At 44.8% G+C, this 121896-nt stretch overlaps 4 protein-coding genes across 5 annotated transcripts in view; 1 reads left to right on the top strand and 3 right to left on the bottom strand.

Moving 5' to 3' along the window:
- Positions 1–218: 218 nt before the first annotated feature.
- Positions 219–42033, bottom strand: pik3cb (phosphatidylinositol-4,5-bisphosphate 3-kinase, catalytic subunit beta). The gene is made up of 24 exons (XM_079271310.1): positions 41798–42033; positions 33856–33935; positions 22141–22336; positions 19730–19958; positions 17914–18134; positions 14693–14878; positions 13520–13687; positions 10964–11053; positions 10585–10839; positions 10365–10461; positions 9838–9968; positions 9624–9674; positions 8607–8795; positions 7636–7757; positions 7227–7370; positions 7017–7116; positions 6282–6478; positions 6059–6168; positions 5840–5918; positions 4126–4293; positions 3869–3992; positions 3611–3756; positions 2226–2358; positions 219–1908 (listed from the first exon to the last, which is right to left on the bottom strand). Exons 3-24 carry the CDS (start codon positions 22297–22299, stop codon positions 1771–1773), a joined length of 3237 nt encoding a protein of 1078 aa, XP_079127436.1. The 5' UTR covers positions 22300–22336; positions 33856–33935; positions 41798–42033; the 3' UTR covers positions 219–1770.
- Positions 42034–51148: 9115 nt separating this feature from the next.
- foxl2a (forkhead box L2a) lies at positions 51149–52069 on the bottom strand (the record flags this gene model as incomplete). The annotated part of the gene is made up of 1 exon (XM_079271356.1): positions 51149–52069. The coding sequence occupies one exon, from the start codon at positions 52067–52069 to the stop codon at positions 51149–51151; it is 921 nt and encodes a 306-aa protein (XP_079127482.1).
- A 59944-nt stretch (positions 52070–112013) lies between these two features.
- Positions 112014–115417, top strand: mrps22 (mitochondrial ribosomal protein S22; the record flags this gene model as incomplete). Its single annotated transcript, XM_079272426.1, has 8 exons — positions 112014–112140; positions 112870–113027; positions 113127–113291; positions 113397–113540; positions 113846–113929; positions 114157–114302; positions 114468–114576; positions 115087–115417. The coding sequence occupies 8 exons, from the start codon at positions 112014–112016 to the stop codon at positions 115177–115179; spliced, it is 1026 nt and encodes a 341-aa protein (XP_079128552.1). The 3' UTR covers positions 115180–115417.
- Positions 115418–115457: 40 nt separating this feature from the next.
- Positions 115458–121896, bottom strand: part of LOC306780153 (coatomer subunit beta'-like) — a 10653-nt gene continuing 4214 nt past the window's right edge. Inside the window, exons 9-22 of one of the 2 annotated variants that reach the window (XM_079272402.1) lie at positions 121745–121896; positions 121345–121455; positions 120847–120935; positions 120639–120745; positions 120400–120543; positions 120070–120200; positions 119676–119883; positions 119332–119442; positions 118426–118640; positions 118248–118340; positions 117800–117980; positions 117548–117610; positions 116423–117358; positions 115458–116307 (exon numbers count right to left, since the gene is read on the bottom strand). The exon at positions 121745–121896 is cut by the window's right edge and continues 48 nt beyond it. In XM_079272402.1, the coding sequence (XP_079128528.1) occupies positions 116218–116307; positions 116423–117358; positions 117548–117610; positions 117800–117980; positions 118248–118340; positions 118426–118640; positions 119332–119442; positions 119676–119883; positions 120070–120200; positions 120400–120543; positions 120639–120745; positions 120847–120935; positions 121345–121455; positions 121745–121896 (2631 nt within the window). In that variant the 3' untranslated portion in view covers positions 115458–116217. The remainder of the gene's footprint in view (positions 116308–116422; positions 117359–117547; positions 117611–117799; positions 117981–118247; positions 118341–118425; positions 118641–119331; positions 119443–119675; positions 119884–120069; positions 120201–120399; positions 120544–120638; positions 120746–120846; positions 120936–121344; positions 121456–121744) is intronic. The other variant, XM_079272403.1, reaches the window with a different exon arrangement.

Genomic DNA, 121896 nt, shown 5'->3' with positions numbered 1-121896 from the left:
GACTCACTTCCATTTTTTGCAATCAAGCTACATTTTTTCTCAACTCCTCTTGCAAGCAGGCAAAACTATATCTGAATATATTTCTGTTCTGCAGTATTTATTGCAGCTCCCACCACAGATGTAAATAAATAAAACGGATGCGATGGCGCTGCCCTGAGTGGGCGCAAACTCACAACCCACGCCCAAAACAAAGAAACGGACTACAGGCGGAGATGCAGCACGGTGGAAAATAACTTTAATAAAACTCCTATGAAAACAAAAAACAGCAAAACAATAAAAGCCTGTACATTTGACAATATCCAGTGTCTGAGACTTTTTGAAGGCTAGTGGTGCGAATTACAGCTGCATCACACATAAACCAACAGAGAAACAAAAGCATTATAGTTTCACATAAGATATGGTTCATGTACTCGGATATTGCACGAAAATCAAACACAGATGCAGATGCTGAGGCGCACCGTATGTCGAGACGAGAAAGTAGCTTTGCATCGCAGTGTAATGTCCCTCCTGATAAACCCCGCCCACACCGACCCCAGACTCCGCCCACACCTGCTCGTATAAAAACAAAATACACTTTAAAAAGAGCGCGGCACATATTTTCACATTCAATTCAGACACAGATAATTAAAAACGGTTGCTTTTTTTTCTTTCGTTTTTGGTCCTAACATGTTAAGAAGCATCAGTTATTCCTCAGCGAGTTTGTCATGGTTGCTAGCATGTGTGGGATGGCGCTTTAAAAGCCCGACATCCTCTTAGATATTTAAGACAAGTTGGCGAGTAATAACTCACCGGTGAAAACACTTTGTCCAATAATGCTCTCCATTTGCACATTGTCATTTCAAAATAAAAGAAACGAAAAAATAAAGTGTTTAGTTCAATAAAAAGACAATTTAGAATTTTCTCTTTCCGAAAACATTCCAGTGTTCGAATTGACTGAGATTCAAACAGTGGACCAAAGGGCTCAGAGCATCCTTTCCTCCAGTCGGTCCTTCTCTTTCATCATTGTTTCCCGAACACGAGTTTCCTCTGTGGACTCGTAAAGTAGTCTGGCACATCGACGTCTCGTGATGAATTCTTAAAAAAAAAGAAAAACTGATGAAAAATACAATCTTCCCCGCAGTTCTGAGGCACACTGAGGCAGCGGGAGCGAGGGGTGTTGAGATGCACTTCTTGTGGGCGTTGTGCACATTGTTTTTAGGCATTTGGGGGGGGGGGGGGGGGGGGGTCAGACCTTTTAGTCCCCCCCCCCCCATTCTGTCCTGTCCACACCCACCTGTTCTCTCCGCTGTACTTAAAGCAGTTTCTGGGGGCGTGGTCAAACCACGCGCCCCCTCAAGAGTCCATACAAGCCCAGTTTTAAGTCCGCTCTGACAAAATTCACCCACTCCAAAAATTCAGTATTTTTTGTGGTCGGCCCGCTCCGTGCGAACAGCTCCTTATTAGTGTGTGCTAGTGAGTGGATGCTTCACTTCCCTTCCTTTGGCTGCGTGCTGCGATTCCACAGAAATGTCCCAAGACCGTGAATTTTGGATTTTCAGGAGGCACCATGCAAGAGCGATGCGAGGGCGAGGAGATAGTACGGGCGCAGGGTGAGTGTTTCCAGAGAGTATGGTTGAACCTGCTCGTGTTTGGTGTATTCTGCTAGATTCCCTTCTGTAGATGAGGGCGGCCGTCACCCCGTCTCCTTTGCACTCCTTTTCCTCCATACCGCACACTCCTTCACCGTGTCCTCTTGACCCCCGTGACCCCTCTGAGGGACCTCAAGCTGCTCTAGGAGCGGTTGTCTTTGGCCACGTTGTGGGCCATCCAGTTGACTTTGGTCGTCCAGCTCTCCCTCAGGGCCTCGTCGAACTTCTGGCGGAACTGCTTCAGGGCCTCCTCGTCTGTTTTACCCAGAGCCAGAGAGTCCTGAGGAGGAGGAGGAGGAGGAGGAGGAAGTGTTTAGGATGAAATGGACACAGAATCTATTCGATATTTGCAGCCAACTACTAATAAAATAAAAGAAAGAAACATAATTTGAGACTACTAATCCAACCAAAAGCATTTTTGTTTGTGAATCTGTATGAAGTCCTGCTGAGTAATCTTACTTTGAGGCATACAGCTTTGTACATTAGTCTACCTGGTTTGAGACGTCTGTCTCACTGCACTTCAATGCTATTAAGGCACTGATTATCACTTTTTTTTTACACTGCTGTGTGTGTGTGTGTGTGTGTGTGTGTGTGTACCTTTAAGTACTGGATGTCTTTGACTGAGGTGAGCTCAGGCAGTCCCGCGGTCAGCATGAGGGCAAACAGGGTGATGAAGAGGTTCCCGTTCTTCCTCAAGACCAGATAGGCTTCCTCACAGTACTGACGGAAACTGCAAAACCGACACAGACAAACATATTGAGAATAATGACGGTCGTGATGTTCCATCATATACGATTCCCTGTGATTGTTGTTCCTCAAACCCGATACATGTAATTGCTGTTATTTTCTTTATACGCAGTAATAACTCTGTGGATGAGGTAAAGCAGATCAGCGTCCCTGGCTAGTGGTGAACATGTTAACATTTCAGTTTGAATCCCATCTCACACTGTTGGTAAGAATAGGAGTAATCTAAGGAGCGCTGGACATCCTCACCGCTCCCACTGTGAACATACTGCAGGTCATCATATAGAGCGCACGTTTCCTCTTTCACGAGCTCTCCTTCTGATCTGGTACACGATGTGCTATTTACCACTTTTGCTGACGCAGCAATGCACCAGTGCCGTGCTTCTCTTTTCACATTTTTTGAGGATGCATCATTTTAGATCGAGCACCTTTAGGCTGCTCTTCCAACACACAGCTGTGAAGCTCAGCTGTTGGCTGACGAGGCAGTTTCAACGGGTTTCAGACAACTTCTTAAGCATTCAATTGAATTACTTTTGGTTCACAATGGAGCTGTACTTCTTTACCACACATGATTTAATTGTGGGTTCATGTGCACTATGTGTGGGGCGCAGTAACTCGAGTTCCATAAAGAGTTCCCGTTGGACGGGTCCCGTTTACTCTGCTGTGCTACAGTAATGAATGCAGCTCACGCTAACAGACTGTGAAGTCTGAATCAATCTGATCATACTATTCAATAACAATTTGAGTGACAAGCCAATTAGTAGCAACACAATCAACCGTGTCAACTTAATATAACGACAATAAAACATTTGAACTGTAGAAAAAAGGTCGCATTTCAAATTTGGCTTCGCTTTCAAATGAGTAGACTCCAGCAAATAAATGAAGAAATTGGACACAGACATGCTGAGCTGTATTTTCACAGGACGTGAATGTTTCACTTGGTAAAGACTCAGAGTACATCGACACAAAAAAGGTTTCATCAAGATATTATATTATCTTTAAAACATGAAAACACAAACAGTCTATGTGCTGTTTTAGAAAAGACAAGCTGTCATTTTTATGTTTCCAGTGTTCATTTGCAGGGAGAGCAGAAGAAGAGTGCAGAAGGGAGACGCATGTAAGGACGTCACATTTTAAACCCCACTGGTTGCATAGGTCTGTTACAGCAGTACCATCTCCCACCAGCAGTGGGCAGTAGAAGCTCAGTAATCATTGCTGAAGATAAAAGTGGAACAAACCTGCCAAATTTCTCCGTGTATCCCGTCTTGCCCTGCTGTATGACGTGGATGAAGTCGTGCGTGAGGATGAATGGCACTCGCTCCCTCTTGATGCCGAACTTGGACTTGAAGTTGCCCAGGATGTGACCGAAGTCGATGTGGAAGAGCTGACGGGACGACAAGGACCAAATCAGTGAGCGGCGAGGACAACCGGGGAAAAGAACTCAGGGAGTTACTGGGTAAGTTATACAGGTGAAACAAACGGTGCGCGTGTCCAACCTGTCCGGTGCTGCGGACCATGATGTTGTCGCTGTGGCGGTCTCCGATGCCCAGGACGTAGGTGGCTACACAGTAGCCTGCACAGGACAGAGTGAACTCCTCGATGGCCCGCTCGAGAGCATCACTGTCGATACAAAACACACACACAGAGGAGGCATTCAAGCACGTTTGTTTTCTGGATTCTCTTCTGAGAAAACCTCAAGTGTGTTTCCAAACGACAGGGAAAGTGTCTTTGGCCCTCAAGGCAGCTTTCTCACCCAGAGTTCCTCTCTTTGAGCCAGTTGAGCAAGGCATCCTTGTTGAAGGCGGCCGCTGCTGCCACGTTGCTGCTGGTCAGCTGGATGTTGGCAATCGTGTCGGCCGACGAGACCACCTCGATCAGCCCCGCGCGGTCACCTGTTGCTAGGCAACCGTACGGTACGATTCTGAACGATGGGCAGAGACGGAAAAAGGTTTAAACCGAGTCACTGTGAACAAATAGAAAACAATGTAATATCTAACGGGGGACACACGGCAACCCCTACTGATACACGTACAACACATAATAATAATAATAATAATAAATGGGGTGCCGAGGGGAGGGGTTTAAGTGCTTAAAGTATTTTTATTTTTATTATATTTATATACATATATATATATATATATACATATATATACATATACATATACATATATACATATACATATACATATACATATATATATATATATATAAAAAAATGTAATACTGTCTGTGAAACCTAATTTCTGTATCTATGTATAATGTCAATGTTTAAATAATACAAAATATAAAAAAATAAAGCCTCTTCACACTTATTGCCACAATTTTGTCTGTTTACATTTTCTAGAGAAAAATCAGTGAGCCATCTCAACGACTAGTTTATTACAAATACCACATTTCACATTTGGTTTACACTAGAAACACTCTGCATACCTACTGGAATAAACATCACATGTCGTGGCGACAGCTCCCGATTTCATTCACTTCAACATAAGAACGAAAAACATGATCCAAAAATCTGATTTGGGTCATTTGACCAGTCATTGTAAACGTAGCTTTGTGTGCGTTGCTGTAGATCTAATTCCAGCCGTATGTATTTATGAGATTAAGATATTAGGCTGTGGTTTATTTGTACATCATACTGTTACCACTGAGTTGAGACAGATGAGAGCATTAGGGTGGAGAACATACGGCGATTACGCGATGGCATGCAGATCACATTACTTTTCCTCATTCACGCGGATTTCTCTCCACAAGATGGCGGTATGTCTTCATTTAGCAGGACGCAGAATTATGTGAGCAGGACAAATCTTTTACCCTCCTCACTGATATAGTGGCCCCAAGTCTCAAATAACAGACAGCCATGAACCCAACGCTCAAAGCTGGCTCACTTTATAGATTTAATTCCTTTGACTAATGGAGACCAAATGCCACATCATACTAAACTTGAGAGGTGTTGACTTCGAATAAAGAAGAAAATGACGACAGACGGTAAGGATGTGTGCGATGAAATGCATCAGCAAGAAACCCCAGAACAAGCCCACGTCCACCACATCGTAGTGGCTTCATTACACGGGACGTCCCGTCACCGCGTTCGAACTCTGAACCCCGTGTCCCTGTAATCTGAAGCACCGTCCTCAAGCTCAACTGTCAAAACAGCCCCCCTCCAACGCTCGGCTCCAGATGTGTCGGCGCATGACGGAGCGAGAAAAGGGGGTTTGTGAAAGTGCGACAGTGTGGATTTGATTAGGATTTAATGCAGATATTGTGTGTGTGTGTGTGGATATCGAGGGTGTAGAAGGGTTAGAGGTCAAACTAGCATGGGGTAATTTAGTTTCTCCCCTCCTCTGCTGCACCCCACCAGAGCTTCCCCTTCCCTACAGAGAGCAGGAACAAACAAGCTGGACAATGTCTGTCTGTTTAACACACACACCCACACACACGCACACACACACGCACACAAAACTCACCTGAGGTCCAGATTAGCCTCCTTCCATAACAGATCCATTAACTTCAAAATCTGGAGGGTCAACATGTCTTGCCTTAGATCTAGGAAGAAGGAAATGCAAAAACTGATTTTAGTTGGAAGATGTAAAGTTATTTCAATCCGTCACCTTCGTGACAGTGCAGTATCTCTGCCCCTAACCCTCTTGTATTCCCGCCCTCTGGCCCCAGTCTTTGATTCCTACCATCGCCATTCTTGAAGATGATTCCCAGGGTGTCGCCCACCAGCAGCTTGTTGTTGTAAACAATCCAGAGTGGCTTCATCTTGGAGTCCATGTACCGACACCTCTCCACACTGACAGGAGAAGGGGAGGGAGGGAGAGAGAGAGAGAGAGGGAGAGGGGGATGACGCACTGCGAAACAGAGGATGAAAAAGTTCCACCGCATCCTGAAACCGAGTCGTCTTACTTGATGCCGGACAGCAGGATGTTGGGGTCCAGAGGGGAGTGAAGGTCCGACAGAGTCTCTGAGTAGCCGCTCTGCCTCAGACAAGTCATCATGGCCTCCTTGGTCAACATGGCCTCCTTGGTCTTACTCCGAGCGTTCTTGATGGTTCCCAGCTTGATGAGCTCGTTCACCGACTTTAGCTTACTCAGGGCGTCCACCTGGAACAGTCAGAACAACACTGAGATAATACTTTTGTATTTAATGGGGGCTTTTCATGGCACTCGATGTCACCTTACACACACATAGAATCACTCATAAAACACACAATACATCCAACAATAACACACATAACAGGCAACGGAGCAAAGCTCAACAATGAGTTGCGTTCCTTTGACTGAAAACAGTCGACAGAACCCCCGGAAATTCTTCATCCAAGTTTGAGACGACTGAGCTCATTCTCCTTTTACAGACCATGTCAGCATTGTGTGTGCTCCTCCAAACAGGAAGGAGGTCACATAAATGATGAGGAAGTAGGAGGAAGCGTCCACACGAGTGACTGTCAGAATGAACAGTGTAGGAGGTCAGGAGGGCGACGCCGTCGTCTCTGTGACGAGCTAAAAATAGAACGAATCTCGTCCTGACGGGGGTTGACAATGGACTATTCCGGTTCTCGTGTGAGGACTAGCAAAGTCTGAGGCAGTCTGAAGAGTCTGGAGGCAAAATGAAAAACAGAGTGAGAGTAAGCGCGTGTCCTACCTGTTTCTTTAGAACCTCAATATGAGGGATGCTGCCTCTACAGTAGGCCTCCAGGATGAGGGCAAACTGGACGGAAACAGCCGGCATGTGGATCTCCGACCTGTAGAGGGCGACAGAGCAGCCACAGTCAGAAGAGAAACCCTCTCGTGACTCAACTGGATACAAAGTCTTTCCCTTTCTCACTAATGCGCAACGTGCGTCTGTACATACCGCAGGTGCCAGAAGAGGAAGTGTCCTATCTTGCGGTTGCCCTGGGCACGTTCCAGCAGGAAGTGGGTGAGGGCGCAGTCGTAGTAGGGCTCGTAGCGCAACACCTGCACCAACTGTAGCAAGTACTGAGACAGCTCCTCCTCACTGGAGAGGGAAGGGACGGAGAGCGAGGGGAAGGCTTTTTATATCCCGTTTCATTTTCAAAACTTTTAGTCGGATTTGTGTCTCTCTTCAGGAAACGAAACAACACACAGCACTGATCAACTGATAGTAATTCACACACACACATAGTAATGGGGAATGTAACAAGGTGTACACAATTACAGGGGATGATATGCAAGCGCTTGAATATGAGACAAAGACGGTGTGTTATGTAAAAATTCATGTGCGGGCGGAAACTTCTCTTTACCTCATATCTCGCAGACATCCCACCGCATACTCTCTGACATACTGGTCAGGGTAGTTAAAGTCCAGAAGCTCCAGAGCGTCTCTGGGACTCAGTTTGGGCCAGATCTGAAGCAGTGCCTGGAGCTGAGAGACATGCACACACACGCTCAGAAACTGACACTCAGACATTTAATCAGAGTTACATGAAGTCCTGATGTCGCTCAGTGAATAAAACCTTTGTTATAAAAGTTGGATAAGGCTCAAGAGCACCCACACGGCTGCACAATTAGTCGCACAGTAATAACAACCCATCACAGTTTTCTTTTCTGCGCATAACAAATTAACATTTTATGTTTAACGTCCGTCTGTCACAGGTGTTTGTGCGTGCTGTGATTGACTGGTCTCTGCTTTTCAAACACAGAACCAGCTGCAGGCAACAAGTAACACGCAGGTGCAAAGTAACCACACGTTCTCTACATAGAGCAGTTGGTTTATTACGGAGCCTAGTTTAAGTTGTGTTTAGCAGTAAAAAGGCATGTTAGTTTCATGAGAAAAGAGACTATTTTGGTTCAAAACAATATTAGAATATTTCTGTATTCGGAGGCTGATAAAGTAAAATCTGAAAGTGAGAGATCTTTAACTGCATTTAAACTATTCTCGTATCAAATGTGGATGTAAAACCATCATGTCAACGTTGGACAAAATAACGGTATTATCATTTTTGCCAAAAGTGCAGAAAAAGTAATTCATAATATAATCTTGAGAGCTCAAACTGGCACATATAGATAGTCTATTGAATTTCATGTCCAGGCTATGCTTATAAGAAGACATTTTACACGTGAAAACATGTTTTAAAGTTAAAAATAATACTTTTCAGATCAGTGTCGAATATGAATTTATTTTCTCTTTTAAAATGGATTTATTTGAAAGCACTTCCCCTTCTTTAACGACACTTCTCTCACTTTTGTCTCCGATTGAAATGCACGGACTAACCTGGGCCATGTCCTCGTGTTTGCTCCACTTGACGGAGAGCAGCAGCTTGGGCAGCGACTCAGGGAAGTTCTCTCTGCAGTCGTAGCGTAGTGTCCAAATCAGATCCTTCTCGTTTTCACACAGCTGAGAGAGCGGGTCGCGCTCCATGATCTCCTTCAGCTCTATGTGGAACTTCTTCCCCCCGCGACCCTGAGGAGACGCAACGAGGACGAGGCCGGTTGAAGTCGGGGGGAGTTAGAGAAGAAGAGGATGAAGAAGATGTCGAGGAGAGACGGGGTGAGAGGAAGGATGAAAGAGAATTGGGAGGATGCGGATGGAAATGAGAGCACGACGATGAGCAGCGACCAGAAATAACCACAGGATGGCAGGAGTGAGTCAAAGCGTCCAGCAGCTTCTACGTCAACCGCCTTGAATGCAGCTCAACACAATCCACAAACCAAGGCCTCACATTGTCTCGCTTTAAAACAAGGTCCGATTCAAGCGGGACACTTTGATTTAAAAAAAAAAAGCCAACAACATCAACGCAAACTAGTGCGAAAAGAAAAACAGACGGCAGCTTCTTTACAAAGGAATCATGTTAGACGAGCTGCTACTGTGTGGATCTGTAATTTGAGGCACAAATTGAGATACAATAAAAAGTAAACACTGTGTTGTAGTCGGTCCTTACACACACACACCTTACATTTAAAGGGGTGTGTAACTTCAGGCATGCCCTCTACCTAACACGGGATTACGTAACCGGCTGCAACACGCCCAGGAGTGGGCTTTCAGTTGAGGGCCGGCGAGACGGGAAAACATACAAGCAATCTGATTAGAGTCTGCAGTCTTGAAGGGGACTGAAATAATTCTACAGCTACACCCTGCCAAAGTGATAACAATGGGTTTCCAGGGAAACCAGCAGAGCGAGATAATACCACACTGATGGTGTGCGAGTGAGAGGGGGAGACGGAGAGAAACACATATATCACTTTTCCTGAATGCGCAAACACAATTATCTCCCACTGTCCATGAACTCACCATAGTTCCGCATTCACTTGCTCCGGCGATCTCGGCAGCTTTTTCCAATATCTGCCAAAAACAAAGTAAGTGAGCGCCGCATGAGTGAACAGATCCAGAACAATCACGGCAGATCATTCGCTTGCGTGCATTGAAAATTCAACTTCATCTGCATGAATCCTAATGCTGGCAAAAAAACAGAAAGTATGTTCCCGTAAGTGGGACACTGTCTGACCTTGTCAAAGGGAGGGAAGACGATGGCGTGCGACGAGTACTCTGGGAAGTGGATGTGCAGTGCTGTAGCGTTCTCAGTGTACGGGTTGGTCTGAATGGTTCCTATGGGGTTCAGCATCTCTTCAAGTTCGTCTGGGTGAGACACATTAAGATACACATGAAGTCACGCGCAGTTACTGCACGGTGGCACCGGAGAAGCTCCAATTTCTGCTCTGTTAAGCACTCTGTGCCGCCAGGGCAGAGAAGATCAGCCAGAAACGGTGACTGGAGATATATTTGTGGTGAAGGCTTCCATGAGATGATGAGCCGAAAATACAAGCTAGCATCGCGGCGAACAGCAACCGAAGGAGTGGAGAAGATGTATGAGGGAAAGTGCGGCGTCATATGTCACAGTCACACGCCACTTAAATCACAACTGGAAACACACCGCAGCTTTATTTCCCCACGAGTTTTAGTAATTGAATGAGTACTCAAATATGGAAATGACTTAAAAGGCCCATCCCTAACCAGTAGATACAATAGATATACCAGGAAAGGACGACCAGCAGTGCAGGATGATGTCTCCGGTCTTCAGCTGGCCTTTGTAGTCAAACACCATCGTGTTGACCCAAGCTATAGGGTAGTGCTGCATCACACAGAGAGGGAAAACAAAGCAAAATCAATAATTCATCAATTGCATAATAAAGATCGTGGAGACTGAAGAGGCCTTGATTGCTTTTTAGGCCCTTAGGTCGAGGCCGTTTCTCACCACTTTCCCCGCTTTGCGGATGGTCTGGTACTTGTTTATGTGGGCATTCTTGGTGGACTTCTGCTTCTTGACCTTATCCATGATGGCGTAGATGGCGAAGCAGAGGCGGGTCATGCGCGGCAGGTCAGAGACGGAGAGGTCAAACTCCAGCGTGCTGTCCTTCCACGTGTGGTCCGAGCGGCCGCTGCTCTCGCTGCTCACCGCCGGCTTGCAGAGCAGCTCCGTGCCGTGGAAGAGCCCCGCCCTCACCTGGACCTGGGTGGATGGGAGGAGACCTTTACACCATCACAGTTCACATGCAGGTTGTGTGTGTGTGTGTATTGGCATTACAACAGGAATAGAAGAGACTGTTATGGCTGTGGACAGAGCAAGAGTCTACCTTGGCAGTCTCCTCCGCGTTCACCTTGCTGCCCTTCACCAGGACGATCTTAAACGGGCTGGACACGTCCCACACACACCTCTGCACTTGCTGCAGAGGGAAGGAGAGAAGAGAAAGACACACTTGCAATGAGTGAGCAGTATTTGCATAATGCAGTGAAAAAATATGTACTCCACAACACAGTCCTTCTTCACACCCACCAGTTCCCTGCACACGCACACACACACACACACACACACACACACACCATTCTGATGTCAAGCCAAGTGGATTTGCCAGGGTCAGCAGTCAGCACGAAAAACAGCATCACATGACCTAGAGTCTATGAACATGATGACTAACTAGCACACTTCCTGCTGTTTGCTGCCTCTGTCTGTGTGTGTGTGTGTGTGTGTGTGTGTGTGTGTGTGTGTGTGTGTGTGTGTGTGTGCGCATGATGCATGCGTGTAATTTGCCTCATGTCAGATAAGAGACTATTTGTGTCTGCCCTAACAATTACAGGCAGAAACAAGAACTCCGTGTACTGTATCCTCACAAAACACCCCGTCCTTCTGCTCTCGGCGGTACTTTTTTTTTGGGGACTAATTGTCAGTTAAGTTTCCGACAGCATTCAGCAACAGGTTCCTTTCCTGAAAGTAAGTCTCACTTGCCGGCACACTTGACGGCCACACTGCTACGTGAGCTTAAACAGAAACGGCTTCTGCTTCCGTCTCCTCCAGTCGGCCTCCATATCTGTGTCGCGGTTACAACAGTTAAAGCGCTAAACAAGAAAACAAGCAATCATGCTGCAGTTTACATCTGTGTCCGTTCAAGATGTCATCGCTTCAACATTTTATTTGTTTGTGTGAAATCGTCATAATTAGCATGTGAATTCTTGAGATATTGTGAAAAACATGTTCTGTGAGGTCCCATTGACCGTTGAACACCAAAGCTTCACTCATCAGTTCTTCATTGAGTTCATCATTGGACGTTTCTGCCAAATTTGAAGGAATTCCCCGCAGGCTTCTTGAATTGGTGAAACCGGATCTTGTTTCTAAATTCCAGTTAACATGTATATGTAGCTGTAAACAGAGATATTCACCGGTGAGGGCGAGGTGTTACAGCAGCCAGGAGGTGATGAAGGCTTCAATCAAATAAGAGAAACTTTATTATGCTCGGGCAATAGTGCTGCATACAGCTGCAATAAGTTTGAAACAACAAAAGCAAACAGACATCAGTTCTACACCAAAGACGAGATCGAAAAAACAACAAAATAGTACATTATAAAACAGGAGAGAATCGTAGAAGTCACAGAGACTGAAGACACAAAACAAGAGTACAACAGTTCCTCCTTCCTGTGAACTACGAACAAGGATCAACCTGTTGTGTCGTTGGGAGGAAAGAAAGCTTGAAGCGGTTGCTTTTACGTTTCCTGGCTCTGTAACATCTGCCTGAAGGTAATCGTTTGTATTCAGACGCGAGGGGACGGAGACTTTTCGCCTTTATTGACGAAATATTTCTGCGTTGAGGGAAACAAGATTGATCGGAAAGAGAACGTCGACCAAGTTCAGAGCTGAAACGATGAGTCAGTAAAAAACGAGCGGAGCAGATAAAGCTTATAAATTAGTTTCGGAGCTTCTTTTAAAACGGCGGTAAAGAGAGACACCATGCTGCCATTTTGTTGCTCTGCACAGATCTGAAGCTTGCAAACTGTTGACCCGTAATTATTAATATTATATGTGATACGAGGATTCACACCTGTGATATTTACAGACTTTCCAAACCACACCATCGCCGCGCATCGACTGTCAGCATGACACCGGGCAATTAAAACCCCCCGGGAGACTTAACGAAGGCCAATTAAATCCAACCTGACATTTAGAATGTGGACGCACGCACATGGAGGAGTGATGTCACTGTGCACCTGGCAGCAGGAGCAGCTGCAGCAGGAGCAGCGAGGAGCTGGAGATGTTTCCTGACAATGTGACCAATGCTGGCAGGGCATCGCTCCGAGAACACTGGCTCATAAAAGACAGGCGGCAGCTGCCAAGTACTTGTTTACTCGGTAAACCTCCACACCTGCCTCGCTCAGTGCAGGTGATTCAATCACCGGTGGAGCTTTTAGTATTTTGGTGGAACAAGAACACTGACAGGATATGAAGCGATGGTTATCGGTTCATATGTGCGTCACACACCCTCAGTTTTAATCCTAACGACGCCTCATGTTACATCCAGGGACCGACAGTGAAAACAACCACATCATTAACAACAGTACATGAGAACAATTCCAACAAGCGGAAATGACAACTTTAGTTTGACTTCACTTCAGCCGCTAAAGACTCCCCAATTTATCTGAAACCATCAGCAGATATGGAATAGACAAGACCACCACAACACAGAAGTGAAAAGTCATTCTCTCTCACTCTCAAACACACACACACACACACACACACACACACACACACACACACACACACACACACACACACACACACACACACACACACACACACACACACACACACACACACACACACACACACACACACACACACACACACACTCTGCTGGACTCACCGTGGGAACCCTTCTCTTGGGAGGTAGTGGTAAAGGTGGGTTGGAGGACTTGCGGGACACCACAGCTCCGATGGCAGAGATTTCCTTGTCAAACATGCCCTTGACGGTGCTGGTGTGGACCAGCGTGAGGTGCGGCGACTCCTTGGCCTGCATGCACGAGCGGATGTACTGCACACAAGACAGGGCAGGGAATCTTCTTAGCGATGCGCATGTTTAACCTCACACACACACGCGGAAAAACAAGCTAGATCCCCTTTTTTATGGTTGTGCTGCGTGTTAAAAGTTGAACTGTCATTTTGGTAAACCGGGATACTGCAATGTGAGGCAAAAGCATTGCAGAATGGATCAGCTAAGGAACGTATAGAACAGAATAATTAAAGCCACAACAGCTCGTCAGCAGACTTGATCAAATGAACATGCGCACAGACCCATCCCAAATACTTTGGAATCGTTTCGATTTAAATCAATGCCAGAAGGCTGCAATAAAAGCCTGCCTTCGGCTTTCGATCTAACGTTAAACTGTCTGTATACTTCTATTCATACACATCTCTCTGCTTACACCAGCACGCTAATGTATGCTTTACCTGCTCTGACCCGTGCTGTGCTTCCAGCGGAAAATTGCAACCGTGCTCGCTCGGTGCCGTCTTTGTGCGATGCCCTTGTGTAAATAGTTCATAACAGCTCTTTCCATGGCAACTGAAAACTGCCCACATAGCCGATACCTTTATCAAACACGGAGCTTTAATATGTGGAGCGCAAACAGCCCGAGGGGGACACCTGTTCACGCGTTCCTAAGTTGTGTGTTTTTTGTCATTTGATTGTGCCTGATGCACACCATAATAATGGTTATAAACACATAAAACATTCATATTGTAGAGACACGGTCCATCATCTGCATCGTGACAGAAATATTATATTTGAGCATTCATTTCAGTTCAAACCTAAACTTTTCCCAGTAAGACCTAACCATTAACAGGCTTTTAATGGTCACACTGATATTAAACTAGATGACTTTCTCAGACCTAGAACAGCTGTGCTCACCATGCTGTAGATACTTAGAATAAAACAATAAAAAAAGCTTTTTCATGGACGACTAGCTCTGCCGTTTCCTGTTCCTATTTCTAAGTTACTCACTGACAGACGCCTGACCGGCTCCACCGTCCAGCCACTGACCTTGTACTGAATCAGGGGCTGGTCTCCACAGAGGAACTCCAGACAGTGGCTGACCCTCAGCACGTACTGACCCCGCCACTCCTCCTCGTCCTCATCGGGCCCGTGGGTGGTGAGCCACTTCTTCAGGGCCAGCTCCTTCAGCTCCGAGGGGACGCAGGACGACGGCACCATCAGACTGGCCGAGTCCTGCGAGACAAGACGGGACAACGGAGAGACTGATTCAAGAGTTCACGAGCACTGGAAGCGCAAACTGTAACCCTCGTTCAACGACATCTGTTCCTCAAACCTATTATTTTTTCTTAACCTAGACTAAAACATGTCAAGAGGAGGCTGTTGGATGACAAAGCTGAAGGTTTATAAGATAGTAAAACACTTTTTCGGTACAGAAACATGTAAGAAATTTGAGCATAGAACTGTGTGTTTAGTAGCTGTAATAAAAGTTTTTTGCAAACGGGGTTTTATTGATTTAATATTTCATGGAAATAGTGTACTTCACTGTAAACACTGTACTTGCATCAGTGGGATTAAATTCCTTTTAATTGTAAAGCAGTCTTGGTAGATTTATTGTTGCAGCGTGTCCACTGTACAAAGCAGCGGGACACGTGCTCAGGCCTCCTCGCTGTGGAACAGACTCAAACGTCCACAAACACACAGCCGTTATTAAATAGAATTCTAGATTCATTGCAACAGGAAACGAGACAAGATGTTGGTTTCGGTTTTACGTTTGTAGTCTGAGTCGTATCAACCAATCGCGGCTAAGCAGGCGTTGGTTGAAAGCAGGTAAACGGTCCGTGTGGAGAGCAGTGGCCGAGATGCACTCTCCCAAAACACATCGGCTCTTGTCTGAACGAGGATTTCGCTTTTTGTGTTGAACAGTCGCTCGTGAACTGGCTACTCGTGAAACAATCCTGCTGCAGAAGTCACAATTCTGCATCTCGAGTTGCTAATCGAACTGTAAACAGCGAGCGGCTCAAGGAGAAGGAAGTCTTGGCCCAGATGCACGCCGGCTACACTGAAACCCCAGAAATATAGCTCCTCACTCCCAGAGGCTTAACCGCCGAAGGGTCCAGAGATTGAGATCAGATAAGAGAGAGAAAAAGAGAGAGCGCGAGAGATTGATGGACATGTGTGTTTGCGGCTGAATGAACACACTGTGCTCTAAAAATGTGTGCAGATGTGTGTGTGTGTGTGTGTGTGTGTGTCCTCCACATTGGCCACAGCCAGTCTAATATGCTTCCTCCTACTTGTAGCTCAGCACTGACCCGATACCTGAGAGGGAATTATTATTTCCTGGAGGTTGAATAAAAATGTCATTCACTAATAATTAACAACAAAGAAAGTTCACGGCTACGTCGCATTACGGCGGCGCTACGAAAGCAACAGCTCTGGGACATCATGAAAGCACTTTAGCATTTCACTTTCTGAATATTGTTGAGTTGCTGAGGATAAGATTAGGATGCAGAGAGAGAGAACAAGACCGGGGTTAACCGCTGAATTATAATGCATAATCCTAATACCACTTAACAACAAGCCTCCACCACACTTCCTGTTCATAATGTGGCTCATTGTGTCTCAACTCTTAAATAAGACTTCCTGCCAATGTCCACCTGAGCGCCGTGTGTGTGTGTGTGTGTGATGTTGATCAAAGCTGATACACACACACACATGTCTGGAGGGACATGACCATCTGTTTTATAATGAAATAACATTATTGATATAACAGAGGAGACGGAGAGACAAAGACAGATGGAAGGAGACAGTCAGGGAGTTCAGAGAAGGAGCGAAAAGAAGTTCACTTTAATCAGTGCTCGGGTCCCTTGAGCTGCCATGCTACTAATGTGTGTGTGTGTGTGTGTCTGGGAGGATGGCATCATTTCGCTGATGGTTTTGACCCACTTTAAGTGTTGTCACATGACTTGCTAGTTGGGCTCGGTCACATGACTACTGTGGAGCTGCCAACTGTGAGCAGAAAAAAACAAAAAACAAACACGAGGGAAATATTAAAGACGTGTTGAAACTGCGTTTTGAGTGCGTTTCCTTGAGAAAAACCAGTTTGGACACCTCATGTGGAAACCTGTCGCAGGTCACTCATGTACTGAGGAAACCAAATCGACTTAAAGATCACAAAACAACAAGAAATTGGCTTTCTACCAAGAAATACAAGTATCCCTCCCAGCATAATGTAGTCCATCCAAGTGCCAGTTCCCGTAACACTAAACGTAAAGTCATTGAACAATAAGGACCTACTTATGTTTCATTCATTTATCTTTAAGAGTTTATTGTGTTTGTGCAATTTACTGAAAGGCAAATAGATGTAACCTCAAATGACCATGAGTCGTAAGACAAGGTCTAAGTAAAGAGCATTTAGTTGTTATTACACAGTGGTTTATATTTCATATTAATCTATATTCTCTACCATCCATCCATCTTCCTCCTATCAGGGGCCGTGTCCCCAGCAGCGTTCTCTCAGCTCTTTCCTGGGGAACCGCGAGGCGTTTCCAGGCCGGACGAGATAAACAATCTCTCCTGCGTGTTCTGGCTCTACAGCGGGAGTCTCTCACCAGTTGGACGTGCCGGGAAAACCTTCTAACGGGAGGTTCTCCCAGGAGGCCCCCTGATCAGACGGTCAAAACCAGATCAACCGGCCCTTTCCATAAGAGGTGGAGCGGTATATTCGCTACCATTAAAGTTTAATGTCTCTCATTCAAAATGCATCTTCCCATCATCGTCACGATCGAATGAAATCAAGGATTGTAAAGGGAGAAATACTCCTCGTGTTTCGTCCTATAAGGTTCTTATATCCAGAACAATTGTCCTGATGTCTGGAACAGGAAGGAGACGTGCATCTTGTTAGATGACTACATTGTACCCGATCTGGGGCAAAACTAACAAATCACATTTTTTGTCGAACAACATTGGGTTGAATAGTTTTCACTGGTAACCATAACGACTTCATTGATTTAAACTTTGTTGCCTGTGAAGACTAAATTATTTATGACACAAACATTTGTGGACACGACACAAAGTACCGTAATGTTGCCGACCTCGTTTGTGGAGCAACATGTTCTGCAGAGTCGTTTTTATTGTTCGACGACCTCGATTCAACAGTCACCAACGAGTCTATTTGTTTTTAAAGATTATTCTCAATCTATATCCTAAATAAATCCCCAAACACACTGCTGAAAGTGTTCCACATTTCCAGCTCTGGGCTCCAGACTCACCTGAGACTGGTCGAAGTGGATGATGACTTTCAGGTCGGTCGGCCGGTCGTTGAGCCCGCCGGTGATGGCCGAGGGCTCCAGCTCTGGGGAGAAGCAGACCTGCAGCCACTCCTTGCACGTCATCATCTGGACCTGTTGCATCCTCTCTTCACTGAGGCGAAACATCTTGCCGCGGAAATCCTTCACCTCCTGGTCATTGATGGCATCGAGTTCATGGAGACCTAGCGGTGGAAGGGAAAGGACATCGTTGCAGCACTGGTTTGAACAAAGATACGTCATGATTTCAACTGTAACAATATCTAGAGGAGAAGTCTTCACTAAATAATAATCATGTCTGATCAAACAGGCACGGATCCTGATTAATCAGTTTTTTGTGAAGATGAAGCTGGAGAAGTGCTGTCAAGTAGGACGCTGCATATTCTAGTGTGCATGATTATGCATTTTTAAAGGCTACTAAAGCCTGTGAATTCAAACACCTGTGCAGCACTTGATGCCAGACACACGCACAAAGTAGCACTGCATGTGTAAAAGGGATTACGAGCAGCAGACTCACGGGATGAAAGCACAGCCTCAGAATATTCAAACGCCAGAGGTATGAACAGCTGTTAGTCTGATGGTACGTCATCTCTCTGCTCCCTGGAGAGCTTTTGTCTCCGTCTTTTTATTCAGTCCAAAAGGGTGCCTCACAATAGTCTCTTGGTAATGAAAACAACATTTAGCACTCATATGACCCTCAGCACTCAAAAGAAGGGCTCTGGACCACATTAGCTGCATTGTGTGAGTGTGCAAGCCGCTACGTGTGACTGTATTCCTGGAGAGGAGAAAACCTAAATCATGGTGTGAGTGTGTAATGGTTTGTGTGGGGGACTATCCAGACGGGCCTGTGGGGTTCCTTTGGAAATCACCACGTTACTATATATGACAAAAGCCTTTTTAAAGATCACGTCGGAGCAAAGAGGAGCCAGGAGGAGAGGATATCAATATCGTCCGAGTCTCCTTCAATTAAGACTCAGAGCCCCGATCTTTCCCTCTGAAGAGGTCTGCTGTGACCGAAGGACTTCCGTAATCCCATCACATCAAATGAAAAGACGTGTGCATGCAACTGGGGCTGCAACAAGATATTAGTCATTAATCAATGAATCTTTTTGTCTTTAAAATGCTCGTTTTGATCTTCACATTTGAGACGATGGAACCAGCCAATGTTTGCCTGCAACTACTTTTCAGAGTTTTCCTTGAACTATAAACTAATCGTCACAGCGATAACAGCGACTGCACTGCTGGGATATACGACACAGATATACCAGTCTAACTGAAGATCTTTTGTGTCCAATAAGTCTTTTTTTCAACCTTACGCATGAATGAATATTGAGAGTTCCAACAAATGTTGAACGACCTCAGAGGACTGGGCTTTGCCACAGTACTCATCGATCCCCTCTGCTCCTCGCCAGAGACAACACAAAGTGACAGGCGATGGACGGCATGTCGGGGAGAGACGTCCAGTCGATCCTCGCGCTTCCCTATCAGACCGGGGCCGCAGACGGGAGCCAGCTGCAGACGGCCTCGCGTCTCACGTCTGCGGTGGATGTGCCGAGTAGCGCAGATACTTAGCATACTGGAAGAGGTGCTTGAGGCGTGTCGTGTGTGTGCGGAGAGATTTACCGTCCCACTTACCAACTCTTAAGTGCCTTTTCTTTATTGGGAATGTCAAACGGGGACAGCACACGGATCAATCGGGGAGGGGGTAATGTGTGCGAGAGCTTGTATGATGGTACTTTAAATTGGAGGAAAAGGCCTTTAAACAGGGATCCCGTCTTACCCTTGCTGATGAGCACGCCGATTTTGGAGTCCAGCAGGCGCTCTGCTCGGCCGCAGTTGCGCGTCACCAGCTTGAGGACCGGCAGGAAAGGGCGAACGTCGCACAGCCGGCGCGTTTCGTCCTCCAGCTCTTCGTGCACGGCGGCCTGGTTGACGCACTCGAACATGTGGCTCTCCATGTCGCCCAGGGAGGGGAACAGTGGGAACGACTGAGCCTGCTTCCATAAGAGCTGGAGGGGAGGAGAAGAACCAGGGTGAAGTGCTTCTGCACTACAAAACCACAGGGAGTGTCTTCATTGTCTCCTTTAATATAAACCTACTTAGAATATGTGCAACTAGAATAAACAGCATTCTCATTATATATTAATAAATATATATATATATGTTGATGATAAAGTGCTGTATCAATTATCAAAATACCTGCAGAGTAATCTTAACCATCAATTAATCGTTGCATTGATATAAGATACTGCATTGCTGGAATAGACGATGCAGATCTTTCCTGTCAAGTAAGAAAGTATTTTTTAACCTCACGCAATAAATATTCAGAGTTTCATCAAATGTTTAATCACCTCAGAGGACTGCGCTGTTTTATCGTCTCCATTAATCTAAATCTACACCGAGTTACAATGTGTGCAAACGGAATAACCAACATCCTTATTTTATACATACATACATACATACATACATACATACAGTTTGTGGACTATCTCAATGCTTCTGGTGAAATGCTGGATTCCCATTTGGGACAAAACGAATCACAACATGGAACAATGACGTAAATATGTTAAGGAAAGTGCAGCCTTCTCAGGAACAACCATGACTCAAGGCAAACATGACACGGCTTCTGGGCGAGCCGATCAGGATGTGAATTATGTTTACCGCCGTGATTCATGTCCCCGTGCAGCCACAGGGTCCGTCAGGTTCAATGTGTTTGTCTGAGGTTACACAGCGATGCCCGCGACAGACCGGAACAACAGAACACTCTTGCCCTCCAAACAAATATCTTCCTGTCCGGGAAACACTTGTGATTTCACGGCACGTTGAGACGAACCACAGAACAAACCTGCTCCTGGCTTCCTCTCATCAGTCCCCCCCCCCCTTCCATGTATTAGTCTCCTCTCTACTTCTGGCTTCAGTGACATATCATTTGTCATAGCTTTCCGCTGCGTCTGTACACCCTTCCCTCGAGGAACGAAGACCTTTCACGTGTGTTTTGCAAACAGATGTCTTTTCATTCGCGAATACACTCAACATTTAGTCCTGTTGAACGTAAAGACCTGAACATGGGACGAGACCTGCCTCATTGTATCGTCCCAGGAAAAACATTATTGCTAAGAAGGAACGTCTAAAGCGAAATCCTTCTGTGTCTTTGGTCATGTTACAGGGCTGATTCTCACACACCCAGACTTGTTTCTTTGCTGTTCAGAACAACCTCCTCAGGCTTGTATTTCACAGAGCCTGCATGTCTGGGGAAAACATGTTTGAGGTTGTGTATCAATGCAGGGAAAGTTGTCTATACGTGGATCTAAATATAAACGAACGCAGCTGTGAGAAGGTTGCGCACCAAGTAGAAATGCAATCCATCGCATCACAACAGCCCTAAATACAGACGGGAATAAAACACCAACTCTGCAAAACGCATCTTTTTTTAATAGTTTAAAAAGATGATTCAACTCAAAAGCCTGTAATGAAACACATTATACTGTAATGCGTTTCTCTGATGTGGATATTTCAATGTAACAGCTTTCAATGCAGTTTAACAAAACACCAGCACATAGTCAAGCCTGAAGTTAGGCTGTATTTCTTGCAGGGCCGTGTCCTATTTCACCGCCTCGCATCGCACAGGTGTTTCCATTATTGTGGGCCACCGCCGTGTAGTTTAAATCAAGAGCTGAATCACATCACAGGGGCCACAATAACCCCCAAACAGTAAGACCATCATCTTAATTACCTACACTAAGTAAGCCATTCCCTTGACAACTTCTAAAAGACCCATCAAGTCTGTGACTTCTGACATCTGCTTCACAGAATTTGCTGCAGTCACACATGATGTCATGAGGTATTTGTGTTCTGAAGAGCAACAGCTACTCGCAAACAAAAAAACACACGAGCCACCACAGCCACCTCCGTCACATTAAAGGCATCAGATAATAACTGACCAGCTGGGTGACGTGTGCCCCTTTAAATATGTGTGTGTGTGTGTGTGTGTGTGTTGTAGACTGTGTTTTCTCCTTATTGGTCAATTAGACAACAGGCCATGTGAGGACAATAACGTGGACACACAACAAGTAAATACATGGATTGTATCTCCTTTGTGTTGAAAGTTGATTTTATTAATCATCCGTCGTGTCGTAACCACCTCGCCTTCAGCAGCAACATGTGGCTGCAAGTATCCCCGCTGCCGCTCACCAGTTTGATGTGCTGAATGGTGGCCTCGCGCGGCACGTCCATCTGGATGTAGATCCCGGTGGGCAGCAGGAAGTCCACAGTGATCTGGTCCAGTGCGTGGCCGGCCAGGGGAGAGTGGGCCGCCCATATGTCCAGGAGGTCTGTCATGGCAGGAGGCATGGCAAAGGGCACCACACGCCACCTCAACCATAAGGACCTGGAGGGACAGAGAACAGATATATTTGTTCTCAAATCGGTCACTCGGATGCTTGAAGGCTGTGTTTTTGAGTTGAAGTCACAGAGCTGAGATGTTAAAAACTGATCATATCAATTCACAGTAAAAACAAAAAACTTTGAAGAAGGGCTTTTCAAGAAGTAAAATGACAGCTATGCAAACACGTCTTCTAAATAACCAACTAGCTGACCGGCTCAAATGATTCAGTGTCACCGAGTCCCTTTGGAGGCAGCACTGCGCTGACTCCAGCAGGAGGCCGCTGGCTTTAACTTGGGTGAGGGCCAGTGCTCAGAGGAATGCCCACTAAGCAAACAGAACAAAAGGTCAGCCTCCCCTCCTCGCATCTGCACACCCAACACACACATGCACGCAGCCTGGGAGCGTTCCTCTCTTCATGTTCCAAAGCACTGGCTGAGAAGAGTCTATTCCTGTCTGCAACTGAGACATCACCATCCAGTATCCATGACATATAGACCAATAGACCAATAGACATGCCACTCACGGACAAGGAGCACACGTGGACACACATGCATGTTAAATGCACAGAGCTCCATGGAGCTGCAGGAAGTGGCTTTTCCCAGCTGCTGGTGTAAAAAGTGCCCACAGCCTGGTTTCCATTTGGGCGCGTGCCTCAACCACAGCTGTACCGTCACGCCACTTCCACCTGCCCCTTTTCTCATTACCCAGTCCTCAAGTGGGCCTACAGAGCATTACCTCTTCCACTCGGCCGCAGGTCCATCATCTCCATTTCGTCTCGATTCCGCCCATTAAAAGTGACAGCCCTGATTGCCTCTAATGGTCTCCCCCCCCCCCCCCCTAAGTTAAGTGCTCGAGCTACCGGCAGATCGGCCGCATTTAAAGCTGCAGTAAAGCTGCTGTGCATTTGGAGCCACGATCTCGGGACACTCACCATTATCGGCCACGCAAAACGGAAACGATCTCTCTCGGGTGTGTGTGCTTCTGTGAGCTGCTCAAACCGAAACATCTCTGAAAAAGGGACTTTGCACTTACTGCTCGCGATCAGGGGCGACGCAGGACATGGATCAGGTTCACACAACCACTGATATTAACACGCAGGAACGTTTATGTATGAACCTGCCTCCACATACATCGAGACGGTGTTTCTCTCACACACAGACACACACACACACACACACACACACGAGACAAGAAACCAGTCAAACGAACGGTTAAAAGGGGGGCAGACAATGGCGAACGTCACAAAGGTGCACAGTTACACACATGAAAAGTAACACGACACCCGGCGTGTCCGTCTGATGCGTTGGCAGCACTGGGAGCTCAGCGGATGGATGAACAAGTGCATGTGTATGTGCATACACGTCTACAAACACGTCTTCACACCAGACAGCTTGAATAGAGTCTCATCCTGCTGTGATGGAGACGCACTCTGTCTCTCACACACACACACACACATTATATTCACAGGTGAGCAGGGTTATTGAGGGTATGGTGGCAGACAGCCAGAGGGCTGCTGCAAGGTCAGGTTTCAGCAGGTGGATCAGTGGAGAAAAGAGAGTTTCATGTGACAACAAACAGACGGGCCTGAAGGGATCGGCCAACATTAGCAGAACGTTTCACTCCGGAGCCTCCGGGGTCACAGCTCCCGGGCACACATCAAAAGGACTATTTGTGTTGGAAGGTGCAGAAATATGACCCTGCTTACATGTGCTTTGCCTGGTCGTCTCTGCAGGCCGAGGCATATTTTGTGTTTTGTGCAAACAACTCTAATTCAATGCATTTGTCGCAACTTTGGGTGATGATTTTCTTCAGGTAGGAGATTCATTGTTGATCTGAAGGCGCCCCCCCCCCCCGCTGGTTTCTTTTCACAAACTTAAAAATACAGCAGCCTGAGAAGAAAGACAGAACCGTCACCCCGATCGCGGCTTTCAATCTTCATGTCTGATCAAATATCTGCACTGAAAAAGGGGGAGTGTTGTAAATCAAAGGAGAGCCTGTAGATCAGAGGGAAGCGTGCTGGTTTCATTCAAATGGCCTTCACTTCTGAAGAAGAGAACACGGAGCGACACGCAGGACGCCACGACCACGACAAGTCCAGCCTCTGTTAACACACACGAGGCAAATCACTGCCTGTGATGGAAGTACTGGTTCCTCTGAATCCAGAGTGACACTGACATGTTGTGAAGGCCCAGATGCATTTATGCTTATTTAAACACTGGTGTTACTCAGCACTCTCTTTCTAAAGCTCCCTCTGTCTGACAGTCGGAGGCCTGTGAGGCTCTTTACAATGGAGTGTGTGTCCACGCGTCTCTGTGAGACTGACTGACTGAAAAAGAAGGGCCAACATAAATAGTTTGTGTGCGTGTGTGTAAAAAACGGCTCATGGCTGGTGATTAAGGGTCCCGTGACACATTTTCTTCCACAACCTGCTAAAAATACAGTTCACGAAGAGGATCTGAGACCTCGTCACCTCCCAACTACAAACACTGTACTGCAGCAAAGTGTGGAGACGATCACACAGGCAATACTGAGACCGCCTGAGTCAGCGTTTCCACCGATGGGCAAGCAGAGTGTGAGTGTGTGTGTGTGTGTGTGTCAATTTGAAAAGACTCCCATGGCTCCACCCAGCACATCTTTCAAAGAAAGAAGATACAATTATGTTTACATCTCACAGAAACACTTTCATTTATTAGTGCTGAAATGATTTGGTTACCTGTTGAGTTGAAGTCATTGAACAAGAATTCTCTAGCTAGATGTTACACATACTATATATACACCTTTCTCTGTATTATCTCACAGTAAATTGAATATATTTGGGGTTTAGACTGTTGGATGGGACAAAATCCAACAAAAAGGAAAGTCCAGCCTCTGTTAACACCAAAAAAAATCCCAAAAGAAAAAAGTTATTTAAAAAAGGCCTTTAGGAAGTTCAGACAGGTTTTGTTCAGTTCTCAAATAATTTACAAACTAATGGATAACCCGATTAACTGAAGGCAGAACAATCAATAAATCAAAACACTCAATAATCGCAGCCCTGATTTTACCACGACATTGGTTTGTTAGTGCCACCACCGCATATCCTGTTTCACTCTCAGCCGCTAACCGCAGAGCGACGCACACGATCGTGACGCTGCAACACGACAAAGCCAGACGCCGCTGAGCTGCACCCACGCGCTCTGCAGACTAAATGCTGTTAAAGTCACAAGCGGCAAGGACAGAGGCCTGAAAGCATCCCAGCTACAGCACGCCGCCCATTCACTTAAAGGGACACGTTGCTCTCTTCATCGATGATTACTAAACACTCCGCTAAGAGACGACCTCTCAGAGCGGCAGAGAGGAATGAAAAGTCCGTGTAGCTTTTGGCTCAATATACTTAATGTGTTCATATCTGTGTGTGTGCAACAGAACGGCTGTATGTTTGTGTGGGTGGTGTGTGTGGATAAGCGGTCAGCTGGTGTGTGTGTGTGTCTGTGTACTGTGGCTGGAGTGCATGTGAGTCACCAGTGGAGCACTAACTGTATTTAGGAGTGGACTGTAGACAGTAAACACACATGCAGGTGGAACGGTCACTAACTCTCTCACACACACACACACACACACACGTAAGAATATTTGTTTGCACACAGTTACTGCAGTGTTTCTACAATAAGTACTTACAAGTTGCGTTCATTGAACCTCTCATATATCACTCGTGACATTGTTTGTCAGATCTTTGCTGCATTCTGTTCAGCGGTTGAGGAAGTATTCAGATCCTTTAAATACCACACTGTGAAAACACTTACGAGAAACCTTACCGGAAAAAAAGTATGCAAGTATCATCAGTAAAATGTACTTTAAAAAGGTCACAGCAGTCGTTGTGCAGTGAAACGTTTCCTGCGAGTGTTTCTGGATGAATACGACTGCTGTGTTTACTTGTATGTTACATGTTCCTGCTCCAGATGTTCACGGTTGTGCTGATCTTAACTCCTTTATATACTGCTGGGTAGTTTAAGCCACAGCAATGGATCACATTCTATAACATCATTACGTGTTTGTGACGATCATTTTTCCAGCTGATCCGAGAGAATGTTTAAGTACCTTATTCAGCTTATTAATAAGAAGGAGAGATTACTCAACACAAACAAAAGGTTTAGTTCATGGATTTATTTGGAAATCGAATGTAAAATCACAACATTTGGAGGACAAATTGGAACTGAAACTGCCAGACAACTGTAGTGGAGTAAAAGCAACAATATTTGCCTCCGAGTAGAAGTATAACGTTGCATAACATGGAAAAGTACAAGGACCTCAAATCAGTTTCCGCCGACGTTACAAATCAAACCAGAATGTCAGTGTTTGAATCGTGCTCAGAACTGGAGACGAGGAAGTGTCTTGAAACCAAATCCCCTGTAAAAATATTCTCACACCCACCAAAGAACAAATTGTCTCCATGCATATCGTATCTGAGAGGAAGCATGGATTAAGTGATCGAGTGGGAGCGAGCGTGTGTGTGTGTGTGTGTGAACCAACCACATCCGGACAGCGAACCGCGCTCCATCATAATAACCTCTTCCAGTGACACAGAGGCACATGCCCGCTTCTCAGACAGGAAGCAATGACACCAGACAGGAAATGAGTGACAAACAACGAGCAGAGCAAAAGTCCCCACCAGTCATTCATAAAAAGCTGATGAACGCTGAATCAGCGGCTCCGCTGCTATTCTTATTCCTGAGGAGCTATTTTTAATGTTCTTCACTGAATTCTAGTCAAAGTCAAGGTTTGTTTATGCACATATAGTCAAACAGAGTCCACAGCACACACGATCACGCGTGGTTTAAAAAAAGAAAGAAGGATACTTCAACCAGGCGGAAACCTCCAGTTCTATAAAGTAAAAAGAATGTGGGAGCGTCTTAAAACTTGCATTCTCTCGACTGACCAGCAGGTGCAAAAAGAAGTCTGGTTGTATAGAAGTCTATGAGAACATGACTCTACTTCTCTCTTGATTTATTCCCTCAGTAAACATTGTAAACATGAGTTCATGTCTCAATCTCTAGTTTCAAGTCTTCTTCAATACAGCATGATGTTCATTTAGTAAATCTAAAAAATAGACCACAGAGCCGGGTATGCTTTAGGGCGGGGCTACCTTGTGACCCTACCAGAGCTGTCTACGGCGTCTCTAAGTCACTCCTCCGCAGTGCAAATATGCTCACTTCCGCTCACTGGTCGCAAAAAAAAAAGCCAAGATGGCGACGGCCGTAATCCAAAATGGCAGATTTTGACGGTCGATCTGTACGCTGCTACACTTGACAAGGTGCAGCCAACATCTGTAGAGTGATGAATTGGGGATTCCAGGTGCAGGAAGCTCTCTCTACCCTCCGTGTCCCCTCATATCTACATTTGAACCCATCTTTACTTTCTCTTCAGGAATGTTCTTGGTTCTGCTGACTGGGCTCCGGCGTTGGTCTCCGCTCATCTCCCTGGTATGTCAGTTATCTCCATTCCACGCTGAAGGCTGGCTCAACAGACGGCCTTGCCCGACCACCTTATTGCTTTTAGGCAGACGGCGGAGCACGAACACCTTGAATAATAGCTCGCTGAACGCCACCGTGACGTTTTCACCCAGATATTTTGTGCTGAGCACAAACATCCTGCACTGCTTATTAAAATCGATGCAATAAATGTCGCACAATTAATCCACCGTGACACTGATCATCTCCAATCCGCTGCCGATTGTTACATCACAGGCAGACGACATCTCATATCACCGGCAATCTCTTGTGACAACTGCGCACCAACAAATCAAAAGGACAAATGAATGAACGTTTGAATGAATGAACGTTTGAATGAATGAACGTTTGCCCTCTTACGCTTAAATTATTACGCCATGTTGTTCAACACAACAATTCAGTTCGAATTAAACCTCCAAATCATCTTGCACATTGAAAAGATGGAAGTACACGTTTGTAACTTCTCTTCGATGTACACGTCCCGTCGTCCAAAGCTCGTCTCTTGCATCTTAAAAACCTCGACCCGTTCACAAAACACCTGCAGTGACGTCACCGACCGGTAGAGTGAACAGCTTCAACGGTGCATTGAAAAGGTTGGAGACATCATTCAACGCTCGAAGAAAAAAAAAAAAAAAAGAGAGAACAAGGCAACATTTATTTTGGAAAACCAGTTGCCTGGCAACGACTTAAACCTCTTTCTCACCAAGCATATTTACGCACTGCACTTTTAGCTTCGCATGTCGAAAAACATGAACTCACAAGTTCCACTTTAAAAAGACGGCATCGGTTTGAACCTGCCTGGAACAAACTGAACCGTGTTACGCACGAGGACGAGTGTGTGTGGCAATAACAGCAGAGTCGTGACACACCTCCAGTGGTTGACAAATCTCTGACGGGTCATGCGGTGTTTCGAGCTCCATGTGCTGATGGGAAGTAGAGGATGACGACGACAATGACGGCGTAATCCTTAAAAACAAGCGTAATATATTCTGCCGTTTTGATTCACCGCACCAAAAAGTCATCAGATTCACAGAATTCTAAATGCAAATCTTAAGTCGCACAACGTCAAGTAGGGTCGGACGATTGGACGAGCTCATCGCCGGTTGTTTCAGGTTTTTTTGTGCTAATTTAATGGTCTGCCCTCAAAAAAAATGTAGAGAGACAGAGAGACATAACCCCAGAGGACAAACTGGCAGTTCTCCGTGGTGAAGGACAGCAGATCCACAAGTTACAGTAGCTACTGTATTTAACAGTAGTGCACTGTATCAGTATAACTTGAATATGACGCCCGTGTATCTAATAAGTAATGTGTGTAATATTCTGTAAAGTGCTTTGGCAACACAGAGAGAGACAGAGAGACAGAGAGCGAACAGGGAAACAGCGTGTAGAGCCTATTTTCACATCCAAGTCTGTAAAACGAGGGTTTATTTTGACTGGTGATTGTCAGAAAGACTAACCAAGACCCTCAGAGGTTAAACGGACCCTACGGTTAGTCTTTGTTGATCTACATACTGCTCAGGTAAGGTAAGTTCATCCCTATAGCACAAGCCATACATTATGCATCAACCATGTGTCAACAGGTGATGAACTGGAGCAGTGAGATTATAACTCCATCAATCAATGTGTGTTACCTGAAGAATACAAAGTGAGGAGAGGGACACGAATAGATGAGCATACGAGACGACAACAATACTGTTGCATTGGTGGCCATGGCAACATGCCTCGCTTCTTAAAAAATAATATCGATAAGCAAATTTTTTTTTTAATATTACAGCACAGTGGAAAAACACTGGGGGGTGTCCCACAAGAGTCTTCAAGAAGAGAAGCAAAATGATGAGTTAAAACACACAAGTGACATACAGACATATATATATACATATATATATGTGAAGTAAAGGAAGTGTAAGAGTTGAAAATAACATGCAGGGAAGTGACAGAGAGGAAGAAAAACAGACAGAGGGGCGCCGAGCGAGCAAAGTGTGATACAATGTGTGAATGTAGTTCGCAGGACCGAACTGGGCGTCCACAATAAGCCTCTGTTTTTTTGGGGCGAGTGTGTACGTGCGTGCATGTGCACGTGCGTGCATGTGTACGTGCGTGCCAGTGAGGACGGCCCGGTGCCCTGCACAAACACTGCTCTTGTGTGTTGCCCTTACTACCCCCCCCCCCCCCCCCAACACACACACTAAACTCCAGTAAAAGCACTGAGGCTGGACATATATACATATATGCAAAGTGGACCTTGCCAATCAGATTCTGTGAAACAGGAAATGGAGAAGTTAAATCGAGTGGGATCGTGTACCAACAGCTACTCTGTGATTAGCCTTTCTACCATTTGACACTTTTCTTTTTTTTTCTTTGAAAGGACAGAGGAAGCCTTCTTTGGAAACTCTGACAAAGAGGAAACAATGAACAGCTATCATGAGGGAGTGAAGATGTTTTTCCTTTCTTGAGGTCAATATCGTTTCCATTGTAAACAAAATTCAACATCTTACGACGACGTCTCACAAACACCGACAACAGAGAAAACATGCATGATGACAGCACCAGAGAAGGTGAACTCAGTGGAGAGCACATCTCCACCAGGTGTGTCGAGCAATTATTTAGACTTCAAATCTATTTCTTTGAAGTCTTTGTTAATGGGACCGTAATTGACCCCCCTTACATTTCGGCACATATGTGAACCGTGAAATAAGTACAAAGCCTAACCATCAGAGTTTATCTTTACCGATCAGGATAATGATGACCCCCCCCCCCCCCAATCACCATCAATACGACAATATGGAGACAGCCATCTTGAGCTACTATTGTGCATCGAGGCTCTAGCATCCATTCACAACCACAGAAGAAGAGTCTGATAGAACAACGTGTGAAAAACTAGTTCAGCAACACAGAACACAGCTGATTGAGAGGCTGTTTAAGGTCATTGCCTGAAGCACAACTCGCTTCAATGAGATACTTCAAAAGAGGGAATTGATTTTAAAGAAAATCCCAGTTTGTCACACACACACACACACACAGATGATATCGTAAAACAGTGCAGAGCCTGGAAAGAAAATGGACAAAAATAACACTGAGCTGTCGTGAAGGCAGCGGCGATGGCTCCCACACACACTGGCGATTTATTTTTCAGCATTGGTCTCCCAGCATCTTGCCAAACCTCCATTTATCTCCCTCGTAAACAAAGGGCCACACATTGGCACTGAATGACACACACACACACACACACACACACACACAGGACTGGAAACGGGAGACGTTTCTTGGCTCCGGCTGTCATCTCGCTATAGAGGTGACCGGGTTGCTGGGAACTCTTCGCTGCGGTAAACGACACGCTGATGTCCGCCTCTCCAGTTTATCCATCCATCCGTATGTCTGCCTCTACACACACACACACACACACACACTCTGTCTAACTGTTAATATCGCACACACAAGCTGATGTTATCCACAAGAATCAACAACAAATACATCTCTTGCTCCTGCAAACAGAGAAACAGCATACAATGCAGCGTGCACGTAATCTTCCTGTCGTTCCGCTCCGTCTATAATTAGTTCAGCAGTATTTGTTGTATTGTCCAGCTGAAAACACAGTCTCGTCTAATTATAACCCGACCTCTGTAACACGTCGGGTAGCGAGGTCAGTGCCACAAGGATAATGCCCCCCGGACACACTCCTGAGAACGAGCCCAAGGGCCGGGCTTCCTGGGATTGTGCGAGTCAAAAAGGTTTCAACACGATCAAGAGGTCATTTCTAGGAAAAAAAACAAATAAAAACACAACAACAGTCAGCTTAAATGTTCATTTGTCTTACGAGACGCTAAGCGACGAGCTGGCAGTGCCATTAAGACTCCCTCTGCTCTGTGGCGATAACACGGCGGTGTCGGATGGGAACATCACCGGAGACAGAACATCGCACGAGTAATTGGATCAAGCCATTCTTTCCACATTTGAGCGGCAGTGAAGGGAACGAGGGGGGACAAACAGAGCACAGGTGGGAGGCCTCTGGACTGATTATTGGTGGGTATTAATGGCCACCGCCGGCACCGACTGACAGCAGGAAAATGCTGTTTGATGCTCATGCATGTCAAACCTGCAGCTGCGCCAGCGGTGCAACCGCAAATTTATATCCCAGTATTTGTGTGTGTGTGGGGGGGGGGGGGGGTATTATAGCACAATATTAGAGAATTAAAAAGGGATAATAAACCCAAAACATGATTGTACCACGTTTCACTCTGGTGACAATGCACGGGAACATACCGTAGGTCTCGACCTACATGTGTGTTGGGAGGAGCCTGCCCTACAATGTCAATGTAATGTTACTTGTAATGTAATAGTAAAACCCATGCTGTTGTTCAATGCATGTATAGTTTGAGTTGTGAACTGTATTGTTGAGCGACCTGGATCTCAGCGAGAAGTTTAGTTCCGCTCTTTTCATCATAACCAAGCCGGGATTTACGTGAACACTTTAAAGAATTGACAGAGTTTGGGAACACGCAGCGTCGACGCCGTCGGACCAGCGCTGCACTAAAGACACAACCTGTGCTGCTGTATTTTGTAAATCATTACATCTGAGATCAGCAGGAAGTGAACACAGTGTTTACTTACTGCTCAACATGCCACCGTGGTGAAGACCAGCAGCAAATAAAACTGCAAATCAGAGTCCGAAGTCTTTGCTCCTATGCCAACGCGTGTATGCCTTAGGAGTGCAACTAACAAGTATTTTCATTATTCATTTTCTTAATGATTAATTGGCAAATAAAATGTCAGAAATGCAGATTTTAAAATGCCATCACAATTTACCAAAGCCCAATGTGACGGATTGCTTGTTTTATCCAACAAACTGTCAAACTCAAAACAAAAAAGGTATTTCGTTCCACATAATACTAAAAAAACAGCAAATATTTACATTTGAGAACCTGATATTTCTACTGAATAAGTTACAGATTCATTTTCTGACTGACTTCTTCTGCTGGGGAAAGCATTGAGGGCAAAGGAGAGCATGTGGTGAGTAACGACAGACAGAAAAACAAACTGTAACAAACAAACTATTCTGCGTTTGATAAGCAGCAGACTCGCACACGTCACCGGTGATAAGCAGGGCTGGAGCCATAAACTGGGTCAGCAGTACTGAGGGGGCCACAGTTTAGTACTTTAATGGTTCATTTTACATCCGATATTCAGCCAATCACAAAAAAGGGGCCGGTTCATCAGCTCACCGGGCAACTGAAGTGTTTGTGATTTGAGTTGTTGCTGCACTTGGCATTCTTTCCTTTGTCACAAGTATTGTATGCAACAGTGCGTCCTTATACGGTTGGGGATATATATATATATATATATATATACACACACACACATTTTCATGCAACGCTGTAGTGACACGAGCTAAAACAACAACAGCAACACGTGACCCATTATGTTGTACTGTCATTATGTAACAAACCTAATGTTATGTTATTATTCATATTATTGTGTAATTTATTTTATTTTGATGCTTTAGCAACATTGTTTTTGACCACTTTCATGCCAATGAGTCACATTGAATTGTTGTCATGCCAACCCTATAGTAATGTAGTCCCTCGGTTTACATATGATATTAAAAAAAACATTATTTGTATATTCTATTTACTCCCGACTGTAGAATAAGCCACCATGAACCGATATAAAGAGGCCCAGTCATGCAAAACAATACCAATACAAAACGTGGTATAGCGTGAAGCCAGATGTTTTTAATGTGTTAAATGTCCAGACAGGTTCCAGAGTCACACGGCAGTTCGGAGGAAATGTGACACATCACAAACGATGCAGTGAGAGCGTACCGAGGCAGTCCGACATGAAAGTGAAGCACGCTGGCCGACTTCCACACATTCCCCCGCCTGTCAGGACGACGCCTACTCTCCCAGATTCCAGCCAAGTCAGCACTCCATTCCTCCTCTCCCACTTACGTACAGAAACACACAGCAGCATCGCAGGTAGAGTAGGGCAAGATCATTACAAGACACAGCATGCTCTCACACACACACACACGGGTCTTACCTGCTGTTTCCTAAAGTCTCTTATTCCCTGTGCCTGTGCTCGTTGCTGGGAGTGTCTGGATAGCGGATGGGACACTGCATCTGATGGACGAGAGGACAAAATAAACAGACCGTTAGAGACGTTTCTGCACCTAAGAAGAAGTTGAAACGGTCAAAGTGAGAGACTAGCTTTCTCACACACACACACACACACACACACACACCATTCGAGATAAGACAGGAAGTAGAGAGCGCAGAGCGCCCCGTCTGACCCGTCCCTCTTCTCTTGCCATCTACTCCCTCTGCCTCCTTTCCCTAGGTCACCTGATCATTTCCCTTCCACTCAAGCTCACTGCGGAGATCATTTTAGAACGCAATGACAAAGCATAATGCAAGAATATCCATCCGGCAGCCTTTTTATTTTTGATTCTGGGAAGACAGAAAACTCTGAAACAACAACGCAGATGTATCAGAGCAACATATTTTAATGAATCGATGCCTCGCGTGGGAGAACACCAACGTATGAGTCACCTTTTCCTTTTGTGGCCGTTCATTTCTAACGAGCAAATAAACTACAAGCGTCGCATGTGACAACCGCTGATATCGAGATGTTCACTGTACTGAAGCGGTTCAAAACAAAGCAGAGTAAAGACGCAGTCGTTTTCCAGTGAGGCTGGAAGCAAAAAGTAAGTTTATTAATGTTAATGTATTAACTTTGTGTTTAACCAGAACAATAAGGTCCTTCAATGTGTGTGTTTTCCTTGTTTGAATATTTAACTAGATGGCTACTGAATGTTTAACCAGTTTGACCAGCCACCGAATAGATTTGTTTGTTTGGCTGGTGAGTGAAGCACATCTAACAGCAACTTGCACATTTCACCAGCATTGGGCTGGTGTGATAATGTGGTGTGATAATACCAGGAATATAGAGATACTATCACGGGTGGTTTTCAGCGTTTTATACACAAAACAAATTCACCGAATGATCAAGAAAATTGTCATCAGCTTGATCAGTGACTGCAGCCGAGACACCAGAAATATTATGGTTTTATTTTTATCCACATGTGAAAGTAGAAAAACAGAAGAACAAGACCTCCGTGTGTGCGGTCCATAGGCCTCCATCAGAACCATCTGCCTACAGCTCAAAGAGGAAACCAAGATGTGAACCGAGCGATACGGTAAACAAATATACAGCTTGCCAAAAACACACCGTGACGCCCAGCACGCCGATGACACGCAATGCACACGCACACACACACACACACACACACACACTTCCTGTTTTCCCCCCAGTGGTTAAGATGCTCAATCAGGGTGTGACACAGAGAGGCTCACAAAAACAAGCGTAGTCAGTGTGCGAGTGAGTCGGAGATGTTTTATATAAAAAGGCACAGTGATATAACGAGTTTGAAGAAAAAAAACAATCTGAGAAAGAGTTGAGACTCGGAAAAGAGGCTTTCTGAAGGATTTTGTGTTGCCTCCACAAACAGTGGGACCACACATGGGATGATCAGTTCCAGGAAGTGCTCCGATACACACGATGATAAAATCTCAGGGCCGGAGAGGGTCGATGTTTAACTGGCCGAGCCGACTGGATTCAGCTCAGAGCGCCACGTGATCCACAGCAAGCGTGTGTGTGTCACAGTGATTTTAGGAAAAACGGAGACACAGAGCATTCACTATGGACCGGTTCAGAGATGACGTTCTTGCCGGAGGGCCTTCCCCAAAGTTAGCTCTGCTCGATCCGGAAACAACTGCAGTCCAACGCCAATGGGTTTTTTGGGCCGATGCCGAATCTGTGATTTTATATTAGATACTAAAAATGGCCCGTGACATCCCCCACAGATCCCGGGACGGATTTCTTGGAAGCCTAAAGTTTGGGTTCATTGCTCACCATGGGGCTACTTTTGTAATTTCTCATGAAAGAGAAAATCAAAAAGACAAACTACAGTCTTCTTCTATTTCAGCAGGAACTCACAAAAATATTTAGCAAGATCCTGACTTCATACGAGAGGTCTAGTGACCTTTATAGACCTGAATCTGACTCAGAAATCAGACCTTAAGGGCAGTTTTACAGATTATAGAAAGCATAAACGCTCGTATCAATAAGCTAATGCTAAGCTAACCTACGACAAAGGGGGGGGTCTTACGATAGAGGAATCAGGCACATGCTCTTTAACTCGGTCTTTTCTCAGAGCCTCCCCAAAATTGTTGTCTCTCTTATCATTGTGCAAACACCACAGTGAGAGTCTGCTTTGATATGAATTTCTCCGTTCCCATAAACCCCCCCCCCCCCGGTACAGGAATGTGAGGAATGCCCAATCCTAATAAGTCTCTCACTCTCCCTCACCCTCGTCTGCCAACATGCCCTCCGTCTCTCATTGGTCATGTGGGTCAGTGCTTTCCCTCCTCATAAATATCCTTAATGCTCCTCCAACCTTCAGGCCGTAAAGGGCGAGAGCTCCTTTTGTAAACAGGTGCTTTGTGGAGCCCTGCAGGGTTACATAACGGACCAGATCTCCTGAAGAACACTCCCCGTCTCGATACTTACCAAGAAGTGACTTAACGCCCAGGGCCGAAACTCGTTAATACAGCCTGGAGCTGGACAGTTAAAACATTTAATACAATTCAAACGCACTCGTGTCAAAACGACTGAGCAACACGTTCACTGTGACGGGCTTTCAGTACGTTTTAAGTCCTGTGGAGCTCGTCCAACCAACACCATTTAGGCAATGACCTTAAAAAACATGCAGGAGGAATGTGAGGAATGCACCAGCGCACTCCCCCAAACAGAGTGTGGTCTGAAGGGCCGTTCGGCGTCATCACCGGAAACAAAAGAGCACTTTCCCATTTCTAAAAAAAACAACACACACCCACTCGTTAGCACAGTGGGATATTTATAACCCCCCAATCACAGAGACACATGAGAAACACACAGGGGGGGTTTTCACCGTCATCAAAAGGTGAGTTAGAAGTGTTTTGTCTGGCGTCTTCCCTGAGGTGGGCGGAGTGCCTCGGACGCAGTCAATCAGTTCCCTCCCGGCTGTCCGTCTGAGCCCGGGGCAGCTAGCACCGCCGATCACCCAGAATTTGAGAAGCCACATCAATCTCAAACGTTTCCATACCGTGTGCATATAAATGTACCGTTACTGTTCCACATGCTCTCCACCCTGTACCCCCATGCATCGCGTGTTACGTCAACATGTTTATATGTACACACCAACATGTCTCCTTCAGTGACACGTGGGTTTAGGAATATCGCAAGATGGCAGCACGTGAACGCACCTCAGCGTACGCAACACGCACACAACCGAATGTAGACATCACACGGCTCGACGCGTGCAGAGAGTGTGTGTGTGTGTGTGTGTTAGCAGCCGCTGAGAATGTGTTGCCATGGAGAGGTTTTTTTTGCACTCTCACATTACAGAGTGGAGGCTGGAGGCTCAGATGCAGAATAACATGAGATGAGCACATTTTCAGGCGTTTACTTGAATAACTGTTCAAATAATTCATTTGGAACATCTGTTGTGTGTTTGAATTGTAATTTTCCGTAATAGAAACTGTCTAAATGAAGGTGCACTGGAACCCCAAACACCAAGCTGCTGCCTCCTCATCCTTCCACCTGCCCTCACACCTTCATCAAACCCAAACATCTTTGCTCACGCAGGGAACTTCGACACCCGACACCATCACGCATCTTGTATTAAGTTGTGTCTCCATAATGCTGTCGCAGCGTCACGCCGACGTCACTTGAATAGAATCCTCTCCCTTCCATATGAAACGTGATCGGATTCAGGACCAGACAGAAAACTATTTAGTTGCATGACCACGACTACATTGCCAGACAATATGCCGTCTCGTGTGACGACGATCGGCTGGATGGCAACATGAAATGTGATAACGAGACACTCCGTTGTGCTGCTAATGTAGATTAAGGAAACGCTTTAATTCCACTTCATTTAAATTGCGTTAACGCTGCGGCAGATATGATACAGATGTGTACATAAAAAAGCAGCCAAGTGACGGACGCCTCCATGTTTTCAGAGGCAGCGTCTAGCCAGGAGTGCGCTACGAAGCTGATCCCATGTCAGCTGTAATCGACACTGTCGCAGTAACATCGGTAATTATTTTAACAACGTCAGCAGTTCTCTTCATGCGTTCCTCCTGCTGCTTCCACTTGCTGATATTTGATCACCATCATCTGTCGTGTTGATAATCTAAATATCATCTTCATCACCGTTTGTCTCTCTGTCCGAAGGACTTCCTCGCGGTCACCGTCTGATGCTTAATTATAGGAGAATAATGGCAGCGCACAGCTGGACGGCAACCTTTTGAACCTTTACTTGATCCCTTCCTCAACGGTCCTATTTACAGTTTGTCTTAATGGTTCGATTCTCTGAGAAGAAGATAAGAAGTCAAATATGCTGAGACAGCAGTCTGTGGCCCTCGTGTCGAGGGAGTCGGCACTTCCTGCATGCATCAGTGATCGAAGACGCTCGGATGTTGTTTCCTTTTGGCAACAGGAGACTCGGCTTTCTTTGAATCTCATTTACAGATCGGCGCGAGCGAGACGAGCTGAACCGGCAGCGGCGTGCCGTTCACTGTACACGGCAGGCTGAACGGGTCTCAACGCATCCCAGTTGTTCATGTTGTCACATATGATGCGTGTCTGCTCCGTGTGCAGATTAACTGGGAATGAATTACAGGGAGCCATTAGTTTATCATGTTACTGTGCAGACTCCATTTTTATCCTTCACTGTACCTCCTCTCTCTCTCTCTCTCTCTCCCCCCAACACGCTCCTGCCGTCTTCCCTGCATTCCTTGGCAGGTCCCGGCCTGCTGTGCAGCAAAGTGAAGAATTCCAGCAGCTCTTATCTCACAGTACAGTCACATTTCTAGCTGTGGCAAAAATTTCCATTCTGCGTATAGTTTTATAATGAAGCAGGAAGGTACATTCTGCAGGTTTTCATGAGTGAACACCTGATGTTACCTTTCCTCGGTCAGCAACTGGGAGCAGATGAGATTGTTATCATGCAAAGCTAGCAGACAAATTGTGAAAGCCAGGTCTCTCTCTCTCACACACACACACACACACACACACACACACACACACACACACACACACACACACACACACACACACACACACACACACACACACACACACACACACACACACACACACACACACACACACACACACACACACACACACACACACACACACACACACACACACACACACACGGCTCTCTTTGATACGACTCTTTGAGAGGATGTTACACAAGCGTTTCACTGTAACGAGGGGCGATCGCTATAAAAGTATAACAGCAGGAAGTGTGAATGACTGAAAGCAAATAATGGGGATAGTACAAATAATAAATCACACACACAGAAGTGGGCCTCTTGGGGAGAAACATAATTCAAAATACATGTAGGCGTTTGTTGTTTTTAGCAGCGTTCTCGCTGGTGCTGCTCCACTGCTCGGTCTGTGCAGCAGCTCAATAGCGGCGCCTTTCAGAGCTCCAGCACTCCAACACAGCACACAGCAGGCAACCAGTGAGACACAAACCCAAAGAACTATCCACCATAAAAACCTTTTCCAGTTCATTTTCTTATCCTGTGCTTGGATTTAAACCCTGAACACTCCGTCTTATTATTTTAGTATCTTGAGTTTGATATAAAGTGCATTCTGTAGGTAAGAAAAGGTCTGTTGACCTCAAGCTTTCCCACAAGGTTCAAGCATGTGAACACCTTTTGAAAAGTTGAAAGTCAGCATTTTCACCTCCACAGTCATTGTTTCGTTAGAAATCACATTGTTGGAGTGGAGCCAAAACTAAGAACCATATCGCTGTCCAAACACTCGCAGCTGCACCGCCTGAAGAGTCGGCGAGGCTCGCGGTGACACAGGTACCACCGATACCACAGGTACCACGCGTTAGTGTTCAGATTACTGAGCCACAAGCTTCACCGGATAATTCCACCACGCTGAGTCCAAACACACAACTCCACCTTTCCCGTTCTCCTCGGTTCCTTCAGAGAACTCAACACTGCTGATCAGAAGCCTCCCACTGAAAATGACCTCACTTCACAGCACGATGCATAACACGGGCGTCACCGCTGTTGCAAAACTTATTTTCTTTGTTTGTGTGTGTGTGCGTGTGCGTGTGCGTGTGTGTGTGTGTGTGGGGGGGGACAGTTATTTAGAATTCAGTTGCTCGGTGGAGGCCTGCTTCGGGAGTAAATAGCTGCATTGTTGGCTGATGTCTGTGGAGTGACGTCATTGGTCTTATCAGTGCTCTCCAACAGCGGAGCCCGCCCAGCTTAAAGTGGCAGCCAGGAGGACCGCCGCCTGATCCAAAACAGCAGCAAACGCATCAGCCGGGGGCGTCGACGTCAAATCAATTAGCATCAAAGATGGGCTCATTGAGAGGAAACCCGTCCCTGCTTCACACGCCGTGTGGCTCAACGATTCCCTGTGTGTGAGTGATCAGCTGTGAGGGACGACAGCACAGGTGGAAGTGTGTGTGAGCGGCTGACGAGGCGACTTTAGGGATTCTGATCAGTTGGACCATCTTGAAGGTTGTGTGTGTGTTTTAAGTTTGTAAACAATCAGAAATGTCAGACTGAGTCTCACACGACATTAAATACTCAGCCAGCACAATGACACCTGGAAGACGTTGTGGGTTAGCGGTGGTTGAGATGGATAGAGTGCTCTGTAATGGTACCACTGAGTGCAGCTATATCATGATGACTGCTTCATTTTATTATATTTCTTGGTTTGCTCTTATCGTATCGATTGGTTTTAATGTTTCATCTATTGTGCTGTTTTATGAGGGTTTTAATTTGACTTCGTCTTGCCTCGCTGTTGTTTTATTGTCTTGCTCTGTCAGTCAAAACACTTTGTAAAGGTGCTGTACAAATAAAGATATTATTATTACGATCTAAGGAAATTACACGGATAATCAGTTTGTTTGCAGATAAAACATCAACAGGTGGAGTGACTGTTTTTAAAGATAAATCCTATAGAAACAATAGAAATGTGACTTTGCCATAAAGCAGGTTTGCTCATCCATTTGCTCCAGCAAGTGGAAAGCAGCCTCTGAGAGAAATGGTGTACAATAACATACGATGCTCAACCTTCAGGCCAAGTGCTGCTGAACACATCCTGTAAGTGCACACAATGGCAAACATCTGCAGAAAGCTGCATTTACGACAGTTACAAAGAAGTAGCCGAACTGTCAAGTCAACAGTTATCTGTCAAATACAATAATGCAAAGCTTGCCAAACTACGTCAAATGAATCCATAACTGTTGATTCATGGAGGTGGTTTTTTATGATTCAGCTGGAGTTCCACAACATCTGGAGGATCAAACAACCTAAAGCAGCAGCTGTACTGCAACATAAGGTCCTCTTTGTTTTTCCGTCTCTGGATGAAATTAAACCAAAAGGTTAATATGGACACGGCAGGGAAAAAAAGCTGACGAAATGAATCCCTCACCGAAGTTTCATATCCTCTTTATTGAACTATGTCCTCGGTCCGTTTCTCAACAATAAAACAGGCACAAGTTTTAGGACACAAACTTGACTTTCATGTAATAAACAGAAGAGCAAAGTCAGAGTTTAGAGGCTGCGGCGTGAGACGAAGCGGACTAAATAGCTTTAATTTAAATAAAAATAAGCGCTTATACGAGTATCAGTTTAACAACAACTAACAGTCTCTCTTCCAGCACCGCTGTTAAAAGCAGGTCGCTTGAGAGGCGTAATCCGGAACGCGTGGAGAGGGAGCGCAGACCAAACTCGGTTGAGAAAAATAATAAGTTTGTTGTTGTCTCGGTTTACAGCTGTCTGAGCCATTTGTGAACGCTGAACAGATCCACGGAGGGTTCCTGGTTTGTTCGGCACACTTTAACCCGGGATCAGCGCTTGATATTCATAATAAAAGGAAACGAGTGTGGACTCACCTTTCTGCTCGCGCTCTGGTGAGAGGTCGGTGAAGAGTGGAGCGGACGACCAAAACAGCTGCAAGTTAATTTTTAGGCTTTGATGTCGTCGGAGTGGATTTACGCGCGCGTGGCTGTCAGGACACAGATCTCTCAGGGTGGACAGGGGAGCGCGCGGCTGTCGGGACACAGGTGGACAAGGAGCGCGCGCGCACGGTCCTTCTTCCTGTTTGTTTCAGAAGGTGAACCACTCACCGCCTACAACACCACCGCTGCTGCTGCTGCTGCTGCTGCTTTTCCCTCCACTGTCAAGTCTGAGAGAGTGACAGGAGGAAAAAAGACATCACTTCCGCTCACTGATTTCAAAATAAAAACCCTTTACTGATGACGTGTGAGACGCAATGCTTTGATTAAAGGAAGAAAATCCACCTTGAAGTTGAATTGACATTTCTTAAACTATATTAACTGGGAGCTTTAAAAATGTAATTTAATATACATTCTAATCATGCCAAGAAAAGTTAACCCAATTCACCCATACATGGTAAACACATACATATACATATACATTTCACAAATCACAATATAACACTGTAGATCTTTTGCAAAAAGCAGTTCCTATCATAGTTGACAGTGATACTTTAAATGATCATGTCCATACATTATATTTTAGCACACAAATCAAACATCTTGCAAAACACAGATTTGTTTTTATCTGAAGGCAGGTTTTAAAGCTGTGAATCAGAAAACGTCCCATAAAGTCACCAAAGGTTTGAGAGGCAGCTACTTTACTCACTGAAGTATTGCTTTGTGTGATGTTCCCACATTAAACTATCCCTGCAGTTCAGCCTGTCTGTCTGCTGTTCACTTCCATCAAGTACAAAACTAAACTGTGCAACATTAAAGAAAACATTTGCAAATATAAAAAATAATTTGTAGGGTTTGACTTTATTCTTATGTTCAGTGTTTTCCCTGTAGACATTAATAATTATGTATTTTACAACATAACATAAGGTCACAAATACATGTCAATTCACAACAACATCAAACAGTCAGATTGTATTGCTGTTTTCTTAAAATTAGGAAACATGCCTGCTGTTCCAAAGTGGCCCCCTGTGAGGCTTTTATTGTGAAGGCTACATTTCCGGTCTGCTGGTTGTCTGAGGTCTGACGCTGATTGGTGCAGCCGGCTTTCTTCTATTAACCAACATACCGCCGCTACAAAAGTTATGAGCAGTCATTTCACCCGGAAACGCAATGTTTTTCAACCGCCTCTGAGTTAAAGACCAAAGTGAACGTTAATTTAGGCGATTACAGCGTTCAAATGGCACGCGGCCTATAATTCGTTGTAGGCTACGTCCCTTTAGCCGTTATGAATCTTGAATTTAGCCATTGATCACCAAGTTAAGCCACGAAACGTCATTATGAGATAATCCCGTATTTTGATAGTTGTTACTTTCTATCGTTATGAAATGTTTAAAGCATTTAGTTGGTTAGTAAAGGATGAGCTTTGCTGCCCTCTGGTGTTCAAATGGGTGAATGCAGCTCATATTTCATTAAACAGGCCTGATAGGAAACATACTTTTGGTTTTCATGGTAAATGTTGGGGGTTTTATTAACATTTTGTTTACAATGTTTCATCAGTCAACAAATATGTTAAAGTCCAGTATGTTCTGTACTTAATTACTGCGGGCACAACTGCTCTTTAAAGGGCAGCTGCCACTCACACGGTCACAGACATTCTCAGCTCGACATTGTCCAGTAGGCCACAACCATAATCATATTTTCACCTGTTTTTATTTACCGTGACCTGTCAACTATTTTCTGTCAACATGACACACATTTACACAGTTTTAATAAAGGTTTATCCTTCGTGAGGAAGAGTTTAAGGAAGTCATTTTGTGATTGGTTGTTTGAAAGGCAGTTTTTGGCATATTTTTGGGGACATTTGTCTCGATTTACATGTTACATCCTTTTGTTCTTTTGCAAATAATATTTGGAATGAACTCCAGCACAACGGTCATGATATTAAAGTTCTACAGTCTTTTCATGGAGTCTCTTATTGTTAGGTAACATATGTATAGCTGATTCAAACAACAACAGGAGAGCTGAGTCACGTTACACAATAAAAGCCCTGCTCACGCCACCAGGGGGCAGCAGAGACCTACACAGCACACTTGTATTGAGGAGAGTGAAGAACTAATGATCACTCTTTCAGAGTGAGCACATCTGGGTGACTTCTGTAGATGTTTCCAATGTGACTGCTTTCAATGAAAGATGATATTCGGTGTCATTTGGCTGCTGCGCGTGGATACCTGGCTGGCTACGGTGCCACGTAAAGAGCCTAAAGCAGGTCCTGAGGAGCTCTACGGGGTCACCAGGTCACAAGCACACTATCAATTATAACGTGTGTTTTCCTTAACGTACATTTAAGCGGTCTCTCAGTGGTCTAGTGTTCTGGAACGACGCTGCAGACACTCTGGGCTCACTGTCCATAAACAGGCTTTCCGTGAGCAACACCCATTCTGCACTCACTGGCTCCCTGTCTCATTCCGGATTGACTACAAAGTCCTACTACTCACACATAAATGCATAAATGGACACGCACCTCCCTACCTACAAAACTCATCACTCCCCAAATCCCCACCCGCACCCTCAGATCATCAAGCAGCTCGCTCCTCCGGGTCCCCAGCACCAAGCTCCGCACCATGAGCGGCCGGGCCTTTGGCTCGGCAGCTCCACGCCTAACAGTCTCCCTGACCACGTAAGGGCAACACAGACACACTGGTCTCTTTTAAAACTGGCCTAAAAACCTTTTTATTCAGGTTTAAAGCCCCCCCCCCCCCCCCCCTCATAACGTTCTCATTGTCTGAAATTTGCTCAACATCAGGGAGCAGCGTATGGTTCCCGGGTCCAGCATGCTTCCATTACTGCTCCTCTTATTTGATTAAATGCACCCCCCCCCCCTAAAAAACTCAGTCCAAAAACCCCACACTGTGCATAATCTCTTCACAGATGATGAGCGTGTAACACAAAGCACGTTGAGCTTGAAAGGGTACCTTACGTGAATGCGTATAATTATGGATATCAAAATATCATCATTTGTTTAATTGTGAGGTCTTGCCAAGAGGGATGTAATTGCTTGAAAGAGTTTTGGTTTTTGGCTATCAAGGCGTGGCCAGGGTCGGGCCTCAGGGTCAACTTCCTGTTTTGCTATGGAGACTTACTTCATAAAAACCTCATCATTTATAAACCAATAAAATAACAATATACAGATTTGATGGAGAGCTACAACAGCAGCCAGCATTTGAAAGAATCACCACTTCATTAATTGAATGATGTGTCATTAAGTGTGTGTATGATTTGTATCCTCGTGCACTGTTGTGAAATTTAAGGAACCCTCGGTAGTATAAATAAGAGGGCCTTTCTGGAATTGTTTTGTTGGTGAAATAAGCTCAGTGTTTGGCGTTCGTATATCCGGAGGAGCTCATATTTCTGTTACTGATAGAGCTGATTTTGCAGCGATGACGTGTCGCTCTCTGTCGAAATGAAGACGGTCCTCCTGCTTTATTATTTATATCCTACAGTATCACGAGAACAGGTGCTGGGCCCCCTTAATGACCGCTGTGGGAGTTCGGCCTCATCTTTGATTGATTGCATGTTAACAGGAGAAGGGTTATCCTTAATAGCTTCTTGTTGCCAAACCCTGCGGAAGTTTGTTAAAGAGGGCGAGAAAAAGGAAAGGCCTTTTGTTAAAAATAGAATCCATCAGCGCGCGATGGGAAAAGAGACTCTGCCACTTCAATCCCGACAAAGCAATTTGCGGCTCATAATCAAGAGAGAGGAAACATTTGTATCCCCCCCCCCCTTTTTACAGCATAAACTGGCCACTTCCGCCACATCCACTTCAGAAATGAACGAGAAGTCTTGATGCTGCTAAATGCTGGATGGCGCTGTGGATGCTGGTCATCACATCATGTTTTTGTGATCATAAATGTGAAATGGACATAAAATAATATTTGCTTTAACAAAAAAAAGAACTATTATACTTATATAGTATACACAAACCTCTTCATCTCGTGACCCCTTCACGCTCACTCGGACATTTGAGCGGCCCGCTGGAGGGTAAACAGAGATCAGTGCGTCATGATTTTTTTACAGTCCATCTTTTTTTTGTTTTTCCTAGAATAGAATAGACACTGGTGTGTGTATTTATAGACATTTTGATGAACCTTCTGTTGACCAGAGGTCCACTGTATAACAAAACGTTGCGGCTTCCTATTTATAAACTGCGCGCGTATCAATGCGCGCTATTGTAATTATTTTGGCAAATTAAAATAGTTATTGCATTTCGGCTATTGTTTCGCGCGCGTTGTCATCGAGATGGGAATCAGCAGAGTGTCGTGAAAACATCACGTCGAGCTGGAGATTCACCAGAGGACGCGCTCTGAAAATAAACAGCTCTATGTTGAGTCATGTCATAGAAATAGCTCCGATAGAAGAGAGATGATTTCTGCTGCAACGAGAGAGAAAGGGAAAAAAATTACTCATGCTGATTTGAGACAATTGCCGGATTTTTATGCGATCAAATCTTCGCATATTTTCCTGTTTGGAGCTGATGTATACCAAACAGTGGTGACCCCCCCCCCCTTACTCTCCTTTTCAATGGGCTCCGGGTGATGCGCGCCGCTGCTCCGTGGAAACTGTTGCTCCTTCCATCTCAAACACGCCAGGAATTCAATTGTGTGCGAGTATTTGGGGAAACCTGCTAACCTGCGTGTGACTCGTCCGGCCGGGTCGCATCGCCGGCGACCCGTCGAGCGTGCAAGCACGTCAAGGGCCCAAAACAAGTCCAGGTATAGCCGACGCAGCTGCACGTGTGTGTGTGTGCGCGCGCGCACAAAGAAGAAGAAGCAGCAGCGAGGGTCAAATGTGTTCCCGTTGTACAATGAGTTGACCTCATTCGTCTTGTTGATAATAATCTGTCATCTCTGAGAGCACAACAAAGGATACAATCACGGTTATTCAGCGCAAAAAAGACGAACGAAAGCGGAAGCGCACATTTCCACCTCGTGCAGAAATAATGGAGAAATTAACAGCAGCATTTATTCACCACTCTTTATTCAACGCTTGTGTTTTATTGCATATTTGTAAGAGCTGCAGTTTTTGTTGCATGTCCTCGAATGCAACCATTAGTAGGTTGATATGTAAAACAAATTAGCTTATCATTTTCTTAAGTTTGTATTTAAAGTTTTATTTGCAAAAATATCATGATAAACTCAACATTTACGCGCCAGTGAAGGTCAACAACTAGGTTAAATTCATTAAAATAGTAAGTAAATCGTAAATAGTACGCAGTTAATTCATTTTGGAATTGTGTTAAATATTCGAATGCAAAGTAAAAATATATTTCCTAAATGAAAACAACGTGCACATCTGTCGACTTAAAGAAGACTGTATATATATTCTGAACGCAGGCCTGTTGGAGCCATGAACCTCGGCTGGCCTTATCTCTGTCAGCTCCCTGAGACTTCCTGTATGCAGGCCCATTGTTCCCCACCGGCTCAACTGACAACCCTTCTGCGCAGATGCACACCTGCTGTCCGCAACCAAGTCCGCGCATTCGCTGTTTTGTCCTTTACAGAGGAGATGCAGGGCTCAACGTGTAAAATAAAAAGAGGCGTATGTTTGTATTTTGATGTGTTACTTGAAGGCATTTGTTGCAGAAGTAGCTCACAGTTTCCTGACAAACTAAAAGCAAGTTTAAACAAATGAACTGCAAAATCTACCACCACAAATGACGTATTATAGGCGCACCAATGCTAATAATAAAAAGTATATATTCCTAAAACTATATTAATAAACTAAACGTGACATTTGTCCTTTTTGTGCCACAATACATTTTTAAAAACAACAACATTACGTTGATTAACATTAAAATCATAAAACCCATCTCTGGATCATATTTAGTTACACTCTCTGAAACACAAGTTCTTGTAAAACACTGGTATTTATTATTTTCTGAAGAGTGTTTAGAACACGCTTGCCTTTCAAACGCGCCCTTATCTCCTCACTGTTTACAAAACATGAATGTGAGGAAGCAGAGGATGATGAACACAGCTACATTTCTTCAGCTGCCTCTGCACACCGGACGAGAGTCACAGGGTTCCTCCGATTAGTCCCGAAGCTACAGCGGCGTTTTACATTTCATGTTCCAGTTCAACACAGGCTTGTTTTAGGCAAACGACGTAACGAACACGTGATTCTTCATCCCGAAAGCTGCCGAGAAAAATACATTTAACCTAGAATTATCCGGACTTTCTATTTTAGCAGTGTAATTACGGTTGCATGCTGATGTTGTAATGGAGTGAACATGTTCTCTCATTGAGTTCCAGTCATCTCTGCTAAACTTTTAAAATATAGGCCTATATGTCCCTAAATCTCATCCACAAGTCGTTATACAAATATATATGCAGGTTTATTATAGGGACTTCAGCAACAATGCATGCTATTATTATATTGCCATTGTAATGTTCATATTGAGTATTTTATTTTGAAAACAACCTTTTCAATTTAACTTGAAGAAATTTGTGTATTTAAAAAAAAAGGTATAGCCTTTTGCCTAAAAGCGGGTCAACAAAGATGTCTATGTAATAAAAACACGTTGTTAATTAAAGCAATGTATGAGATTTTTCACCAATATTTCCTTGTAATAAATCCCTGTATTATTATTATTTTCTGCGCTCATGCATCTGTGTTGCCCGCTTTACTTGAATTTAAGTCGAGCCGTTTTAAAAGTTAGACATCTTGAAATCTGCCAGATCGCAGTCACCGAGAACCCTTTTAAATAGTGTTTCATGTTAACAAAATAAAGAAAAGTTCACGAATTCTAATACCATTTGTGCTGATCGCAGCTTTTACTAAAGTTAATGGGATTCCTAAAATAACGTTATTCAAACCTCATTAATATTCCACCATTTGTGCAAATATCGTTTTCAGCCTTATGATATCATATGTGTGGGTGTGTACTGTGTGTTTTTTTGGGGAGTGGGTGTTTTGCTTTTTGATGATGAGTCTGTGTTTGACAGCTCAGAGGGTGAATCGAGGTGGCGCGCCCGAGACCCCGCTGATCCCACAATCCAATATAAAATAGGCTATTGGATGTTAAGAAATCATATTCTGTAATTGGTCAGCTTTAAAAAAAACAATAACTCGGGTTGCGTTGTTGTGAGAGAACCCTTAAATGTAAAAGTGAAAACCAGATGGCCCTAAAGTCTATCGCTGTGATAATATGGAGCTTTTAGGAGGGGCGGTGAATGACGTAAAGGCGTCTCACTCGTCAACATGTCTCTATTATCAAGAGGTTAGATGGAATATGTAACAGTCTCGCGCTCAAAGACAACACGTGGAGCAGTGTGAAGCAAGCGTCCATATTTTAGCAAATGACTCGTTGACACGGCAGCACGGGATGAATGAAGTCTTCTTTGTGTGTACGTGTGTGCGCGTGAGTGTGTGTGTGTGTGATGTCACCTTTTGCTGCCAGCTTCATCGTTATATCGAAGTTATTTTCATTATTGGTAGTAGTATTAATAGTAGTATGGTAATAGTGTTGTTGTTGTTGCTGCTGTTGAATTTAGAGTATTATAAAATAGGCTACAAAAATGATGATCAATCAATCAATTAGAACAAACCACATCAGATTGAGGGTATAAAACTTCGCATTTCATCAGACCTTGTTTTTTTGTTTCTCCTGTCCTGAAAGTGAGCCCTCAAAAAATATAATAAAACAATAAACCCGAGGACGGCCTCCACGCATCGCCATTATTCTACTGACACGGCTTCATTTGTGAATTATGTTAATAACAAATTATATTCAATATTGAAGAGAGACAAAAAAAACAAATTCATCGTGATCAGGGTAACAGGAAATGATTAGTTATGAATGATGCGCACAGCATGTTTTTGTTGAGCAGTAAGTGCATATGAGCCTGAAGACTTTCACACAACATATTAAATATCAAACAGACTGTGGGACACTAATTATCAATCACACATTATTGATTGATTGATTATCAATTCTGTATTTATATTTAACTTATTATTATTGTTGTCATTTTTACTTAGTTATTATATGTGAAGTTCTGTTTCTATCTCTATTTTGATGTAGTCACACAGTTGAGATAAAATAAATGTGCATACATTTAAGAAAATTAGCAACTGATTAAATATGTATTCATATTTATAGATCAAATTTCCAGACACGTAATGCTTGAAAATCTGACATTTTACGGTTAATGGTCGAATAAGTGCAGAGTCAACCCTCAAAGCCCTGCACAATGGTTTATACGATTATTATATCCTTGGCATTTCTGAAAATACCGTATATGTCAACAATAACGTTTTGATGCTGCGTCACCGTCACAGAGTTGTTGAATGCTGTTTAGTGCCAACAGTGGTTATCACAGCCTAAAGCATAAAAACAATTACGTCATGACCACTGTATTACTTTAAGAAATACAAGTTTATTAAGAAATTCACAAACCTAGAAAAGACGGAAAAGTGCTAATTAAAATGAAACATGGCCCCAACATGAATGAGACAATATAGCTAATCACGTTTATAAAAAAAAAATAATAATAATAATAATCAAAAAGATTACCAAAACCTGGCACTGGCTGGCGTCATATTGGAATTAATATCATACATGCGGGATCAATAATTATGAAAAACCCTGAATTGTATGGCTGGCAGTCTGGATCTCACACGTTCACCTTTTAACCCAGCAGAGTTCACGCAGGAGGTGACGTTTCGCCGTGCAGGCCTTGCTCAGTGCAAGTTAAGAGGGCCAAATTGAGCTCTGATTCAATTACACATTCAAAGCACTGACTTAATTAGGGCATCTTATGTCCACGTTTCATTTGGCAACAGTTGGGATGGTCCGTGCGTAAAGTTGAGAGAAACCATTACGCATACCAGTAACACACAGCCGAAGCGATGTCAGCAATGTCCGTGCCCGTGAAAATCAATCTTTTCATAAAAGGCACAATTATGACAACAATACCGAGTTACGGCCATCAGTCCAAGTGTAATACCGGCGCACGAAATGGCTCCCGGAAGCGGTGCTACCCGGTGTGTCCTGGGGACTTCTTTGCCTCCCGATTCCATTTAGTAAAACTCTCCCCACATCAACTCGCGCATACCTCTCCATCGGCACACATGGATGTCAGCTGGACCCACACAGCTCGTCAACAATGGTCTCTTCAAAAAAACAAAAAAAAAATACTCTTGGTTCTGTTTTTGAAATCACAGGAATTTACTCTCGCTCTCAAGACTCCTCGTTTTTTTTTTTTTTTACACAGACCATTTCGGTAAACTTTAAATATCAATCCTCGTGTGTAACGCCGAGTGTTTGGTCTCGTGTTCCCAGTAAGAGCAGTGCATCATCGAGAGCTCCGCGGGCTGGCGGGAGCAAGCGAACTGGAGGCCCGCTCCGTTGCCGGAGGAGACCGGAGGCGGTACTGCCGTGGCCGGGCTCAGCTGCTGGGCATGGTGGGGATGCGCGGGATGGTGATGGTGACTCATGCCGTTGTAAGAGTTCACCATGCCGGGGAGCGCCATGCTCTGCACGCGGGAGTAGGGGTTATAAGAGGAGGGGGCCGACAGCCCCTTCACGTTCACCGGACTCCCGTTGCCACCGGCCATCTGACAGGACGTGTAGGACATCGGGGTGGGCGGCTGGCCGAGCGACCAGGAGTTGTTCATGAAGCTAGACTGCAGGTACTTGGGTGGGGACAGGTAGCCGTAGCCGTCTCCCCCGAACAACGACTTCCCCGGCTGGAAGTGCGTCGGTGGAGGTCTGAACGGCCGCTTCATCCTGCGGCGTCTCCTGTAGTTCCCCTTCTCGAACATGTCCTCGCAGGCCGGGTCGAGGGTCCAGTAGTTCCCCTTTCTCTCCCCGCCGCCCTCCCGCGGGACTTTAATGAAGCACTCGTTGAGACTCAGGTTGTGTCTGATGCTGTTCTGCCAACCCTTCTTGTTCTTCTCGTAGAAGGGGAACTTGGTGATGATGTACTGGTAAATACCGGACAGAGTGAGCCGCTTCTCGGTGCTCTCCCGGATGGCCATGGCGATGAGAGCGACGTAGGAGTACGGCGGCTTCTGGGACGGATCTGCTTTCTCCGGGACTTTCTCCTGCACCGGCTCCTCTTTGGGTCGCTCCTTCTCCTTTGTGGTGTTGGTGTCGTGGTTCATCAGGGTCATTGCGTCATCCTCCTGGTTCGGGTAAGTGGCCATCATTGCGCGCACCAAAAACAAAACAAGTCCAGTCCCAAAATGCGGAGAAAGCAAACCTTAATTAATGGTGCGCAGCGAAAATGTTGCAGAACCTCAGGATGCACCGCGGATTGAAAGCTGTCTTCCAAAGTGCACAGAGAGAGAACTTTATTTTGTGGCTCAGTGGGTGACATGCACCAGACCTCCCTCTCTCTTTCTTCAACGGGGATTTTTCTAAACTGGTTTCTGATGGAGGCGCAACCCAAGTTGTGGTTTGCGAGTCAGTAAGCCCAACCCTTTCCTTTCCTCTTCTTTTTTTCACGTCCACTGACAGACTCCAACGCGACGTCGTGCGTCGTGATTTGTGCGTATTTGAGTTCCGCCTACAGTCACTGAAATAATAATCTTCTCTTTTTAATACGTTGAATTTTTTTCTTCGAATCACACTCGGGTCAAAATAGCAAACTATGGAGATGGAACTATATTTGCATTCAAACGGGATAAAATGGAAAGGGAGAAACTCCCAGTGCCGGGATTGTCTAATTAGAATATTTATTTAAATCCAAATGCATAAAAGGCCATCAGACATAAATGATCTTTTGCTTTGCCTTCTCGGCTTGACAGCAAACAAGCCTTTCAGAAAAGTATTGACTGGTCAGATTATTTTGTAATATTTTCGTGCACAACGAAAATGAAATACTTACAATAAACAATTAAATGTTATATATCTATAGAAATGTTTACATCTTGCATTTTAGGTTTACAATCTTTCACATATGTTAAATGTGAAACACAGCACCTGACAGGATATGTTGTCTCGTCTGTTTCAACAAGCTTTCGCTCCAGCTTTTCTCAAACAAATAGTCAAATATATTTGACTACACGCGCTCAAATGGAGGCTCCCACTTCCTCCTCTCGGCCACCAAAGACAGGCACATTTTCAAACGCATGGTCTAAAAAAAACCCCAAAAACTCTGCACAGACAGTGCTGCTTAATGAGCTCGCGTAGAGAGGGGAAGTGCACGGAGAGAGGTATACATTTCTCCGGGGCCACCCATGAGGGTCCGCTCGGCTTTCTCCGCGGAGTGTATTTCCGTGCTCTGGGAGTCCGTGCAGGTGGAGCAGCATTGGCATGTGTGTCATCACCCTGCACCCGGTCCCGCAGCAGCTGAACCGCGGCGAGAGCCAAACCATCTCTCATCGCGCAATTAACGCAGACTCGCAGCTCGGAGCGTTGCGGCGCGGTGCTATTTCTTGTTTCAGTGTCTTTTTTTTCCTCCCTCACATGTTTAAGAAGGAGAACGTTTCCCGTTAATCTCTACACACTGTTATGCCCACCGCGCTGCAAGTAGTTGGCTTAGTAGAAGCGTTGCATCATTCAATGTGTTAATTAACGCTGCTATCAAATGACACACGAGGGGGTAAACCACGAATTTGTAGATAAATAAAATGATTACAAATATTTCTATTTTTCATACAGCTGTTGCATGGATGCTTGTTTATGACAGAGGACACCAGCGTGAACAAATGGAATGAGTGTTGGTTCGACTATAAAGACCTTCAGTTTGTTTGTATTATTACGGTGATGGTTTGTAAGTTTGTCCAACAATAAATCAAGCAGCAGACCACAAACTACCCCCTTTGTCTCTGTGTTTCGGTTCACATCATGATTTCGGGCTTTGTTTATCTTCTGTTGTTGTTCCAGAGAAAACAAGTCTGTGGTCTTCTCGTCTGCACTGAAACAACTGAAATAGAATCACCCAACACACTTTTGAGGGAAGACCTTTCAGAGTGACATGGTGTTTAAATGTATCAAAACCGTCTGTTTATTGATATAATGAATCATACGAATATGATTGTTAGAACAGTTGCATTGAAATACTGAAGTGTAAAAAAAATATCTAAAAATGAATTGAAATTGTTCCCTTTATCCAGCAATATAAACGTCCATTTAGCTGGTCATCATTTAATGTTTCTCGATTTATAGAGGACCCTCTTAACCCCTTCAAAGACCCTGGTGGTCCCCGTGCATCTCCCTAAAAACACTGTAAGGCCCTCTTCACAGCAGCCATTGTAACATGTCACAGCAGGCTCAACACATATGTCAAATTAATTACACTCTCATTCTATTTATCGAGTCACAGTCATTCCAGTGAGTCTGCAGGCACATTTTAGAGCAGGGCCGTAATTAATGTCATTAATTACACCTGCGTTTACCCTGCAAAGACAATGCAATGGATGCTGTGCAACCGGCCGATGAGCTATAGGCTGAAATGCTCAAATGTAGCCAAAAATGTCCCAAGAACATGTACATATCTCAATGTGTTAGCTTATTCTAAAGCCGATAGGTGACCAGGTGTAGCGGCTAGAACATATTCCTGTTAAGTTGTCCTCACAAACATCACAAATGAATTAAAAAATACAGAGGCCAATTTCACCCGAACGACCACCGAGCACCACCGGTATATGCGTCAGGTTAAATAGGTTTCTTGCCCCCCCTCCTCCTTCATTACCTGTAACCTCCCCGGGTCGGAGCTGCCGCAGTGCACGCGCGTCACGTCACAACAACAGCTAAAGAACTGGCATGTCGACAATCCGTAAACAAAACAAGGAGCCTGAAACTTGAACTGGTTGTGGGCTTCAGTGAGGCGCTGAGGAATGTTAATTTGATGGTATAGCCTCTTTTGAGGCTTTAGGCAATAAACAAATAGCCTTCACAAACAAATACATTAATAAATTACTAACATAACTAACCATAAAAAAGCAACTGATGGCTAATGAATAGCTAAAATATGCTTACTTGCTCAGTGTAATATGGGCTCAAATGGAAATGTGCTTTGCACCCAAAGTCTATTTTTGACACGTTTCCTCAAAATTCAGGCAATTTATTAATCCTTTTCACCGTAATCAAATCGGTCATATATAATTATAAATCGGACTATATTTAATTCTAACAGATTTGCATGCTATAGTGTCTTATCTTTCTAAATGTATTTCGATGAGACATGAGACGACTGACACTGCTCACAGTCTGTTTTATTCTTAGATAAATATACATCCTAAATCCTTCAACACAAAAAAAGATCAAACATGAGATACACACTTGTATGAAAAATGCATTTGCGTTGATGTAATATACATTATGTGCATGCAGCCTATCACAGGCCTGAAGTGACGAGCCATCACTGCGACGGGTCGTAATGTAATTTGAAAGAGTGGAATTCCTGTCCTCGCGCACTTCCTGCCCTGGCAGGTTCAGGACTAGGATGTTTATGATAGCGCGTGCGGGTGGAATGCGGCGGACGGATCCACCGGGTCAGGTCGGGACCGGAGAACCACCACCCGGGCTGGAGAGGCTTTAGCCCGGCAACCGCGTACCAGACAGAAAACTGGTGAGAGAGCTACAATTTATCTTAAAAATGTAGAATAATAATAATAACAATAATTTATATTACCATCATAAGTTATTCATTATTAATTGCAAAAATAAATGCAATAAACTCTCATAAAATAATATGGTGTAATCTAATTATAACAAACAATTGTGATGAAAAATATGATTATTGTCATTATTTGCAGAAGTAGTGGTGCTGGTGGTATTAGTTGCAGTATTTAAACTTTTAAAATGAACTTGCTGTAATTATTATTGTCGAGTTTGCAAAAACTAAGTGGTCATGATGAACAGTAGTAAATAGTAAATCGTCTACACTGCCTTTTTTGTTGAATCAATGGAACCCTGCTGTTTAAAGATAATATCACAAGGATGCACACATTTAATTGACCTCTATTCTGTGTCACACATCCTCTGATAAAGCTATGGCTGAATTATACGCTTTAGAAAATGAAGAGCATATCTAATTCCAGGAGGTTGTATACGATTGATTCGATGATTATCAACTAAATGGAACTAAATGGAACTAAATGCTAAATGGAACGTTGATCCATATTAAGTGTCAAACAGCCTGTTGAAGAGTTCTGTCGTCCTTGATGCTATTTTATTTATAGTTTTTCTATGGTTGCATTTTACCTGCAGGTATTATGCAGGAGTCAATGAGCGTCGATAAGTGTAAGTGTATGAGTGTGTAAGTGTTAGAACGCATGCTTTCATGTTTGAGTCTTGCATTGGCGCATCTGCCAAGGACAGGATTCCCTCACCGGTTGTCCCAGTTTCATCTCTCCGGGTTGGTCTCTGGTTCGTCTGCATCTGGCTCGCCTCCATGATTAAACATCAACAAGACACACTGCCTCTCTTCAATGGAATCCGTATGAGGTGCAGGAAAGAGATGGGTGACATGGGGGTGGTGGAGGGATAAAGGGATGAGGTGGAGAGGAAAAAGAAGGATGTACCCTCAGCCCTCATGTGGCGTCTCCAACATGACTCTCTTTCCTCTGAGAAAGAAGAGAGAGACAGAGCAAATAAACACTGACCACCAGATTCCACCCAACTCCTTTACATCCCCGCCTGCACGGATTAAGGTTCGGGGAGGGATGCGGATGGGGGGGGGGGGGGGGGGGTATACAGACATAAACACATGTGTATTCTCACCTTTGAGGTGTGTGCATGTATGTGCACCTATAAGAAGTCTTATTACGGTTGGATGCTCGGCGGGTGGTGTGTGAGGGTCACTTCCTTACTTTGTACAGTCCATCCCCTCTCCTTCAAACACTCAGATCATCCCCCCACCATCACCCCTTCATTAGCTCCAGTGCAGAGGGGTGATGTGTATTTTTTTACGTGTTTACGTTTCTTATCGGCTGCAGGAAGCTTATGGGAAGCTCTACGGCCTTCCACAGTAACTCCTCTGACATGGACGTAGTCAACTTTAAAAAAGCAACAACGCCCGGAATTTGGTACGAATTCTGAATTATTGTCATAAGACATCACAGACAACTCTTCTGTTTTTTAAAGTTTACATCTTTGGAAAATATGACACAGCAAAAAGCAAGAATAATAACTTGCATGCTTCACTTTTTATCACTCACTTTCATACAAATAGCTTATAAGCATATGTTGGTTAAACGCCTGTCGGCATGGAAAATGCTAAAATCAACGATGGACAATAATTTGTCTGCAAGTGCAATAACGGAAACAAATTGAAAGGAGGACGGAAGGTAACCGATGAGGTGACGGGATGAAGGAAAGAGCACAGAACAGATTCGGTGGACAGAGGATAAGTGAGAGTAAGGAGGGAGGTGAGGAGAGAGAGAGAGGACAGAGCAGAGGAGGAACACATTGTGTTCTCACGAACCTTTACGGAGAGGTGAAGTACTGCAGCCTCCTGCCAACAACATTCTCTTTGAGCTTGTTCTTGAACTGCTGCCAGGGCTTAAATGATTCACAGGAGCAGAAGTATGTGTGTGGAAGCGTGTTCGAGCTGAGGGAGAGCGTTTGAGTCAACAAGTAGATGTGTGTGTGTGTGTGTGTGTGCGTATACTGTATATTTATGAGAGGTATAAAGAGGGAGATGAGGGCAAGGAAAAGAGAGAAAGAAGGTGATGTGGTGGGTGGATGCGAAGAAAAGAACAGTGACAAGCCAAAGCAGCACTAAGCCAACATTTTCCTCCTCATAATATGAACGTCCTCGAGAACTAAAACCTTCTTCACCCTTGAAACAGCTTAACTAGTCGCAGCCACGGCCGGCGCTCACGCTTCAAAACCCCCAAGTAACCTCAGACCCGTTTCCACGTCTTCATCCCGGCGGATTCGATTTCAGGCCGGATCAAAACAAGTCACTTCGTTAGAGGCAATTACACAGGTAGCCTACCTCGCTGGGCAAACAAACATGGCCGCCAGCTGACACCCTGAAGACAGATCAAAGCGTCGGCTTGACAAGGAACGGGAGGGGAGCGTTGTTAACTGCTCACACACACACACACACACACACACACACACACACACACACACACACACACACACACACACACACACACACACACACACACACACACACACACACACACACACACACACACACACACACACACACACACACTGTATTCTTTCGTGCACACTCCCTTTGTACAGGCGGGGGATTCTGCAAAAGTTGAAAGATTGAGAGGAATCAGAGGTGAATGGAGGGACTTTTACAGTTGAGCTGCGTGTGATGACAGTGTGTGTGTGTGTGTGTGTTAATGGTGCAGAACAGCAGAGGTGGTACTGTGTATGCGGTGCTACGGGGTGGCACTCTGCTACGGTGGTCTGTGTTAGCCTGATGGGGAATGATATCAGACACGCTGGATGTGTTACCCGTCTATGTGGCTCTTTTGTTGCACTTGAAACTTTTTAATCGCAAACACTGAAACAAAGGTTGAAGAGTGTTCCTAAACGACCCATTCGGGCCCATTCTTAAGCTATTTTGCCTGAACACAAGACATACTCGTTCTGTTTCTCTTTCCCTGCCGCCTCCCTTTGAAGCGCAGTGTTGTCAGAGGCAACCAGGCAAGGTTATTCTCCCTTTCCCCAACATGCCAGCCTGCCCGTGTACAATAGAGCAGAGTGCATGTGGGCTGCAGTGAATAAGGTAAGAGATGTTATCTAATCGCCACACGGAAAGAGAGCAACGGGAAGCCAGGCAGTCTCCACTGAACACCAGCTGTCCATTATGGGCTCTCTGCCTGTTTTCTCTCTCATCAGCGGTCTGTACTGTTCATGTGTTGCTCCTTTATCGCTCCATCTCCTCATTATTCATTGTAGCTTGGGGGTCCATGCTATGCTACTTTGCTAATGACACTCTTACTGATTGGTGCAACAGAAGCCGTTGTATGATTATATGGCTCCCGTGCATTGCGGCTTAATGTGCCGCCACGGTGCACAGTGTGTACGTACGGTGGCCGACGAGTGCCAACGCGCCACAACGGCCCCGAAACACGAGCGCTCTGCAGCTTCAGAGACAATTGGCAATTCAAAAACGCATGCGAATAACAAATAACCAGGATAACGTGCTGCAAATGAAAAATAAATGATGCACAGACCCAAAACAAATTAATAGCAAACATGCCGCAAATAGAGAAACGATGCAAAGAAGTTCTCCAGGACGTGGATCACCTTGATTTTGACCTGAGAGAGAGAGATGAGACAAGAGTGTTTGTTATTGAAGCAGAAAGAAAAGTAAAGAGTTGACATGTAGGGGCATGCATTTCTTTTTTAATTTGACTGTTTACAATGTCATAAAAGAGCTAACGCCAGCGATGTAATTCAGCTGCTCTTTTGTGATATTGTAACTGAACTTCCGTTGTGTTGATTGGCTGTGCAGCGTTTCTCCTGTTGCATTTGTTTTTGGTGTTTTTGACTTTGCATTGTTTCTGTATCTGCAGCGTGTCTTCATTTGTTTTGGGATTTCTGCAGCGCGCTTCCGTATATATATATATTTTTTGCATGTGTTTTTGAATCGGCATCGTCTCTGAAGCCGCAGCAGCGCTTTCTCCCGATGGAAACGTCTTCGGCTGTTTGTCTGCAGCATGTCTGCACTTGTCGGCCACCGTACGTGTTCGGTCAGACCTGAGAGAGAACAACAGTGGTCCGATACGGACAGAGTGCAGTGTTACCGACACAATGACACAAAGTAAAACATGTTTTAGGATTTAGATTTGAGTAGAAGTATGGTTTTGTCTTTTGAAAAGCAAAAATCTGAGAAGAAATAGGTTTTTCAGTCAAATAAACGAAAGTCGACAGTCGAGTAGCGCGACGTGACTTTGAGTCAGAGGCTCTTCACTTTGAATTTGGCCGTCACTTTCCTCAAACACAGCCAGTGACTACAGTTTGAATGCGAGACCTCGAAGAACCACACGCTCCACCAGAACACACTGCGCTCGGCCAACGGACTGTCATCCTCTGTCGGGTCCGCCTCCACACAGCACACCACAAAAACCTCCCCAACTCCAGCTCTCCTGCCTCCGTCACGACCGCAATAACAGGCCATGGAAGAGCACTCACGAAGAGGCAAAACCACACACACACACTGGCTGTGGTAACCTTGACAGTGGTTTAAGAGTGGGTTAGGGGATGAGAGGAGAGTTTAGAGTTACTGTTTCTGCTCCGGCTCCACTCGGACCGGTCATAAACACCTAGTTACTGCTGGGAAATACAGATGTGCTTAATGTGTAACGTTGATCCATCTAAGCTCAGTGCGTCGCATATTTTTATCCTCTGGCCATATTGTCCAGGTTTTGGTTGTGGTCTCTGCTGTGCATTGTATTGTTTTTTTTTTTTACAAGGCACTTTTTAAAAATAGGTCAAATTGTGACTTTACTACGCAGTGCTCACAGGAGGTAAAAGTCTATTTCACGTCCTGGCAAATTAAGTACAAAATGTTGTCTTCGCAACAAGAAAGTAAAATGAGAAATATTGTAATTTTGAGAAACTTTAACTAACAAAGCCCCCCAAAAAGTAATCATGAAATGAAGTGTTTTGTAAAAATGATTTTCTAAGGAATCCAGTTTTAATGATTTTTTACTGTGAATATTATTTCAAAGATTTAAAAAAGAGATGAAAGTACATTTTAATTGCTGCAAATACTGATTTATAAACTCAATACTTAACATCAGAGGAAAACATGAGATGAAGGCTGCCAGTTTGTTGTAATTCATTCATGTGCATGTCTTGACATAGTAATGTGAGGGTAATGTAGCGGTGTTAAAAGTGCTACGTAGGGCATTTTTAGGTGAGCAAAAAGTGCCATTTATTGTGATGTGAAATGTAATTTTTATTAATTAAGTTCTGTTTGCCCCCCCCCCCCAAAAAAACATGTATTCTATCAGAAAGTAGTCCCACAGAAATGACGAGTTACAGTCAGACTGACAGCGGCTGTCAGTTTTTGAGATCCTGCAAGGTGACATCCATCAGCGTTTGATTCCGTGTCTCGGAGGAAAAGAGGAGTACTGGAACTCCCGGGGAGAGCAGAGCAGGGCGAGGGCAGAAGAAGGGGGGATACAAAGGAGGGATAAAAGGAGGGAGAGAGCGCTTCCTTTGCTGCGATTTCCCCCAGGGGCAGAGAAGAGGAGAGGGGCTGCTCCCCTGACAGATCTGAAGATGTCCTGTTTTGCTTTTTTCCTCCGCTCTCCCTCTTCCTGCAGGAAGCAACACCACGCTGGGCACCAAAGCCTTGGCAACGAACCGGCCGCTCAGATCTGGTTCTGATGTGTGCCGTCTGCAGACATGCGATGGTACAATAAGGCCGAGACACGTGCAGAAAGTAAAAAGTTAAATGACGCGAGACGCGGAGGAAGTACTGCAAGCGGGTGAGCAACTGTATTCATGTCTCTGATGGAAAAAGCTGCATTTTATTATTATGTTGCTTCCATATGAACTGCACTTTTGGTAAAACAAGTGGGGGGGAAAAAACTTTTTCTCTAATACTGACTTCCGTAGACAAAGAAAGTTGCATTAGAAACATACGAGACTTCACTGGCAAGTTTCTGAAGAAAAACCTTCGCATAGTTATAGCAAAAGGAGACAAATGCTCATTTCCAGGCTTCTACTAGAACAGGAACATGCTTTAATAATCCATATTTAACAATAATATTGCGCCTTTGCCGTCTTCACACCGTCCCTACTGTGTGTGTTTACTACACAGAGTTTAGCAGCACTTCTACTCTGACGGAAGTCCTGAAAGACACAGTCTCTGAATACGGGCTGTGTGATTGAATGTTTTGATATTTCACAACGTTTATTAATCACTTAGACCCGTTTCATGAGCAGCAAAGACGTCGAAATATCCCTTTCTACAATATGGGACCTTCAGAATACTTAAAGAAGTTGAAGTGGCAGCGCAAACACAGAAAGTTAAGTCTTTCAGCACTTCCATTTTTAACTTATTAACTTAAGTTCTGAGTGACGTTGAGAGAAACCGTCGGATAAATTGAGCACAAAGTGACGTCTGCAGTGTAACCGCTGAAAGTAGATGAACTCTGAAAAAAAGTATCTCAGTCTGATAACATGATCCAATCACGAGAGGAATAATACATTTAAAGTTGACCGTGAGATGTGCATGCACCCCCGCTTATAACACAAACTACATGTGTTGCACACACACTCATACAGATCTCACATTCATTCATAAAATGCAGCCACTTAAAATAACACACACACACACACTGAGGTCCATGGTGACTTTTGTTCTCATATCTGTCAGCACTTTTATATTTCACACTGACATCATTGCCAACACACACCCAGCGCAGACTCGGTGTCCGGAGGGTCTCCCAGGACTCACTTACACTCCTCAAGTCTGTACGCAGGACGAGGCCCTCTCGCTCTCCCGCTCTCTCCTTCGTACACAAGCTACGTCTCTCTCTCTCTCTCCACTGACCATTCATCCACACTGGCTGTGTGTGTGTGTGTTTTCCTCTCATTCTTGCTGAGACTTTATCCCTGGATCAGATAAGGCTTCGGTACTGGTCTTAAACCCTTCAGCAGATCTGTCCAAACACATGAGCTCATGTCAGAGCGCCGCTGCTGCCCGTTGACTCCATGAGCTAATAAAGCGTCCATGTGTTCGCTATTCATGCTGCGTGGAGGTGTGGTGGGCCACGGGTTTCTGTCTTCATCTCCGACAATCATTCCCTCGTCCTCACGCGTCCTTATCTGCCATCCCACCGTTGATATTTGAGAAGCCCACTCTTTTTTATTTTAATCTCACTTTCTCTTCTCTCGATCAGCTACACGGCTCCAACAGCATGAATTTGATCATGTTAACACTATCGGACGTGGAGATCTCGAACACGGGGCGTCGTCAAGACAGCAAAGCCGAAGCCACACACAGGCAGAGCTGGGCTCGACCTGCATGATGGTCTCTTTGCTGATGTGTGTGTGTGTGTGTGTGTGTGTGTGTGAGTTGTGTACGGGGCGAACAAGAGGGTGTGAATGTGTGTATTTAACAGTCTGGTTCAAAGAGAACAATGGTCGGGTATGTGAATTTTGTGTGCGCACGTGTATTTCATCACCCTGTGTGGTGACTTGGCTTGTGTGTGTGTGTTACATCCCTGCGGGGTGGGGAGGGGGGTCCGCTAGGAGAGGACTAAGGTTACCCCCCGATAGAGGCAGCGCGGGGTCAACCCGCGGCGGGACACTTCTCAGGGGCGACCCCGCCGCCCCTCGTGGCCCCCCGAGCAGACGGGACTTCTGAGGAGAGAGGAGGAAGGACCAGAGGAGAGACCCCCGGAGAACAGGACCCCCGGTCTGCCCTAGACCCCGGACCCCCAGCCCCGGCAGGGCCCGACCCAAGGCCCAATGTGTTCCCAATCAGGGGAAACACAAACAATACTTTTATTAAAGAGCGGAGGCCACCGAGGCCAGCCACACACACACACACACACACACACACACACACACACACACACACACACACACACACACACACACACACACACACACACACACACACACACACACACACACACACACACACTTTTATATTCCCGAAATATAAATGTCGATCTATAAATGAACACAAAGATTAAGCAGCTGCGGATCAGCTTTGGCAAATAACTGTCAGATCACCATTATCGGCATCACCCATGACCCCGACTCCTTGCCTTCCCTTTCCTCCTCCGCCTCCCCGCTCCTCCATTCTTCTCGGTCTCATCCGGGAAAACAAACGGAGGGATTAGGGATTTGTGGCGGGGTAATGGGAGCCAGGTGGAGGAGTGTGACTGTGGGGGTCTCCTGCCAGATTAGGGGGGGGGGGGAACAGCAAGCCCCAATCCCTCACACTCCTTCCTCAAAGCAGCTAATGTTTCTTTTGAAGAAATAATCCCGTTTGGCCATCTAATAGCACCTGGTGATTATGAGCATTTGCAGGGTGTGTTTGGTATTACCACAACGTGGCGACCAGCGAGGGGAGACGGAGTTTGAGAAGCGAGAACTCATCGAGCGCAACGCTAAAGTATCTTCCACGAGCATGCAGAGACGTTTTACAACAGAGATATCAAAGTTGGGTCTTCTTCACCTTTTCCGTCTCTTCTTCTTCTGCGGTTTTTGGTCACTAAAGTCCTTACAGCGTCAGGTAAACATCACCAAAAGCTGTGTCCAATAAATTGGACTGAACAAGCTGCTCCTGTGTCACGTAAAATAATAAAGGTTAAACTAAATTAGTTGTGCTAAATAGATGTGAGTATGCAGACTAAATCTCCCTTTGTTGGTTGAGGATATTTTTATACTTCTTAGGCTAAAAAAACAAGTTAAAAAACCCCATTGTATTGTCTGAAAAAATGCATCATAGTTCATGAAAAGTTATCGTTTTTGGAGTTACATGGTTTTCACAGGGCGGCAACATTGTCACAGAATACTGTTATGCCAATGATGCAAAAACCTACAGCAATGTACTTGAACTAACAAAACAAATAAACAACATGTGCACAGAAGTTGGTCACAGCTGCTCAAAAAAAATCATATAAATGAAAGATGGTGGTGAGACAGGTACAGGAAGGAAAACATGAGTTGTCCCTGTGAGGTTTAACTGTTAGAAGCATTCCAACGTCACAGTGTGACTGACATTAAACTGAAAAACAAGTGTTCACTGATGAGCACGCTGCCTTCTTCACTCTGTCACTTTTCAAGTGAGATTGCATCGCATGCTGTAAAACCTGCTTAGAATTAGTGCGCAGTGTGGATTTGGGACCCGGCTTCATGGTGATGTCACACATTTGGCCTACAAACGTTGCCCCCTTGTGGACCGCTGCAGACAATAAACACATTTTTTTTTACAGAGAGCTTTTGCTGACCGCCTGTCTGACTGATCGCAGCCTGATAACAGTCTGTTTTTGTTTGTTTTGAAGATGTGCTCCCCCCCCCCCCCAACAGCTCCTGTGTGTTCAGAGAGAGAAACTGCAAACACACAGCGGAGTGGAGAAACTGTAATCGCCGTATTACAAATGTGTGCTCGGATTAGGGAAGTGTTCAAAACGATTAAACAATTACCAGCCTGCATGTGTGTGACAGCCATGGGGCTTTAGAGGGACATTTGAACCTGAGGAAGGTCCCTCCTCCAATAACACACACACACACACACACACACACACACACACACACACACACACACACACACACACACACACACACACACACACACACACACACACACACACACACACACACTAATGCATCTGTTGCCACTTCAGACCCCCCTTCTCTTAAATCTTAAGTAAGCCGGATGGAAAGGAAGAATTAACCCGTATGCAGAGGGAGGTGAATTAGAAGTCAGACTTTTCACACCTTCTCTGCTTAGCGCGCGCACACACACACACACACACACACACATTCTCCGTATTAGCTCAAGCGTAGCATCCAGCAGACGATGAAGAAGTGTGTATGTGTGTTTGGGGGGGACTCGTCAGGTAACGCCACCTTATCGGCCTCCGTCTCTTCATCGTCTGTCCGTCTGTCTCGGCGAGGGGTCGCCCTCCTATCAGACGATCAGCGTGAGCGAGTCCCAGCATCATTTGCCATAACAGGTTGCTTTTTGTTTTTTTTCCTCACAGAAATCATGAGCTATTCTGTGACTCAGAGTCGGTCGAGACAAATAAAACAAAAGAAGTATTCACAGAGTAAAGCTTCCTTCTGATCAACAGCAAGGGAAGGCCAAAAGAAAATGACAAGTCTAACTTGTTTGAGCTGAACTTAGCAGACCTGATGAGTGCTTGAGTTGAAGAGGTCATCGTCACGTCAGCTCAGATCCCGAGCTGAATGAAAGGCTCCCGGCTATAGTTTATTAGTGATTGAGAAGGAAAGAAAGCACTCTTCCTCTCCTTTTTGCAGAGTACAAGCCGGCCGAGAGGCGAGCGGCGGTGTGTTACACATCAAAGGCCGGCACACGGTGGAGCGCGCCTGGAGTAGAAAAGGCCCCGCGAAAAAAACAAACACCGGCCTTTGTTCCTGAGAGCCGAGGTCCGTGTTTTCGCCCCCATGATTAGAGAAAAAAGAAAAAAAGAGCGAGGGAAGAGGAGGCCGCGGACGACGTAATGAGCGGCCGTGTTTGGCTCCGTCGGATTCTTTGAGAGGGATACGTCCCGGTGAGAGAACCGGAGGGTGTCAGTCAGCGGCGGCCCGGACGCCAGGAAATGTCACTGTGGTGGGGTTACGGCGGTGGCACGACATAGATGGCTAATCGCTAATTGCTGATTAGCTCTTCCGTGCACAGAGGGCTAGCTGCTGCTGATGCGGTGTTTGAGTTCGGAGAGCCTTGAAATGTACAACTAGAGGGATTTTCTCTTTGTTTGAATTATAAAAGTATCAATATGTGACATTTATACATGAATCTCTGTTTGTTAACCTTAAGTCTCATTGCAACAGGAATTTCAATCAGTCCTGATAACGGTCCTATCGAGAAATTGGTATCTGATTTATGAAAGCAGCGGCTGATTACCTGGGACTTCCTTCTGGATGAAACTTGCGGCTGATGAAGACCTACAAGGGCATAAAACAATGAAGGAAGAAAAAAGGAACATAAAAATGTGGAATCTACAATGTTCATTCATGAAAATGTGCATATCACAAGATCTAACAATCATAAAGTTACTCACCAAACGTCTGAACGAAATGAAGGATAAGTGCACAGCAGAGAGGTCCAGGAACCACAACTGGTTCAACAGATGCTCGTACTGGGGCAGGACCAGTGATTACAGTCAAACTCAGGTGTCGTTGGTCTCATTTATTACTGGCTAATGCACTGACTTTTAGATTGTCTCCTGTCCCTGGTATATATATATTATATATACAGTATATGTAAATATATATTTTACAGATTATAGGGTTTACCTGTGTAAATAATTGTACAACCAAAGGTCCAATTTCCATAGAAGACAAGTTGGTATTTTCGTGTCTTGTAGTGTTTCCTGAAATAAAAATAGAATTTGTAATTATCAGGAGAAAAGCTCGGACCAAGAAAAACACCATCGTGTCCTTGTTCTTCATATCTAAGCAGCAGCATGTTGAACGGCCAATCGCTGCGTCACGCATCTGCCTTGTCCATGAGCAAGAAACAGATTCCTATCAGCTCTCAGGGCACTATAGCTGAACCTGACCTCTGACCTCTTTATTGCAGGGAGGCCTACAGAGAGATTCCTTCTTCTAAGTTCACATTGGATTTAAACTAGTTTCCATCTATTTACGATTGAAATCGTAAATTGACAGTTTGATTATTGCGCAAATGTTTTCTGCACCTGAAATTTCCAGCAAGATATTTTTTTTATCTTTTAAATAAACAGAACAAATCCCAAACATCTGAATTGGCACTTCTTTGATCTCTAAACGGCGCAGTCATACGTTTCTCACAGCGCAGCGCCATTACCTCCTTTGTCTCGTATCTGTAGTCGGATATCAAGAACAGACCTCATCCCATGTAGGCCTGTTTGAGCATATCGATCGGAAAAAAAGAGTTGTATCTCTCTCTGGGCAGGGAGATTACAGCCGACTGCTGTAAATCAGACACAGGTGGATGAACTTCCTCCCAGCTAACCTCTCCTTTACCCTTCCTTTCTTTTCCTCTTCGTCAAACTCTTTTCTTTCTTTTCTTCCCCTTGATACTCCCCCTCCTTTTTCTATATTCCAGTTCAGGGTGTCATGAAAAAAAAGGAGGAAAAATGGTTACAGCCATGCAAACATATTTCAGATGTTAGTAGCAGACGTGCTTTAAACACACAAATGTCTTTTTTTTCCATCTCTAATTTTCTAAATTCATTGACGTAGAAGAAATGAATTCCACGCTAACCGCACCGTATTTGTCTTACGCATTGAAATCAACGCGACTCTGTGGAGGGAAAGCCGGCCGTCTGAGTCGTAGGACTTTGCTGTTCTGGTGCACAAAAGCCTCAGTGACACGGAACATCTGTCTGAAGTCCTATTCATCAAACTTAGAGAACCTTCAGAGGAAAAAAAAATGTGGCCTATACTCTAAAACCCTTTTGTGCCGCTTACACATCAGTCTACATTTGCAGCTGCCTCGGGCCATTTAGGTTCATTAAATAGGTACAATGTCACAGACATTTGTAACCCGTGTGTAGGCAGCACCTCAAGCGAGTGTTGCTGCACTATCCAGTTACAGGGAAGCATCGTCGCTGACACTGACCTGCTTCAAACTGAGACAATGTCGTTTCTGAAAGAAGCAAAGATGACTCGCATGCCACAACCGTCACATGCGAGTTGTTGCATTGACTCACTTTACCACGCGTTGTGATTAATCCTGCCACGGTGCGTTCCTAATCGCGTTGCTCACAACTCTAGATTATAACCCACTGACTCTTATTTTTGTTATGTCCGGGGGGGAAAAAAATAAACTATTTTTAAAGTTGCAAATATTTTCCCAAGATGTTGTTGCATCCGAGTTAAGGCGAAACATTCCTCGGCGAAGGCCGTCGTCGGCGTGTCCCGTGTCGGGCGGTGCAGCAGCGGTGTGACTGAGACTATCACAGACATCAGGTCAGACAGGAACGGACTGTTCTCCTCTTCCTCCTCAAGGCTAGAGCCTCGGCCTGCTGCTGCCGTCTGTCCTCACAGTGACTGACATTAAAAGATCACGACAGACTACTCCAAGAGTTCATAACTAAATCCCTACACTTAAATATCATCTCATCTATAAATTACAATCATTTACTGCTTGCATTGACGGTTTAAAGGAATAAAACAAATGCCCCGACTAATCTCCCTATTATGTAACCTACTTATCATTTTCAGACCAGAGTATCTGACACCTGTCTGTACTTATCATGCTTTATTTCATTAAATACTTTCAGTGTAATGCTTTGAGCTCGACTCAACGAACGAGACTTATTGTTTTTGCAGATGTACAAATGTTGAAGGAATGATTGTCGGGGTAATCTGCGCCTTTTCTTTTTTAAAGCGCCGTAGGCACAATACGCCACTGCATGTTATGACAGATGCAACACCAATATTATGACAGCACTACGGAGGGTTTTAAAAGACATTTCAGAGGCAATAGGATCGAGAAGATGAATTTGCAGTTCCAATCAATTTGCATTGTGTCTGCCTGCCGTGTGCGGATGAGTCCAGATGGGTTTTGTTGGATAAAAAAATAATAATAAATCGGCGGAAAATGCATCTAGCCGTGACAGATGTTCGGCGAGTGTATTCCCTTTGACACACTGCTGGGACGCTGCCGTAGAGGCTGTTATGAAAACACTGCGGCTCTCAGATGGACGAGGGTTCATTCATACACGCGCGGGCTGAGTTACACTTGTGTACGGCTTCGGTCGTCCTTCGCTTTCGGCATGTCAGGTCATTTGGGAGCAAATTCTTGTGCACAAGGACGGCAGCAGGGAGTTCACTTCTTTAACGAGGGCGGAAGAATTAAGGCAAGAGGAAAAAACATTCACCCGAAGAGGACAACGAGAGATAAGGACACGGAATAACAGTAAATAAACAGCAACACACAACAAAACAAACATATCAGAGGTGAAGAATAGCAACAACTAGAAGACAGATCTGATTTAATGTAGGTCAGTTGATCAGCACATGGTACAGTAAAACTACAGGTCAATGCTGCTGTGCTTAGGTTAGCTTTGGCAGAATAATGCATGGAAGCAAAGGGTAACATAATATATATACAGTATATATATATATATATATATATATATAATTTAAGAGCCTAAGAGGCTGGTTTTCTCACCTTGGGGCAAAAAAAAAAGAAAAAAAAAAAAGATGTGGACACCGATTGAGCCCTCAAAATCACCCCAGCCCATTTTGTTTTCTCCAGACAAACCAAGAAAGAACTCAAATGAATTTTTAAAACAATACAATTTCAACCGTATTAACTGTGAAGCGGAATAACTTTTCTTTTCCTCTCCCTTGTATTGTGCTTCTCTGCATGTTTAGAGAGGTGCCACTTATTCACGAGGACGAGAAGTGGTCACCTGGAACACAACGCAATGCAGGAGTCGAGTGATTCGCAGTAAATCAGAGGGCTGTTGGTCAACGCGTGTTGAAGAGTTGCACGGTCATGCACAGCTTTGTAAATGTTTAACGGGAAATAAAGAGACATTTTTTCATGCTCCAATTTTGCAGCTTCGAAAGAGATTTGAAAGTTTTCTTCAAGATAACAGACTGGGCAAAAACCAAAAAACTAAAATTTGCAGGCCAGGTTCTTTACATGTAGGGTCTTACAGGTTTGGCTGTATCTGTCCCCCTGTTCTAACAGTTCTCATTGAATGTGTTTGCCAGCGTATTGAGATACAAGCCACTGAAATCTCCACTCATACAGCATGTGCTGCTCATTTTCTGTAGATGTTATTGTTCAGTGCTTTCAGCAACACAAACAACATGCTGTTTACCTCCATTGTGTTGTGGAGGAGGCACAATCCTCACGTAGTATATCTGCACAGATAGATACCACCAGAGATTAAAGGTGCTAAATAAAGGATCGGGAGCGTTTCTATTGCCTCGCAACGGCTCTCAACATGGCGACGGCTGAGCCGCAGACCAGCAGCTAACGGTGCTAACAGCGCTAGCAACGCAAACAACGGCCTCGGATTACAACACACACAGACGGAATTGTCTGCTCAGGTAGACTCCACATATCTGCACATAACAAATAGCCGTTATGCTGGAAAAGGTAAAACATGTTGTTCCACAACATCTACAATACTTGTTTGTGTCAGCGGGGAATCACCTGTGGCTATCACTCGTCTGTCACATCCTGACCTCCCTCTATCTGCCCCTCTGGAGGTGTTGACACTCACCATGTTCCCGATATCTGGGAACAACCAATTCCGCAACCCCCTCCTCACCCTGAACCCCCCCCCCCCGTTCCTTGTTGCGGCCGAGGCCACGGGCCTCATGGGAACCGCCTATCTCTACCCCGCGCCCTATCAGATTGTTGACACGAACAGATACCCTCGCAATGAAAATATTTAGCTTCTCCTAACGCTGACATTGGCCTACATGGACCTACGACTCTACCCCCGTTGGGATAAACAGCTCCTGTGTAGTGTGTGTGTGTGTGTGTGTGTGTGGGGTGGGGGCGGGAGGGGCGGGTGCAAATGCTTGTGGTTGTCCGCATTTGCTGACAGGTGCATTAAATAATCGTTCTTGATATCGCAGCCAGTGCTGTGTGTGTGTGTGTGTTTATAATAGTAATACGTGTGTGTGTGTGTGTGTGTGTGTTTATAATAGTAATACGTGTGTGTGTGCGTGTGTGTGTGTGCGTGTGTGCGTCAGTTCAGGGTGTGAAACGGGGCCAGAGGGCGCGTTGAGCGGAGTGGAGGTTGAGCTGTTATCGCGACATGATGGATATTTGGCCTGAAGTCAGGAAGACTGTTGAAAAAAGATAGAACAGGAAATGGAATCAAAACAAAGCTAGAAAGCAGAACAAGTGGAGGCCGTTTCCACAACAGACACTACACTGGCGTCCGATCGCCCACAAAATAAATACAAACTTTAAGGTTCAGTTCATCTTTCTTGCAGTCGATACTTACAGACAATAAAGGTTTTATTTAGAAAGCGAGGAACTCTGCACAATCTAACATGGAAAAAAATCTTTTCTCTTTTTTGGATTACAATTCATTTCTTCTCTCTGTGCACACGGTGTGTTCGAGACATATTCTTTGTTTAAATTATAAATCATATTCTCTCAATTAGCTGATATAATTAGGTGATTCTAAATATATTCTTCTGACTTATGAATGGATGTTAAATTCGTACTCTGAAAAATGTGTCTTTGGAACTATTGTTAATCAGATGACGATCAGCTGTGATAAGAGGAAGGGGTGGGACCGAGTCTCGGCTCGTTGTTTCCCTTCGCGTAGAGCGGTGCATTGGTCCAGTCTTTGGTGACGTTAGACTTATTATGCGTTTGATACGTTTGTGGAAAATGTAAACAAATCGATCGCCAATTGAATCAGCGTCTGCGGAGTTCTACTAATCAACATTTCTCAAGAAAGAGAAATCATTAATTGGTGCGTTCCACATATTTCCACAGAGCAGGTCCTCTGGTTTCAAGCTGTAGGCACATGCTCCAATGTTTGCACTGGGAAATATTATCGCACGGTTTATTAATGCCAAGAAGTTTATGTGTTTTGGAAAGTGGTAAATGTATTCATTGTTCCCAATCTGTCCTGCTCCTAAAAGAGGATTAGTTACGTAATTTATCGTGGCGACAATGACGAGGGCGCTTTACAGGTTTGGCAGCAGCAAAACAATGATTGCTATGATGTTTGTGCTGCTAAGAGACTTTTTAAAAACTCAACAACAATTTGTCACTTCAGCAACAGTGTCTTCTTGTATGTTCTTACAACAAGTGGGCCAAAAACACCACGTCATACTCTTCAGAGTGGATCCTAGCAGGTAAGATGAGAGTCCTTAGGAGGTGGTGGCAACATTCCTGACCACAAACCTAAAAGCTAAAGTCACTTCCTCTCCGTCCAACACGCTCCCGCTGGAGAACCTGCAATGAAAACAAATCAGCCATCTCGGACCCCGGTGGCCAGAACGCGTCTGTGGAACTGCTCGATTATTTTTACCTGACACAGGAAAGAGCCCACTCATAATAAACGCAGGGGCGAGGTGGTGACAGATCTCGTTAACCCTATTATGAATGAAAGGGGCAAAGCGGTACGGGGGAGGGGGCAGTGTGAGGTGAACGTGTGCCTAGACGTCTCCCTGAGGTTCGGCCCTGACCTTTAGCACAACCTGATGGAGAGCACACACACACACACACACACACACACACACACACACACACACACACACACACACACACACACACACACACACACACACACACACACACACACACACACACACACACACACACACACACACACAGATATGCACGCTCGTGCATTAATGTGTTTGAATGACCCTAAATAAACCCAAAGTGGCCCTTTCATGGAAGACGCCATGAAAGGGCCGGACCACATAGTCTTGGCACTAAATCTTTTTTTTTGGCCAGCAGCGGTTCAGCCGAAAGCTTTACAAGCGTCAACAGTTAATCGTAGCCAGACCAAGTCTGACAGATGTTACACGTGTAATGAGAGGCCAATCCTACCTGATTCCAACAAACAGACAAAGAACATATGGCCACAGAATGTGACGACAGACCGGACAAGCCGCCGTTCCCCGACAATCTGCGCTCCTGTATCCGATGCCAACATCTTTGTAGACGTTTGCAGACAGCCCCTTCGCCGAAGTGATCTCTGGGTATTTAACACCGCAATGAAGCTAAGTTGTTTTAGTTCACAGCGAAAATAAAAATGACTCGGTTAGATTAATGTGACACGGCTACACTGTTCGCCGCTGGCCCCAAACGAGACAGATGCCAACTTCATTGCTGTCCACTCTTCTCAGTACATTGTGCGACGCCATCAAACCGCTTCCACTTCCCCGGCGAGCATACGCCATGACCTACCACCAGCCTGTTGGTGGACGATAACAACTTTAATCAATAATACCATAACTTGTTTATTTCTACACCTGCTTTTTTTCTGAAATGCAGTATATGGGTTTGTTAAGTATTCATTTCCAATGGGTATCTACTCACTCCAGCATTCTAAACCTACCAAAATGAATGCGCTGTAATTCACAGGTATCCCACCAAATCAATTTGTATGTAACCCACGTAATCATGAACCAGGAAGTATAAAGACCACAAAAACCCACACAGGGTGGGCGGGACTGGAGGTGGATGGGTCCAATTTTTATTGAATCTTTCATCCAGGAGACTGCTGTTCGTTCTGTTCGTGACTAGAAGTCAACGTTGATTTGTGCCACTTCCGTCGATTATTTGAACCCAAACCACGATCTTTTCTTAAACTTAACTACTGAAAATAGTTTGTTGCCTCAACCTAACTAAGTTGTTTCCTGTAAAGACTGAAGTTTATTTTGAGAAGATTGTATGGTGTAACAAGTGGAAATCGACATGTGCTGCTGGAGTTCTGGAGGAAAACGCATGAGAAGTGAGGAGTAACTTTTTCGTGAGACAGCTTTTGAGCAGCTGTGTATTTCCCGGGTCGGCACTGGTACACACGGCTTTCAAGGAAGCATCCACAGCTCCACACTCCACCACAGTCAACGCAGCTTACTTTGTCTTACTTCTCGTGTTTTATATGTTGCTGGACTAACTGCCAGGGATCATAATGAAAGCATAGTTTAGCTATGAGCGGTGCAGGTACTTCAAACCCATATACTTGAGTCTGCTCGGCTGCTGCTGATACCAAGCTCCCGCAAATACAAGAGGCCGTACGTTTAGGTCTCACCGGGTATAAACTGTACCGACGCAACGAGACACCCGAACGTCCCGGCACTTTGTCTTATTTCCGGATTACGAGAACAAACTGGAACCTTTTATGAAAAGGTTTTCAGGGTCTTACAAGCTGAACACACTCAATCTCAGAAGAGCTTGGCATCGAAAGAAGAGAGCACTTATTAGGATGTCGGTTAAAAGCAAAAAGGGGACACGGGGGAGAATCAAACACAATCAACACTCAAGGAGGAAAACACGTCACATTGCAGTCAATGCCGACTTGGCAGTTGGCCATTGTTCTAATGAGTGCCCATTAGGAAATGGACTGATTCCCTCTCAGAGACCTTAAACTAATTTCCTGAGGCAAGCCGACTCCTTTGAAGGAGGGGGGGCACTGAGAGGCTGCGTGTGCCACTGGGTCGCCAAGGTGACGGGACATCCCGGCAGGAATAACAGGAAGTGAGGGCAAGGAGGGACTCTGATTGGACCCCTCCTCGCTCGCGTGCGGTCCTCCTTTCCCCTCTTTCATTCGTGGTTTACGTGTTAATGGGACCGTGTCACTTTAAGTAAACATGGTAACCATTTGAAGACGTGTAGGACGTACGCATTACTGCGTCTCTCAATATGTGACACCCCCAATACGCAGATATTTCACCTAATCAACAGTCATGATAGCAAGGATTCAAGGCTGAAAAAATAAATCCAGCAATGCCTCTTTTCGTCTTTCCCAGACCTCCTTGCCACTTCAAATCCACACCGCTCGATGATAGGGCGTGAAGCTGGAGGTCACCGTTAATCCCACTGTCTCTACTCTCTGCGTTATCTGCCTCTCTTCCTCCCTACAGAGTCCTTGGACTAGTTATCAGACCAAATACCTGCTTCTCTACCCAGAACACCAGCTCTCAGGTTCACCAAGTCGGAAGAATCCAAACAATGAAAGGGCTGCGTGTGCAAAACGGTGCACAAGATGAGCGTGCGTCCTTTATTCTGTTTAAAGCATTCATATTTCATAATGCGTCAGTGTGTTTTTGCTCAAACAGAATCAACCTGAGCCTCTTCGAGATCACTGTAAGCCAGCGTGACCCCCGAAAGAGAAACAAAGTTTTCAGGCAGATAAATGTCAAATCCCTTTTTTTTCTCAGAACTTCAGCCATTGGTCTCGACCCCCTCTGACATGGTAGTCTAGTGGAGAGTAGGTGCGTGTATTAAAAACACTGTGTTTTGACATGTATAACATGTTTGCAATTTCTTCCTGGAGGAAGTTTTTCAGGCCTCCACCAGAAGACGATGTTAAGACATTTAACACTCAAACCGTATACGTATATCATCATAACATAACATCTTTGGATTATTTAGTTAAAGCTGCACTTATTTATTACATTTTTTAGATAAAACAACGGGTCAAATGATTATATGTGATGTGAAATGTGTTGCTTGTAGTGACAAACAGAGAATTGTCTTCTAATCACCCAGTTCTCGTGTCGTGCAGCTCATTATTTTGGTTTTACAGCTCAGCGTTACTGTTCTGATTCACTCTCATCAACGTCGTTTACAGCTACATCCTGACAGACATACATTTAAAGTCCCTTGAATATTTACTTGTTTAATATCACTTTTGATTGTTCAATATCTGTGTGTGTTTCTACCAGACTAAAAGAAAAGGATTTAAGTCTTAAATGGAGGGAAAAATAGCAATAAATGCTTTGACTCTTGAGGTGTGAAGTTGTTCTTCATCTTCATCCTTCTCCCCATACACCCCCCCCCCCCTCACCTGAGAGAGGAGCTGCCGGGGCGGTTGAGGGTCTGAGGGCTCGTCACAACATCGGGCTGCTCACACACGTCCAAGGACAAAGACCCCAACACCTGTGGGTGCAGAGGTCGGTGGGTGTGGATCGGGTGGGGGGTCTCTGTGGGTGGATCGCAGGGAGGAAGGCAGAGGGGAGCGCATGAATGTCGCGGAGACATGCATGGTAACCGAGCTGAGTGCTCCGAGGCGTTTTAAGAGGATGTGTGTGTCTGGAGCATAACTAGAGAGGGAAATGAATGAGAATGTGTTGAGCTGCAAGTGTGCCATATATATATATATATGGTGTGTGTGTGCAGTTCTCTCCACGTCGCTGCCTCTCCATACAGTCCAGGTGTGCGTTGGAGTCTATTGTCATCCAACTGGACTTATCGGCCCCTCTTCTCCCTGTCAGCTACCTGCCCTTTGATGTCTGGGAAGTCTTTCACCCTCTTTCCGTGTGGGTCAACATTCCAGCAGACACACACGTACGTACAAAAACACACCTGCATGTACACACACACACACACACGGAAGAGAGGGAGGGATGAGGAGAGTGAAGGGAGGAATAACAAAAGAACAGGAGGGGAGTGAAGTACAAGTAAACACTTGCTCTGTATCAAAGAGATGGGCTTAAAGCGGAGTCCGCTGTGGAGAGGAAACCCACGGACGATTGGAACATCGGTGGACCGGTAGAATCCAGCATCCATTTAATGCACCACAGCTGGGAGTCGTGTTCTTCACATTTATGATTATAAGTCGGAGGAAAAACTGTATCTGCGTGTTTTGTCCAACTGCAAACTTTGTATGTGAATTATGGAACAGAGTCACTTCAACGAACAGAATGAAACAAAAACGAACAAACAACAGTGACATCGAATTCTATAATCTGGAGAAATCATTAAGAGGATACAGAACAAACATTAGAAACACTCTCACATCTCTCCATTGAATATTAACCTAGCCGGTTAGCTTAGCCTAGCACAAGGACTGGAAACAGGGGACACGGCTAGCCAACCTGTGTTTACATGTAAAAACCAAACTCCACAGCTCCTCTAAAGAGCACTAATTCACACGTTATATGAATTTTGTTTCATCTTTATGTTAAAGAAAAATTTATGGAAGTATGACAAGTAGTGGTTTAAGAACCAGGGTAGCCGCTTCCTCCCTGCTTCCACTCTTTAAGCTAAGCTAACAGACTCCTAGCTGTAGCTTCATAATAAAACAAACAAATGTCGGGGCGTTACATTATATACAGAATATTATTATGGAATTTTCATGTACAAGCAGCTTTTACTGTCGAGTCGGAGTTGAGCATAACTGCAAGTACAAAACAATATTTCCCTTTAAATTTGGTGACAAAGAATTAGAAAGTAGCAAAAAATATATATACTCCAACAAGACAAGAATCTGATCAAGCAAATACTATAAAATAACAAATGAAATCACTACAGACTGTACTGTATATACTACATAGAACATTTCACCATATAAACCCAATGTTTGACCAGAGCTTCCTCTCCCACAACGCTCGCATCGTGCCCGTCCGTGTCTGTGGTTGTTTTTCTTAGCGCTCGTGATGACTAGTGCTGACAGATGACAGACTGTCAAGGGCCTCTGATCACACAAACAGCTTCACCGGCACACTTTCGCTCACTGTTACACCCGCTTTCATATAAACAGCTCGACTGGCAGTCCTACGGAACGGGAAAAGATGGAGGTTACACGAAAAATGTATTTAAGAGGAATGGGGTTGAACATTGAAAGTTTTTATTTTCTGCAGTTTCGTTTCTTTAATAGCGAAGAAACTGAATATATGTTTAAGTCCGTCAGGAAAGGAGAGAAGGGGTGGTCCTCGGGTTCAATTTCTCCTATTTGACCTTTGTACTTGATGGTGTAGTTTTACATTTCAGGTTAATTGGTGCAGAGATGATGCCTGTGTGTGTGTGTGTGTGTGTGTGTGTGTGTGTGTGTGTGTGTGTGTGTGTGTGTGTGTGTGTGTGTCAGGGTTGGGGCTCTGCCTGTATATCTCCCTCTCTCAGCCAGGTGCATGGCACTGCTGTGGAGCTTTTATCCCAGGCAGATCCCTGGGAATGTAGGGAATTTCTCCCAGACGCTCCTGGTCACAGTGCCCCAGCAGCTCCCACTCACCAACACACACACGCACACACACACACTCACACCTCCTCCAACCCCCCCCACCCTTAGCCCCGACATCATTGACAGACACAGCCCAAAGAGCAGACACCTGGCTTCGCATGCACACACAGACACACACCCCTGGGGAACTGCGGGGAAAGTCAGGGATCAGCAGAAACACTCTAGAGAAACAGGAGAAGACAGAAGGAACCAGATGCGAGATAGTACTCAACAGGAGAGAAAGAGGTGGAGGGCAAAAAGGGAGGGAAGGGGGCAAAGAAAGTGAGGCTGAAACAAAGACGGGAATCAACGGCTGAAAGGTCAACATGTCAAAAAACCTGATCGCATATTAATCTGCATGACAGTCAGCTTCTTTCACAAATATTTTTTTCAGTAGTAGAAGAAGAACACAGCATCAACGTTCGCAACTGTGACAATATGTCGTGCAAATTGCAGAGAGTCTGGGCAGTGAAGAGTTAAGCGACTCCCCCGGCCCCGCCTGTCATTAAGGAGTTAACACCACCTGAGAGTCCTGTCAGCCTCACTTCCTCTCCTTTCTTACCGCCTGTCAATCATCCCGCCCCACCGCCGGTGAAAACCACACGTGCGCTCGTACGTCAGAGCGCCGACGCCGTGGTCGCATGTTTGTGCAGATTGGAAAAAAAAAAAAGATAACACGAGAAAAAACACGATTTGGGGCTTTTGCTACATGCCGAGTGAAATGTGTGAAACGCTCATCAGATCACGTGAAAACAAAAAAAAGACGGCGCGGCCGCAGAAACCGGTTGCTCGCATCTCTAGCACTGACTGGCATGCGCGATAATATCTTGTCTCAATTCACACGCTGAAAGAATGAAAATCATTGAGCTGGTGGGAAGAGAATCCACATGCTGCTTCCATCCCACCCACACACCCACCCACCCACCCACCCACCCACACACACACACACACACACACACACACACACACACACACACACACACACACACACACACACACACACACACACACACACACACACACACACACACACACACACACTCTAAACACTCCAGGGCATGGCTCTCCACTCCTCTTCTCTTTCTGTCTGTGTCTGCACCTCAGAGGCCAAGGCAAACACGAGGTGTGTGTGATACACTCATATCTCAACACACACACACACACACACCCCTCCGCCCTCCCAATTCCGAAGATGTGCTGAGACTTAAAGGCAGGTGTGTGTGTGTTTGTGTGTGTGTAGTGCAAATCCCATCCCATCCACTGAAGGAGTCTTAAACTCTCATTGTTGCCTCTAACAAGTGTGACAACTTTCCATTATCGCACTTTATGTGAGTCCAATTGATTATCTGTCAAAGAACAAACTACTTGTTTGCAGACACTGCCTTAAAGGGACGGCATCTGTCCCTTGTTTTCTTCAGCGACCGCTAGAGCGAGTAGATTTGGCTGTAGGGAGTGCATAGAGATTGACAACAAAGGAAAATGGGTTTGAAGAGACAGAAAATGCGGCAAGTACAGCTTGTCAGCAGCGCTTTAGACGCACAGCTGTGTGGTGTCTCTGTCAGTCGGCTGGTCTCTGTTTCACAGAGAATTCCTCTGTGAATCTCTAATAGGCTGACACCCCCCCTTCCTCCTGGCGTTACAATGCCGACCTACGATTGGTTCCCTGGGGGGGGTTATGGACCGCCCCCCACACTCAGCCGCTGCACTTAAGGATGTGTGGCTGTGTGGGTTAAAACAAAAAAAACAGTCACAGTCCGTGTACCTGTCTGTTGTTCTGCAGGTGTTAAAAACAATGTGTGAGCGTACAAGGAATCTCTCACGAACAGCCGCTCGACACACATTTTGGAACTTGTGAGGAAGCGGAGCTGAAACTCTGAAGCAGAAAGCGAGGGGCGAGATGAAAGTACTCGCTGCTCTCTGAAGTGGAGAATCCGTCCCGCTTTATGCTGCGGTCACATCCTGTGGGAATAACCGGCTTCACAAAGCAACAGCTTGAAAGTGATCGTGCATGTGAAAAAAGGACCAAGATGCTCTAATTTAAGTTTTCTGTTGACCTCGGATGCCCCCTGGTTGAGCTATTTTAACACTTTGATTTTAGCAGAATGACAAACACTGCCATGTCACAATGTCCTGCAGTTGCACAAGCAACAACATGGCAAATTCATTTATTGGCGTCCTACCAATGGCACGTGGAAAGATTTGGAAAAAGTCGAAAATGGGATCTCACAACATAAACTCTTTGAGACTCTTTTACAGCTCCTTGCCCCTGGTTTATCCACACAGATGTTTTTCTTAAGGTGTCACAACCTGGCTCCAAAGTATGTGACAAAAGAGGACAACGACAGTCTGTGAATAATAATAAATGTTTAATCAAACACTGATTTTGATGCACTGATCATCTCTAAAATGTTGGGCTGTTTTGCTCTAAGGTGTTAATTTTACTGCACTTTGTCTATATCTCCTAAAGCTAGCATTAGATAACGCCTCATTTGCATATTTAAACATATTATAAAAAACCTGTAATACAAAAAATACTGTCTCAATGGAAGTAAACAGCTGGAGGAAGTTTCATGGACATATCTATTAGTAAATATGTTTTCCCCTTTTCACCTGTGGTGTCTTCAAGATGTATGTCATTTTACAAAGCATATCTTTGAAGGCAGTTTTCTCAAAATGTTTTTTTTCTCTGGGGCAGGAATCTCCACTTCAGTAGCTTTTACATACACCAAACCTCCCAGTATCACTCCGATCTATATTCTAAAGGTTGTTTTCAGAAGGGTTTGTTCATATTTCATTGATAGAACATTATATTCCTGAAAACAATATATATTTTTTACAAATTTATGGAGTGATAAATTGAGATTACAGATAGTAAATGTAAATGTATGCCAATTAGCACATAGCCTCTGATTTGGGTTCTGCATAGGCGAGTGGGTTGTGGTCATTAAATACCACGATCGGGATTCCGGAGTCAGGGTAGACACGGTTGTGCCGCAACGGCAGGATTAATGCCAGCGCTTCTGAGTAATTCAGCTGGTAGGAGTTGAACTTCTTAGAAAAGAAGATAACTGTACGGTCAACACCTTGTTTGTTATCTTGAACGAGTACAACACCTCTTCCAATACGGCTTCCGTCCACGAGAACCTATAAGGCTGATCCAATCGGGGCGCTAACAGAACTGGAGCAGAACCCAACAAGGCCTTCATATTGCAAAACACTCGCTGACATGAAGGAGCCCAATTGTGATTTTGCATTCAGTCAGTCAGTCAGTCAGAGGAGCCACCAGTATCCAAATTACAGCAAAAACAGCGGTAAAATCCGACCAAGCCCAAAAACCTCATTGGTTCTTTTTTCAGTGGTGAGAACAAGAAACTCATCAACCGCTGAAACTTTTGGCATCAACAGGCAGCACATGACCCTGACCCACAATCGGACCAAGATGTCACAGCGGCTTTTACAAGTTGTACAAGTTGTACAAGCGGTCCAAACCGGACACACTACAGAGGAAGAGGACTCTGAGGAATCAGACTCAACCTGAGCCGATGCACGAACGTAATGTGGTTTCAACGAGTTCATGTGGCAGAGTTGGTTTCTTTTCTGGCGGTCTGGAGTAGCAACCAGATAGTTCTGTTCAGACAGCTGACTCACTACAGTACACGGCCCAACAAACGAACGGTGACCCCACATCCCGGAGCACTGCCAAAGGTCTGGAGACCCTGTGACCAAAGACGATGCCATTAGGACTGAAGCCAGTACCCCTCTGACCTGTAAAGACCGGACCTGATTGACATCTGCCTCCTTCTCCCGTTACGGTCTGTAGCAATACTTCCGCCGTTATTGGTTCATTGGGTTTGTGAACCTCGTGCAACAGTCAGCAGAGCTCCTCCCAGCTTTAAGTTCAGCAGAGGTCTAAACACTGATCACGGTGTGCAGGAGATTTTTAAAGCCCTGCACACTCGGAGTTCAAATCAATCCATTTTAGTTAAACTGTCACAGCTTAAAGAGGCAAAATGAACCCGCGCGAATGGTCGGCGTAGATACATTATAATGTAGTTACTCCTGTGACGCCAGTCAACAAGACGTATTGATCTGCTTACCTTTACATTTTGAACTGAGATTGTTCTACATGTTAACGAACAATTTGTTCTTCTAATCACTTGTTTTGGCTACAGGCTCAGTTGAAAAAAAAATAAAAAAATAAATGGAGGGAGGACTGAAACAGTCTAACATCTGTGATTCTGGCTTCACACAAGTTCAGCCACAGACTAACCCCCCCCCCCCCCCCCAGTAGTTTTCGTCCGGGTAAGAGTTCAACCCTCATCGTCTGGGAGGCAACTGCAGTAAACCATCACTCACAAAGAGTTATTTCTGCCTCACCGTGAGTCGGATGCATTCGGATCACCTGGAAGCGGGGAGGAATTCACCGAGGTGAAGCAACAGTGCAGCAGAGGACAGGAACGTGAGGTCGCGGCTTCATCCGTACCGCCGGGGTCGGCGCTACAAAGGAAATAAAAAAGGGAAGAAAGGGTTAGAGTGGAGGGTAGGAAATAAAGGACAGGAATCTATCACAGAGATCAGCACTGGCAGGGCTCTGACAGGACATCTCACAACAGAGAGCGAGAGGAAGAAGGAGAGGAGAGTTATCTGTTGCTTATGTGCTGCTGACAGTAATAGGCTGAAGACAAAACGTAAGATGTGCACGGGCAGTAACATTCTGGTATGTGCGAGCTACGAAAAGCTACATGCTAATGGCACAACGCGCTGAGTAACATCTTGGGTTACTTGAAGCATTTTCAGTGCATAGAGCAGTAAACGGCGGGGGGGGGGGGGGGGGGGGGGGTGAACACCAGGACTCTCCTCTTCGGCTTCACAATCTCTCCATCATCGTCGTGTCGTCACTCAATTAAAAGGTTAGGCCGTGTTTATTCTTTCTATTAGCGAGACGTGGAAAACATCAACAAGCACTCATTGCCAAGACTCACCGCCTGCGGGCAAAGCCACTGCTAATTGTGCTGTGTGTGTGTGTGTGTGTGTGTGTGTGTGTGTGTGTGTGTGTGAGAAAGAGAGTAAGTGATGATTCTCTGGAGACAATACACAGCTTGTTTTTCCACATTTTACATCACAAGGAATTCATTTTAACATAAAGATTCCTTAATTAAACAGTGCGTGTTAAAACAAACTTAGCTTGTTCGCTAACTCCAAAGGCATGACATGACATGGGGTGATTCTTTTCACTCCTTGTGCGATTAAGATCAAATAAGCCTGAATTTAACACCGAATGTCCCTGAAGTGAATTTATAGAAGTGAAAATAGTAAGATTTAGCAAAGACGAATGTGTTTGGGAAGTAGTGAGCATACGACTGGATGAATGAGACTTTGGAGTAACTGGCACAAGTTGTGTGAGACGGATGTTATAATAAAGTCTTGCTGTTGATAAACACCGCCTCCATTTAATTTCATTCTTTAAGACTTTTCTCAGTTTTTTTGTTCTTCGTTTATCATGGAGGCAAGAAAGAAAAACAATAAAGTTTTCCTCCAAGAATTCAAGGTACCACCGGCTGAGTAATTGATGTACAAATGGTCACTTTGTGGGTGTAGCGTTTCTGAACTTAGTACAGATGAAACAAGCGAGGTATGACGCGTTAAGTAGTGAGCTTCAGGTGTTTTTCTTGGGATAGAGCCACGTTAGCTTAGCTTAGCATAAAGACTGGAGGCAGGGGGACACAGCTAAACTGCTGCCTATATACAGGGATGGGTCAAATGCAGGAGTCAAATTTCGTGTATGTGTAAAAATGTATATGACAATAAAAATGGTTTCTTCTTCTTTCTTCTTTCTTCCAGCACCAATAAAAGCTCTCTGCTGCTTGTCTGTATGTGTGTCAATCTATCAATGTGTCGTCAATGACAGAACCTGTGGTGCACGCATAACCGCATAGATCAATTGGGGGTTCATAAATATGGTCACCCTACATATGTTGTTCTTTAATGGATACTTCTTCCAGTCAAAGCAAACTCAGACATCACAACTGTATAACTAAAAGCAGTTTGTGGGTCTTTGTCTGTATAGACTACTGATTGTGTGTGTCACCACATCAACATGAATAGGAGGTAAATGTGGAGACAGAGGATAAATCACCTCAGCCCGTCTGTCTCTGAATCACAGTTCATCTTCTTTCTGTCTGTCTCCGTCCCTCTCGTCCCAGCTGCTGTCTGCCAAACTCATCTTGTTGGGTCCAGATAGGCATCTCCCCCACATCTCAGAAACACACACACACACACACACACAGCAAGTGAGCGTTTGCCTCGGTTGGACTGTGTGTGTGTGTGTGCGTGTGCACAAAACATAAAGTTATGTGCGATTGAATCTCAGGGAAAGAGATAAGGTCGGAGCTCTGACGACGCCGTTTGTGTGAAAGTGCGAGTGTGTGTGTTGTGGCAGTTGTGCGTGCCCGAGCGCCTTGTACGTACATGAGTGTGTGTGAGCAAAGCAGGAAGCAAACTGCTCTGCAGCGCGATGGCGGTGATAAGGGTGTGTGTGTGTGTGTGTGTCACCAGGGAGGTGGGACGGGGTTCAGTGGTAGGACACACTCGTCCATGCTGGTATTCGTGAGAGGCTCCCGAATACCAGGGTGGGATGGGAGGGGATGGAGGGGGGATGGAGAGGTGGGCAGAGTTGTGGCAGGGAAATGCCCAAAGCTGGTATTTTATCTCTCCGAGCAGAAATGAAGCACACAGCTTCAGCATGTCTCCATTCCGTCCTGACAGGGAGATGGGTTCATATATCACCATGTGTGCTAATCCTCCATCTTTGCTCATACTTGGACACACGTCGATATATTATTGGGTCATATGTTCAGACAAGTCACAGGATACGAGTGACTGATCATCAGCTCTGAGAGAGAAGAGGTGTCTCATCGTTGCTCATGGCTTTCAAATTCATATCCGAGTCCTGGCTTTCTTCTGTGCACACATGTGTAGAAATCATAACTATTATGGCCAGCGTTCACACAATTTATGGTTTCTTACTTTATTTTGGATAGTTTTTGGTGAATCAAACCTGGTTATGCATAACTGGATTTTGTCTTTACTCTTTTATTGTATATAAGTATTGTGCATCGTTTTGTAGTATTTTAAAGTTTGTTGTTTGTATTTATTGTAATAACAAATAGTTATTCAGACTTTTATGTGGTTAAATTTAAGGAAAATTTAATTGACTTAATGTCTGCATACTTTTTCTTGACTGACGGTCTCCATTGAGTGATGCTTGTAGTTTATGGAGAGAGTTAAACGTAAGGCAGGTCAATGAACACTGCCCACTACAGGTGATATGGCATTCTGGCCTTGAAGTGTTCGAAGATAAATCTTAAAAAATGTAGATTGTATTTAACAGCTTTTAACGTTGCATTTAAATGTTTCTGTTTTCACGAGTAAGCATTATAGTAAAGTGTGTGTGTGTGTGTGTGCTGCAGCAGGTGTCAGCAGTGACAGCGTGTGTGTGTGTGTGTGTGGGGGGGGGGGGGGGGGATGTCTGCGCAGACTTTGGCTCCGAGCTGTGTGTGAAGTTATGACACTCAGTTATGACACTCTCAATCCAATTGCTGCTACTCGCAGCTGTTCTTCAATCTCTCTCACACACACACACACACCCACGTTTGTGCTCACGAATATGGTGCAAGCTCACATATAGCTCAACATAGAATGCACACAGACAGACAATCCTGCGGTGCATCATTTATTGTGATGTGGTTTGACATGTGTGAAGTGTTCTTGTTCATATCACACTGATCGGGTCGTAAGAACTGAGGAAGCCTTTAATGTGGGGAAATCACTGCTTTTAAAGAGGGGAGAGCAGCCCAGCCCGTAACACACCCACTCTGTATTATAAGGGATGTCAGGCATTCAGCAATCAATACATCAAATGCTCTGACAAAAAAAAGCTTGAAAAGAAAAGACGCTTCATAAATAAGTGTGTGTAATTAAATTCATTTTTTTGACGGTATCACAACAACAATTTTAAGGGGGTAATGATGCCGTGAGCGCGACAGGAATATTTCCATGATGGAGTGGAGACAGTGGTGGTGGACGGCCTCATCGATCTGACACTGAAAGTTTAAAATTGGCTCACAGGGATGGTGGCAAAATGTCATTGGTGGAGAGAATAAATAAATGGAATGGCCGTAAAGAAAGAAGTTCCTCACCGAGCTTCCGCTAACCACCAGCCATGATTACCCAAAGTGTGTCTTCACATGCAACACACCTGGAATCAAGAAAAACCAAACCCAGAAATACACATCACCTACACACACACAACCAGAGTGATGAGGCGTCTGATAGGACCAAACAAAAGCTGTGCCCCTAAACAAACACACAAACACAATGAGCATTGAGAGAGTTGAACACGCACACACACGTGAAAGTACTATAAGTAGCTTCGATGTCACGTCAGCTTATCTGCAAAACTGTGTTTGTGTGTGAATCCGTGCATTAGGCATTTAAACCCAAAGCATATCCTTCCTCGCTCCAACTTCTCCTAAAATGGCAGGCTGAGGAGAGTGTGTGTGTGTGTGTGCACGAGTGTGAGCAAGAGAGCTGGTTATGTTTTGTTATTTTTGAAACAAGCATGAAAACAAACAATCGAGTACTTGCTGAGTTATGCGTGTGTATTTGCGATAATAACCAAGACCATTATGAAGGTGTGTGTGTGTGTGTGTGTGTGTGTTTCTGTGTGTGTGTGTGTGTGTGTGTGTGTGTGTGTGCGAGAGAGTAGCTGATTCATTATTTTGACAATGAATATGAAAACAAACTTAGCGCTTGTTTAGATAGGCGTATGAATGTGTGCGTGTGCATGTTTTTATATACTTTCAGTGCTGCCTGTTTGCAGGAAAAATTAAAAGTTTACACACACACACACACACAATCCCAAAACATGAGGGTCTCCTCATATTCGAGCCAAATTATTGAGTGTGTGATACCCATCTGCCGGCGTGTGGCACGGCGAGGCGAAAGAGAAGCCGAACGGAGGGATGAACAGGGGCGAAAGGTAAATATTTGGTCTAGTTAAAGCGCTGGTGTTTACGTTAAGAGTAGCGGAGCTGTTTGTTTGAAGCCTCTCTCCCCTTCCAGTGTGTAAACTTGGCTACCAGATAAAGACTCGGCCCCCGCTCGCCCTCCCAGAGATGAAGAGAAAGAGAGAGTGAGGGAAGGATGACAAAATAAACACAAAACAAGACGGGAGGAGTGCTTCTTTTCCAGCGGCTCCTATCTCCATCAGAAGCATGTACTGTACCGTGGCACAACAAATAACGAAGTGACAAGTGAGCGTACCGTAAATAGCACTGCTGTGGACGGACCCACGCGGAAGACAAAGACAGGGACACATTTAAAAAAAAGAAATGACAAAGGCAGGCAAAGGCACTGATAAAGAGATCAGCTGAAGAAATATGTAATTCCCACGGGCCTTCAGCAAAACGTCTAAATCATGCTGAGAAAATATGTGTTTTGGCCGAGAGAAAAATGCAGGAAAAGGTGATAAAATATGTGAGGGGACGGATGAGGACAGAAACATGCAGACGGAGGAGAAAGAGCGGCAAGAAGATACGGAGATGTGAAGATAGAGAGCCGGCCAGAAATGTGGAGAGGTTTTCGGGTCGGGCCAGAGATGGAGCGATAGCTCCAGAGTGTGAAAGGAAGAGGCTGTTCTGTGGAGCTCAGAGAGGCCGTCAATCCAAACCAGTCCCCGATCCAACGGGCTATTTATTCAGCTAATAGAGTAAAAGGAAGGGACGGGTGGAGGGGATCGTTTATTTATATGCATGTGGTCTACATAACATGAGGGAAGTGTAAGTGCACAAATATACTCTGCATATCTATTATCAACAATCTGTTGGAAAAAAACAACATTTCAAGCACCGAACTTTCATTCGAGTAGGCCTGTGCCTGTGCTTACGTCACAATGAAAGCCAATAAAAACATTTTCTAAAGAGTGAAAGGAAGGAGTTGACATCCAGCTCCACTTTATTGAATCTTTTTTTAATCTTTTATACCTTTTGAAGTGTGTATTATGCACTGTAAAACCTTTTACTGTAAAAGTCAGTACATTACTGGCAGTGATTTCCCATTAAGCTGCTGTATCCCAGCTGCATCAAAAGAATACAGCAACTTACTGTAAACAAAGCAAACAGTTATTTGCTGTCATAATTAAAACATGACAGTATTTTAGCGGTTTCACCAGCTCTACTCTATCGGAGAAACACAGGAACTTATTGCAATAAAGATATACAGTTATTTGTCAGCAGTGAGCAGTAAATTACTGTGAGAAGAAACACGTGACCGTTGGGATCATGGGAGTAAGCGGTATGACTCCCAGGATGCATTGCTTTCACAGCAATATGCAGCATCAGCATGATACAGTAGGTCACTGTACATTTACATCAAAGTGTTACAGTGTGCGTCACAGACACTCATTCTGGACCGTTGATAAAAACATGGTGGCCCTACTGTCTACATTATTGGTATGTTCCGGTTTATTACAACTTGGTTCTTACTTTTGTAGTTTCAGCCATCATTGCTGTGAGTAACGATGATATTGTACACACTAAAGTTATTCCCGGTTGTGGGAACACTGACATTGTTAGAATAGAACGTACAATGTTCGCGTAACGGAGAGAAACAACGTCCAAAAAGGATTCTGTTGGAGAACATAAGAGAAACAATACTTCAACATTCTTATCCGGCGTATTCAAGTGAACTGTTGTTCAACCAGCGGTGAATCTACGCATGCGACACTTAATACACATAATGAAGTTCATTATTTGAACATTGCCTGTATGGTCGTTTGTGTCTCTCTGTGGTCGGTTGCGTCTCTCAGTGGTCGGTTGCGTCAATCTGTGGTCGGTTGCGTCTCTCTGTGGTCGGTTGCGTCTCTCTGTGGTCGGTTGCGTCTCTCTGTGGTCGGTTGCGTCTCTCTGTGGCCGGTTGCGTCTCTCTGTGGCCGGTTGCGTCTCTCTGTGGCCGGTTGCGTCTCTCTGTGGCCGGTTGCGTCTCTCTGTGGTCGGTTGTGTCTCTCTGAAGATGAGCTGTTGTGTCTCACTTGTAGCTGGCATTGTTCCTGAAACCACTCCCTCTTATTCCCACGCAACCCCAAACAAATCCACAAAATCTCTCAGCAAAGTGAGTTTTTGTTGTGTGTGCTACGATTACACTTTTTGATTACACAATTCAAAATCATCTGCGGTTGTTACGGCAATAAATGACTGAATCTTGCATCTTCACAGACAACACAAAAGTCCATTAATCCTCAATATTTGGTCAATAAAAGATCACCCAAGCGCTACATCAACTAGCAGCCTTTTACTCTTTGATGCTGATGTATTTTGATTGGGAATTAGTTTTCCTCCCCCCTTCGACAGTGTTGACCGGCTAAACAAGACCCAGCTGTACAAGCCTGTGACTACATCTCATCTCCCCACTGTTTGCCCAAAATCCCCCCCGCTCCCATCAAAGCGAGGTGTCTTGGATCAAGCAGGTTTGCTTTCTACACACGCAAAGGTGCGTGTGCCAAATACCAGATTTACAGACGAAAGGCTTTTTGTCAAAGCACGGGTGTGTGCTGAAAAAGAAAGACGCACAGGAAAACAGATTCAAACTGATCACATGTATGAACACAGACAGGCCGTGATAGTTTCATGAGAAGAGCAAAGAGAAAGAGAGCCGACACATCGTTGGGTGGCTCATATGAAAGGCGCTCGCGTGGCGGGGCAGCACGCTGATTCAGCTGCAGGTTATTGTCCCTCAAAGACGCTTTTTTTTTTGTACAGTGAAAATATTATGATACATCTGCACATATTTAGCTCTCGACCAGACAGAGAGACACACACACACACACACACGATTTAAAGAGAAGGGGCCGGGCAGTGCCGTCAAGACGAGCTTGGTGGGCGCTCGAAGAAATAAAAAACAATATCTGCACGGGGGGGGGGGGCTATTGATCAATGTGGAGGCTAATCCGATATGGACCCGTGGCGATTTCCTTCCTTCCTCAACTCTCTGCCTGTGTTACTCCTCGCAACCACGGGCGTTGAAGCCAACCAAAAAAAAACACAAATGTTTCTCACTAAATGTTCAATACTGCTTTCAGTGTTGCTGCCGGGTTAGCATGGGGGAAATAAGAAAGGACCAGGAATTCTTTGAAGTTCACTGGATAGGGGCTTACTCACACACACACACACGAATAGTTAGACATGTGAGGACAGTCTTGTTGACTCATATTGTCTCTTTCACCTCTAGATTTGACACGACAGCATGCCAGCACTGACCTTAACCCAATTTATTTTAGCTTATTTTAACCTATATTTCAGCTGCGATTCCTAAAAATAGCCCCATGACTGGTGTGGTCTCGCCAAAATTCACAAATAATTGACCACTTTCTGGTTTCTGGGGATGCTTGGACCCCACGGAAGAAAATAAATAAAATAAATCTTGTATAAACCACAAACACACCGCCCTTTGGGATCAGTGGGAGCTCCGTGAGTAGGGGAAAAAAATAGGAGTCTTTGCAACATCCAAGCAGCATCATAATATAATGACACACTTCATTGGGTCTACTGGAACTGTATACGGCGCGAGACCTCGGGATAACCCCGCGTGACCCTCAGGGCCTTTCGGACTGATGCGCCATCAAAACAAAAGCCTCACCCGCCGCCTCTCTCTCTCCTCTCTTGTTATTTGTTCAGTATGTAGTACAAATTTCCCCGTGTTGCAGGCATATAGGGATCAGTGCGGCGAACTGTGCCCAACCTCAGCTTACCTTATGGAGCTCGTTACGATGCCACAGAGTTCAGGCCTGACAGATCCAATAACCCCTCCACCGTCGTTCAGGGGAGAAATTGCTCCGAGCGATCTGCGCCGAGAAAAAAAAGGGAAAAGAAACGCCCCGCGCCTCACCCCGCGTTTAAAGTTATGATCCTTATCGTTAATTAATTCAATAAAGCTGTAATGTGCTGCAAACCCGGCACCCCCTCCCCCCCCCCCCCTGCCTTGTCCAGTGTGTGGGGGGGATATAGGCTTTCAGGTCCGGACTCTCACTGACTTCAGTGTCGAAGGTAATAGGGAGCAGACAGGAGTTAGACAGCGATACGTCTGCACCGGTGCGAGTAAAGAGGCCTAATCGAATTTGTTTTAGACTTTAAAAAGATACTTTCAGGGGTTTGTGTTAATAACCTAATAATAATAATAAGAGATGGAAAGCCGATCCAAGGTCAACAGTGGAAAGGAGGCCATTTTTAATTTGGAAAACTGATGCGGGCTCCAAATAATTGGCCACCATCCTGTGGATGCACACACCGGCTCGCAGGGTTGCCACAACATCACAGGGCTGATGGGACATGAAGTCAGCTACACTGCAAAAACATCAATGACCCAAAGACCAGCATTAGAAATACACACACATAACGTACAATTAGTCAAGAAGTGCTAAATGAAAGGTGGAAGTGCAGAGAGGAATTAATTACCGTTTTCTATTTCGGTCTTTAGGTTTATTTATGTCAAAACTTGAACCTCAAACGCTGTTGAGACCGACCATCTCCTTCACTTCCCGTGCTGAGAAGCATTACCTGGAATAATATCAATATTATCAGTGAAAACAGAGCGCATGTCACCACAACATTTTAGGGTAATTGGGAACGTGCCCTGGCTTTCGATGAAAAATAATAGCTGGTCCTGTGTATTGTTTTACTGAAGCCGTAATTATTTCAACAGCCTTCTGGAGATCGAGACACAGATTAGATGAGTCGTTACACGCGGCGAGTCAGCATGTGTGCGAGTGTGTATTGGGTTGGTTGAGTTCATTATACGCTCTTATCTTTAGAGCATTTATGCGCGAGATGCTCTGGAGCAAGGGATTTAGCCATTAGCTGCTGCAGTGGCCAAAGTATCAGACCACAGCTTCTTTTTGAGCGAATAGTTCAGGAACCAGGAAGGCAAATTAAAGCGATTATTTATGGATATTTATTTCTGCTTTTGTGCAAACTACTAGCAAATTAAAAGGTGCCCTGTGGAGCTTTTCACCACTAGTAGCACTATGGAGCAATGTTTTTATAAGTCAGTCTTTATCTTAAAAAAAGAAAGAAGCATGCCATTGATTTTAGGATATAACGGTGGCAATGTGCCAACAAGCCACTTTCCACCAAAGAACAGCATCAGCCTTAGTCGTTCCAGAAAGTGTTCCAGAAACGGTATTTGACCGTATTTACACAACGAGGACATCGTGGCGGATGGACGGTCAACAATTAATCTGTCGTTCTCAAATGTCTTGGTTCGTCAGAGGAGTAAAGAAAACCATGAATAATGAAAATGTAAGAAGCTGAGAATATAAAAAAGAAATTCTTAAATGACTCAAAGCGAAGTGCTGCTTAATTTGACATTAACCAACAATCCATCTTTGAAGCTCTCAACAGAATATATCAGGTTGGTCATCGGACTCGGGAGGACTGCTAGCAAAACAGAGATGTAACTAATGCAGTTAAAAGGCTTTGGTTGGTTTGTTTGTTTACAAGAGAACTCCTCAAGTCAGCTTTAGGTTTTGTATCACTGCTCTCTCCTCTCTTGTTTGCTCGGGCTCTTAACTCACCGAAACACAATCGCTCCCTTTAGGGTTCTTATTAAACAAACAACACAATAATAGGTTTTAAAGATCAAAAGACATAAAATAAAAAAGCTGCATCCACAGCTGCACGTGTGAATGAAGCTGCATCCCACATGAGGTTTGTGTTTGTCAGATGAGCTGCGATAGTTCTGGGATCTTATACCCTCAAATGACCAGGGCACCACTGTTTTGGCACCAAGACCGATCGCTGAGGAGCTAAATTTAGATCTTCTTCCTCTGGTCAAAACACATGGACTGCTTGTTTCCACTGGGCGGTCTCAAGGTGTGAATGTCGATAACAGTGAGAATACGGAGCACTGCATTTCTGCAAAAAGAGCAAACCTGCTCAGCATTCGTGTTTTACTCGTGACAAATTAAAGGGGAAGAAAAAAAAAGAGGAGTTAAAGACCATGTAGCTGGACCACCCTAGAAAACAGGAGAACTGGAACACTTAGGGATCCACAGCCTGAAGGCACCGAGTGCTCATCTCCTGTTACATCGGCAGGGGAAGAAATGGTGTACGCAGACGTTACCGGCACGGAGAAAGAACTTGGAGCAGACACGTTTACCTAAAGTTTTAATATTATGAAATCCTCCCTCGTACGCTACGTTTGTATTGATTTCCCGGTAATCCACTGTGGCGCTGAGAGAAGAGGTTTGTGCGGTGACTGAAGATAGCTAATCGACCAAATATTGGCCACAAGTTGAGTGATTTGGGGAGAAATATGTGTGATGATTTGGGGGTTGGGAGGTATGAAGAGGGGGTTTTAGTGGGTGAGAGGAGGGGGGGGGGTGACGGGCTCCTCCAGTCAGCTCAGGATATTTGACCAACGTTTGCACCCACCCGCCACTCCACACTCCCCCCCCCCCCACCTCCTCCTCCCCTCCCTCAGTCCCCCCTCAGATTGATTAAATTGGATCAAGATGACACCAATAATTGGCTCAAGCTGGGGCCGGTGAGCAGACCCAACGATCCATATCTAACTCCTTTTGTTGCGATGGTGTCCCTTTTCCCGCGCCGCGCTCCATTTGGAACGGTTTACCTTGGCTCCGTCACAAGCGTTTCAGCCCCAATCCCCCGCCGAACACAACAGCCCGCTGACATCATGAGAGCGACGGAAAGGTTACATTTTTCACAGATGTCTGGGAAGTTATCGGGCGCGCTGGCTTTTTATGGTCACCCGATTCATCCCTTTTGTTCTCCCCCCCGGGGACACAGAGAGAGAGAGAGAGAGAGAGAGAGAGAGAGAGAGAGGATGAGGTGTTTCGGTGTGAAATATTCCTGTTTGATATTAATATCCATGACCGGAGAGGGGAAAAAACTGATTGAGGACTCCAGGAGATGATTTATTTTGAGCGTCCGAGTGTTAAGAAACAGTGATAGGAATCTGTGCTCGATCAATGTATGGATACAAAAAGGAAATTGGACGGCGTACAGAGAGTATTACTTTGGCAAAAGGTAAAAAGAACACAAATACATTTTATCTGCGTGCTTTTCCAAATCCAGAAAACTCCGTTCTGGAGAAGAAACGGAGAGGACGCTGCTAATCAGCGCTCGGCTTCATTCCTTCCGCCAGGCTGATTTATTTTCTGTGGAGATGGCAAAGCTAAATGTTTGAAGCTCTAATGAATTCAAAGTAAATTGTTACAGAGTGCAGCAACGTGAGCATAGAAACGCTTAATCAGAAACAATATACACCTCACAGCTCCGGCCAGCGACCTGCCGTTGCCCGCTGAACAGGTCTGACATGTTTGTTATGCTTAGAAATTCCTGACTACTGGAATCTACTTTCACCCTTCGGGTTGCTGATTTTTCCTGGCCACTGCGTCGCCTTGGCCCCGCATCCAGAAAAAAAAAAGGCGCACAAACATCTCACAGATATCCAACTCTCCGGCGCTTTTGGTAGAAATGAGGAGCTGAAACACGGCATGTAGGGCACTGGGAACAGTTAAATCAGGTGGTGCAGGTTATCGGTGCACGATCAGGGGCCCGTCCGGCACTCTCGGCTGATGCATTCAATTAGGCCCTTTATCTAATGCTCTAACCCACCCCTATAGGCCGAGGTGATCCTGCGGCGCTGGAGCTGTGGACAAAAGCCTGACCTGTCACATCTGATTGAAGCAAAGCCTCGCGGATCCCATCGCCTCGTCACCAAGGTTACTAATCAGATTTCCATCCAGCACAGCCGCATGCAGGATTTCCTGATCAAACGCTGCGACTTGGCCCCACCGGCCGGCCCGGGCCCATTATCTAACATGTTTTCTATGTGCCGGGGTCAGGCAGAGTGGAGCGCTCGGGCAGAAACACTATACCTGTCCTTTGGAGCAGGCTGGAGGTAGAGCCACCGACAGGTTAACAAGGAAAAGGAGTTGATCTCGGGAGGGTCAAAGCCGGGACTCGGCTCACATCGGGTGACAAATCCAAATAACACTGGAAAATATTAAGAGCTCCACCAATCCGGGTGTTTCTGAAACACTAGGAGACTGTTATCAACGGCTTCAGATGCCGCTTAAGTGAGTTAACTTCCTCTATTTATTCCTCGTCTAGGCGATATAGCATAAATATCATTTAGGTGAATTTTTTTTGCCTCAGACTTAAGCAAATAAATTTACATTTCAGTAAATATCACTCACTAAAAGATCATTTCAGAGGTGGTAGCCGGAGTTTAAACCAATCAAAGAAGGCTGCAGTAACGCTTCGAGTCACTGTGGAGCCAATCACATGATCCCGTTTATTGACACAGAGCTGACCTTTGAACCAAGCCTGTGCCTGCCAAGAAGTACGGTATTAGTCATGGTTACTCATGTGTGTGTGTGTGTGTATATGTGTGTGTATATGTGTGTGTGTGTGTGTGTGTGAGAGAGTGAAGGAGATACTTGGCCGCAGCTGAGCCTCCTTTAAAGCAGCCAAAGCCAATACCTGTCTAATTCGCCACATCATGGGAATCAGTGGAGGTGTAAACACACAGAAATTAAATCATCAAAAGACAAATTATGAAAAAGATGTGACAGGCAGAGAGAGGGCCAGTTATCTGCGGCAGGAATAGTTTTCTGTAGCATCCGCCAAAGACGGAGCGGCGTGGAGAGGAGGAGGAAATTTAAATGGCGCTATGAGAGAGCGGTATCAAACTTCTCATCCAACTCTATACATGCCTTGTTTTCCACTAAAACAGCTGGACAGCAGAGGCGAAGAGGTAAAAGGTAGAGGTGAAGCACGGCTCCATTCCTGCCAGATGTTGCAGTACTGGGTGTAAACTGCAAGGTGGCAGCGAGGCCGCCAATTCAACCAATGACAGATGTGCCGGTGCCTAAAACACTTCCGTTGTTTTGAGAGCTCGCTCCACATGGACTCGCAAGTTTGTGTAGCGGCCCGATGCGATGACATTACTAGCATCCGGGGGGGGGGGGAATTCAAATGGCGCTAAAGTGACCGAGATACCTCAAAGAGCTGAGCTGATCGTGGAGAAAGTGTGAGAGAAGGGGACAAAGTGTTGAGAGAGAATGGAAGACAGAGACGGAGAGTGTTGAGCGGTGAGGGTAAGGCTGATTCTATTTCACTTAATGTAACCATGGCGGGCTGGGAGCCCCAGTGCTGCGCGCTCTGGGCTCTTTAATGTAAATAGCCATCGCTGCCCCAACTCTCAGGCACATGTGAACGCGCCATAGCCGTGTTATATGACTCTGACTAACCAAACACCACTCACAGACACAGAAATTCCTGCTCAGGCTCTTTTCCCATCACTTGAGTGAGACAGAGGGGGGAGAGGGGGGGACAAATGGAGACGGACAGAGAGACAGAATGAAAGAGAGAGATCGAGGCGGTGAGAGAGGAAACATTTCTTTGGCATGAGGTGAAATACTCTCATTACCAGAGAGACATACTTCTCTACGACAGACAAAAAAAAAAGCAATTTATGGATGAAGAAAAGGAAGCGATCTCCTGGAGTGAAAAGTTCACGATCTCTTCAGAAAATGTCCTCTGCGCGGAGTTCAGTGGTCTCCCGGGGACCTGAAGTGCCATGACCTGATTGGCTGTCAGCCTGAGATCGAGGCGCCTGATTGGCTGTGGCGCATTCCACATTCTAAGACAACTTACATTCCCATTGATGTCGCCCTATCAAATTATCCACGGCTGCTGGACATCGTTGAAATGTGCTAAATTTGTTCAATTACTTCAGCTTATGAGCTGTTTTGCTACAAAATTGGCACAAAGAAAAGTACCTTGGTGGAACAAGTCATTTTCATAACCTCTCCTCATTCCCTTGCTGACCATATTAAGTCACAGATAACATCCCAATATATCCGCTGCAGTGAAAAGTTCAAGTTGGCGGTTCAGGTCTGCTTCCACGTGCGCTGGTTCAGCTCTTACTAGCGTCAGTCATCGGCCTCGTCGCATGTGTCGACCCGCGACGCTGGCCTCCGGCAGCCCTCGCCCCGTTGCCACATGGGTTAAAACAATACACTACATCCTTCCATTGTGCCCCCCCCCCCCAGAGCCCTGGCGATGTGGGCATACTGTGCGGGGTGCCCATCCTGTCCACGGGCGCGATGCGTGTTCACGCGTGCCTGTGCCGCCGGGCCAGCGGCGAAGGGAAGCGGATGTTCCAACACAAGCATGCATATAGGCGGGAATCCATTAAGCCCCATGAAAAACAAACTCAACATGTGCTGCTTCCTTTTCCTATAACGGAGAGCTTTCATCCACACTGACCCAGAGGCTGGCGGCCGGAGGGCCTGAGCTCACAGCTGAAAGACGAGGGCAGACCCTGAGGTCACGTCATGCAGGTGAGAGGTCAAACACGATGCCAGTGCAAATTATAACCGTTGTTGAACATTGACTGATGCATTAGTCGTCACGTTTAACTGTGGCGCAGCACATCTGCTAATGGTGGGTAATGGAGACAATAGTTCATCTCCATCGTAAGTACTGTAATAATATTTATTTCATTCTCGTCATCAATTCTTTATAAAAAAAATAAAGCAAAGTTAAACCATTCATTTTTACAACGCACAAACAAAATGCATTATTGTTGTAAGTTAAGTTTCATTTTATTGTTTTAAGATTACATTAATAACTGACACCGTCATGTATGGAGTTAGTATTCAAACTAAAATGATTTGTATTTCATTTTATTGTGTCATTTATGGAGTTAGTATTGATACAAAAGTATTTGTATTTTATTTCAATGTTTTTCATTTTTTCTGAATTAACACACCGTCATCGAGTTAGTATTAAATATATATATATATATATATATATATATATATATGTTATTCGTCATGTATGGAGTTAGTATTCACACTAAATTGTTTTACAAACCCATACTTGCCCGTTGTGTAATTCCCTTCATGCTTATTACGACCTTTTTAAAAAAGAATGAAAGATGAACCACTGTTTTACACCCCACCCTTATTTCTGCCAGTTATTTCTGTTCACCGGTAACGTCAGTCAACACGGGCATGGAGTCGGTTGAAGTCGGCTTCATGCTGGTGTGATTATGCTCACCGTTTAATCCTTGAAGCAGCAGGATAACACGAGCATTATTATGTTGGCTGTGCTAATGTGTGCTCTCTGGGTGAAAGTGTGTCTTGCTGGCGTTCCTCTCCGCAGCGGCCGCCAGGTTAGCGAGGCGCCACGAATCCACAAGTCTATCGACCTCCAGCATCAGTAAGTCTGCTGCTCGCTTCAAAAATTCCCAACCGATCCTCCAGCACCAAACCCTGAGACTTATGTAAAGGACCTGGCAGAGCACCAGCAGGAACGGTTTGGGGAAGACGAGGATGGATAGAGGCCAAGCCGAGAGGTAAATTAACAAATGAGCTCATGTGCTGAGGAACACGACGAGAGTGAACGGGGCAACATGTTGCAGGAAGAGAGTGTGAATGAGGGAAGCGATGTCTTCCACGGGTCCGGGGCAATGTCACGGGGTCGAGCGAGCACCAACACGTTTCTTTGACTGGCTAACACCGAACACTCGGCCTGTCATAACTTTCATGTGAACAATGGGGCACTTGGGGCTTCGGGTTGCAATCGGAGTTCACAGAAACCTTTTCATATTACATCATGACAAGAGGATGAAGAGGTTCAGTCGAACACCCTCCTCCGGGCTATGAGGAACGGAAACAAGCGGAGCCCAATAGAAACAAAATTATCTCTACCGCACACTTCCACCAAACAGATTTTGGAAAAATGGGAAAACACTGTTTCACCCAACCCACTTATGTTAACAGCCACATCACAACAAAAGACGCCGTGCCGTACACTCCACTGAATATTATTCACAACAGTCGCTAACTGGAGACTGTGCACACGTTTCCAAAACAGATATGGATCTCATCTATTCCACATTCTGGACTCGGGGAAGATTTCGAACGTTTCCCCCAAATTTGTGTCAGTTTATGTAAAAAAATGTCCACTTAATCTCATATGGATTGCATGTTACAGTATTAAGCACATTAACAAGGTATTTAAAGTATTGCTCTTTCTACCACACACACACACACACACACACACACACACATACACACACACACACACACAGTTTGTGTCTCGATGGTAATTTGAGACCGGAGGGGACTTTTCAGAGAAAAGCAGCTCAAAGCTAAGTGGGAGCAGCTGATGTTGCATCATACTTCAAACATTCTTCAAATTAACAATATGTCAAAGGCTATGGAGCGCTCTTCGGCGTGCACACACACACAGACACACACACACACAGATCTGCTTCATGATAAGGAGTAACCCCAGCACCTCGACAGATAAGTCCACTCTGTGTGTCGGGCTGATATGAAGTGGGGCTCTTAAAAACGTCATGCTCTCTCACAACCTTTCTAAATGCACCATGGGACACGAGAGCAACGGGTACCAAAGAAGAAGAGAAAAAAGAAGCTCTTTTTTAAATATCATTCCTAATCCATCAACTCTATTATCATAAGGTTATGTTCAGGGGGGGGGGGATTCTCACTAGCGGCGGACGTTGCAGATGTTTCTGAAACGGTCCGAGGCCAGCTGTTGGAATGTTTTCCCACCACATGAAGAAGGCAATGGCAGTGACACTATTGGCTGCCCCCAGTGGGTCACGTGACCCGGGTCATGTGACCGAAGGGGAACCTGACCGGCGGGGGTTTGGCAGCTGACCGGTCGCCACCGCGGTCATCTCAACCGGGCCCGACCCACGCGGGCCACTTCAAACGCCCGGAGCCTCCCACTCGCAAGGGGATGCGCTTTCTGCAGGATACAGTATGGTGGACGGACTGAGGTCACTCACACAGATGCACACACACACACACACACACACACTTCACTGCACTCACACTGAGCGACTCACCCTCGCAGTAAGGATATCAGTTTTAACTCTGTAACTTCCCAACCTTTTCTCCAGGCTTCTATCACTTTCTATCAGGTGCAGTCATAACAACTGTTTACCTGCGGCAGACCCAACAGGTGCTAACCGGGTAATCGTCAAAGCGTCGAGGTCAACTGCAGCTGATTTGTTGGAAGCAAAGCTCGGCTCTAAGCGATTGGTGCCGACAGACGCGTCTAAACAACTCTAATGTTGGCTGCTAATTAAGATTAAAGCCTTCTACACGCCACTGACAAGCGATATAATATGAGGGCGCAGTGTGTATGTGAGAGCGTGAGCGATGTAAGACGGGTAATACAGAGCATTAAGGGAACGAGTGGCAATATCTCCTGACATTACATTTTAACATGGAGACTCGGTCGTGGTAAGTCCTCTACATTTAGTCATTTCATGTAGAAGACCTACAATCACACTCCTTCCTACACTTTGTCCAGTCTCCAAATCTCGATTGTTAGGTCTGAATTTGCTAAAAGGAACGAGAGCAACATTTAGTCACATTTAAATCATGAACTCTGCTGCGAGATCTCTGCTTTGCACGTTTCTTTTCTTTGCAAATCTTTTGGCCTTTTATTTTTGTTAATCACCAGCTCGTTTTACTTCTTCAGGACACTGAACATGATTCAGATAAAACAAAGAGGAAAAAAAACACTCTTCAGTCGAACGGATCGCGTCCAGAAAGACATTTGCACTGACGCACTTACTTTGCTTTGAGGGGTCATAAGTACTCGCCACCAAACCTACATCTCGAAGCCATCTCTGATTGTCTGTTGAACGAATAACACACTGATTACATCATATATCCGGGACTTATACACGTTGGCAAAGTCATTAAGTCAACAACATTTTGAAACCAGTGTTGAGTACTTGAGGAAATCAGGTGAGGATGGTTCAGCCGTTACCCACAATGCTCTGACCTCACGCCCTCTAGTGGTCAGTCCTCTGTACAAGACAGTGACTCCAGCTTGGGGTCACTGTGGCGACACGTGAGAAGCGTCTCTCATACCGAGAGGCGTGTCCCTGTGAATACACATATATGCACACACTCAAATTGTTCTCCCCGGACAACAACAACAAAAACAGCTGTTAGCATCTCGCGTGTAACTCCATTTCCCCCCCCCCCCCCCCCCTTAACAGCATCAGCGCCGCAGACCCCTCCCCTCTCGTGCGCCACTGTGCCGTGACAGACATGACAGTTATTAATCACCTCGTCTTCCGCCTATTACCGACCGGACCCGGGATGCAAAAGGGCTGCTGGTTGGGAGCCGGGGGTCTGGGGCTAAAATTAGAGGCCGGCTCAATCAACAGCCTGATTTAGTGGTAGCATGTGTGTGTGTGTGTGTGTGTGTGTGTGTGTCTGAGTGCTGGGGCAGATCAGAAGACTGATCCCTCTGGATTTCCTGTTCCTATGGGACACTGATTCTGCTTACCGTCACTGAGCAAAGCCATTCTCCTTCTGCAGCTTTTTGTTTGTTTCTTTTCCATTAATGTAAAATATCAAATGATAAACCCCCCCCCCTCCTGTTCTCTAACACCAATTCCCCAAAATGCTCCACACCCCCCTACATACGCATAAAACACCCCAACCACCACCCAGTCAAGCTGAGGCGACCTTTGCCCTTTTAAAAAGCTGGGTATTAGCTACCTTATCAGTGCCACGCTCCCCCTGTCACCCCGTCTCTTACCCTCCACAATCTTGAATTATAAAAATAACAAAGTGAGAGTTGGAGGGAGGATGGGGGGGGGGGGGTGCAGGAGTGTGTGCTCCTTCTCGCATTGCATGTAAACCCCGTAAACCTTGCCGGCCCGGGGGTTTAGTTAGAAACAAATGCAGTGCTGAGGTCTGATGGAGGTGCCGTGTGGGTCAGTGCTGGTTTTTGGGGGGGGGGGGGCACGAAGGTGAAGCTGAAGCCAGGTTAGTTTGTGCGTATGCATGTTCTTTAAATGTGTGTAACAGTGCATGCGATACCTTTCCTACTAGGTATTTGAAGTTTAATATTTCAACAGAGTCCCACTATTTGGAGGTAAAACGGAACATTTATTATCATCTTCGATTGCACAAAACGGTGTGTTTGTGTGTGTGTGTGTGTGTGTGTGTGTGTACAACTGCTTTATGGTGTGCTTGGTCAAAGATGAAATGTCTCTTCCAAATTAAATTTAAATCAACCTGCGAGTTTATTTCAAACCTGTCTGATTGACCAACTTCTCCTTGTTTCTCAATAATATTGGACTGAAGTAAAAGTAGTTACTTTAAATACATTTTACTCAAGTAAAAGTATCAGCACTTGATTATACATTATACAAATACTCTTCTCACTGCAGACACACAAGAATTAAACAAGAGACAAAACTATTGACAATTAAACAAAAATGATCCACAATAAATAAAACGAGCTCAGGACACAGAGGCCACATATTACGCACAGTTTTTACGCGCACGTGCACACACGCAACCGTCTACGGAGCATCAGCAGTGTGTTTGTACTCACCTGTCTCGTCTCAACAGCACCGCGAAGTCCTCCTCAATCCGCTCCCGCGCATATTATGTCATGTCAGCATTTAGCACGTCTGCCACACTCTGCCATTGTCGCTGAGCTTCTTCTCCTGGTGGCGCATTCATTCAGTCAATTAATAAATTAGACAATTTATTTTCAACCTATGCCGAGGTACAGTTTTGCTAATTGTTGCCACCAGTGGTGTATAAAGTACTCAAAAGCTATACTTGAGTAAAAGTAAAGATACCTTACTGGAAAACTACTCAAGTAAAAGTAAAAAGTCACCTCTTAGAATACTACTTGAGTAAAAGTCTTAAAGTATCTGATATTTATTGTACTTAAGTACAAAAGTACTTAAGTATCAAAAGTAATTTTCTGATATTAAATGTACATCATAACCTGAACATTAAATGAACATCATAACCTGTTCATTGAAAGTAAAAGTACAAGTAAATGCTGTTAATAAAAAAGCAAAGGGTTAGAATTGTGAGAATTATGAAGTTTATTCTTTTAAGTGCTGTGGCACCATGACCAAGGACATGGAGCTGTGTTGAACATAATTGGGTTGGCTGTGATCCATCCAGGAGCAACAATGTTAAACATAATATATTGTACATAAGTATACTTTTGCATCTACTATGAACTTATCATCATAATTCTCCGTAAAGCAATATGACACTATGAAGGAGTTGTAACAGTGCGTTTATAAGTCTGCTCATTAGACTAGAGGATATAGAGGACAAATGCATAATATTATGTTCAGCAAAACATATCCACTTGATGCATCAGGTCAGTGGTTTGAGAAAGGACACCTGCCTTGTAAACTCCTATGGGCTGATTTGAATACAAAGCTGAATCTGCAATTGGGCGACTGCTACCATCATAACTCCATCTGATCATCCACAACATGACTCAAATATCAAAACATGATCAATACTAAAGTAACAACACAGTCATTACTTGAAACTGAAACATGTCCTGTTCATCTTCAAAAGAAGTTGGTTTTCAAAATTGCGAGAATTCCGTCTCGCTCATCATGGGCTGAAGACTCGTCCTGCGATGCTAAATATCCTTTCACAGGCCGCTGAGGCAGGTAGAGGTGTGTTCAGCGTCACAGACAGCTTGCACACAGCTGCGAAGAATTCCCCGAATGCTGCGCTCTCGCGGCTCCTGTCAATCCGTGTATATAGCTACAGCTAACGTTAGCCAACTAGTGCTGCACAACTGTCAACACTTCCTCAGCTCACTAACTCGCTAGCGATCCACGGGTGTTGGTCTTCGTCACCACCGTCGTTTGTTGCGGGAGTAGCAGGTGCTTCCATTTCTGCTTCCATCATGAAATCAGTCATCGTAGAGTGGAATTATACTCAGGTAGTCGCCCGCTAGCTATAGCATGTAGCATCCTGGGCATCACTGGGAATCAAACACCGCGGCTTTGAGAGCACTTGTTTGCAATTGTGCATTAACGTGACTGACCAATGATTTAACTTGCTGCTAGGACCACTGATTCAACAAACCTGCTGGCTTGCAGTCTGTGTTCCACCACAGTCCCCGACGCTGCTCTCATGATTCATTTTGTTTCTAAAGATAGATTTGATTTTGTAGCGAGTAACGAAGGTTTCAGGGGAAATGTATCGGAGTAAAAGTATCAGTTTTCTTTGCAAAATGTAGTGAAGTAAAAGTAAAAGTAAACATAAATATAAATAGTAAAGTAAAGTACAGATACCCAAAAAAACTACTTAAGTACAGTAACGAAGTATTTCTACTTCGTTACTATACACCACTGGTTGCCACACCCCAGGTGCACCCGACCCCTTCGAACTCGGCCGCTCGTGAACTCAAACATTTGCAAGGTATCACTTCCGGATTGTCACCTCTCTGGAGACGTAGCCCCGCCCCCTCCTGCGACTGCAGACACACCTGCAGCTTCTTCTTCTCTGCTGCAGCTACAGATTCATCTCCTTCCTTCTGTTCCATTCTCTCAGTTCATCGGACCTTTTCATGTGACTTTTGTTTTGACTTTGAAACGGATGCGACTTGAAAAATAGTATTCAGGTAAAAGTATTAAAAAAATTAATTAAAAAAATACAAGAATAAATGTAATTCGCCACTTTCATCCCTGCCAGATATTGACTTGATTGAATACAAAAATGAACACGATTGTTTCTGGTATATCTGATGAAGAAAAGTAGCTTATGACAGAGTGATAAACTACTTGGTGTTATTTCTGTGTATCAATAAATCTGTTTCGTTTATCGTTGATAATTATGTAATAAACTAAATGAATGTGTGCATTGTGATCTAGTGGTTCAAAATGCCAGTGGTTTGACAGCTGGTGTTCAAAGTCACCTATCAAATAAAGGCAACGTGGCCAAAGTATTGTTTTTTTAAATAACACAACTATACAAAAAACTACAAAAATAAGACATACGTACTTTTTAATTCAGTATTTAACAATGAATAAAAGTATATGGTATAAAAGAAAATAGTCTAAATTTCACTTGCTTCATCAAATCTGTATGTGTGTGTGCGTATGTCTGCGTGTGTGTAAGTGTGTGTGAGTGTGTGTGTAGGTGTGTGAATGTGTGCCGAGGTCTTTTCTGGGAGGCATGGAATCAGTGAATATAAACAGATGGATGGGGGCCAGTGAAGGTCATAAGGTGCAGGTGAACCACGCTGCCATCAGCGTTCATACCTTCTGCATTCCCTGACTTTGAAACCTCCTCACAGCCCCCCTCTGACACACACACACACACACACACACACACAGCCATCTCTCTCTGGCTTCTCTCATTCTTTTAGTCAAACGCTCATACTCCATCATCAAATCTTTTTTTAAAACAAGAGAAACATTGGTCAGAATGATCCCACGTGTCCTACTGGCAGAGTGGTTACAGTCAGACACAGACCACATCACCACAACGTCCCAGCACCGGACCTTTACTGCTTGTTTCTCTTCCCTTACTTCCTGTCTGTGTCTCTACTGTCGCATTTAGATACATGGGGCGAAAGCTATGAAAAATAAAGTTCCATTTTTACTTATTAATGTAACTCACTAGTATTTACTTCATTTCAGAAAATGTTTTTTTTTTTTACATCTTGTTGAAAGACGTTCAGGAGTAAAACATATTTGGTCATTGGCAGACTTTTGTCTTTTCTTTATGTAAACTTTGAAAGCTGAATAATCCACGATGATGAGATTCTTTAGTCCTGAAACGACAGAATATAAGAGTCCAATGGAGTGTGTGTCACTTAGGGTGACATGTTTTTTAACTTGCTTTACAAGAAAAGCGGTTGATTTCGTTAATAAATGTATAAATACGTTAATAATGTCCTCCCTCTTTCAGACACACCACACACACTTTCTCCTTTCATTATTAAATTATGAAAGGAAGGTCGTGGAGGCTGTTGGTAATGTCACTGCGCCCTCTGCCCCTTTCTCCCCTCCCCTCCTCTCCTCCCCCCTTTCTCCCCCTCGCTTCTCCTATCACTGCGTCTCCTCTGGCCTTCTATGTGCCCTCTCTCCCATCCTCCCTCCTCTTCAAAGATCAGGAGGAGGAGGAGGAGGAGGAGAGTAAGACTGGCCTTGAGTGCCCACTCCCAAGCCACAACATGTCACGCACGCACACACACACACACACACACACACACACACACACACACACACACACACACACACACACACACACAGTTCAACAATCTTCAAATTCTTCGACGAGCTGCATCAGACACCATTGTAGTCAATTGTCAGTATTTTCTAGTCTACGGAGTCAGTTTATGAGACAAAAATAATTTGATGTAAATTGTATTTGTCCCATTGAGATACAATATCTCTTTTACAAGACATACCTGGCAGAAAACAGTAGCAATCATTTTCAAAGACTAAAGATAAAACATAAGCCAGGGATTGAAACCATAACTTTGTCAAAAAATAAAATAATAATGAATAATGCAATTACCTCTGACGTTGTGTTTGGGGTCCTGGAGATTCAGGACTCTCTCTAACAGCTCAAAAACATACATAACATCATTTCATTAGTTTGACTTCAATTCTTATTCATTTCTCATTGATATCATTTTTAACTGATCACATGACACATTATTGTTTTGGTTTCTCAGAGACTCCAGCTGTTTTTACAAGATGAACAAACTTGTTCACGGTCTATTTGATTTGTTTTATTGGAGTTTTATAACAGTTTGCTCAGAAGTTGTTTGTCCTCTCTGAGGCCGACTTCACCCCAAACATGAATAATGTCACCATGTAGGATCACGTGGATTTCTGTGTCTGTGAATGACTTTTGGGTATACCAAATAGATATATATGATCATACAAAGCCCATTTATACATAAGACATGATATATGAGCCATACAATATTTCCTTATTGGCTGTAATAACAAAGCTTCATGGTCATTTCTGTATTTCTTCATCAAATATGAAAACCAAATTTGTGGCAAAAGAATAGTTTCTACTTTTCTACATTTCTGATTGTAACTATTTTAAACACAGCAGTGAGTGTGGGACTCCAGGGTATAGAAACCAGGAATAATAACAAAATACAGCAAGAATATGATAATTATCAGCTTTGAAATGAACCCTATTCGTAAACCCCTAAAACAAAGATGCACATATTTTCCCATCACTTCATAAATATATGAGAAATGGAAACAATGACTCAGTTTAAAATGTTTAAGAGTTATTCGTTCCATCATGTCTGTCGGAGTCCTACATGTTTGACGCTCCAGTTGTTTGAGGATAGACATCCTCTTCACATTTGCTCTCTCGCTCTCTCTCCACACGCACACACACACACACACACACACACACACACACACACACACACACACACACACACACACACACACACCTTTCCGTTTCACCCTGCTCTGAACCCGTTCTCCGTCCACCGTGCAGAAAGCTTAATAAACATGTGCCCCACTACCACCACCAGCACCACTGGAGCTCACCCGCCCGCCTCCCTTTACATCCCGTGCATCCCCTTTCCATGATCCCCCCCCCCCCCCCCCAGTCCCTCTTCTACACTCAGGTTTCACCTCTCAGCTTCCTGCTGCTCCCAGTCACGCTGACACACACTCTTACACTCAACTGTCGTATGGAGCAGTGGTGGAAGAACTCTAGTCTTATTCTGTAAAAGTAGCAATACTTTTAAAACACCCAATTACAAGTAAAAATCCCTGTTATTTACATTTATTTTATTTTATTAAAAATATTAAAAATACATAATGGAGATGTACGGCAGTATTGGCTGCAAAATAATAATCTTTTTCAAAGGTTTATATATTTAAAAATGACCATATTTCCTTCTGAAACATGGTAGCAGCATAAAGCATGCAGACAGTTAAAGTTAAGCAAAGTATATGTATAAGTAAGTATCTTTATTCTTACTTTATTGGTAGCTGATTAAGTGCACTTATACTTTCCCGTTGATATTGAGTCCCAAATATTCTTTAGACTTATGTTTATTTTTAATAATGCAAATGTTCCAATGCAAAGGAGTTAAATCATGAAAGTTTTTATTCAAACTGTATTTGTCTTACTTACCCAGACGTGTTGAAAACACATGAAACTGTATGGGAACTGGCATTGTTTTTTTGGCAATTTCCATTGCAGAATCTAGAAAAAAATCGAATTTTCCTGTCTGAATATGACATTAAATAAATAGAAGTGTAAGTAACTTTTTTTCTTCTTTTTTTATGCAGTGTGTGTGTGTGTGTGTGTGTGTGTGTGTGTGTGTGTGTGTGTGTGTGTGTGTGTGTGTGTGTGGATCCACTGCACGCCTTCTGTCTCAGGGTCAACTCAATCTCAGTTCAGGAGGTGAACGGAAATTCCAATTCAACAGCGAGCATTTCACATTTCATAAAAGTAGCACTTTAAGATCACTTAGAGCTCCCGAAGGCTCAAGCTCCCCCTGCTGCAAGAAAATGTATAGATAGACGGATAGACGGATAGACAGACAGACAGATGGATAAATAGACAGACAGACAGATGGATGAGAAACAAAACAACTCGTGGTCATTTAAACCTCCACTGGAGAGATTCTTCTTCTCTCTCTATTTCTGGCGGGGGTCTCTGGATTACTTTCTGTCAGCAGTGTGACAGCTGTGTACATCTGGTTGTGTCGGGGCCTCTTACAGCTCAATCCACACGTCGTTTCGCCGGTGTCTGGGCCTCCGGACTCGCTGCCACTGCTCACCTCATTACCGAGCGAGCCACACCTCCATCTGTCCGCCTAATATTTAAATCCTACTGCAGATTAGTGGGGGAGTCGGGGCCCGGAGGAGGGAGGGAGAAGCGAGGAAGAGGCTGGGGGGAGAGGGGAAACAAGATCCTAGAGGAAGGGTTTGTGTGGCACATGAGGTTTTATTAATGATCTCTAGGGTGGTGTGGTGGCGGCTGCTTTTTGGGGTTAGTGGGTAGTGGTGGCGTGTTGGGGGCCCTGTGACTACTACTGTGCTTTGTGCATATGTGCTGGTGGGGGGGGGGGGGGGGGGGGGGAGCCAGACAGAACCACAGAGCGATGGCATCATGTGATCATTCCTCCATGATGATCTGAGATGTGGAAAAGACGAGTGAACTGCTTGGGAATCTTCCTTCACGTGCTTGTCTTGGTGTCTAAAAGAACAAGTGAATATACATGGATTGTCTGTATTGTCTATGTATCCAAAAACCTGATATAATGTTATTCCTCTGTAACAGCGATATATTATATATTAATTCAATTGAATAAAATTAAATCCTTTTTTTTATTAGTTATGTAGAACACACATATAATTTTGATACAGTTTGCTATTCTACCAAAATAATGAAAATCCTGACAGGGATGAGTTTGCCTTTTTGGACGGGTTCCGTAGCAAATGGCACCAAATTATATTTAGAGCGTTTTCTTTGAACACAGCCGTAGTTCTGAGCTGCAGCTCCGTCTGTGGGCCCCCTCACCCCACGGCCCCTCACGCAACCGCACTGTCTATAGGTGTGCAGCGCATTGTTGTGCAGGAACTATTAAAAAGACATCAGTGATCCACACTGTTGCATCATTGTGAACACACACACACACACACACACACACACACACACTGTATTCCTTCTCACACACACCGTCCTGCTACCACAAGCAGACCACATACACGACTGAAAATTGTACCAAACAAATGCTCTGTTCTTGTTTGGGTGATGTTTGCTATAAAAACTACATTGTCCAGCTGTTTCAGGAAATGATCAAGTACATATTTTAAACCCACTTTATTTACTTTCCCTCAAAGGGGAAAAAGTGTGTTTAGAGCACAGAGCTACAGACAGTGTATGAAGACAGACTGTTGGTTTTAGTCTTTTCATAGAACTTATGTATTGCATATTATATTGTTAATAATTGATAATATTCTGTAATAAAATATAAAATATTGCCAGGATTATCCTCTAACTGCTAATTACATACCAGAACATGCAAGGCCACACTAAAATCACTTTTACCTCCACTCAAGGTTTTTGGTTGCTCGGGTCGTTTCAGTGCCTTCCACTATGATCTGTTGATCATAATCATACTAACAAATATGGAACTCCACCAGAAGAGGGTGTTTTAGTCCTATTTTATACTCATGTGAGTGTTTTCATAAGAGGGCAATAATAGTAGTTCACAAAACAATTTCCCCATAAGTTCCTCTCATAGTAACAGGAGCAGTGGTTTGATTCCAGCACAGTTTATGTTTTTGTGTTTGGTAAATCTAAACAAGAATTATTAGTTCAATTCCACCAATTCTGATCATTAAATTAAGGGGATAAGATATTTTTGAATGCTTAAGCCAGAAAAATGAATAAATTGACCACAGTTTGAATGTACAGTCCTTAGTTCAGAGGGAGACGTGAACCCGGCTGGCTTGTTGTAATAACAGCAACACAATCTGAGCCAATCACTTCCTGTGAGGGGCACTCGTCCTCAGCTTCTCCTCATATCTCGACAGCAGCTTTTGCTGATGGGCATCACTTGTTTTTTAGTCACTGATTGACTCGTTACTCACTGAAGCTTTGAGAGCACAAATGACCCCAAAGCTGCTCAACGTCTGCAATAGCTCTGCTGTTCAGGGACTTTTTGGATGGTGACATTTTTTATTTAAGTTGTCAAAATGTGTGTCTGTTTTTAAGCTGAACCTGCACAAACAAACACCTCAGAGATGCACAAATGTATCTTTTGTGCAGATATAAAACTGTGTGTTTGTATCATTACTCCCGTATTATTATGTCTTCAATATTCGAAACAACCTTTTTTTTAATTGAATAATCGATAAAAAAAGAAATGAATGCATATTATCCGAATACAATATGCATTTATTGACTCTCCTGTTAAATTGCAGAGGTCGTCTGCATTTGACATATATTATAAGTTGAAAGGATACAAAACAAACGATAACATTTAGAATGAATTTGATTGTAGCAGTGCAATTACAACACACCGTAAATCATATAGACACACTAATAAATCAGATTTATTTTAGATAAATGAGTGGGCGAATGGAACGTTTCCAACAGAGCGTGCACATTTCTGTGAGTGTTTCTCTTTACCAGTGGAGTGTTTACCTTCTGAGCATGGCTCTTTATCGTCCAGACGGATTTTCGACCCTATCAGCCAACTCAAGAACACAATGACAAGTTAGGAATGCGTGTGGGCTGCACAGAGTCGAGTCATGAAGGAGGTAGACAAAAGAAAACCGTGAGACTCTAACATAAACATACAATATGTAGAAATGAGAATGATCTCTAACTGAGAGCAAGATTAAAAACGCTTTACTGGGGATCTTCTTGTGGAGGCGTTGCAGGTTTTCAGGATATTTGGTAACATAGCGCCATCCAGTGATCAAAATAGAAGTCCAAAAGATTTTTGTGTTACTGTTATTTAATTGTAAGTGAGTTACAAATACCAAGGAACTACAGGAAAATCACCGAAAACAGACGCATATTTAAACAAATTAATTCATCAGTGCTTTTTAAAAGTATTAATATCAAAATGGCCTTTTACTGTAATATATTTCCATTGTTGATTTACAGTTACTGTCTATTTCTTCTTGGTGTTTTGCATCCTTGTCTTACCTCTTTTCACAATCTCCTACATAAAAAACATTTGCTTTTCTTATGTTTTTAAAGGTTCTTTCTTTATAAAAAGAGACGAAGATTAAAAAAAATGCTCTTCAGCACTAAAAACCGGAAGTCTTCTGCTTCTTGAGCTGCTTGTTTAGTCTGTTACTGTTGATGAAATGGCCCAAAACGTCTACGTAGGAAAACAGACTACATGTCCCAGCAGCGCTCGGCGGTTGAACTGTGAGGTCATGTCGCGTGGATGAAGTCACAACAAACATGGCGGCGCTCGGTACGGCACGGTGCTTATTACGGACCTACTCTCGGGTGAAAAATGTGCAAAAGAGCAGGCAAATGTTGGCGCGATGCGGCGTCAGGACGCTTTGTAGCGCGACACAAGATAAAGGTATGTTTTAACGCGATGAATATTATTGTAGTTGCGTTATTTTCTTCACTACAACACTGACCTTGTAGCGTGTTTCGTTAGCCTCGGTGCTGTCAGTGCGGGTGTCAAACTCGCTTAAGAAATCTGCCAATTTTACCTTACCGTACCTATTTGACAAGATATAGACCGTGTAGAACAATGTTTAATGTGTTGAACAAATGGTTAGTCTGTCCGTAAATTATTCGGCATTACGTTCGTAAATGAAATGCTAGCAGCTTTGTAATAAAATACAATATTTGTGGATCAAGTGCTAGCTTCCTACAGGGCTAGCATGTTAATTTCAACTGAGGAAGAAATGATCAAAATGATGATGAAAGTTGAGTTTTAATCACAAGAGACGTTGCTTAGTGTACACATCGCATCTCGTACTGCAGAGGGGAGCTGTATTAGTTTTCAAAGGTCTTAATAATGAGTTGTAACTAGATATAGTTTGTCGATATGTAGACCCCTCACTTTTCAGTCAAAAATGGCAATATTTGTTAAGAGTCTGGTCTGTCTTCTTTTAATACAAGCTACAATGAACATTTGTTAGATCTCTTGTAAAGCTAACTCCTCGTCGATGCATTCCACTTGTGTGTTGTGGCTTTAACAGCCAGCAATGTAAACCGATATGAAATTGTCTAGAAATGTTTGACATGCATCGTGCTGTAGTTTGTGCACGCGATTGACGTGTGCATCTTTTTCCTCCAGCCCTCTCAGACAATGCAAAACCCCAGTTCACAGATCTAGCTGTGCAGGACGTCCTCACCAGGATCACCGGCCTGGACCTGCAGAAAGTGTTCCGACCCATTAAAGAGGAGCTGAAACCGCCCACATATAAACTCATGACTGACGAGCAACTGGAGGAGGTGCTCCTTTTTTAAATAAACCATGAAAGCCCATCTCAATCAGGCACTCGCAAGTCACGGCAACACGTTTCATCTAACCCCTTCTGTGTGTGTTTGCAGGCGGTCGAGTTAGCCACAGAGCAGGCAAAGAAGTTGCTGCAGATGCCCCCCGTCCTGCCGGAGAGGAAGCCCATCAACGATGTGCTGTCGGAGGACAAGATCCTGGATGACATGGACACGGCCAAATACGTCTTCACAGACATCACCTACGACATCCCACACAGGGTATTCACACTGTGTTGAAATACGTACTCCGTTAAGGGACTCTGGACCAGAACATTTCTCAAATGTATACTTACAGACTTTATCCCCCCCCCCCCCCCCCCACAGGAGAGGTTCATTGTCGTACGGGAACCCAACGGGACCCTTAGGAAGGCGATATGGGAGGAGAGAGACCGGCTCGTTCAGGTCTACTTCCCCAAGGACGGACGCAAACTCTCAGCGCCGCTCATCTTCAAGGAGGAGAACATCAAGGTGGGAAGTGTCATGACACTTAGGCTATTTATTTCTATCCAGTTAAACTTAGCAGATCTGAGATGAGTCTTTCTTTTGGTGACATAAAGACGAAGATTAAACTAACAAGAAATTACTAACTTTTTAGTTTCCCCCTCTCTCCTGCTGTTGCAGCCCATATGTCCCGCACAGTTGATTTGAGTTCCGTGAACACCGATATGGTCCTGAGAAGAGCAGCTAATCAGGCACAATGAGTGGGAACACCTGTGTGGGTGTCCAGTGAGTGTCTGGAGGCTTTAATCCTCACATTCTCCCTCTCTGTTAAGATGGTGTTTTCCCAGGACCGCCACGAGGACGTGTTGGACCTGTGTCTGGTCCAATTTGAACCAGACTCCTCAGACTACATCAGGGTAAGATGACATTGATTTTTCCCACTGTTATTTTGACCTGCGCTGGAATCTGTAGACTGCATGTAGCTCGTTACACCGTGAAATCTCCCCAGTCTGTCCTGTATTTTCTTTGGGTCACTTCATACGGAGTGTAAAACGGGAGTTCATGAATTTGATGTAAGGAGCATTGTGCTGAGTATCTACAACGTCCAGTGGATTTAGGATCACGGCCCATTCGATGTGTCTAGGTACATGCGGCCACCTATGAGGACCTGGACAAGCACGGCAAATATGAGCTGCTGCGCTCCACCAGGCACTTTGGAGGCCTGGCCTGGTACCTGCTCAGCGCTCGCAGGGCGGACGGGCTCATAGTGGACATGCTGAAGAGAGAGCTGTGAGTTTGTGTGTGTAAGGGATGAATGCGTGCATGCTTAATAAGGCATGATAAGCCGTTTTTGCAACCAATGTTGAGGCTTGAATATCTTCCTTTTTATTGGTCAACCCAGCCAGTGTAAAGCTGATACCTAAGCCCTTAATGTGTGTGTGTGTGTGTGTCTAGCCTCCAGGATGCGGTGAGCCTTGTGTCTCTGTTCCACGCGGTCCACCCCCACAGCGAGTCGGCCCAGGAAGCCGCCAGCCAGCAGGCCGCCGGCGCCGACCTGCTGAAGGTGAGAACAACTCGACTTTAGCTGGAAATATCTGCTGACGTAGCGCTGTTTTTACACTTCTATTCACTTTGCTGTGTGTATATTATCTATAGAAATTGTCCGGGTCGTATAAATCGTGTCCCCCGGGCGTTGGGAGTCAGGGTAGCTCTTTTGAGAGGTCAAGTGAGGGCCTCTTCTAAAGTTTCCTGCGTGAGAGGGTTTTGGGTTTGTCTCCAGCGTGGGAACTGCGGGGCCAAGCCCAGGACACATCAGGTCTTATTAGTGCTCACAGCCCCTGGGCCTAGAAGCAGCGAGGAGGGGAGGCATTAAGAATGACAGCCATTTAACAACTGTTAGCGGCAGGAGACACGCTTGTGTCTTTCTGTTAACACGCAAGGCCTCTCAGTTAGTCGTGCATGATCGTGGAGCACATAGCTGTGTTTTTATTAGTCTGCCACTAAAATAATTCATTTTTGCAAAGCCTAACCTCCAAAGTTTCTGTGGTGACCTGTCTCCCCGTGTCCTCTGCAGATCTATGCCCAGAAGGAGTCCCAGCGGTCGGGCTACATCGAGCTGGCCCTGCAGGCGTACGAGCAGCTGGCTGCTAAGAGCTCTGCTGAATGACCGACCCTCTGCTAAATAGGAATATCCACAATGAGGAATGGACTGGATATTATATTGCCACTAATACATGTGCTCCTTGACTGAAAGCAAAGCTATTCACTTCCAAAACGTTAGTCATTTATCCGAAGAGGGAAAACAAACCTCGTATCGTCTCTACGTGTGTTTCATTTGGAGCTCCGAGTCAAACCTGTGAAGTCAAATGATGTAAATACCAAAATAAAGATCTTTGTACTTGTAACGTGTTGGAGTAAAATAACTTCCTGGATAACACAGAAGACTTGATTGAAGCGTTTAATTTTTTTCCACCCATCCGTTAAGACACACACACACATGTAAGGCACTTATAACAGAAACACTGTTTTCACTGAAGTTCATCCGACAAACAAAGCAGCGGTCTGTGCTCATACGAGCTTTGAGAAGTTAACGTACCAAAATATTACAACAAAGAGGTATTTAAGACATTACGTGTAACCGAATAGGGGGAATTTGTCCAAATCACAGGCTTGTGCAACATTTGTTTTTTTTGATTGCATACTATTTATAAAAAGGCAGCCTCGTATCAGCAGGAATGTCAAAATAAATGTATTCAAACTCCTCAAAGGCTTCAATAACACCCTGATCAACAGCGGTGTCCCGGTATGAGGTACTGAGAGTTAATTACTGGTGAACATTAACAGTCTGGTGAAGCATATATCTGTGGTGTAAAAAATAAAAGGTCCCCAACAACCGGCTGAGCTGGATATGTTGACTGGCTGCAATGTATCCCATATTTCCCAACACACACCTTGTTTTGTCTTATTCCCATTTAAGTGTAAACAGCCTGGACACTTCCCAATGGTTAATTAAGGCTGTGGCTTCATTTCTGCATTCATAAAAGTGTAATTTTGGAACAATTTATTCCTACAAAAAAACAAATGCTTGTCAATTAAACCGAAAGGCATTTTCGTCTGACCGCTTACCGTCTTAGGAAACCCTTTGAGTTCTTTGGTCACTGAACAGAAACAGAACTGTGTGGCTTGTGAAAAAAGGTTCTTCTTCCTATTCACTCAAGTAATCATCATCCAGGTTAACATCTGAGGTGTCGATGTCTTCCAGGTCAAAATTGTCCAGATCCAGATCATCCAGGATCTACAGGGAACAAAATGCGTTGCGTTGAGGGAAACAAGAAGTTCATGGCTCCATACAATTATATAATTTATTCCATAGTCGTGCCAATATTTTTGCCATATGATTAAAAACCGACATTCACCTGATCCACCTCTGCGTCCAGGTCCTCTGCAGGTTCCTTAGGACCCGCCTCCTCTTCAGGGGATAAAACCTCTGGCTTTAGAACCACTGCAGGTTCCAGGTTCTCCTCCGGCTCTACTGGGAGTGCTGTGGTTTGCGCCGCTTGTTTCGGTTCCTGCGCCGGGACCGGCTTCAGCGCTGGCATCGTGTCTCGGGGTGGGTCCAGATCTGGAAGCGTTTGGCTTTGAACAGGCTCGTCCAGCGGCGGACTGTCCGTGCTTTCGAAGGAGATGAGCTCCTCCACTGCTACAGGTAGCGCCGCTGTGTCAGTGACACCAGTCTCCTCCGCTGGTGCTTCTGAGGAGATGGCACCTGTTTCCTGTTCTTCATAAACAGGCATTCCTTCAGGTGCTATAGATTCTGTTACATCCGTATGAACTATCAGACCAGCGCTGACTGGGACACTCTCAGTTGCTATGGTTGCACCTGGTGTTTCCCCCGTTGCCGTGATGGTTTCTGACGTCTCGATTAGATGTGTTACGGACTCACAGGCAGCAGGATCAGTCGCTGGAGAAATCTCCTGAACATCTGTCTCAACTGACGATCGGACATCTTCCACGGGACTGGATCGTACCATCTCGGGCTCTGCGGGGGGAATCGCCGTGGTGGACTCCAAAGCGTCGTCTTCTACAGAGATTAAAGCCTCCTCTGACTTAGCGACGGCGTCGTCCTCTGAAGACGCTTGCTCTGGTTCAACATGCTCTTCCGCTACTGTGACAGGCAGAGGGGCGGCTGCTGCTGCCGGGATGGCTTCTTCTTCTGCTGTTGCTGGAACGGGATGAACGATCTCCTGTTTTAGAAGGATGGGTTTCTCCACCACTGCCGTTTCTGCAGGTGCAGCCTCCGTCACCGCTGCCGCCATGACGGTTTGAGTCATGCTCTCCACCTCTCCCTGTAGAACAAGCAGACATAGAAACTCTCTTTTAAAAGGATCGCTTCACCTTTAAAAAAGTACAAATACCAATACATGCTTTTCAGAGACCACTATCCGTATTGGGTTCAGATATTATACATTTAGATATTTTGGTCACGGGTTCAGCTAAAGGAGCGCCATCTTGGTGTGACAGGTACAGGTCCTCACCTCTGGCTCTCCTTTGGACTCAAAACCTGCAGATTCCTCCAGAACATTACGGTCCTCGTTCGGCTGAAGAACAGAGAGAGACGTGCGAAAAGTCATCTCAAACACCATGCTCAAAGTATGAAGAGGAAAATCAGATGATGGAATAACAAGAGAACAAAAAAACTGGAACATTTTACAGCTTGTGCAGCAATGAACCAAGTGGCTGGTCTAGAATAGAGCCACTAAAGCATAGCTCCTCTGGCTCCCACTGACCATGACGAGTGGGTATTCTGCAGCAGGCCTGACCCCGACATGAGTCTCCTTCAGGTACCCCTCGGCCAGCAGGGCTTGCTGGAGGCCCGGGAACAGGTTGCTGTACTGGGAGGGGTCAGCCAGAGCGTCTGCCGCCTTCTGGTTGACCCTGGACAGACTCTCCTTCCACAGCTTCACCACCCTGGAAGAAGGGAGGCGTATACAGCTCACCAACGACGCAATGCGTAAATATACACGCAGATATAGAGATTACCATGATCAACAACTTTGAGTATTTGCATCTACAGATTTAGATTTTCTGGGAAGCAAGAAATTGTATTTATTTCAAATTACAGGCAGAATGGTCGAGTGTATGCAAAGTTTCTGCAGGTCACATGTGAATATAAGATTGATGCCCACAGACACAGCCAGGACACTGGAGTACAACACTCAATGGAAACAGCTGTACCTCGACACATGGCTGGGCAGATATGTCCTCGCCAGAAATGCAGCCTCTGGCAACCGACCTGTTTCGATGAGGAGGTCCAAACATTTGTCCAACCTGGGCAAATGCAGAAATTAATAATAAAATAAACTAACTTGAGTCAGTTGATTGAAGCTCCCCTCCCTCCTCTCCCTCCACTCACCTTCCCTGCAGGAAGTAGGTGAGAAAGGCCACGTTGGTCTTCCCGTCCCTCTCCGCCCCCTCGGCCAATTTGCCCACCATGCTGGCGTTGCCCGAGGCGGTGGCCAACAGCAGTAATCCCCCATAATCCTGAGCCTGGTGCAGGCACTCCTGAGCCAAGCTGAACTGGCACTTTGTGGTCGCGAGCTCTGCCAGCTGCTTCCACTTGTGCTCTGACTGGATCCCCCAGCATGCCACGGTGCCAAAGAGACAGGAGGGAGAGAGGATTATCACAGGAGAAGCATGAACCCCGACAACAGCACACTGTGAAGCAGTCACTATGTCTGGGTGGCCACTCACCCTGTAAGACTGCTTGAGCAGAAATGATTCTTCATACATTAACCTGCATATTACACAGCTACTACTCAAAGAAAATCATTTTAAACAACAAATCTGATTGTGTTCAGTATTCAGGTAAACGCCTTTCAACGCGTTCATTACTTTGGTTTCTGAGTTAACTATTTAAATTCAAGCTCGAGTACGTCCACGTAATAAAAACAACTAAATAAAGCCGACAATATGCATACTACATACTGCTAGACCTGCTGATGCACTCTATTCTCCCACAATGCAATGCAAAAATGAAATGGAAGAGCTGCTCTCGGCTGAAAACAAATTGTGGACTGTGGTAAAACCACCAACAAATCAAAAAAAAAAGTGTATTAAACGATTAAAATGTTTTTTATCTTCCTGAAATGAAATGACAACAGGTTTCCAAAGTCGCAGTCCGATTGACGACGTCACACATCGTTTCTTGTTAGTATGAAAATGGTGATGGATATTTTTGTACACCATCACGATTGGTGTGCATGGAGCTAGTGTGTGTTACAGATGTGCGACAGGCTGTTGTTTTGGCGTGTGCTCTGACCTCTGCCTCCAGGGCCAGTTGGTGCGCCATCTTGAGCTCCCCCAGATGCAGGGCCAGCTCGAACTTGTGCTCCGGGTCGGTGGACACGGCCAGCGCCTGCTGTCTGAAGCCCTACACGGCACACAAAAAAAACCACAATAGACGGTTATGAATGTTCTGTTCCATGCATTCTGCTCTGTCAGAACAGCTGCCAACAGTGGAAGATTAGGAATGTGAATGTGAAAAAGTAGCACACAAGAATTCTGCCCGGAAGGTTTTACTCCATCTGGCTGCCTGATGTTCTGAAAATGATGCATTCCATGTCCAAATCACCGAGCTGCACGAACGCTGGTGGACGAACGTACCTGCTTCTCCAAAAAGTTGGCCACCCTGGTCCTCTGCTCCTTGGGGATCGTGGGTAGGACCTTGTCGGCCGTGCCGAAGTCCCTCCTCATGACAGCCGTCTGGTACTCGAGCACCGACAGCAGCAGCGCGTAGCTGATGACGTTCAGCTCCTTGTCTCCGAGGTAGAGGCGGTCGTCCTTGGGGATGTAGCCCAGCAGATACATGGTCCTGCACAGGAGGAAGACCCCATTCAAGGCACTCCTTCAAGAATTCATTCATGGTATTCCTAATTTACTGGATAGAAATGGATGGCAGCACGGCACAGCAGATTTTCCCAGCATGCCGTGGGTCAATGGCTGCGACGCCGATGATGGGGTACACATCTGTGTAATTGTATATGTGCATGCATTGTACCTGTCCAGGTGAGCGATGGTGATAAGCTCTCCTCCCACATAGTAGTTCAGTCTGTTCAGAGAGCTGGTGTAGATGAAGCAGTCGCCCACCCAAAGCCCCGTCTTCACCACCCCGGGGACCTCCCCCAGCACCTGGTGGGCAGGAATAAAACAAGAGAGAATCAAATAATCATTGGAAATAATTGCTAGAACTTTATTAATCAAAACATGCATTCCTCAGCAGATTATCTGCGTCTTCCGGACGACATTTCAAACGTTTTTCTTGTGTTAGTGTAACTTCCATGATGTGTTTCTGGAGATTACGCTTTAGGAAACTACGCTTTTCTCTGACCTCGAAGGCGCCCTCTATCCCATCCTCCGTTATCTCCTCCTTGGACTCCCGGGCCGCTGCCACTCTCTCCGGTAGGTAGCGCAGCACGAAGAAGGACTCGTCTGTGCCGATACACACCAGCTCCCCAGAGTCGGACCAGAAGATCTAAAGACAAGGAGGACCACGTGTTGTTATAATAAGGGCAACGGACGGACGGACCGCTGGAGATGCACAGCGAGAGCCAGAGCGGCGTGACGCACGTGTTTAGGCTGGATCTCGATACGGCGGATCAGTTCAGAACTCTCCCAGTCGTAGAAGGCCAGGCTGCTGTTTGACCTCACGCCCAGTAAGAAGCCACCAAAGATACCTGTGGGACAGCAGGACACCAGGTATTAGACATAGCCACACACACACACACACACACACATTGTATCCACACAAAATGAATGAATAGGAAATAAAGCTCACCTTCAGCCCCGAAGTCAGGTTTAAAAGCATTCTTCTCTTTGAAGTTCTTGAATATTTTGATCCTACTGCTGCCCTCCCTGATGGCATACCTATGAAAACAATGTACACGTATATATAAATATACACCTATATATATATATATACACTTTATATAATGAGCCTCACCACATCAGGGGGTGGAGTTAATTACTCTTATTACACATCATTTACAGCTCGTACTAGCTGAAGGAATAGTTTTGACATCTCTGGAAATGTACGTTCATAAATATACTAAATAGATGCTGAACTCATGTCCGTTCACGAAATATGAAGCTGAAGCAAAGAGACGGTTAGCCTAGCTTAGCATACTGTAAAGACTTGAAGCAAGGGGAAACGGCTGACGCGAACTCTGTCCAAAACTGAAAAGAAAATCTTCACGCTGAGCTAATAATGTCAATCTCGTCATCTGACTCCGACGTGTATTTCCCTCAACGTGGAGCTGTTCCTGTCGGGACTTACTGAGAGGAGTCGTGGGCCCAGACGAACTCTTGAGCCGAGCCGAAGCTCTTGTTCCTCAGCGCCATGGCGGTGTAGATGATGTACTCTCCGTCTCCACACACCACGACGAATCTACAGAAAAACACAAACACACATTCACATCCAGAAATAACTTTACATTTTGAAACCTCAACTTCTTCTCTCCCCAAAAGAATCAGGTAGGCAGGTAAACAAAAGTCCATAATCTGCTCTGATCTGATCTGTCAAATAAAAGCCTTCACACTTGATGAATAAAGTCCCACGTGAAGAGGATGCTCTATCGGGGGACACGCGTTCAAACTTAATTTCAAAAGACGAGATGTGATGGAGCACATTTCGGTGAGGGGAACGGGAAAGGATCCCCCGCGGCCCGGCGTCTCACCTCCCGTTGGGGCTGTGTTGGATGGTCTGGGGGAAGATCTCACAGCTGCCCATGTCTTTGACGCCCAGCTGCAGCCTCTCTCCGTCCCTGATCTCGGCGTCTCCCATGGCCTTCAGGTTGGCCTGCTGCACCTCGGAGTGGCGAGCCCACAT

Source organism: Melanostigma gelatinosum (assembly GCF_949748355.1).
Source record: "Melanostigma gelatinosum genome assembly, chromosome: 7".
In the NCBI taxonomy this organism is placed as follows: domain Eukaryota; kingdom Metazoa; phylum Chordata; class Actinopteri; order Perciformes; family Zoarcidae; genus Melanostigma; species Melanostigma gelatinosum.
Note: the sequence above shows the minus strand (reverse complement) of the source record. Positions and strands in the feature narration are given on the sequence as shown.

What these genes read in the sequence shown, in the direction of transcription:
- pik3cb (XM_079271310.1), bottom strand. Translation starts at nt 22,299, where the DNA reads ATGCCTCCTGCCATGACAGACCTCCTGGACATATGGGCGGCCCACTCT. An exon ending in CGGCGTGCTCATCAGCAAGG is followed by an intron (nt 18,135 to 19,729) that starts GTAAGACGGGAT and finishes TTCCACCGCTAG; the next exon opens with GTCTCCATGAACTCGATGCC. An exon ending in CATCTTCAAGAATGGCGATG is followed by an intron (nt 5,919 to 6,058) that starts GTAGGAATCAAA and finishes CCTTCTTCCTAG; the next exon opens with ATCTAAGGCAAGACATGTTG.